This window comes from Salmo salar, chromosome ssa04 (genome assembly GCF_905237065.1).
Source record: "Salmo salar chromosome ssa04, Ssal_v3.1, whole genome shotgun sequence".
Lineage (NCBI taxonomy): Eukaryota > Metazoa > Chordata > Actinopteri > Salmoniformes > Salmonidae > Salmo > Salmo salar.
Window position 1 is genome coordinate 80,050,048 of NC_059445.1, and position 127,153 is coordinate 80,177,200.

General features: G+C 44.2%; 7 protein-coding genes and 1 pseudogene across 21 annotated transcripts in view; 4 read left to right on the forward strand and 4 right to left on the reverse strand.

Moving 5' to 3' along the window:
- Positions 1–12,880: 12,880 nt before the first annotated feature.
- Positions 12,881–24,213, reverse strand: LOC106603892 (prefoldin subunit 1-like; annotated as a pseudogene).
- A 1,795-nt stretch (positions 24,214–26,008) lies between these two features.
- Positions 26,009–28,711, reverse strand: LOC106603916 (proheparin-binding EGF-like growth factor). The gene is made up of 6 exons (XM_014198142.2): positions 28,470–28,711; positions 27,922–28,128; positions 27,587–27,761; positions 27,324–27,479; positions 27,119–27,203; positions 26,009–26,995 (listed from the first exon to the last, which is right to left on the reverse strand). The coding sequence occupies exons 1-5, from the start codon at positions 28,513–28,515 to the stop codon at positions 27,134–27,136; spliced, it is 654 nt and encodes a 217-aa protein (XP_014053617.1). The 5' UTR covers positions 28,516–28,711; the 3' UTR covers positions 26,009–26,995; positions 27,119–27,133.
- An 827-nt stretch (positions 28,712–29,538) lies between these two features.
- On the reverse strand, positions 29,539–36,631 carry LOC106603917 (heterogeneous nuclear ribonucleoprotein H). 5 transcript variants are annotated; one of them, XM_014198143.2, is made up of 11 exons: positions 36,510–36,631; positions 34,623–34,734; positions 34,351–34,506; positions 34,073–34,216; positions 33,350–33,488; positions 32,173–32,369; positions 31,826–31,932; positions 31,602–31,737; positions 31,380–31,463; positions 31,136–31,231; positions 29,539–30,187 (listed from the first exon to the last, which is right to left on the reverse strand). In XM_014198143.2, exons 2-11 carry the CDS (start codon positions 34,705–34,707, stop codon positions 30,096–30,098), a joined length of 1,236 nt encoding a protein of 411 aa, XP_014053618.1. In that variant the 5' UTR covers positions 34,708–34,734; positions 36,510–36,631; the 3' UTR covers positions 29,539–30,095. The 5 variants fall into 5 exon arrangements, with proteins under 5 accessions (XP_014053618.1, XP_014053620.1, XP_014053621.1 ...); XM_014198145.2 differs by having other exon boundaries at positions 32,182–32,369; positions 36,510–36,630; XM_014198146.2 differs by having other exon boundaries at positions 29,539–30,191; positions 36,510–36,630.
- A 6,181-nt stretch (positions 36,632–42,812) lies between these two features.
- On the forward strand, positions 42,813–49,840 carry zgc:110540 (deoxynucleoside kinase). Its single transcript, XM_014198149.2, has 7 exons — positions 42,813–43,058; positions 44,636–44,751; positions 44,882–45,075; positions 45,216–45,363; positions 45,595–45,710; positions 48,282–48,381; positions 48,488–49,840. Exons 1-7 carry the CDS (start codon positions 42,965–42,967, stop codon positions 48,512–48,514), a joined length of 795 nt encoding a protein of 264 aa, XP_014053624.2. The 5' UTR covers positions 42,813–42,964; the 3' UTR covers positions 48,515–49,840.
- Positions 49,841–53,756: 3,916 nt separating this feature from the next.
- Positions 53,757–103,502, forward strand: ankhd1 (ankyrin repeat and KH domain containing 1). 9 transcript variants are annotated; one of them, XM_045717385.1, is made up of 35 exons: positions 53,757–54,193; positions 74,518–74,671; positions 75,760–75,916; positions 77,390–77,552; positions 77,786–77,933; positions 78,035–78,268; positions 78,455–78,549; positions 78,639–78,876; positions 79,451–79,642; positions 80,114–80,223; positions 80,725–80,812; positions 81,119–81,246; positions 83,432–83,575; positions 83,693–83,795; positions 83,969–84,609; positions 84,643–85,108; positions 85,385–85,509; positions 85,613–85,724; positions 90,567–90,712; positions 91,737–91,879; positions 92,314–92,527; positions 92,663–92,838; positions 92,934–93,096; positions 93,459–93,554; positions 93,995–94,111; positions 94,327–94,510; positions 96,441–96,921; positions 97,042–97,197; positions 98,977–99,126; positions 99,805–101,327; positions 101,547–101,720; positions 101,936–102,163; positions 102,338–102,531; positions 102,664–102,828; positions 102,942–103,502. In XM_045717385.1, the coding sequence occupies exons 1-35, from the start codon at positions 53,918–53,920 to the stop codon at positions 102,999–103,001; spliced, it is 7,944 nt and encodes a 2,647-aa protein (XP_045573341.1). In that variant the 5' UTR covers positions 53,757–53,917; the 3' UTR covers positions 103,002–103,502. The 9 variants fall into 9 exon arrangements, with proteins under 9 accessions (XP_045573341.1, XP_014053625.2, XP_014053630.2 ...); XM_014198150.2 differs by having other exon boundaries at positions 83,969–85,108; XM_014198155.2 differs by having other exon boundaries at positions 83,969–85,108; positions 101,969–102,163.
- Positions 103,503–104,591: 1,089 nt separating this feature from the next.
- eif4ebp3 (eukaryotic translation initiation factor 4E binding protein 3) lies at positions 104,592–108,165 on the forward strand. The gene is made up of 3 exons (NM_001141440.1): positions 104,592–104,868; positions 106,679–106,840; positions 107,879–108,165. Exons 1-3 carry the CDS (start codon positions 104,730–104,732, stop codon positions 107,908–107,910), a joined length of 333 nt encoding a protein of 110 aa, NP_001134912.1. The 5' UTR covers positions 104,592–104,729; the 3' UTR covers positions 107,911–108,165.
- Positions 108,166–112,742: 4,577 nt separating this feature from the next.
- On the forward strand, positions 112,743–117,781 carry mat2b (methionine adenosyltransferase 2 non-catalytic beta subunit methionine). 2 transcript variants are annotated; one of them, XM_014198164.2, is made up of 7 exons: positions 112,743–112,920; positions 114,541–114,735; positions 114,958–115,072; positions 116,083–116,229; positions 116,376–116,569; positions 116,674–116,787; positions 116,984–117,781. In XM_014198164.2, exons 1-7 carry the CDS (start codon positions 112,891–112,893, stop codon positions 117,158–117,160), a joined length of 972 nt encoding a protein of 323 aa, XP_014053639.1. In that variant the 5' UTR covers positions 112,743–112,890; the 3' UTR covers positions 117,161–117,781. The 2 variants fall into 2 exon arrangements, with proteins under 2 accessions (XP_014053639.1, XP_014053638.1); XM_014198163.2 differs by lacking the exon at positions 112,743–112,920 and adding an exon at positions 113,448–113,659.
- Positions 117,782–125,352: 7,571 nt separating this feature from the next.
- The window catches only part of LOC106603922 (teneurin-2), a 129,269-nt gene continuing 127,468 nt past the window's right edge, over positions 125,353–127,153 (reverse strand). For both annotated transcript variants that reach the window (XM_045717387.1, XM_045717388.1), the window contains one exon: positions 125,353–127,153. This exon is cut by the window's right edge and continues 243 nt beyond it. In XM_045717387.1, coding sequence (XP_045573343.1) covers positions 126,659–127,153 — 495 coding nt within the window. In that variant the 3' untranslated portion in view covers positions 125,353–126,658.

A 127,153-nucleotide genomic window follows, 5' to 3' on the forward strand; every position in this document is an offset into this window, starting at 1 on the left:
CTGAGTAAAGTTCATGATGCTGTTGACCTTAACAAGGGCCTCAAGAACAGTGGAATCAAAATAGCCCCATAACATCAAAGATCCACCACCATATTTTGGGTTCTTTTCTGCTCATGCATTCTCATGTTGATGCCAAACCCACCAAAGAGCTCTATTTTCATGTCATCCAAAAAAATGTAAAGCCTGGCGTTTGCTAAACAGCATTGGCACTTGGATTGGAAACGGTGCTTTGGTCAGATGACATGAAATAGAGCTCTTTGGCCACAGACACCAGTGGTGGGTATGCCATTAAAATTAGAACGCATGAGCAGAAAATAATCCTATACCTACTGTAAAATATGGTGGTGGAACATTAATGATGCAGACTTTAACATTTTGCAATGGCCATCTCAGTCTCTGGATTTGGCCATCTCAGTCTCTGGACTTGGCCATCTCAGTCTCTGGACTTGGCCATCTCAGTCTCTGAACTTGAAACCCATTGAAAACCGGTGGTTTGAATTGAAAAGGGCAGTCCACAAGCACAGATGAAGGATACAAAAATAAAAATAAAAAATCTAAATCAAATTTCATTTGTCACATGCGCTGAATACAACAGGTGTTACCATGAAACCTTACAAGCCCTTAACCAACAATGCAGTTCAAGAACTAGAGTTAAGAAAACAATTTTTGGGGCCTTCCTCTGACACTGCCTAGTATATAGGTCCTGGATGGCAGGAAACTTGGCCCCAGTAATGTACTGGACTGTACGCACTACCCTCTGTAGCGCCTTACGGTCAGATGCCGAGCAGTTGCCATACCAGGCGGCGATGCAACCATTCAGGACGCTGTCAATGGTGTAGCTGTAGATCTTTTTGTCTACTGGGGAGGAAAATATGTTGTCGTGCCCTCTTCACGACTGTCTTAGTGTGTTTGGACGATGATAGTTAGTTGGTGATGTGGACACCAAGGAACTTGAAACTCTCAACCCGCTCCACTACAGCCCCGTCGATGTTAATGGGGGCCTGTTCGGCCCTCCTTTTCCTTCCTGTATTCCACGATCAGCTCCTTTGTCTTGCTCACATTGAGGAAGAGGTTGTTGTCCTGGCACCACACAGCCAGGTCTCTGACCTCCTCCCTATAGGCTGTCTCATCGTTGTCGGTGATCAGGCTGTGTACTTCCTGTGTACATAAACAGCAGCGTGAGGAATTGACTCAGTGCAAAAAGACAACTAAAGCTTACTGCTAATTTTTTTTTTTTTGTTACAAGCCGTGTTTCGTTAAAGCCTATTTATTTTTGTTACAAGCCGTGTTTCGTTAAAGCCTATTTATTTTTGTTACAAGCCGTGTTTCGTTAAAGCCTGTGTAAAGTTCATTTGTTTCAATGTACCGGTAGGCACCTGCGGCAAATGTGCGGCTTATTTATGTTCAAAATAATTTTAAAAAATTAAATTCAGTGGGTGCGGCTTATATTCAAGTGCGCTTAATAGTCCGGAAATTAGGTACAGAGCCTTGAGGAAGTATTCACACCCCTTGACTTATTCCACATTTTGATGTGTTACAGCCTGAATTCAAAATGGATTCAATTTTAAAAAATCTCTCAGCAATCTACACACAATACCCCATCAAGACAAAGTGAAAACACATTTTTTTTTACATTTTTGCACATTTACCTAAAATGAAACACAGAAATATCTAATTTACATAAGTATCCACACCTGTGAGTCAATACATGTTTAGAATGACCTTTTACAGATTTACAGCTAGGAGTCTTTCAAAGTAAGTCTCTAAGAGCTTTGCACATCTGGATTGTACAATATTTGCACATTGTTATTTTTTATATTTCTTCAATATCTGTCAAGTTGATCATTGTTGATCATTGCTAGACAGCCATGTTCAAGTCTTGACATAGATTCTCAAGCCGATTTAAGTCAAAACTGTAACTAGGCCACTCAGAAACATTCAATGTCGTCTTGGTAAGCAACTCCATTGTATATTTGGCCTTGTGTTTTCGGTTATTGTCCTGCTAAAAAGTGAATTTGTCTCCCAATGTCTGTAGGAAAGCAGACTGAACCAGGCTTTCCTCTAGGATTTTGTTTGTGCTTAACTATATTCTGCTTCTTTTTATCCTAAACTCCCTAGTATTTGCCAATGACAATCATACCCATAACATGATGCAGCCACCACCATGCTTGAAAATATGAAGAGTGGTATTCAGTCATGTGTTGTGTTTGATTTGCCCCAAACATAACGCTTTGTATTCAGGACATAAAGTTAATTTCTTTGCCACATTTTTTGCAGTTTTACTTTAGTGCCTTTTTGCAAACAGGATGCATGTTTTGGAATATGTTTCTTCTTCTTAGGTCATTATTGTGGAGTAACTAGAACATTTTTTTTTTTCTGTAACTGTTTTAAAGTCCCCATTGGCCTCATTGTGAAATCCCTGAGTGGTTTCCCTCCTCTCGGGCAACTGAATTAGGAAGGACGCCTGTATCTTTGTAGTGACTGGTAGTATTAATACACCAACCAAAGTGTAATCAACAACTTCACCATGCAACCACTCAAAGGCATATTCAATGTCTGCTATTTATTTATTTTTACCCATCTACCAATAGGTGCCCTTCTTTTCGAGGCATTAGAAATCCTCTGTGGTCTTGGTGGTTGAATCTGTTTGAAATATACTGCTCGTCTGAGGGACCTTACAGATAATTGTATGTGTGGGCTAAAACATAATTCCCCTTTGACATTATGGGGTATTGTGTGTAGGCCAGTGACACAATCTCAATGTAATCCATTTGAAATGCAGTCTGTAACACAACAAAATGTGGAAAAAGTCAAAAGGGTGTGAATACTTTCAGGAACGCACTGTACATGATAAGGAACGCACTGTACACGGTAAGGAACGCACTGTACACGGTAAGGAACGCACTGTACACGATAAGGAACGCACTGTACACGGTAAGGAACGCACTGTACACGATAAGGAATGCACTGTACACGGTAAGGAATGCACTGTACACGATAAGGAATGCACTGTACACGATAAGGAACGCACCGTACACGATAAGGAACGCACCGTACACGGTAAGGAACGCACCGTACACGATAAGGAACGCACTGTACACGATAAGGAACGCACTGTGCACGATAAGGAATGCACTGTACACGATAAGGAACGCACTGTGCACGATAAGGAATGCACTGTACACGATAAGGAACGCACTGTGCACGGTAAGGAAAGCACGGTGCACGATAAGGAAAGCACGGTGCGCGGTAAGGATTTAAGAATCAACTGTAATCGGAGGTTCACTCCAAAAACTCTCAGCAACATTTCATATGGAGAACTAGTGCAGAAACCAACACACATTGGTCCTTTGAACAGCATGAGTTAACAGAGCTAAATTTGTCCTGACGTCAGAGGAGAGGTAATCATGGTTCCTTGTAGAGATATTTCAGAGTGACACCATGAAACTGATCCACCAACATCTCTCCACCCTCCAAACCCCCAGGGGTATTCATAATATACATCACCCCGTCAGCCCCTGTTGATGTAGTAAACAACAACCTGTTGAAAAAGACAAGGACCAGACCAAAGGGCGCTGACGGGTGTTTAAAAGACATGTCATCTGCCCCCACCACAAACCACAGATAAAGTACAACGACAGTCTGTACAGCGGCCAATGGACCGTGGCTCGTTGAAGACCCCATACCTAATGTCATTGTCATTACCGCAGGCATCACTCACGGATGGCTATCACGAGAGAGGGACCAATTGGGATTCTGTTGACATCATGTCACCTCCTTAATTACCAGTGGAACCCCTCCCGAGCATTCAAGGGCCACCAGAGAGATGAGGTCACGCACGAACAAAAGTTAACTCCAGGCTGGATCTAAATACAGTGTGTGTGGTACCGCTGGTGTCAATCTCAGCTATGTGGTCTCTCTGTACGCAGGCGTGAAAACAAAATATGACATCCCAAATAGTAACGTGACTAGAGTTTGAGTTGGGTTTCATTCACTGGCAGTGGGAAGCACTTGGCCTTTACAGGAAGGGGGCATCCTTGTTTCTGGTAACCAACCCACCACTTACGTAGAATGAAGAAGACTAAAAGTCAAAGACGACCTGTAAATGAGGTCTGCTATTTGCAGTCTTTCAGCCGACAACGGAGCAATTTGTTGTTGTAGCCACAGTAACCGTGGAATACAGGGTAGGCTAGAGCCAACGGGAACTGGCTGGCAAAAGAGGAAAATAACATCTGTTTGACATGGCAGTTTGTATGGCTGGTGACTGAGTCTATGACCTGACCTATGGCATGATCCCAGTCCCGTCAGAGGGAAACCCTGAGCGGTGCTCCAGAGCCACAACACATATTGTTGACCAGGGTGATGTCATGGGCTAGTCTGGGATTACACCCCACCACCGGACAAGGCCCAGACAGAACTCAGAACCCAGGGACTGGCCAGCAACCATACATAGAGTCAGCAATAAGCCTCTCCCAACCCGCAACACAACCATGGGTTTCAGTTTCACTCATCTGGTCTCAAAGAGAAATATCTCCATTAGTACTAATAAACTCTACAGCCCCACTGCTGTACAGGCATACTGTACCCTGGAGTTTAAGTATGGGTGTTAGTCACTACCATCTGTTTTACCTCAGAAGTGATAAGTGACACAAGAATTCAGAAATAAGGGTTTTTGTAAACAGTGGTTAGTGACAAGAATTCAGAAGTACATTCTTTCTGTAAACAACAGGCCTAAAATATGACTTTTGTGTGTAATGATAGTGCTATACACTCCTAGTGACTTGCTGGCATTTCTGGGATTATCTGTCCAAGCCAGTGTCTAGTGCTGACTCTGGGATTATCTGTCAAACCTGTGTTTAGTGCTGACTGGGATTATCTGTCAAACCTGTGTCTAGTGCTGATTCTGGGATTATCTGTCAAACCTGTGTCTAGTGCCGACTCTGGGATTATCTGTCCGAGCCTGTGTCTCGTGCCGACTCTGGGATTATCTGTCCGAGCCTGTGTCTAGTGCCGACTGGGATTATCTGTCCAAACCTGTGTCTAGTGCTGACTCTGATATTATCTGTCCAAGCCTGTGTCAAATGCAAACTCTGGGATTATCTGTCCAAACATGTGTCTAGTGCCGACTCTGGGATAATCTGTTTTAGCCTGTGTCTAGTGCCGACTCTGGGATTATCTGTCCGAGCCTGTGTCTCGTGCCGACTCTGGGATTATCTGTCCGAGCCTGTGTCTAGTGCCGACTCTGGGATTATCTGTCCAAGCCTGTGTCTAGTGCTAACTCTGGGATTATCTGTCCAAACCTGTGTCTAGTGCCGACTCTGGGATTATCTGTCCAAACATGTGTCTAGTGCCGACTCTGGGATTATCTGTTTTAGCCTGTGTCTAGTGCTGACTCTGGGATTAGCTGCCCAAACCTGCATCTAGTGCTGATTCTGCGATTATCTGTTTTAGCCTGTGTCTAGTGCCGACTCTGGGATTATCTGTCCAAACCTCTGTCTAGTGCCGACTCTGGGATTATCTGTCCAAGCCAGTGTCTAGTGCTGACTCTGGGATTATCTGTCAAACCTGTGTTTAGTGCTGACTGGGATTATCTGTCAAACCTGTGTCTAGTGCTGATTCTGGGATTATCTGTCAAACCTGTGTCTAGTGCCGACTCTGGGATTATCTGTCCGAGCCTGTGTCTCGTGCCGACTCTGGGATTATCTGTCCGAGCCTGTGTCTAGTGCCGACTGGGATTATCTGTCCAAGCCTGTGTCTAGTGCTGATTCTGGGATTATCTGTCCAAACCTGTGTCTAGTGCTGACTCTGGGATTATCTGTCCAAACATGTGTCTAGTGCCGACTCTGGGATAATCTGTTTTAGCCTGTGTCTAGTGCCGACTCTGGGATTATCTGTCCGAGCCTGTGTCTCGTGCCGACTATGGGATTATCTGTCCGAGCCTGTGTCTAGTGCCGACTCTGGGATTATCTGTCCAAGCCTGTGTCTAGTGCTAACTCTGGGATTATCTGTCCAAACCTGTGTCTAGTGCCGACTCTGGGATTATCTGTCCAAACATGTGTCTAGTGCCGACTCTGGGATTATCTGTTTTAGCCTGTGTCTAGTGCTGACTCTGGGATTAGCTGCCCAAACCTGCATCTAGTGCTGATTCTGCGATTATCTGTTTTAGCCTGTGTCTAGTGCCGACTCTGGGATTATCTGTCCAAACCTCTGTCTAGTGCCGACTCTGGGATTATCTGTCCAAGCCTGTGTCTAGTGCCGACTCTGGGATTATCTGTCCAAACATGTGTCTAGTGCCGACTCTGGGATTATCTGTTTTAGCCTGTGTCTAGTGCTGACTCTGGGATTAGCTGCCCAAACCTGCATCTAGTGCTGATTCTGCGATTATCTGTTTTAGCCTGTGTCTAGTGCTGATTCTGGGATTATCTGTCCAAACCTGTGTCTAGTGCCGACTCTGGGATTATCTGTCCAAGCCTGTGTCTAGTGCCGACTCTGGGATTATCTGTCCAAGCCTGTGTCTAGTGCTGACTCTGGGATTATCTGTCCAAGCCTGTGTCTAGTGCTAACTCTGGGATTATCTGTCCAAGCCTGTGTCTAGTGCCGACTCTGGGATTATCTGTCCAAGCCTGTGTCTAGTGCCGACTCTGGGATTATCTGTCCAAACCTGTGTCTAGTGCCGACTCTGGGATTATCTGTCCAAGCCTGTGTCTAGTGCTAACTCTGGGATTATCTGTCCAAGCCTGTGTCTAGTGCTAACTCTGGGATTATCTGTCCAAACCTGGGTCTAGTGCTGATTCTGGGATTATCTGTTTTAGCCTGTGTCTGGTGCCGATTCTGGGATTATTTTTCCAAACATGTGTCTAGTGCTGACTTTTTGCACTTTCAACATACAGTAAAGGTTGTGGTCTGCAGGAAAATTAGTACACTGCTATTTTATGCTCTATCCCACCCAACAACTAGATGAAAAGAGCTTCCTGAAACAGAGATGAGAGTTGGGTAACTGTCTGTGCGTCATATCCTGTCTGTGGGAGAGTCCCACCGCCAGCATTGAGGAGCAGTGACATCAAGACACAAATGATCCCAAAACCAGTTATAATCAGAGCATTAGATATTTTTACACCCAGACAGGTCCCTGTATCATCCTGCTCCTTTCCTGGGGCACAGGAGGTCTGTGTGGAGTGAAACAGGCTCAATTGTTTCGAGCAGGACCTCCCAGGTGTCCACAGAAATTAGACTTCCCTTTGTTTGCATAGCACTCACCCACAGTAGCTAGTAGGTCCCTTGTAGGAGCACACACCTGACACAACATCCCTTCCCTGAAATATATTTGTATATGGTTTATTTATATATGTTTATATTCAGCTTTGTACTCATGTTATATTGAAGAGTGAAAAAGGGTCAATTGATCCAACAACAAGTGGCACCAAACCAATCCATGGCATGATCCCCATCAGGAAACATGATCCCCATCAGGAAACTTGTCTTAAGACCTGGGGCCTCATTTATAAACCTTGTGTATGTACAACATTTACCCCAAAACATGTGTATGGCAGTTCTCATGCAAAAGTTGGCATTTATATATATATATATTTTTTTTAACTAAATTTGAGGTGAGAATATGCCTATCCTCCCGCAAACATCAGACCATGTGTTGGCAGTTTCTAGTGGTTGAAGTACTGCATTGCAAGAAGGCTAGTAGTAGGGATTATATGATGACACTCTTATTCAAAACCTAAAAACAGGTAGCTAAATATAATAACAAGATGCAATCATTTGCTGTTAGTGAGAATATTTTTATTTTTTTTTATCTTTGCATTCTAAAATAATTACAAGTAGGCATTTATTTCCCATTATTTATTGCATTTCCATGAACATTGCAGAATAAATTCCTCACCTTTTCTGACTGTGATGATGTCATAGGCTACTCGTATCACAAAATAGCCTATAGGCGTACAACAAGTTAGCACAGGCTACCTACCATTCTTCCCAGCTCTCATTTAATTGGAACCACTTCACAGTAGTAAACAGATAAGCTATTTCAAGTATTTTTGCTCTATGCGATCCGAAGCACAGTTTAACAATAGAACAAACGGTTCACCTTTCCCATTGACGTTTGTCATTTACAAACATAATAAATAATACATATATCATAACCATTGCAGAATAAAATCCTCACCTTTTCTGGCCATGATGAGTTCATATTCCCATACAACAACCATGCACATCTCTCAGTTAATTGGGCCTATTAGATAGGCTATAGTTATTTCGAGTTTTGTGCTCTATGCATACGAAAGGGGGCACGGTTTATAACATACAGTATAATTGAAACAATCTATTTACAGGTCCACAACAATATGCAATTGTTTTTGACTCTCAGAAACGGTCAGATAGAGCAAATGTCACAAGAAAACATTCTGCCAACACCTGCAAAGACATTTGATCAAGTTCGCAATTTCCATTTCTTTTCGATAACCTAATGCAGGGATCGTCAACTATATTAAAATCGCGGGCCATTTTTTTCTTGAGCGCCATGTTTGGGTTGCCGGTACATAATTACATATAATTTGTAGACTGCAAATTGACCACAAGAATCCCAAAACAGATATAATATTTGACTAAAACATAATAATTTCAAACCGTGCTTACATTTGTCTTTCTATTATGCATGGGAATACTTGAGAACAGATTTCCTAAATTAAAATCACTTGGAGCTGATTTCTTTGTGTTTTTACAGTCTTTTATGTCCAACTATGAAAAAATAAAATGTTGCTCATAAAACTTCGGGGGGCAAATAAAACCACCCGCGGGCAACCAGTTGGGGAACCCTGACCAACTGTCTTGGCCTAATTCCAATACATCCAAAGTATAGAGCAAATAAGGGCGTTATTGTCGCCATAAACGGTGGAGTTATAACGCTGGTTCACAAGCGCAGTTTTACGACATGTCCGATTTTCTACGGGAAACATGCGCCAAGTTTACAAATATTATTATTTTTTTACGCGTGTACAGTCTGTTCCAAAATGGCGCACGCTGATATTTAGTTTAAAATATATGTTTATAAATTAGGGCCCAGAAACAGCTGTTGATTAATATAACATAGTGAAATCCCACTGAACTCAATGAAATCCTTGTTTCCAGGGAAACTAGGAACTGCTGTCCTGGTCGATAGCGGACAAAGGACTGGTACAGTGAAAAGCATTTGTTCAGAAATGCCAGCTGACGCCATTCTTTGTGACCGATATTTCCTATGGTACAGGGTGGAGGTGTATGGGAGCTTTGTCCCCACAGGTCACGTTCTTGACAGGTCAGGGTGGAACAGTCATACCGTCATCGTAGCTCCATCACATATTTCACACTAGTCGTTGTTGTTGTTGGGATAATAGATTCCATGTTAGTTGCATTGGTAATTACATTTCTACACTGAACATAAATATGAAACGCAACAAGTAGTGTTGGTCCCATTTTTCATGAGCTGAAATAAAATAAAATAAATCACAAAAAGCTTATTTCTCTAAAATGTTGTGCACAAATTTGTTTACATCCCTGTTTGTGAGCATTTCTCTTTTGCCAAGTTAATCCATCCACCTGACAGGTGTGGCATATCAAGAAGCTGATTAAACGGCATGATCATTACACAGGTGCACCTTGTGCTGGGGACAATAAAAGGCCATTTTAATATGTGAAGTTTTGTCACACAACACAATGCCACGGATGCCTCAAGTATTTATATTTTTGTTCAGTATAATAAGGAGTGCATTAGTATGTACTTCAGAAATAGAGAAATGTCTAGTAAAAGCTATTTGTGTCTGCTGAAACATGAGTAAGGAAGAGCTCTCGTGGAATTCCCATTAAAGATGCTACAGAGACTTTCCATATCTACACACATAGGGGAGAGAATTCCATGCATTCTGCGATAGAGAGCTGGTTTTCTCAGTCACTTCCTTCATGGCCTGATAACCCAGTGTCACTGTCAAGTTTCTTTAAATAGACACAGGGCCGTTCACACAGCCACAGACGTCTTAGGAACGACACATTTGTATATTGTACAAGTTGTGCGAAAGATTATTTGCACCATTTGTATTTGGCCAACATAGGATGTCTGTTTTTTCACAGATATCCGTTACATTCCAGACAATATAAAAACGCCCTTAAAGCCATCATTAATTTAAGTTAGACTGGTCTTAAAAATGAATAGCATAAATGATAAAGAAAATGCTACAGGCTATATTTGAGACTGCAGAGAGAAAACAAACATCCTTTTAAAAAGAGAGGCTGTGTCACTCAGGAAAAATGGAAAGTATGCTAGAACTGGGATTAGGTCTTGGCATGAAGTCAATATTCACAGTACAGTGACTATAACAGGGTGCATTGACTGCAACAGGGTGTAGTGACTACAACAGGGTGTAGTGACTGCAACAGGGTGTAGTGACTGCAACAGGGTGTAGCGACTGCAACAGGGTGAAGCGACTGCAACAGGGTGTAGCGACTGCAACAGGGTGTAGCGACTGCAACAGGGTGCAGCGACTGCAACAGGGTGTAGTGACTGCAACAGGGTGTAGTGATTCCAACAGGGTGCAGTGACTGCAACAGGGTGCAGTGACTGCAACAGGGTGAAGTGATTCCAACAGGGTGTAGTGATTCCAACAGGGTGTAGTGACTGCAACAGTGTGCAGTGACTGCAACAGGGTGTAGTGATTCCAACAGGGTGCAGTGACTGCAACAGGGTGTAGTGACTCCAACAGGGTGTAGTGACTGCAACAGGGTAAAGTGACTGCAACAGGGTAAAGTGACTGCAACAGGGTAAAGTGACTGGAACAGGGTGCAGTTACTGCAACAGGGTGCAGTGACTGCAACAGGGTGCAGTGACTGCAACAGGGTGCAGTGACTGCAACAGGGTGAAGTGACTGCAACAGGGTGCAGTGACTGCAACAGGGTGTAGTGACTGCAACAGGGTGTAGTGACTGCAACAGGGTAAGGTGATTCCAACAGGGTGCAGTGACTGCAACAGGGTGCAGCGACTACAACAGGGTGCAGTGACTCCAACAGGGTGCAGTGACTCCAACAGGGTGTAGTGACTACAACCGGATGTAGTGACTCCAACAGGGTGTAGTGACTGCAACAGGGTGGGGCGACTACAACAGGGTGTCGTGACTGCAACATTTACAGTAGGGTTTAGGTCAATTCAGAAAGTGACTTGAAATTCATGAATTGAAAATTAGATATGGTTATGACTTTAGTGGTTAGAAGGTTCATGTAACATCTGTTTGGACACATCACATACAGTGTGTTGATCTCAAACATTGTTTGTGTGCTATGTTAGGTAACTCTGTACTTCTCACAGGAAATTAAGAAGATTAGATGTACCGATGATTAGAACAAGCCCTAAAAGCCATGTTTCCATATTGACCAAGCCACAAAGTGATCAGATGTTTCTGTACTCACCAATGAGAATGTATATGTTGGTACGTTGACAGCATATACTGTACAGTGCATTCGGCAAAGCATTCAGACCCCTTGACTTTTAACACATTTTGTTACGTTACAGCGTATGGGGCGGCAGGTAGCCTAGTGGTTAGAGCGTTGGACTTGTAACCGAAAGGTTGCAAGATTGAATCCCCGAGCTGGCAAGGTGAAAATCTGTCGTTCTGCCCTTGTTAAACACCCACTGTTCCTAGGCCGTCGCTGAAAATAAGAATTTGTTCTTAATTAACTGACTAGTTAAATAAAATAAAACAGCCTTATTCTAAAATGGATTCAATTGTTTTTTTCCTCATCAATCTACACACAATTCCCCATAATGACAAAGCAAAAAAAGGTTTTTAGAAAATGTTGCAAATGTATTAAAAATAAAAAATGAAATATTACATTTACATAAGTATTCAGACCCTTTACTCAGTACTTTGTTGAAGCACCTTTGGCAGCGATTGGGTATGACGCTACAAGCTTGGCACACCTGTATTTGGGGGGTTTCTCCCATTCTTCTCTGCAGATCCTCTCAAACTCTGTCAGGTTGGATGGGGAGCGTTGCTGCACAGCTCTCCAGGGATGTTAGATTGGGTTCAAGTCCGGGCTCTGGCTGGGCCACTCAAGGACATTCAGAGTCTTGGCTGTGTGCTTAGGGTTGTTGTCCTGTTGGAAGGTGAACCCTCACCCCAGTCTGAGGTCCTGAGCTCTCTGGAGTGTGTTTTCATTAAGGATCTCTCTGTACTTTGCTCCGTTCATCTGTCCCTCGATCCTGACTAGTCTCCCAGTCCCTGCCACTGAAAAACATCCCCACAGCATGATGCTGCCACCACCATGCTTCACCATAGGGATGGTGCCAGATTTCCTCCAGACATAATGCTTAGCATTCAGGCCAAAGAGTTCAATCTTGGTTTCCTACGGACCAGATAATCTTGTTTCTCATGGTCTGAGTCCTTTAGGTGCCTTTTGGCAAACTCCAAGCGGGCTGTCATGTGCCTTTTACGGAGGAGTGGATTCCGTCTGGCCACTCTACCATAAAGGCCTGATTGGAGAGTGCTGCTGAGATGGTTGTCCTTCTGGAAGGTTATGCCATCTCCACAGATGAACTCTGGAGCTCTGTCAGAGTGACCATCGGGTTATTGGTCACCTCCCTGACCAAGGCCCTTCTCCCCAGATTGCGCAGTTTGGCTGTGCGGCCAGCTCTAGGAAGAGTCTTGGTGGTTCCAAACATCTTACATTAAAGAATTATGAGGCTACTGTGTTATTGGGGACCATCAATGCTGCAGACATTTTTTGGTACCCTTCCCCAGATCTGTGCCTTGACACAATTCCTTAGACCTCACAGCTTGGTATTTGCTCTGACATGCACTGTAAACTGTGGGACCTTATATATATATATATATACAGGTGTGTGCCTTTCCAAATCATGTCCAATCAATTTAATTTACCACAGGTGGACTCCAATCAAGTTGAAAAAACATCTCAAAGATGATCAATGGAAACAGGATGCACCTGAGCTCAATTTCAAGTCTAATAGCAAAGGGTCTGAATACTTATGTAAGGTGCAATATGGGGTATACTTATGCTTTGTCAATATGGGGTATTGTGTGTAGATAGATTTTTTTTATATACATTTAGAATACGACTGTAATGTAACAAAATGTGGAAAAAGTCAAGGGATCTGAATACTTTACAAATGCACTGTATAAAAGGTGATGTAAAACTTAGATTTAGCAAGGTGTGTGCCTGAGCACGACCCAAGCGTTTGTCATTTGTTCTCAATATCCTCATTACCACCACAACTCAGAACCCTACAAAGCTAAGTGGGAGAGATATCAAGGGTTGAAACGTCGTAATATTTAACAGTGGATGGATCTATGTGCACTCATATCTGTGCCAATATTACTGCGCACCTCAAGCTCCTTCATTTTCTCATTCGCCGTCTTCTGTTTGTCAGTCAGCTGTGTCTTGATATCTTCTTTAGACTGCAAGATGAACCTGAGAGAGAGGAGAGGGAAAGAGGAGAGAGGAGAGGAGAGGGAAAGAGGAGAGAGGAGAGGGAGAGAGGAGGAGAGGAGAGGAGAGGGAAAGAGGAGAGAGGAGAGGGAAAGAGGAGAGAGGAGAGGGAGAGAGGAGAGGGAAAGATGAGAGAAGCAAGAGGAGAGAGGAGAGGGAAAGAGGAGAAAGGAGAGGGAAAGAGGAGAGAAGAGAGGAGAGGGAAAGAGGAGAGAGGGAGAGAAGAGAGGGAAAGAGGAGAGAGGGAGAGAAGAGAGGGAAAGAGGAGAGAGGGAGAGAAGAGAGGAGAGGGAAAGAGGAGAGAGGATAGGGGAGAGGAGAGAGGAGAGGGAAAGAGGAGAGAGGAGAGGGAAAGAGGAGAGAGGAGAGGGAAAGAGGAGAGAGGAGAGAAGCAAGAGGAGAGAAGAGAGGGAAAGTGGGAAAAGGAGAGGGAAAGAGGAGAGAGGAGAGGGAAAGAGGAGAGAGGAGAGGGAAAGAGGAGAGAGGAGAGGAAAAGAGGAGAGAGGAGAGGGAAAGAGGAGAGAGGGAGAGGGAAAGAGGAGAGGGGAGAGGAGAGAGGAGAGGGAAAGAGGAGAGAGGAGAGGGAAAGAAGAGAGATGAGAGGGAAAGAGGAGAGATGAGAGGGAAAGAGGAGAGAGGAGAGGGAAAGAGGAGAGAGGAGAGGGAAAGAGGAGAGGGAAAGAGGAGAGAGGAGAGGGAAAGAGGAGAGGGGAGAGGAGAGAGGAGAGGGAAAGAGGAGAGAGGAGAGGGAAAGAAGAGAGATGAGAGGGAAAGAGGAGAGATGAGAGGGAAAGAGGAGAGAGGGGAGAGAAAGAGGAGAGAGGAATGAGGAGAGATAAAGAGGAGATAGGAGAGGGAAAGAGGAGAGAGGAGAGAGAAAGATGAGAGAGGGAGAGGAGAGAGAAAGATGAGAGAGGGAGAGGAGAGAGGAGAGGGAAAGAGGAGGAGAGGAGAGGGAAAGAGGAGAGAGGAGAGGGAGAGAGGAGAGGGAAAGAGGAGAAAGGAGAGGGAAAGAGGAGAGAAGAGAGGAGAGGGAAAGAGGAGAGAGGGAGAGAAGAGAGGGAAAGAGGAGAGAGGGAGAGAAGAGAGGGAAAGAGGAGAGAGGGAGAGAAGAGAGGAGAGGGAAAGAGGAGAGAGGATAGGGGAGAGGAGAGAGGAGAGGGAAAGAGGAGAGAGGAAAGGGAAAGAGGAGAGAGGAGAGGGAAAGAGGAGAGAGGAGAGAAGCAAGAGGAGAGAAGAGAGGGAAAGCGGGAAAAGGAGAGGGAAAGAGGAGAGAGGAGAGGGAAAGAGGAGAGAGGAGAGGGAAAGAGGAGAGAGGAGAGGGAAAGAGGAGAGAGGAGAGGGAAAGAGGAGAGAGGAGAGGGAAAGAGGAGAGGGGAGAGGAGAGAGGAGAGGGAAAGAGGAGAGAGGAGAGGGAAAGAAGAGAGATGAGAGGGAAAGAGGAGAGAGGGGAGAGAAAGAGGAGAGAGGAATGAGGAGAGATAAAGAGGAGATAGGAGAGGGAAAGAGGAGAGAGGAGAGAGAAAGATGAGAGAGGGAGAGGAGAGAGGAGAGGGAAAGAGGCGAGAGGATAGGGAAAGAGGGGAGAGGAGAGAGAAAGAGGAGAGAGGAGAGAGGGAAAGAGGAGAAAGGGGGAGGGAAAGAGGAGAGGGAAAGAGGAGAGAGGAGAGAGGGAAAGAGGGGAAAGGGGCGAGATGAGAGGGAAAGACAGGAGAGGGGAGAGAAAGAGGAGAGAGGAGAGGGAAAGAGGGGAAAGGGGCGAGATGAGAGGGAAAGACAGGAGAGGGGAGAGAAAGAGGAGAGAGGAGAAGGAAAGAGGAGAGGGAAAGAGGAGGGAGAGGAAGAGAAAGAGGAGAGAGGGAGGGGGAAAGAAAATTGAGAGGAGAGGGAAAAAGGAGAGGAAGAGGAGAGAGGGAAAGAAAGAGGAGAGAGGGGGAAAAGAGGAGAGGGAGGGGGAAAGAGGAGAGAGGAGAGGGAAAGCATGAAATCAGGGTTTGAGGGGAGAAGCCCTTCACAAGAAGTCACATTTAAAAAACAGTAGTGCTAGCCATGCTAGTGAAAGGCATCAATAAGGGCACACATTGAATTCCAGTTAAATTTGGGCACGATGTAGCCTAATGATAAACTGAGGCGTTATTGTTTTCGGGATAAAACAGTACACTAACTGTACAAGACTCAACAAAGGACATTGTCTAAGTAGAGGGAATCGAGACAAATTGAAGGATACAGACATTTATCGACACACACACACACACACACACACACACACACACACACACACACACACACACACACACACACACACACACACACACACACACACACACACACACACACACACACACACACACACACACACACACACACACAGAGGAAGTGAAAGTGAATGAGGTTTCAAATTAAATCAAATCAAATTTTATTTGTCACATGTGCCGAATACAACCTTACAGTGAAATGCTTACTTACAAGCCCCTAACCAACAATGCTTTCAGAAGTTTTAAGAAAAATAAGTATTAAGTAAAAAAATAGATAAGTACAAATTTTAAAATAAAGGTAACAAATAATTAAACAGTACCAGTAAAATAACAATAGCAAGGCTGTATACAGGGGGTACCAGTACAGAGTCAATGTGGAGGCTATATACAGGGGGTACCGGTACAGAGTCAATGTGGAGACTATATACAGGGGGTACCGGTACAGAGTCAATGTGGAGGCTATATACAGGGGCTACCGGTACAGAGTCAATGTGGAGGCTATATACAGGGGGTACCGGTACAGAGTCAATGTGGAGGCTATATACAGGGGGTACCGGTACAGAGTCAATGTGGAGGCTATATACAGGAGTACCAGTACAGAGTCAATGTGGAGGCTATATACAGGGGGTACCGGTACAGAGTCAATGTGGAGGCTATATACAGGGGGTACCGGTACAGAGTCAATGTGGAGGCTATATACAGGGGCTACCGGTACAGAGTCAATGTGGAGGCTATATACAGGGGGTACCGGTACAGAGTCAATGTGGAGGCTATATACAGGGGGTACCGGTACAGAGTCAATGTGGAGGCTATATACAGGGGCTACCGGTACAGAGTCAATGTGGAGGCTATATACAGGGGTACCGGTACAGAGTCAATGTGGAGGCTATATACAGGGGGTACCGGTACAGAGTCAATGTGGAGGCTATATACAGGAGTACCAGTACAGAGTCAATGTGGAGGCTATATACAGGGGGTACCGGTACAGAGTCAATGTGGAGGCTATATACAGGGTGTTACGGTACAGAGTCAATGTGGAGGCTATATACAGGGGGTAACGGTACAGAGTCAATGTGGAGACTATATACAGGGTGTTACGGTACAGAGTCAATGTGGAGGCTATATACAGGGGGTACCGGTACAGAGTCAATGTGGAGACTATATACAGGAGGTACCGGTACAGAGTCAATGTGGAGGCTATATACAGGGGGTACCGGTACAGAGTCAATGTGGAGGCTATATACAGGGGGTACCGGTACAGAGTCAATGTGGAGGCTATATACAGGGGGTACCGGTACAGAGTCAATGTGGAGGCTATATACAGGGGGGTACCGGTACAGAGTCAATGTGGAGACTATATACAGGGGGTACCGGTACAGAGTCAATGTGGAGACTATATACAGGGGGGTACCGGTACAGAGTCAATGTGGAGGCTGTATACAGGGGGTACCGGTACAGAGTCAATGTGGAGGCTATATACAGGGGGTACCGGTACAGAGTCAATGTGGAGACTATATACAGGGGGTACCGGTACAGAGTCAATGTGGAGACTATATACAGGGGGTACCGGTACAGAGTCAATGTGGAGGCTATATACAGGGGGTACCGGTACAGAGTCAATGTGGAGGCTATATACAGGGGGTACCGGTACAGAGTCAATGTGGAGGCTATATACAGGGGGTACCGGTACAGAGTCAATGTGGAGACTATATACAGGGGGTACCGGTACAGAGTCAATGTGGAGGCTATATACAGGGGGGTACCGGTACAGAGTCAATGTGGAGACTATATACAGGGGGTACCGGTACAGAGTCAATGTGGAGGCTAAATACAGGGGGTACCGGTACAGAGTTAATGTGGAGGCTGTATACAGGGGGTACCAGTACAGAGTCAATGTGGAGGCTATATACAGGGGGTACCGGTACAGAGTCAATGTGGAGGCTATATACAGGGTGTTACGGTACAGAGTCAATGTGGAGGCTGTATACAGGGGTACCGGTTCAGAGTCAATGTGGAGGCTGTATACAGGGGGTACCGGTACAGAGTCAATGTGGAGGCTATATACAGGGTGTTACGGTACAGAGTCAATGTGGAGGCTATATACAGGGGTACCGGTACAGAGTCAATGTGGAGGCTGTATACAGGGGGTACCGGTACAGAGTCAATGTGGAGGCTATATACAGGGGGTACCGGTTCAGAGTCAATGTGGAGGCTGTATACAGGGGGTACCGGTACAGAGTCAATGTGGAGACTATATACAGGGGGTAACGGTACAGAGTCAATGTGGAGGCTATATACAGGGGGTACCGGTACAGAGTCAATGTGGAGGCTGTATACAGGGGGTACCGGTACAGAGTCAATGTGGAGGCTATATACAGGGGGGTACCGGTACAGAGTCAATGTGGAGGCTGTATACAGGGGGGTACCGGTACAGAGTCAATGTGGAGGCTATATACAGGGGGTTACCCGTACAGAGTCAATGTGGAGGCTGTATACAGGGGGTACCCGTACAGAGTCAATGTGGAGACTATATACAGGGGGTACCCGTACAGAGTCAATGTGGAGGCTATATACAGGGGGGTACCGGTACAGAGTCAATGTGGAGGCTATATACAGGGGGGTACCGGTACAGAGTCAATGTGGAGGCTGTATACAGGGGTACCGGTTCAGAGTCAATGTGGAGACTATATACAGGGGGTACCCGTACAGAGTCAATGTGGAGGCTATATACAGGGGGGTACCGGTACAGAGTCAATGTGGAGGCTATATACAGGGGGTATCGGTACAGAGTCAATGTGGAGACTATATACAGGGGGTACCCGTACAGAGTCAATGTGGAGGCTATATACAGGGGGGTACCGGTACAGAGTCAATGTGGAGGCTGTATACAGGGGGTACCGGTACAGAGTCAATGTGGAGGCTATATACAGGGGGTACCCGTACAGAGTCAATGTGGAGGCTATATACAGGGGGTACCGGTACAGAGTCAATGTGGAGACTATATACAGGGGGTACCGGTACAGAGTCAATGTGGAGGCTATATACAGGGGGTACCGGTACAGAGTCAATGTGGAGGCTATATACAGGGGGTATCGGTACAGAGTCAATGTGGAGACTATATACAGGGGGTACCGGTACAGAGTCAATGTGGAGGCTATATACAGGAGTACCGGTACAGAGTCAATGTGGAGACTATATACAGGGGGTACCGGTACAGAGTCAATGTGGAGGCTATATACAGGGGGTACCGGTACAGAGTCAATGTGGAGGCTGTATACAGGGGGTACCGGTACAGAGTCAATGTGGAGACTATATACAGGGGGTACCGGTACAGAGTCAATGTGGAGGCTGTATACAGGGGGTACCGGTACAGAGTCAATGTGGAGACTATATACAGGGGGGTACCAGTACAGAGTCAATGTGGAGGCTATATACAGGGGTACCGGTACAGAGTCAATGTGGAGGCTGTATACAGGGGGTACCCGTACAGAGTCAATGTGGAGGCTATATACAGGGGGGTACCGGTACAGAGTCAATGTGGAGGCTGTATACAGGGGTACCGGTTCAGAGTCAATGTGGAGACTATATACAGGGGGTACCCGTACAGAGTCAATGTGGAGGCTATATACAGGGGGGTACCGGTACAGAGTCAATGTGGAGGCTATATACAGGGGGTATCGGTACAGAGTCAATGTGGAGACTATATACAGGGGGTACCCGTACAGAGTCAATGTGGAGGCTATATACAGGGGGTACCGGTACAGAGTCAATGTGGAGGCTGTATACAGGGGGTACCGGTACAGAGTCAATGTGGAGGCTATATACAGGGGGTACCCGTACAGAGTCAATGTGGAGGCTATATACAGGGGGTACCGGTACAGAGTCAATGTGGAGACTATATACAGGGGGTACCGTACAGAGTCAATGTGGAGGCTATATACAGGGGGTACCGGTACAGAGTCAATGTGGAGGCTATATACAGGGGGTATCGGTACAGAGTCAATGTGGAGACTATATACAGGGGGTACCGGTACAGAGTCAATGTGGAGGCTATATACAGGAGTACCGGTACAGAGTCAATGTGGAGACTATATACAGGGGGTACCGGTACAGAGTCAATGTGGAGGCTATATACAGGGGGTACCGGTACAGAGTCAATGTGGAGGCTGTATACAGGGGGTACCGGTACAGAGTCAATGTGGAGACTATATACAGGGGGTACCGGTACAGAGTCAATGTGGAGGCTGTATACAGGGGGTACCGGTACAGAGTCAATGTGGAGACTATATACAGGGGGGTACCAGTACAGAGTCAATGTGGAGACTATATACAGGGGGTACCGGTACAGAGTCAATGTGGAGGCTATATACAGGGGGGTACCGGTACAGAGTCAATGTGGAGACTATATACAGGGGGTACCGGTACAGAGTCAATGTGGAGGCTATATACAGGGGGGTACCGGTACAGAGTCAATGTGGAGGCTGTATACAGGGGGTACCGGTACAGAGTCAATGTGGAGACTATATACAGGGGGTACCGGTACAGAGTCAATGTGGAGACTATATACAGGGGGTACCGGTACAGAGTCAATGTGGAGGCTATATACAGGGGGTACCGGTACAGAGTCAATGTGGAGGCTATATACAGGGGGTACCGGTACAGAGTCAATGTGGAGGCTATATACAGGGGGTACCGGTACAGAGTCAATGTGGAGGCTATATACAGGGGGTACCGGTACAGAGTCAATGTGGAGGCTATATACAGGGGGTACCGGTACAGAGTCAATGTGGAGGCTATATACAGGGGGTACGAGTACAGAGTCAATGTGGAGGCTATATACAGGGAGTACCGGTACTGGGCCAATGTGGAGGCTATATACAGGGGGTACCGGTACAGAGTCAATGTGGAGACTATATACAGGGGGTACGAGTACAGAGTCAATGTGGAGACTATATACAGGGGGTACCGGTACAGAGTCAATGTGGAGACTATATACAGGGGGTACCGGTACAGAGTCAATGTGGAGGCTATATACAGGGGGTACCGGTACAGAGTCAATGTGGAGACTATATACAGGAGTACCGGTACAGAGTCAATGTGGAGACTATATACAGGGGGTACCGGTACAGAGTCAATGTGGAGACTATATACAGGGGGTACGAGTACAGAGTCAATGTGGAGACTATATACGGGGGGTACCGGTACAGAGTCAATGTGGAGACTATATACAGGGGGTACGAGTACAGAGTCAATGTGGAGGCTATATACAGGGGGTACCGGTACAGAGTCAATGTGGAGGCTATATACAGGGAGTACCGGTACAGAGTCAATGTGGAGGCTATATACAGGGGTACCGGTACAGAGTCAATGTGGAGGCTATATACAGGGGGTACCGGTACAGAGTCAATGTGGAGGCTATATACAGGGGGTACCGGTACAGAGTCAATGTGGAGACTATATACAGGGGGTACCGGTACAGAGTCAATGTGGAGGCTAAATACAGGGGGTACCGGTACAGAGTTAATGTGGAGGCTGTATACAGGGGGTACCAGTACAGAGTCAATGTGGAGGCTATATACAGGGGGTACCGGTACAGAGTCAATGTGGAGGCTATATACAGGGGGTACCGGTACAGAGTCAATGTGGAGACTATATACAGGGGGTACCGGTACAGAGTCAATGTGGAGGCTATATACAGGGGGTACCGGTACAGAGTCAATGTGGAGGCTATATACAGGGAGTACCGGTACAGAGTCAATGTGGAGGCTATATACAGGGAGTACCGGTACAGAGTCAATGTGCGGGGGCACCGGTTAGTCGAGGTAGTTGAGGTAATATGTACACGTAGGTAGAGTTAAAGTGACTATGCATAGATAATAAACAGAGAGTAGCAGCAGCGTAAAAGAGGCACGGAGGGTGACTGATTAATGTCATGACGGTGGTGGGAATTTCATTCAGATCTTACTACATCAGGTCTATATGTGTAATGGGTTTCCCCTGAAAACCAGGCTTATGTTTCGAAATTGTGATGTGATACTTGCGCTCCGATCTTTGGAGAGGATGAGGTTACATTTAGGTCAGCATAATTGTGCTACTGAAGATCATAAGTGACAGCAACATAAACAAGTTAGTTCATGGGAAGCGTTCTCTTGGTGAATAAATACAGTAATCAGCCAGAGAGTGCTACTCACATGCATCCTACTCCTTCATACATGTGGGTGTTGTCCGGAAGGGTTTTGATTTCTGCACTTGTCAGGTTGGCATGTTTCTTCATGCCAGTGAGCTGGTCGATCTGAAGATCTGCCAGTTTTGCCTTTTGTTGTGTGTCAATCTTTTTTCGATTGCAGCTCTGCAAAGGCCTACATGAACAAATAAGACAACATTGTGTCAACATCAGACCTGAGTTCACATACTATTTTTATTTTTTATTTAACCTTTATTTAGCTAGGCAAGTCAGTTAACAACAAATTCTTATTTTACATTGATGGCCTTTTTGAGGTTGGTGGGGTTTATAATTTTGGGACTTTTCTATTGCAACAGGCAAGCTCAAGTTTTTCGCAGCTAAAGTAAGTATTTGAAATGATTGCAAATAGTGAACCTAGGTCTGGTCAAAATGATTGATGATCCCTCTCTGCTCTGCTGCAGCTAGCTATCAGGCGAGCTAGCTTCGCGATTTTGACTTGGCTAGCTAGTTTTGTTTTACTAGGTAGGTCTAACATTGGTATGAATAATTGTGTCAAAGCTAATTTTCATGTAGCTATCTAACCAAGTGTAGAATTGTCAAAAGTTATACTATCTGTAGCTAACCTAACTGCCACGAGCTTAGCTAGCTAGCTGAATTAAGAAGCTAACGTTAACTAGCTAGCGCACAAGCCTTCTTTGTTGTAACTAACACTTATATATTTTTCTACAACCCAGCAGTTGAATCATGTCCCCGTTACAGTTAAATTATTCGACCATTGTATTCAATAAAAATAATGAAAAGAGGGTTTCATATTTTACCTTCTTCAGCTGTAAATCTATGGGGGCCGCCCTGTTGAACACAACGAGAACGTCACAACAAACCACGTTCCTAACCGTAGCCTACCGTTTCCGCCTTGTACAGCCACAGCTGCCCACAATCACTTTTACAAAAGGACTCTAAAAACATTTGATTTAATGATTATGGCTGTGATATTGCCATATTTTTTTCAGCATCAGCAAAGCTGAATACATTTTCTCTGTATGTGAGAGTAGCCTAAATGGCAGGGTTTTCCAGTGGTGGAAAAAGTACCCATTGTTATACTTGAGTAAAAGTATAGATACATTAATAGAAAGTTACTCAAGTAAAAGTGAAAGTCACCCAGTAAAATACTACTTGAATAAAAGCCTAAAAGTATTTGGTTAAAATATACTTAAGTATCAAAAGTAAATGTAATTGCTCAAATATACTTAAATATCAAAAGTAAAAGTATAAATCATTTCAAATTCCTTATATTAAGCAAAGCAGATGGCACCATTTTCTTGCTTTTTAAATAGCCAGGGGCACACTCCAACACTCATACATCATTTACAAATGAAGCATTTGTGTTTAGTGAGTGCCAGAACATAGGCAGTAGAAATGACCATGTGTTCTCTTGATAAATTCAAAATGTAATGAGTACTTTGGTTTGTCAGGGAAAATGTTTGGAGGAATGTAGTGAAGTAAAAGTGAAGTACAGATACCCCAAAAAATCTACTTAAGTACTTTACCCCACTAGGGTTCTCCAACTTCCATCCCGGTTTTATTCCCCCAACCCAGTTTTCTGAGCAAAAAAAAATATTTTAAAAACATGTATTTGTAGATGAACGGAGCAAAGTACAGAGAGATCCTTAATGAAAACGTGCTCCAGAGAGCTCAGGACCTCAGACTGGGGAGAAGGTTCACCTTCCAACAGCCTAAGCACACAGGCTTCGGGAAAAGTCTCTGAATGTCCTTGAGTGGCCCAGCCAGAGCCCGGACTTGAACCCAATCAGACATTTCTGGAGAGACCTGAAAATAGCTGTGCAGCGACGCTCCCCATCCAACCTGACAGAGCTTGAGAGGATCTGCAGAGAAGAATGGGTGGAATTCCCCAAATACAGGTGTGCCAAGCTTGTAGCGTCATACCCAAGAAGACTTGAGGCTGTAATCGCTGCCAAAGGTGCTTCAACAAAGTACTGAGGAAAGGGTCTGAATACTTATGTAAATGTGATATTTATGTATTATTATTTTTTATACATTTGCAAAAAATTCTAAAAACCTGGTTTTTGCTTCATCATTATGGGGAATTGTGCGTAGATTGATGAGTGGGGAAAAACAATTTAATACATTTTAGAATAAGGCTGTAACGTAACAAAATGCTGTCTTGCCAAAAAGATTATGACATACAATAATATTTTTGGGGCCAGATAGCATCAGATACATGGGCTACACTTACATGTCCTCTGCCTCGACGGTGATGGCAGTATTATCAGCCAGCATCTGTCTTTTTACTAAAGAAATACGTATTGTATCCCCTAGAGTCTAAGGGCTGGGTTTCTACTGAGTTAACGGAATTTTGAACCAAGGATTCTCTGGGGTTCCCTAGAGTCTAAGAACTGGATTTCTACTAAGTTAACATATGGAATTGTTTTAAGATCGTCAAACCAAGGATCATTTAGCTACACATTTAGGTACACAATACACATACATGGGCTACACATACAAGAAATACATATTGTATCCCCCTAGAGTCTAAGGGCTGGGTTTCTACTGAGTTAACATATGGAATTGTTTTAAGATGGTCAAACCAAGGATCATTTAGCTATTTGATTTGGAATTATATGACCCCTGTAGGTATCCCCAAAAAATATTTAAAATTATTTGATGATACATTGAATTTGGCCTTACTGCTATTAGCCCATAGAAATACATTTAATAACAGATTAATACATTGGAAAAACAGGCAAAAAAGGAAGTCATTTTGAATTGTCTGTCCTATATCTGAGTAAGTAAGCTCTGAAATGTTTTTACAGGGGAATTACCCGTATACCTTTTAAGTGGAAATTACCTGATTCACTTCCATTCATTTTTTCGGCCCAGTACTGGGTTACCTTTAGACAACTCGTGACACCCCTGCACATCAACTCGGTACTGGTACCCCTTGTATATAGCCAAGTTATCATTACCCGTTGACTCAGTACTGATACTCTTTGTATATAGCCAAGTTATACTTGTTGTGTATCTATTACTACTTTCTATTATTTCTCTATATTTTTCTCTCTGTATTGTTGGGAAGAGCCCCTAAGTAAGCATTTCACTGTTAAGTCCACACCTGTTGTTAATGAAGCATGTGACAAATACAATGTGATTGATTGTGACACTTGTGGGGGTCGTAGAGCAAAACGGACAACACCATCGTGTACTTGAGAGTCTCATCTTAGTGTGATGCCTTTCGGACGCTACAGATGTTTTCGTGAGAGGACCGACTTTCGGGATGTCTCCTGGTCTGACAAACACCGCTGTAGCTCGGCCACCTTTCACTGCAGATGCAGAAGGCAGATACTGTACCTCTAGCTTAAACAGACAGATTTTATTTATTTATTATGCCTTCAGCGGAGCATGAGGGGGCCTCAAGCAGAGAATTTGAAAACATTTATTTTTATTTTAATGCCCAGCTCATGAGGCCCCTTGATGATGTGAGGCCTGAGGCAATTGCCTCTTCTGCTTAGTGGTAAATCCGCCAGTGCTTTGACCCCACTCTCTGAGAGTGTCTCAGGAAGAGTTGGGATATGTAAAGTAACGTCCAATTCACACATGCGTATTAATACACACTTGTAGATGTGTGAAATAGGACAAATATAAGCACCCGTCAAATTATTATTATTGCATTCATGGAAATGTCCAGGTAAAAAAATAGGGAAGCTGGTCATTCCACTGACATCTTTGACTTTGTTTAGCAGTCAGCTATCCCCTATACCTATGGTCACTGTAGAATGTGTTTACCAAGCCTGATTTGTGAAATCATATCTAAATCGAGAGATTTGTTTTACCACTGCAGCTGCAGGAAGTGCTTCCTAGGGGGTTTACTGACCGTCAACCAAAATGGCGCCAGCGGTTAAACCACATAAACTCTCTATTATCATAGCACATAATGTTCCCAGAGTATCTCCAGTGACTGGTAAACATGATTGGAACAGAAAGAGTGTAGGTAAAACAGTATTTTGCGAACCCATATAACTTCATCATCAGTAAAGAAAATAAAACAAGAAATTACAAGAATGAGAACTACATGTAATTTGACTGTGAAAAGTGGTGTTTATTTTGCCCTTTTCATTCTGAAAACATTTCTCAAGTTGATGTTTCATCAAATTGCAGTTTACATCAAACTCTGTCCTTATTCCTCACATTTTTTACAAATGTTTCATTTCTAGCATCATTGATGGTTCAAACCTCACTCTATCAATCCGTGAAATAGAAGCAAGTACATAATGAATGCTCTTTCACCTTCCGAATTTCTTCTGCGTTCTTGTTTTGGTTTTTTTAGAGGCTTATTATTTTGGTATAACCAAAAATGTTAGATCAAAACATGAGCAGCATGTTGTTTTACGCTATAAATACATATTAACATAGATTTGACAGAATACAGAAGCATACAAACAAACTGCCAGTGTACTCTGAACATAAAAAAGCAAGTACAAATCTGAATAAGTACCGCTTAAGTATTAAATAAATAAATGATTTAAAGGACTGATTGATACAATACACCAATACTACAATGAAAATTCTGGTAAAAACAAAATACAAAGACCAAATGGAACATAGGCCCCCTTTGCCCCCTTTTCTACAAATAATAGAACATTTCAGATGGAGAAAGAAACATTCACACAGCTGAGAGCCCACAATAAATTCCCTATTGTCAAACTGTACGTCAGATAGCTTGAGGGATGAGCGTCACGTTGGTAGAAACACCAACTGATAACAATCTAAATTCCCTAAATTCTCTCCTCGGTCTGTTTTAATTTCTCCGTGTCATGTAAAATGCCTTCAGTCAAGTTAGTATGCCCCAATTAGTTAATGGAGATTTCCGTTCCAATTGGGAAATGGCCCACGCATATAATCATGGTTTGCTATCCGGACTGTCTTTCAGGAGGTCTGTCAGACCATGCCGGGCAGGTGTCCTACGTGGTAGACATAATCCATCTCCCCCTACGTCACCACAGGTTCCTCTTGGGGGATGAACTTTATCTTAAAATGAACTGAGGTAGAATTGTCATCCTCCTAGCTGGAAAAGAGCACATGGAGAAACAATAAGCAACCACCTATTCACTTAACTTTATGACAATGCCTCAGACAAAAAAAAAACTGTACGAGGCCATGAATCATTATGGAATAGAAAGACACTCACTATGTCACTAAATCCTCAAGGATATGCGACCGCCTCAAGCTTGACCTTCTCCTTTTCAAGGTTGTATTGACCTTGCTTATGATACCTGATATGACAAAGGAGGAAAACAATATGTGTTATTCGTGGACAGGACAGAAGCAAGTTGGTGATCCTGAAACATCTCAAACCTTTCCAAAGACAGAAACAAGCTCTGAGGCACACTGACCTGATGGTCATTAACATGGCGATGACTGCCAGACACAGGAAGGACACAACCACTGCTACCACAGCCAGTGCTACTGTCCTGTTGTAGCCTTCTGCTTCCTTTGTCACTGGCAGGCTGAAAAGGTGACACCGCTCACCAGAGTATCCAAGCAAACATCTACAAAGAAATACAGTAAACAGTGACTTGAGTTTGGAGACACACACACACACGATAAGTGTCTAACAAAATACAGATATGGCGCTGAATGAGGGGATGGGGCTCACATGCAGGATGGCTCTCGTAGTTCTCTCAGGTATTGGCAGACCCCATGAATGCAGAAGTCTTTATACTTCCTTAGACAGGGGTTCCTCTTCTTACCCTTTCCCTTTCTCTTGCCCTCCCTTGTCCTGTCTGTATAAGGAGCCACGGGCAGATGTTTCGGCTTGGTGGAAAATGCCACTGGAGATGAGAGGAAGATAGGAACAATATATTTATTAACAACAAATAATTGGGATTCAGAGAGATAAGATGCATATACATTGTAAATAGGTTCTTTATTAAACATTCCATACGCAAAACGTGAATCTTTAAAAACGTTCTAGACTGTAAACTACTGTACCTTTTGGAAACTCCATTTCATGATCCCCAGACAGGTAGTCCTCATCACCATGTTCATAATAGTACTCCTCCTCGTCATATTCTAGCTGGTTGTCTCTTACTTCCTTATCATTGTGGAGGAGACTGACCACAGTTAATTGGGCAGGAAACGTATCCCCGTGCCTGTCAATGGTATTGGCGGAGGCACCACTTGATATCCTGAAAGACACTGGAGACACACATAGGAAACTTTTTGTTACATGATTGAATGCAACCACAGAAAGTAGGATAATTCCTCCCGAGAGACAGCAAGAGAGAGAGAGAGAGAGAGGAAACATGCTCCGACTCCAGTTCATCTATAATTTAAATCGTTTGACATATTAGGCTATACATCTTAAAGCCTACTATAAATGTTAATATATTGCATATTCCTAAAGAATATATGATTATTCTATACATTGTTAGAACGGCTGGGCTAGCCTATATAATATACCCCTATAAACAAATCGCTGCAACATTGTCACGATTTGGTTTTAAGTCCCGACCAGTCATTGTTCCCGACTCACTCACCTGATCCATAAACAATACAAATTGCAAATCTGAGATAAATATTCATTGCTGTTTTTCTTTTGCGTTAGCGAAAAATACAGTCAGAACGAGGCGTTATCCTTTTAAAATAAATTCCACCGTAGGATCTATGCGGAGTTAAACGTGTCTACGTCCAGAAGGCTTAAGGTGTCGCTGCTTCTCTGCTTGTGACCTCTGTAACCCAGTCTACTGCTTGGGCGGGCTGTTGGAAAAGAACTGTTCATTTCCTACTGGTGCAATTATGTATGTTGCCTCCCAATGATTCATGGCCACACCTTTCAATAAAGGAGGCAGAACCTATACTGTAGTGTGCATTTCATGGCAGATAACATATTGTCTATGCCTAGTATTCAATGAGCGGACATCCACATGTCATTATTGCTGACATTCCGTAGCCTCCAGTGTGGTGATCAGTCCAGCAGCAAGCCAGCGACCACGGCAGGTTATATGCACTCTGTTATCCAACTGTAACTGCCTATCCTTTAATAAAGACTTCAGTGTATACCTAATCATACACGTGCTTCAAAATTTCACTCTAGACTTTCAATTAACAAATCTCAAACGATCAGTATAATTATTGTATTATAAAAAACCTTTGATTTGTCCGAGAATGTAAGTTGATAGAATATGTAAAATAAATAAAACGGACGGTATTTAGCCTACGCGCGCATATGGACAGGCACATTGTCGACCAGTACCGGTGCGCTTTCTGCAGGCCTAGGTAAGGGGGCTATTACCAGAAGTGTACCGCGAATAGGAAAGAGGTATTTTGCAGCGCAGTCCGGGTTAGGACGTCATTGTAAATAAGAATGTGTTCTTAACCGACTTGCCTAGTTAACTATAAATCTATATATCTATATAAAACAAAGCACAAGTATGCGCTAAATAGGTTAACAGCGACACCAAGTGTTAGAATTGGGTAGTAGGAACTAACAGAATGTCAATGAGCTTTCTTTTTATACCAGGAATAGCCTTTAGGTGTCTGGGAAACAGGCCCGTGGTGATTACCCCCAAAATATATTGCTTTAAAAAAAAGGAATGACAAGAGAAAATGTGTTAACAAGTTTATTAACAATGCCCAATAGCAGAATCAAAACCATGACAGTGAGAGGGGATGAGACAACAAGGTTTAAAACATTTAGCGGTTTGTGAGTCAACCAAAAAGAATATCCTGTTTATATATATATAAAAAAAAAAAATGCTATTTCAACATGCTCTTTAACATTATAAAAATCCCTCTGGCTCAAAGCAAATTTATAGGAACTATGAAAAAAGGAGCAGTCATGATTACCATATTTACAAAAGCACACGTTGCTTCAAACATAATCCAGTCATTCAGGCTTTAACTACAGGTATCACTAGGGTGGAACTGAAATCCATCACCCCGTGCGGTCTCAGATTCACAATACAAAACAACAAAAAAAACAGTGACTCCAGTGAGTTAAGGTTAAGAAAGGCTTGGGTAAAAACATGCCCTCCACTCATCTTTCATACATTACAGTTGAACCACTCCCGTCTGTACAGAATCTGTAACACTCGCGAAAAACAAACATAATATACTTTGCCAACAGCGAAGAACCTAGTTTTCCAGCTGCCCGCCCCCCCCTCCTACATGCCCCATCCCGCTCCCATGCTGCCATTCATGCCCACGGAGCCACGGCTGCTGCCATAGTAACTGCTGCTCATCCCGCTCTGATTACCTAACAGGAAAAATAAATACCAACATTATTATCGACGCAGACTTACCTTCTCCAATACAAACTATGCAAAAAATATACATAGAAAGTGGATAGTCATGGATGCGCATCACAATGGTAAAATGTCAACAAAATCTGAGACACCATGTCATTTTTGGAGACATGTTGTTGACATGGTTATTAAAATAGTGTAGACGTGACTGCTAACTAAAACATTTTAACTGGCTAGCTAATCATCTTAGCTAAATGTGGGGAAAACAATACAGGTATTTACCATTCATTTTAGGGATTGGGGCGAGAAAAAAAAAAAAAAAATCGATAGTTACCTAATTATATTATTTTACGATATATTGTATTGACAATATTTGAGCTAGTTGGCTGTACCTGCACCGGAACACCATTATTGTTCCGTCAGCTTATTCTCCAAACTTTTACATAGTCTCCCTATTTGTTTTCAGCACTTTTATTTCCACGACCAATCAAAACTAGTTATCATGGATTTCTCATCCCTCTGCAGCAGACATATGATGAGCAATAAAATCACAGTATGGAATCACAACACATATAGAATCATGAGAATCGCAATACATATAGAATCATGAGAATCGCAATGCATATCTTACCGTGAGGTCCGTTGGCAATTCCAAACCCTAGTTAAATTTGCCACAACAAATCTCTTTGCTAGTAAACGGGACGCTGTCTCCACAATGGCAATGTGTCTCCAACAATGTTAACCCTTTGACATCTCCACTTTCCAAGCATATATGACCCCACGTAATAATTTGGTAAGTGATGCAAATCGTGAACTATGTAGGGCCAGGATATAAAATATATGTAGATGTAAGAATTTTTCTTATCTGATATGGTAAGTAAAGAAATGTAAAGAAAGAAACTGTGGCTTAATGTTAGTAACAACTCTCCTGTGACAGGCAGCAGAGAGCTGACACTTACTGTAATCATTGTACCCCCCCATGCTGGACTGGCTGCTGTAACCACCTGTATAACCAGTACTCATCTGTTGGCTGCCTCCATAGGAAGATTGGTTAGCTGTGGAAAATAGAACTCTGTCAAATAAAATACCTTACAACAATATGGTGTATGTCCAATTAAAGCCAAAGTGATTCAGCACACAGAACTACACCCGTTGGCCCAGAATACACTTTTATGCCTTCATCTACTTCCCATAAAAACTCACCCATAGCCCCCATCATCTGTCCACCATAGCCACCATTGCTGCCCCCTGCTGTCGAGTTGAGGAACAACTCAACATAACGGTGCTCTGAGGAAGAGAGGACAGTGTGAAACAAGGCAAACATCTTGATTGGATAAAAAAAAGAAAAAAGACAGAAGGTTTAGGATGCAACTACCCAGACAGGAACAGTGATTATGACCCACACTGAAATTACTGCAGACTCACGCATGTTGGCTTTATCCTTCGACATGGCTGCCACAGCATCCTCATGCGTGGCAAACTCCACGTCAGCCTCTCCAGTCACCCTCCCGTCTGGCCCGACCTCGATGTGCACACGCACCGGGTTCAGCGGAGAGAAAAACTACATGGGGGGGGAAAAAAATGGCAACAATTAGCATTACAAGTCAGTGACTGAGTGTGTATATTACGTAACTAGTTCTGGTACTCACACTGTAGATGTCAGTCTCTGTTGCCCGGTAAGGAAGACCCCTCATGTGCACGCAGTGTCCGGTCGTACTCTGAAAACTTGAACCACTGTCACTATAACGATCTGAACCTATAGACGTTAGGAAAGTCCACAGAGGTAGAACGCTTATGATTAGTTCCACCCACGAATACAGTAGAAATATACAAAACTCCGGTATGCATTCTAACATCCAAAAACATGTCAAGTTTTCCCACGCCGCTGTGTCCTATCATCACCATCCACCTGTGATTTCCAAAGACCGAGCAGAAACCTGAAGAAAACCACACAAAAAAGAGGGATGGAAGGGACAGAACTGTACTATATTCTCACCAGCCTCACCTCCACCGTAGCCCCCACGACGCATCCTGTCGAAAGAGCCTCCTCGGCTCATGCCGTTGTAGCCACGGCCGCCTCCACCACCGGGCCTGTCGTAGGGGCCTGGTCTCTGCATGCCGCCCATGGTTTTGCGTGGGGGCTCGTAGTTCGTCCGCACCTCTGCATTGCTGCTCTTGAATATCTCAATATACCTAAAAAGGCACACAGACAAGCATTAGGCCAGGGTTCTAGTACCAAAAACATAGAACGACTATTGAGGGGAATACTGTACATGAGCAAAACAAATCAAATCAGGGAGCACTAAGGACATAGCACTGTAGCATTTCCATCCTGTTACTCACATCCATGCATGTCAATCATAATATCTATAAGAGAAGTAATGTCTCAAATTAGTTGTGACTTTCACTGACTGAACATTGAGGTTTCTCTTGTTAGGGTTAGTGACAAATAGCCACTGGAATGCTACGGCTATTTTCCTGTTTTTTTTAATAAACTATCACTGAGAAACCCAGAAAAATGAAAAATCTTTTCTTATGGTTACTCAAAAGAACCATAGAGAAGTACACTGTCAGTGTTGCCATTAATAAATAAATGCCATTATTGACCCCAGAAAATCAAAGCTTTCCTTGTGACTGCAGGATCCATGGCCCAAGGAAGACTGGGTCTCAGTTACATCTGTGTGCCATGAGGGCCTGTGGATTAGTGCAGAGTGAAAACTGGTACCATCTTGGGCAAAAACACCATGGTGTCAAGGTGCCATTTTTAGAGAACACATTTAAATTCGATTCAAAATTAACTGGATTGGGGGGGGGGTAGATGAAAAGCATTTTATTTGTATCTGACCCAGTTTAGTGATGTATATTCTGAATTCTCCATCTACAGTACAAAAGGTGTTTTCTGACACCTTTGAGTGGAAGTCGTTTCGAAAACTTCCTCACAAAACCAAGTCCAGGACAATCACTCAGCACTAAAGTATGTTTTGGCCCAAAAATACGAGGTGTGTCTCTGAATTCGAAGAGACTATGGGCGATGATCTGAAATGGGTACATGTATGAATGGTCCTTGTAGCATGTGCAGGTTCTTGGCATGTGTCATTACCACAGAAGACGATTGTGGTAACAGGTGAATACCATAAGAAAAGCAGCTTAGCCAGCCAACCATCCATCCCCACCTGTGCCCTATTCTTTCCTTGTGTTTCTTTAGAGCCTTTTCAGCTATATCCTGTGAAGCAAACTGCACGAAGGCCTCCCCCGTACTCCTCCCCTGGAAGTCCACCGGCAATGTTATCCCATTTGGCACGATTTCCAACCCTTCAACCCAAGGACAGATAACCCCAGCGGGGGGGACATATTAAATCACATGCCCATTCACAGAGTTGTTGCTCTTTTTCTTCAAAAATAACAAAATGAAGAAAAAAAACGAAGGAAAAAAAGAACACATCAGACACGAGAACCCTATGAAAAGAAGAACCGTATGAACAGCGTACCAGGTGACTGTCAGCATTTGAATAATTTATTTACTTACTGTTTTTTGTACTTCATTCTGGGAACATATACAAAATAAAAAGGGACCCATAGAATAGGTTTGAGAAATGAAGTTAGTGCTTGTTTGCACCAATTAATAGAGTGGTGCTACTGTTGAGGGACGACTAATGTAAGATTCATCCAAAACAGAAGTATCCATCTAGGCTCTAATTAAGTCTCAGTTCTGATGGACTATCATAGTGATGTCATATCACAGAGATTAGATCTCAGTTAAATGTCGAGGTCATTAAGATAAGAATTTTCCTTCAGCCAAATCTAGAACTACAGGCAGTGTATTTTCAAAGCTATGTTGATATCAACTGAGGGTGATAACCTTAATTGGACTGGAGGACAAAGGCCACCAAACACACCTAAGAAGAACTGGACAATCTCCTCCTTGCTACAGCCGAAGGGTAGGCCACGCAGCCGCACAAGCCCGTCCCCCTCAGTCTCTGGGCTGTTTGGACCGGTGTGCTTCATGACCCAGTCCATCTCCACGTTGTTCGATTTGAATACTGAGACAGAAAACAGTCCATGGGGATTCTTTAGCATCTAATCTCATATCAGAACCTGTTGGCACAATCACCTTGAAGATAATCATAATTCAAGATACTATTTAAACCGGAAGACAAACCAAATGAATGAATACCTTCCACATATCGGTGACCCAGGGTCTCTCGGTCTTTCTTGACAGCAATCTTCAGGTCATCCTCTGACTCCAGCTCTACAAAGGCCTCGCCGCTTGGCCTGCCCTCACGAGTGTAGGTGAAATGGATGCTTGTCCCATTGTTTGCAACTTTACAATCTGGAATATTATTGCACCAATTTAGTCACCTGAAAATACTTCAGATATACATACAGGCTTGTTTTTATTAGGGAGAAAAAAATAAGTATCTGTGTGGGGGGGGGGGGGGGGTTTACCAGAGAAAAATCTTGCCACTTCATCCACAGCGCAAGACCAGGGAAGGCCACGAATACGCACCACAAATCCCTCTCCATCTGCCATGGTTCGTTTATGATCGGTCAGCCCTGGCTTGAGAGAGACAGTTAAAGTAAGCTACTATACATTAAAGGGCGGCAACAGGCTGCCCTCGGGCCAAAACATAGCAGCGAGGGATTTTTTAAGGCCCCTCTGTTTGCGGGTTGTTTGTTTTGGGGTACACAAAAATATATATCAGGATTTTCAGCAAAAAACATTGTTTAATTGACAAAATCTGTTCCCAGGTATTCCCACGAATAAAAAAAACATGTGATCGTGTGGCTGCTTTGTGTGATGTATTGTCGTATCTCTACCTTCTTGCCCTTTGTGCTGTTGTCTGTGCCCAATAATGTTTGTACCATGTTTTGTGCTGCTGCCTTGTTGCTACCATGCTATGTTGTTGTCTTAGGTCTCTCTTTATGTTGTGATGTGTGTTTTGTCCTATATTTATTTTAAATCCCAGGCCCTTTCCCCGCAGAAGGCATTTTGGTAGGCCTTCATAGTAAATTAGAATTTGTTCTTAACTGACTTGCCTAGTTAAATAAAACATAAATAAAAAAATTGTGTCGCAGTGTAATTAGGGTATGTAATTGTTATTTACAAATAAAATGTGTTTTTGTGCTTAATTGTGGACAATTTGCAGTGTACAAATAATATCAGTATTAGTTCCGGCCCACAACCAGCGCAATACAGTCAGTACATCTAGATGGATAACTAGCACTTAAAGATGCACTACGTAGAAATCACTCCGACTTTTCCTGGTTGCTAAAATCATAATAGTTAGCTTCATTTCAGTTTATGGTGACAAAACAAGTCCACTGTAGAGAATCATTGTTCCATCAAAACCGCTGTTGAATCTCTTTGCCATTATCAAATATATTGCATTTTCAGTTGGTGTACAAAAACTAAAGTAAAACATGCGCAAATTAAACTTAAAAGGGAAGCATAGAAATAACGCAAATAGAACACATCTACCGCTTCTTATGCTTGTTTAATGAGAAACACAAAACACACTTCTATGTGAATTTGGTCCATTCGCCCAAAAGTCTCCTATTGCAGATTTGACGATAACTGGCCATATAAAAAAGGATAATGGTTTAGCGTTGTCGAAATATAAAATGTTTGTCCATCTCGCAAGAGTGTGGGACTTTGCTGAAGCATAGCTGACTATAGAGGAGAATAAACGGGTCAGGCGGGAGCCATTTTGGGAGGTAAAGCCAGAGCGCCCCAGTCAATACATCTTCAAATCACAACCCGGGAAACACAGAATTTGAATCAATTTAATTACGGAACCACTAGCTAGGCGAACTGTAATACATCATATTTTACATCAGAGTCAATTAAACTCCTGTATCAATGGCATGGCCATTTGAGTTGCTAGCTAAACAATAATTTTTAATTTGGATGGGCTGGTCCTATACCAATCTCTGGCCGGCCTAAAAAAACAGAGCCAATGTGAGGTTGTATTTAGCTGACTAGCTAGGTAACATTTCAATGAATGAGTAGGTAACCTTACATAGCTAGTTAGATGAGTTTAGACTTATAATTCTCTTGCACGTCTGTTATTAGTTAGCGAGTAAATGCCTGAATTATACATTTCCAAAACCAGCAACAATGTTGGTAGTTTTCTAGCTAGCTACACAAAGCATGCTATCCGCACGCAGACAAAGACGTCGCAGGCCTCAAGACTCCCATGGCTTAGTAAGCGACCCGTTCATTAATAGAGATAAGTCTGCAATTAGAAAAGTAATGTATAAATGCTTATACTTGAAACCTGAGTTAACTAACATTTCGGCTTTAATAGAATGCGACCACCCAAATGAAACTACCTTGATGTCTTTTTCTAGTCGTGTGTTCGGCGTGGCTCCTGTCTGGGCTGGTGTTCCTACAATGCCGGAACCGCAAAACAAAGATTGCGAAGTTCTTCTTTGAATTTGTATTGGCGGATCGCAACCAACTGAAAGGTGCATACACCGCCACCTACTGTACTGGAGTGTGAGGACTCCCTATTAATCTATTTATCTTATCTTGCCCTGTGTTTCCGCCTACTGTTCTGCCGTCTGATTTCATTACACAATGTGACACAAAAGGGAAGGGAAATGGAAAGAAAAATTGCCCTACCAACTAACCAACCCTACGCCCATTAAAACCTCACCACTATCCCACTACTTGGCCCTATCTGATCCTACAGCAGGCCGGCTGCCTGGGAGGACGGGACAATATCGTTCAACACACATGGAAACTCATCTGCAGTAAAATCTCGTACACCCAAGTACTTCTCTGCAGTTGCTACCACAACTATTTATCTATTTTCTGTGACTTACGTTCCATTTCTGCTGTGCAGTTGATAACCATGGTTATGAACAGATTGTGAAATCAGACATTCACGTTAAAAGTTTTTTTTAAATTCAATGAAATAGAAACACCAGTCTTATATTTAAAACATTACTATTAACTACAAATATAATGATTTCTCTATAACAAGGCCCCACTATGTCTGATTTCTCTGAAGGTTTCTTCTTTCCCTAGAAAGTTTTTCCTTGCCTCTGATGCCATTTGCTTTCTTTGGGTTTAGGTCTTTGGCAAATTACTTCATAGGATTGCATAATTTGTTTAAATATGCACAAATACAATTTATTAATTTACACTGAGTATACAAATCATTAAGAACACATGCTCTGATTCAGAGGGGTTGGGTTAAATGCAGAAGACACATTTCAGATGAATGCATTCAGTTGTACAACTGACAAGGTATCCCCCTTTCCCTTCCCTTTCTTTCCATGACATAGACTGACAAGGTGAATACAGGTGAACGCTATGATCCCTTACTGATGTCACTTGTTAAATCCACTTTTCATTATATCCACTCAATAATAGGATGGTTTTCCATATATATACACACAGTACCAGTCAAAAGTTTGGACACACCTATTCATTCAAGGGTTTTTCTTTATTTGTACTATTTTCTACATTCTACATTGTAGAATAATAGTGAAGACATCAAAACTATGAAATAACACATATGGAATTATGTAGTAAACTAAAAAGTGTTAAATTGCCACCCTTTGCCTTGATAACAGCTTTACACACTCTTGGCATTCCTCAACCAGCTTCATGAGGAATGCTTTTCCAACAGTCTTGAAGTAGTTCCCACATATACTGAGCACTTTTTGGCTGCTTTCCCTTCATTCTGCAGGTCCAACTCATCCTTTAACCATCTCGATTGGGTTGAGGTCGGGTGATTGTGGAGGACAGGTAATCTGATGCAGCACTCTCGTTCTTGGTCAAATAGCCCTTACACAGCCTGGAGGTGTGTTTGGGTCATTGTCCTGTTGAAAAACAAATGATAGTCCCACTAAGTGCAAACCAGATGAGATGGTGTATTGCTGCAGAATGCTGTGGTAGCCATGCTGGTTAAATGTGCCTTGAATTCTAAATAAATCACAGACAGTTTCACCAGCAAAGCACCCTCACATCATCACACCTCCTCCACCACACTTCACGGTGGGAACCACACATGCAGAGATCATCCGTTCACCTACTCTGCATCTCACAAAGACACAGCAGTTGGAACCAAAAATGTACAATTTGAACTCATCAGACCAAAGGACCGATTTCCATCGGTCTAATGTTCATTGCTTGTGTTTCTTGGGCCAAGCAAGTCTCTTCTTCTTAATGGTGTCCTTTAGTAGTGGTTTCTTTACAGAAATTCGACCATGAAGGCCTGATTCACAGTTGATGTTAAGATGTGTCTGTTACTTGTGAAGCATTTATTTGGGCTGCAATCTGAGGTGCAGGTAACTCTAATGAACGTATCCTCTGCAGCAGAGGTAACTCTGGGTCTTCCTTTCCTGTGGCGGTCCTCATGAGAGCCAGTTTCATCATTGCCCTTGATGGTTTTTCCAACTGCACTTTAATGATTCTCTTTACTTATTTGAGCTGTTCTTGTCATAATATGGATTTGGTGTGTGTATATATATATATATATATATATATATATATATATACACCAAATCCATATTATGACAAGAATGCCTATCAATCTGGTGGTCAGATTGATAGGCAGTGGGGAACAGCTGGAGTTGGGCTTGAACAGCCCAAACCTTAGACTTCTAATTCATTACATCATGAATTACTGGGCAAGTTCATTTAGCATCTCCCAGTACCCCGGGTGGGTAGAAATGTCACTTTAGAACCAATGGGCACTGGACAATGCAAAACGAATTCGCCCAATGAAACGAGGTCTAACCGCTTTCCACATAGGCAATTCATGTGAGATAAATCTGAAAAATGACTGAGAAATGATCTGCTTAGGGAGACGGACACAGGCATCCTGGTCACATGGCCTGCCCATCTGAGCTGTGCTTTCATAAGCAGTTTGGGAATGCTCATCATGTCAGCACCGTTGAGAACTACAGTGTCTGAGATTCTGTCCTGCCACTTGGTCCTCAGGAGCTTCCTCAAACAGTTCAGGTGAAAGTGGCTTAGTTTCCTGGCATGGAGTTGGTAGACTGGTAGACAGGATTTGCAGCCATAAGTAAGGGTCGGTAATATGACTGCCTGGTGAACCGTTTTGTTTCCAGTTTGATGCCTGTCCTTTCCCACACCAAATCTCACAGACGACCAAAGGCTGCACTAGCCTTGGCGATCCTGATGTTTGTTTCATTGTCTATGTGAACACCCCAAAAAATTCCGCTACCAAGGTAGGTGAATTTGACCACAGCTGACAGTTTCTGACCTTTCAAATCAAATCACGTCAAATGTTATTAGTCACATGCGCCAAATACAACAGTGAAACAATACTTACAGTGAAATGCTTACTTACGAGCCCCTAACCAACAATGCAGTTTCCAGAAAATACAGATAAGAATAAGAGATAAAAGTAACAAGTATTTAAAGAGCAGCAGTAAAATAACAATAGCGAGACTATATACAGGGGGTACCGGTACAGATGTCAATGTGCGGGGGCACCGGTTAGTTGAGGTAATATGTACACGTAGGTAGAGTTATTAAAGTGACTATACATAGATGACAACAGAGAGTAGCAGTGGTGTAAAGAGGGGGGGCACTGCAAATAGTCTGGGTAGCCATTTGACTAGCTGTTCAGGAGTCTTATGGCTTGGGGGTAGAAGCTGTTTAGAATAGGTTTTGTTGTGCCCTCTTCACGACTGTCTTAGTGTGCTTGGACCATGTTAGTTTGTTGGTGATGTGGACACCAAGGAACTTGAAGCTCTCAACCTGCTCTACTGCAGCCCAGTTGATGAGAATGGGGGCGTGCTCAGTCCTCTTTTTCCTGTAGTCCACAATCATCTCCTTTGTCTTGGTTACGTTGATAGAGAGGTTGTTGTCCTGGCAACACACGGCCAGGTCTCTGACCTCCTCCCTATAGGCTGTCTCGTCATTGTCGGTGATCAGGCCTACCACTGTTGTGTCATTGTCAAATTTAATGATGGTGTTGGAGTTGTGCCTGGCCGTGCAGCCATGAGTGAACAGGGAGTACAGGAGGGAGCTGAGCACGCACCCCTGAGGGGTCCCTGTGTTGAGGATCAGCGTGGCGGATGTGTTGTTACCTACCCTTACCACCTGGGGGCGGCACGTCAGGAAGTCCAGGATCCAGTTGCAGAGGGAGGTGTTTAGTCCTTAGCATATTGATGAGCTTTGAGGGCACTATGGTGTTGAACGATGAGCTGTAGTCAATGAATAGCATTCTCACATAGGTGTTCCTTTTGTCCAGGTGTGCAATAGAGATTGCAACATCTGTGGATCTTTTGGGGCGGTATGCAAATTGGAGTGGGTCTAGGGTTTCTGGGATGATGGTGTTAATGTGAGACATCACCATACTTTCAAAGCACTTCATGGCTACAGATGTGAGTGCTACGGGTCGGTAGTCATTTAGGCAGGTTACCTTAGTGTTCTTGGGCACAGGGACTATGGTGGTCTTACAGACTCGGACAGGGAGAGGTTGAAAATGTCAGTGAAGACACTTGCCAGTTGGTCAGCACATGCTCGCAGTACACATCCTGGTAATCCGTCTGGCCCTGCGGCCTTGTGAATGTTGACCTGTTTAAAGGTCTTACTCACATCGGCTGCGGAGATTGTGATCACACAGTCCTCCGGAATAGCTGGTGCTTTCATGCATGTTTCAGTGTTATTTCCCTCAAATCGAGCATAGAAGTAGTTTAGTTCGTCTGGTAGGCTCGTGTCACTGGGCGGCTCTCGGCTGTGCTTCCCTTTGTAGTGTTTAATGGTTTGCAAGCCCTGCCACATCCGACGAGCGTCAGAGCCGGTGTGGTATGACTCGATCTTAGTCCTGTATTGACACGTTGCCTGTTTGATGGTTCGTCGGAGGGCATAGCGGGATTTCTTATAAGCTTCCAGGTTAGAGTCCCGCTCCTTGAAAGCTGTAGCTCTAGCCTTTAGCTCAATGCGGATGCTGCCTGTAATCCATGACTTCTGGTTGGGGTATATACATACGGTCACTGTGGGGACGTCATCGATGCACTTATTGATGAAGCCAATGACTGATGTGGTGTACTCCTCAATGCCATCGGAGGAATCCTGGAACATATTCCAGTCTGTGCTAGCAAAACAGTCCTGTAGCTTAGCATCTGCTTCCTCTGACCTATTTTTTTATTGATCTAGTCACTGGTGCTTCCTGCTTTAGTTTTTGCTTGTAAGCAGGAATCAGGAGGATAGAATTATGGTCAGATTTGCCAAATGGAGGGCGAGGGAGAGCTTTGTACGCGTCTCTGTGTATGGAGTAAAGGTGGTCCAGAGTTCTTTTCCCCTCTGGTTGCACATTTAACATGCTGATAGAAATGAGGTAACACGGATTTAAGTGTCCCTGCATTAAAGTCCTCGGCTACTAGGAGCGTCGCCTTTGGGTGAGCGTTTTCTTGTTTGCTTATGGCGGTATACAGCGCTTTGAGTGCGGTTTTAGTGCCAGCATCTGTCTGTGGTGGTATGTAGACAGCTATGAAAAATACAGATGAAAACGTCTCTAGGTTGATAGTGTGGTCTACAGCTTATCATGAGATACTCTACCTCAGGTGAGCAAAACCTTGAGACTTCCTTACATATCGTGCACCAGCTGTTATTTACTTATATGCACAGGCTTCCGCCTCGTGTCTTACCAAAGGCTGCTGTTCTATCCTGCCGATAGTGTGTATAACCTGCCAGCTGTATTTTCTTAATGTCGTTGTTCAGTCACCACTCGGTGAAACGTAAGATATCACAGTTTTCAATGTCCCGTTGGTAGGATATATGTGCTTTCAGTTCATCCCATTTATTTTCCAGCAATTGAACGTTAGCTAGCAGGATGGAAGGCAAAGGCAGATTAGCCACTCATCGCCTGAACCTCACAAGGCACCCTGATCTTTTTCCGCAAAATCTCAGTTTCCTTCTCCAGCGAATGACGGGGATCTGGGCCTGGTCGGGTGTCTGTAGTATCTCCCTCCCATCTGACTCATTGAAGAAAAACTCTTTGTCTAATCTGAGGTGAGTTAATCGCAGATCTGATGTCCAGAAGCTCTTTTCGGTCATAAGAGACGGTAGCGGCAACATTATGTACAAAACAAGTTACGAACAACGCGAAAAAACAAACAAAAAAGCATGGTCGGTTAAGAGCCGATAAGACGGCAGCCATCCCCTCCGGCGCCATCTTTTCTTTATTTACATATCAGCTAACCACATCATATGTTATCGTAATCTGGTGTGCCCGACAGCACAGTTGATGACGTGGCACGCAACCATTGGTTGGTGCAATGCGATGCCTGTCCATCTAGCCGGGCAGGAGCTCAACCAAGGTTTGAACACGACCTTGTCGTACAGGGTTTTGCCATAAAGGTCCTGGAACCTTTCTACTAAAATATCAGACTTGCCTTTTATAAACCAGCTATAGACCCACCAAATTGGGGATTTTTGAAGTATGGGGAAGCATGGAGTTGAATAGATATCTCCACGACTCAATGGAGAGCATTTCCATTGAGGAATTTCAGTGTATTCAATATTCACGGCTTTAATGCACCAGAAGACTGTGAATGTACTAACTACACGAATCTTGAAGAATACTTGTAGTTCGATGTCTTGTGGGTCATGTAGTATTGAAGCTTTGGTCCAACCCCGGAAGTAGTAACGTATATATCCTCGGCGCGGAATTCAATTTGATCTGATTATCGCGCTACTCTGCTCCTGTATGTCCCTTGGGATCACTTCGGTAACTTGGCTATCAAGGTTTTGAGTTTATAACGAGCTAAATAATTTAGCCAATATCTCATTCTTTATAATGGCAACACCTCCTAAGAGAATATGTTCAAGTCCAGGTTTTGACAACAGTTTTGAGAAAAGAACTAAGAAGATATCCATTGAAGGAAACATTGGTGAGTTTACACAGCCAGCTGACTACACATTTAACGTACACAATCTGAGAGCTAACTATCGATCTATTTCTAAAATTAGATAGGTAGTTAACTAACTAGCTATGTGGATGTTTAACTCCAACATGTTTGGTCTGATTTTACTAGCGAGTACATTGCATTCTGTTCACTGTAAACAAGTATTGGCGCCAAAACAATACATTCTCAATCTTTTGCCTGTATTTTTATTACTCCGAAACACTTAAAGTTAGCTAGTTTACTATCTAGTTGTAATTGCCAAGTTAGCTAAATTGATAGGCTGGCGAAAAATAATTACACCAGCTAGGTTTCCATCCAATTAGACATATTTCAATGCAAATATTCACAACCGCAAAAAATAAATAAACGATGTGCAATTTCCCACGAGATGCTTCCATGAAATGGACTTGTTGCGCACAAAAGGCTGTGAGTGATTACCTTGTGCAGTTATTCTCATGTACCGACTACTTAAACACAAACGAAATGGCTTTCAATATAATTTTTGAAAATCTACTTATGGTTTGCTTACGAAAAATTGTGTGTTTTATATAGATTGTGCCCACTCTAGTATTGGTACGCGCGGTCTAGCCCGCAGGTCCAGTTCGGGTATAAGTTGCGGATAAACGGCAGTCAAGTATGATGATCATGTCACCAGAATAAGACCCTCGATATTTATTGGGAAAAGGACATCAAACTCATCCGTTACCTTGCACTTTTACCACCCTGTGAAGTTAATGTATTTAATCTGTAGCCTAATAAACTGCATGTTTCCCGAGTCGTAGTGGGAGGACCACATGTGACTTTTTAATTAAACATTGGAACAGATTGTTTATACTGCCTTGGGAGCAGAAATGTATATTTGGGTTAAGATCACTTACAAGCCCCTGGGGCAGCATAATTGTCCTTCCCCCTTATATGTACCTTATTCAACTTAACATTTCAATAAAGCAAATGTTAGCTGACTTGTTTATTTGACTGCTTAGCTAGCTTTATATATTAATTCAAAATGAGTAGAGGTTGCAAAATGCTTCGTTAACTAGCTTGCTCTGATTAGCTTAGCATGTCGTTGCTAGCTGTTCAATTTGACACAACTGGTCTCCTGAAGAATCTTAGATATTGTCACATATGTCTGACTACTGTAACACAACTTGTAACTCAACGTTTTATTTACAAGATAATCAGTTCAAACAAACGTCTGCCTTGTTTAAAAGTTTTGTATCTGTTGTACTCTGCCCTTTGGTTTCTAAAAATGTCAATCTGATTGTTTCTGCCCTAAACCAATCACTGTTTCTGCCCTAAACCAATCACTGTTTCTGCCCTAAACCAATCACTGTTTCTGCCCTAAACCAATCACTGTTTCTGCCCTAAACCAATCACTGTTTCTGCCCTAAACCAATCACATTGTATGGCTTTGGGTTCTTGTGAGTTAGCTATGCGCGTCTTGCTAGCAGAGTGCAAATTATTCTGGTTAACCAGCTAACTTAAAAAAAATAATGTATTCTTGTTTTCCCTAATATCGTTATATTGGGATACTGCTTGAAAAGTGTTAATGTGTGTTGCAGCTGCAGGGAAGTCTACATTAGTGCACATTTTAGAAAAATCTTCAGAAGAATGGGAGGTCATACCGGAGCCCATTGGGAAGTGGTGCAACGTTCAAAACACTGACAATGAGTATAAGGTAACTACAATGTTATGTCCCGTACATAATGTTACGTAAAATGTTATCCCATTTTTTTATGTTAAATTCATGTGAGTCACAATGTTGGACAATTGGTCCTTTCGCTTGACAATTGTGTTCCCTTTTCCAGGAGCTCAGCACATCTCAGAAGAGTGGAGGCAACCTGCTGCAGATGCTGTATGACAAACCTAGCCGCTGGTCCTACACATTCCAGAGTTACGCCTGTCTGAGTCGTGTGCGCGCTCAGCTGCAGCCCCCTTCTGCAAAGTTGCAACAGGCAGAGAAACCGGTCCAGTTCTTTGAGCGCTCTGTTTACAGTGACCGGTGTGTAACCGTCTGGTGGTTGATTGGTCTAGTTGGAAAATCAGAATATGACTTGAGAACCTATGGTAGTGGTATGACTGTCTTTATTTCACTGAGTCTGACTTGTATTGTGGCTATTTTTTATTTATTTTTTTTGCCAGGTATGTATTTGCCTCCAACCTATTTGAGTCTGGGGACATGAATGAGACCGAATGGGACATTTACCAAGACTGGCACGGTTGGCTGCTCTCTCAGTTTGAGTCTCAAATTGAGCTGGATGCCATGATCTACCTTCGGGCTGACCCACAGGTGAGTAAAGCCTTTACACCCTCACTTCACAAGTGTTTGAACTCCAGACAGTTTGGTGGTCAGATGACTTCCTATTTCATTTATTTTTTACACAGCCATGTGCTTAAGGATTTAATTTTCATCTTTTGAGGATTTCATTTTCAATATTACATTATACTGAAGTGCTTACATGGTCTATATATTTCGGCCTGGCAGAGAAACTGACCCAAAAATGAAACCTCTGTCTTTCAGAGATGTATGCAGAGGCTGCACTGCCGAGGACGGGAGGAGGAACAAGGAATTCCAATTGACTATCTGGAGCAACTGCACTATAAGCACGAGTGCTGGCTGTACCACCGCAGTACTCAGTAAGTGTTTACCCATTTATACATACAGCGCATTCAGAAAGTATTCAGACCACTTGACTTTTTCCACATTGTGTTAGGTTACAGCCTTATTCTAAAATGAATAAAAAAAAAAATATCCCTCATCAATCTACCCCATAATGACACAATGAGGTTTTCAGAAATCTTTGCAAATGTATTAAAAATACTGAGATTTTACGTACGTCTTCAGATGCTTTACTCAATACTTTGTTGAAGCACCTTTGGCAGCGATTACAGCCAAGTTTTATAGGGAATGATGCTACAAACTTGGCACACCTGTATTTGGGGAGTTTCTCACATTCTTCTCTGCAGATCCTCTCAAGCTCTGTCAGGTTGGATGGGGAGCGTCACTGCACAGCTATTTTCAGGTCTCTCCAGAGATGTTTGATCGGGTTCAAGTCTGGGCTCTGACATTCAGAGACTTGTCCTGAAGCCACTCCTGTGTTGTCTTGGCTGTGTGCTTAGGGTCGTTGTCCTGTTGGAAGGTGAACCTTCACCCCAGTCTGAGGTCCTGAGCGCTCTGGAGCAGGTTTTCATCAAGGATCTCTCTGTACTTTGCCGTTCATCTTTCCTTCAGTCCTGACTGCCTCCCAGTCCCTGCCGCTGAAAAACATCCCCACAGCATGATGCTGCAACAGCCATGCTTCACCGTAGGGATGGTGCCAGGTTTCCTCCAGACGTGACGCTTAGCATTCTGGCCAAAGAGTTGAATCTTTCTTTCATCAGACCAGAGAATCTTGTTTCTCATGGTCTGAGAGTCCTTTAGGTGCCTTTTGGCAAACTTCAAGGAGGCTGTCATGTCCCTATTTTATTGAGGCGTGTCTTCCGTCTGGCCACTCTACCATAAAGGCTTGATGGGTGGAGTGCTGCAGAGATGGTTGTCCTTCTGGAAGGTTCTCCCATCTCCACAGAGGACCTCGGGAGCTCTGTCATATTGACCATCAGGTTCTTGGTCACGTCCCTGACCAAGGCCCTTCTCCCCTTGATTGCTCAGTTTGGCTGGGCGGCCAGCTCTAGGAAGAGTCTTGGTTGTTCCAAACTTTCTAATAAATGTGCAAAAAAATGGGCCTGTTTTCACTGTCATTATGGGGTATTGTCTTTTTAGATTGAGGCAAAAAAATAATTTCATCAATTTTAGAAGATTCTCTAACAAAATGTGGAAAAGGGAAAGGGGTCTGAATATTTTTTGCAATGCACCGTATAGATTTCACATGACTGGGAATACAGATATGCATCTGTTTGGTCACAGATGCCTTGAAAAAAGGTATGTGTGTAGATCAGAAAACCAGTCAGGATCTGGTGTGACCACCATTTGCTTCATGCAGTGCGACATCTCCTTTGCTTAGAGTTGATCAGGCTGTTTATTGTGGGATGTACGTACATACCCCAACCAGAAGCCATGGATTACAGGCAACATTCACACTGAGCTAAAGGGTAGAGCTGCCTCTTTCAAGGTGCAGGACTCTAACCTGGAAGCTTATAAGAAAATCCTGCTATGCCCTCCGAACGATCAAACAGGCCAAGCACCAATACAAGGCTAAGATTGAATCGTACTACACCGGCTCCGACCCTGAACTTTGATTTGGTGTTGTCCCACTGCTCTTCAATGGCTGTGCGATGTTTCTGGATATTGGCAGGAACTGGAACATGCTGTCATACATGTCGATCCAGAGCATTGCAAACATGGTCAATGGGTGACATGTCTGAGTATGCAGGCCATGGAAGAACTGGGACATTTTCAGCTTCTGTGAATTCTGTACAGATCCTTGCGACATCGGGCTGTGCATTATCATGCAGTAACATGACGTGATGTCGTCGGAGGAATAGCACCACAATGGGCCTTGAGGATCTCCTCACGGTGTCTCTGCGCATTCAAAATGCAATTGTTTCTTTGTCCGTAACTTATGCCTGCTCATACCAAACCCCACCGTCACCATAGGGCACTCTGTCCACAACGTTGACATCAGCAAACTGCTCGCCAACGTGACGCCATATACGTGGTCTGCGGTTGTGAGGCCGGTTGGACATAGTGCCAAATTCTCTAAAACTAGGTTGATGCTTGAGAAATTAACATTCAATGCTTTGCTGGACATTCCTGCAGTCAGCGTGCCATTTGCACCCTCCCTCAACTTCATACATCCGTGGCATTGTGTTGTGACACAACTACACATTTTAGTGGCCTTTTATTGTCCCCAGCACAAGGTGCACCTGTGTCATGATCATGCTTCTTGCCCTGTCGTGGATATCATCTTGGCAAACAATGTAAACTAATTTGAGAGCGTTAAGCTTTTTGTGCTTATGGAACATTTCTAATATCTTATTTCAGCTCATGAAACATGGGACTAAAACTTTACAGGTTGTGTTTTTGTTGAGTGTGTTTTAGCCAATGTGCAACTTTTTTTTATTTTTGTGTGTGCTGGTATTAAGTGTTAGAGTATCATGTCAACTTTCGTCCTATTTTGACAGTATAGATTGAGTGGTTTCTTTGTCAAAGGGCTGGCATTACTAGGAATTTGGGAATGTTACCAGTGTAATATTGTTTCCTACTTCTAGACTTGCTTTTGAGTACCTGAAAGATGTCCCCATCCTGGTCCTGGATGTTAATGACGACTTCAAGAATGATCAAATTAAACAGGAAGCTGTGCTGGACAAGGTTAGTTTTGGTTTGCACTTTTGTATCAAGAGATTGTTTAGTTCACCTCAAATCAGAATTTGTTATGGCTTACATGTTTAAAAAAATTATCCCGGTTTCCACACAGGTCAGAGAATTCCTCAGCACGCTGTGAGCTGGAAAGGATACCGACGTTAGACTGCACCAGCTCACTGGTCTTATGCTACAGACTACACCATTCCTGACAGTTTATCAACTTCCATGCCTCAAAGATTATACTGGTCCTCCATGCCTTAGATAATACTGGTCCTCCATGCCTTAGATTCTACTGGCAGAGAAGATTTGGTCATTTTCTAACTTTATGCAATTCTCATTTTCCCATTGGGTGGAGAAAAATGTTATCAGTTTGAGTGACTTACAAAATCAGTTGGTCTCCCGGTTAGTAATTCAACCATGATTATGACAAGATTAGATGGCTGGTGGTAAATTAGTCTAATCTTAAAACTGTTAGCTGACATTGGCTTATTTACTGACTGTGAGTTACTGGCATACAGTAAGAGAAACTGCTGCACAACAAAACTTAGAAATTGCTCCAGGTATATGCTATTCTAACTCTCAACAGTAAATTCAGACTCCGACTGAGTTCCTAAAAAGAACATTTGATCCGTGGGTTATATAAAAGGGTCCGCCAGTTTCCCATCCCTGGTCTGGAGACTGAAGATAAGTTGAACAGGTGTATTAGTGCTGAGGTAGAACAAAGCTTGCATACAACAGTAGGACTGGGTGGTTGGAGACCGGCCTTACCAACGACACCAGCTCACTGGTCCTCTTGTGTCATTCAAACTAGAGATTAACAGGCATTTTAAAAAATGTATTTACCTGCTCATGACAGTCGGTATACTTAAATGTATGGTTTTAAGGGTTGCCAGATTTAGGTGAAACTATATATATTTTAAATGTAATGTGTAAAAGGTGCTCTACTTGTTTTTTAATGTAGTGAGTTAATTTACTATTTCTTTGTATTTATATTGTAATTACATAAATGCACAGATTAAGCCTAGTCCTTTACTAAAAGTTATTTCAATGGAGATTCTCAATTGAGAATACTTTTTTGTCCAGGACTAGGCTTAATCTGTACTTGGGAAACTGGACCCAGGAGTTTCTGCAGGATCTTACACTGACTGAATTTTTGATTCAGAAAGATTTGGTACCACCACCAGAATGTCATTGTCCATGGCTGTTTTTAGTCTGATTGCATCACTAAACTTTCACTTCAAGTGTTGTCTTTGTCACAATTTTAGATTAAAATGTCTCTTTCTTACCGAGCCACATGCTGTGCAGTACAGCTGTGGCAGGTGGCTGTCGTTTCGTTCGAAAGGGTTAGATCCAAACATGAGTTTTATTTTTTTGTGTAATATGCTGTGATGAAATATACCACTTACAGTTTGTTGTTTGATGGGTGTTACATATTTGTTCCTGAAATAAATGGTGAAAATTGTGACTTATTGCTATATTGCTATATTTATAAGATGACAACGATGGTCACTCAGCCTCAAGTATGATTTTGAAAAAGGGTTTGTGGTTGAGACTATGGAACTGACTGGTGTTTGTTTTCAGTTGGCTTGACTGAGGATATTCAATACCATAGTGGCCATCTAGCAAAGGTAATGCTGTGCATGCTTAGTCACAATTGGATTCATTAAAGGGGCAATCCGCAGTTGAACCAACAGTGGATCTTTGGCACCTCTGTCACAAATGTAACCACTCTGAAATTCATAGACGGTGCTATGGATCATGATGGTTAGTCCATCCATACATTTTTATATGTATGGTTGTCTAACTATACAAATACTTTCTGAGATCAACTGACACTAACCAAAGAGTTTATCAAATTGAACAACTCCTGTTTTAATTTACAGGAGTAAATGTAATAAAAATTATTTAAACAGGGAGTTGTTCAATTTGATAAACTCTTTGGTTAGTGTCAGTTGATCTCAGAAAGTATTTGTATAGTTAGACAACCATACATATAAAAATGTATGGATGGACTAACCATCATGATCCGTAGCACCGTCTATGAATTTCAGTGGTTACATTTGTGACAGAGGTGCCAAGAATCCACTGTTGGTTCAACTGCAGATTGCCCCTTTAATGAATCCAATATTGGACTAACCATCCAAGATAGCGAAATTATAGTTTTATGCATGTTTTGAGGCTGTACACGGTTTGTTTATTTTATGTTCACAGACATTGGAGTAAAACAAGCTTAAAGTTTGGGTTCTGATGAGGTGATACGCTAAACTTGAGGCATTTATAAGTTATATTCTACAGGTATCATTGAGTATATAATTGATTTATAAATCCAAAAAGGGTGGGAGATTGCTTATATATTTAAAAAAATCTAAGATGGTGTAGTAGTCGGCTGTGTGTCCTGTCCTGTGTAAATATCGTTTTATTCGTATATTTATTTTAATCTCACTTTCCATCTATGGCCTGAATATCCTTTTCTGCAGACCGCATCACCTAATGTGGTATGGATATGGTATTTTTATACTTCAGAACCGGAACCCCCATCAGTAGCTAGCTAGTAGTCAGTTAGCCACTGATAGCGGTCTTCGCCGTTATCTCGGACGCCTGCCAGGCTCAGTTCGGTCATTACCTGCCAGTCTGCACAGCGCGATATCAACCCAGAGCATATCGGACAGCTTTTTCTCTACCACATCTCCGGATTGCTACCGCAAGCTCTGAACTTTTACACCAGATTATCGCAGCTAGCTGCAATCTGAGTGGCTACTCTTGGATAACGTCTCTGTCCCAAAGCAAGCACCAGTTAGCCTTGAGCTAGGCCCATCTCCCGGCTAGCCGAAGAGGTCCACCAGCTAACTCTTGGGCTACAATTCCTCTTGCCAATTGGCCTGGACCCTTTACTGCCGACACGGAGGCGATCCATCACGACTTGTCTGCTGACGAATTCGTCCGTGGTGGTTTCAACAGGCTCCTCCGTTGCGACGTCGCCGAAGGCCCATCTGCTAGCCCCGGCCCGCTAGCTGTCCGAATCTCTGGTCTCTAGCTCGCCTAGCGTAGTAGCGACTACTGAATCGGCTCCCAGACTCACCTATTGCTACTCATTGGACCCTATGATCACATGGCTTTGTGTTCTCGAATCGGAGGGCCTTTTGTCCGGACCTCTGGCAGTCTCTATGGGGGTGCCACAGGGTTCAATTCTCGGGCCGACTCTTTTGTCTGTATATATCAGTGATGTCGCTCTTGCTGCTGGTGATTCTCTGATCCACCTCTACGCAGACGAAACCATTCTGTATACGTCTGTCCCTTCTTTGGACACTGTATTAACAAACCTCCAAACGAGCTTCAATGCCATTCAACACTCCTTCTGTGGCCTTCAACTGCTTTTAAATGCTAGTAAAACTAAATGCATGCTCTTCAACCGATCGCTGCCCGTACCCGCCCGCACGTCTAGCATCACTACTCTGGACGGTTTTGACTTAGAATATGTGGACAACTACAAATACCTAGGTGTCTGGCTAGACTATAAACTGTCCTTCCAGACTCACATTAAGCATCTCCAATCCAAAATGAAATCTAGAATTGGCTTCCTATTTCACTCATGCTGCCAAACATACCCTCGGAAAACTGACTATCCTACCAATCCTTGACTTCGGCGATGCCATTTACAAAATAGCTTCCAACACTCTACTCAGCAAACTGGATGTAGTCTATCACAGTGCCATCCGTTTTGTCATCAAAGCCCCATATACTGCGACCTGTATGCTCTCGTTGGCTGGTCCTCGCTACACATTTGTTGCCAAACCCACTGGCTCCAGGTCATCTATAAGTCTTTGCTAGGTAAAGCCCCGCCTTATCTCAGCTCACTGGTCACCATAGCAACACCCACCCGTAGCATGTGCTCAAGCAGGTATATTTCACTGGATATCCCCAAAGCCAACACTTATTTTGGCCACCTTTCCTTCCAGTTCTCTGCTGCCAATGACTGGAACAAATTGCAAAAATCACTGAAGCTGGAGACTTATCTCCCTCTAAATTTAAGCATCAGCTGTCAGAGCAGCTTACCGATCACTGTACCTGTACACAGCCAATCTGTAAATAGCCCACTCAACTACCTCATCCCCATATTGTTATTTATCTTCTTGCTCTTTTGCACCCCAGTATCTCTACTTGCACTTCATCATCTGCACATCTGTCACTCCAGTTTTAATGCTAAATTGTAATTATTTAGCCTCTGACCTATTTATTGCCTTACCTCCCTAATCTTCTACATTTGCACACACTGTACATAGATTCTTCTATTGTGTACGTTTGTTTATGTTTAACTGTGTTGTTTTTGTCGCACTTCTTTGCTTTATCTTGGCCAGGTCGCAGTTGTAAATGAGAACTTGTTCTCAGCTGGCCTACCTGGTTGAATAAAGGTTAAATAAAATAAAAAAAGATGGAAATTCCTCGTTCCATATGCCAACCTCATCAGTGGCTTTTGGAAAGGGTTTTATGGTCTAATAAAAGTGGCATGGTTATGAGAGATTGAGTTGAAATATAGTTGACATTTGTACATTTATAGACAGAGACTGACATGAAAATGGAAAGAAGTGGCCTCTTGGCAAAGATCTAGCTCGAATCCTAAATTGCTAAATACATTTTTGGACTTATAAATGCATGATATATATATATATATATATATATCCCATTGATTTTTGAAAAATATTATTTATAAATTCCTGGTGAGCTTAGTTCAGCTGTCATACCCCATCATACCCCAACATATAAGCTTGTTTTACTCCCAATGTTTAAACAATTTAAAAACACTATGCCCTCAAAACATGGTATAAACTATGTTGATATCATGGATGGTCGTTCTTTGCATCCATACCTGTCTATGAGTGAAAGTGGTTACATTTATCCAGGCCTACCCCTTACTTAGATTTACGTGTATTTTGGGTATACGTTGTGAAACTGTTAAGAAATTACGTGTTAGATATTACTGCATTATCGGAGCTAGAAACACAAGCTTTTCTCGCTACACCCGCAATATCCGCTGAACACGTGTATGTGATAAATACAATTCGATTTGATCCCTCAGCTTTGAACCAAAACGGAAGCGGGGTGTCGTATTGTATCAATTAAGGATTTCTAAATTTGATAACGCTGCAATACATTATTAATATTTGCAAGGATAGGCGTATTACGGAGGTGGCACATTTTGTGACAGACGTGCAAGTGTCCAATCATCTTCCAAATATTCAGTTTCAATTTGTTCTCGTAAACCGACCTTGACGTCGCGTGCTTTCCTCTGAGAAACGTATTTTCTAGCCAATCATATGTTGGTATTGTATTTTCCTGACCAATTATGTGCATGGATTCTGAATAGAGGCGGGCTAAGAGCGAACTATAGCGAAGTAGTTCGGTTGTTAGAAAGTTAATGGCTTGGAGGAAAGAGACGCTCTTCTCGCTTCAGGATTTTTCTGAAGTATAAACATAATTACTAACAACCTCAAAGAAAGTTTAAGACAATATTGCATCTATTAGAATACAAAATACTAAGGAAAGTATGCAGGATGCAGTAGCCGGGACAGCAATGCTGACGGACGGCTTCGGAGACGAGATTGACTCTGTGACTCCGCGCTCCCCTGCCGTAGGAATGGGGGTTGGAGCCACACCAGGAGCCGGACTCGGGGGTTTAGGGATTGGTGTTGGTGGAAAGAAAGTCCCCTTGTTTGGCGAGGCTGGTGGGCCTGCAGCTGACCGGCTTGATTTCCAACTCGCAGCGGCCGCAGTGCTTTCCTCCGGCCCTGGATCTGCCAGCGACGATGATGAGGTATCTGAGGTAAGCAACTCATGTTAGCTAAACTAACCCAGCGAAACCGGACAAGATTCATGTTAGTTAACGTTGCCTAATCCCGTCTCTTTCGACGATATCATGAACCCTCATTACTTTCTTATATCAACAAAAATATCATCAGTCAAATGTCTTGTAGTTTGTAGAGTCGTGTGGCTAACAAGCTAGTAACATGTCCTCTAATGTGTCATATTATGAGCAGTATTTTGGCGGAGGGCTTCGATTTAGGCCTGACGTAGCGGTAGCACACACGGCGCCATCAACTGCTAAAGTTAGCTTGCTAGTGAAATTTAGCTAGGTAGTAAGTGTAGCAAGCTAGTTAGTGTTAACCACACGTTTGTTAGCCTGTTATAGGACAAACTGGTCAGTTGTTTTGAACAGGTAACAAGGTGAAGACACATGGTAATAGTGTCATATGATAACTGGCATTCAATCATGCATTCACTTATTCATTGTCACCCCAGTTGTCTATTTGGCTCTAAGGTTGCTTAACTAGCCAGCTGTCTAGGCACATTCGCCCTAAACTTTGAATAGCAAGCTAATTAGTTACAAGTCCTCTTAACTTGACATGCAGTTTTTTTATGAATTTCTTTATTACTTCGCCAGGGTTGATGGCACACTTTCCAAACACAACACGGCCTGATATGTGATGTTTGTTGAGAAGCATGATCCCGAGCTGTCAGTCAAGATGCTTACTGGAGTGGTGATGTAACATAATTCAACAAGGGTTTAGAAATGCCCCAGTGATCAAATCAAACGTGACATTTCAGAGTGAGCTTGTTCTTTCCTCTACCTATTCTAAAATTACTAATCTCATATGTAGAATTATGTAATGTTCAGGCAAGACACACTCACACTTTGATTCACATTGGAATGGGTACCACCTACCTGTTCATGTGATGAGCAAAAATAAATTGCCAGAATATTTTATTTGTATACACTTATTTTCCCCTTTGCACTATGCCAGAGTCTTATCTGTACACTTTGTAAATGGCTGCTCTCAGACCGAAGGAGTGCCTGACCAGTTTGAAGAGAGTGTTGGAATAGGACAATGTGCCTCTACCACCTGGTTCCTCTGTGTTCTCACACTCGCCTCAAGGAAATTAAAAGATATATTTTTACCACATTTTCTCATTTTCTTTTTCCTCTATTTGGTATTTAAGTTAGTCGACTTTTGGTCACAGAAATATTTGAGAAATACATTTTTCATTCAGCTGTTAATGAAAGGGATCCTAATGATTTAATTGACGGCACCTATGAAAATAGGTGGTGTCAGAACAGTGTAGGCACACACATCATCGCAACACACATAAAAAAACAAACACACACACACTCAGACAGAGGTTGCTGTTTCCCAGAGCTGTGTATGATTCCTCCCCTTTCTGTCTGCAGGACAAGGGTTTCTGTTGCCTTGCATAGCTCATAACGGGTGCCACTTCCTCCCCTTTCTGTCTGCAGGACAAGGGTTTCTGTTGCCTTGCATAGCTCATAACGGGTGCCACTTCCTCCCCTTTCTGTCTGCAGGACAAGGGTTTCTGTTGCCTTGCATAGCTCATAACGGGTGCCACTTCCTCCCCTTTCTGTCTGCAGGACAAGGGTTTCTGTTGCCTTGCATAGCTCATAACGGGTGCCACTTCCTCCCCTTTCTGTCTGCAGGACAAGGGTTTCTGTTGCCTTGCATAGCTCATAACGGGTGCCACTTCCTCCCCTTTCTGTCTGCAGGACAAGGGTTTCTGTTGCCTTGCATAGCTCATAACGGGTGCCACTTCCTCCCCTTTCTGTCTGCAGGACAAGGGTTTCTGTTGCCTTGCATAGCTCATAACGGGTGCCACTTCCTCCCCTTTCTGTCTGCAGGACAAGGGTTTCTGTTGCCTTGCATAGCTCATAACGGGTGCCACTTCCTCCCCTTTCTGTCTGCAGGACAAGGGTTTCTGTTGCCTTGCATAGCTCATAACGGGTGCCACTTCCTCCCCTTTCTGTCTGCAGGACAAGGGTTTCTGTTGCCTTGCATAGCTCATAACGGGTGCCACTTCCTCCCCTTTCTGTCTGCAGGACAAGGGTTTCTGTTGCCTTGCATAGCTCATAACGGGTGCCACTTCCTCCCCTTTCTGTCTGCAGGACAAGGGTTTCTGTTGCCTTGCATAGCTCATAACGGGTGCCACTTCCTCCCCTTTCTGTCTGCAGGACAAGGGTTTCTGTTGCCTTGCATAGCTCATAACGGGTGCCACTTCCTCCCCTTTCTGTCTGCAGGACAAGGGTTTCTGTTGCCTTGCATAGCTCATAACGGGTGCCACTTCCTCCCCTTTCTGTCTGCAGGACAAGGGTTTCTGTTGCCTTGCATAGCTCATAACGGGTGCCACTTCCTCCCCTTTCTGTCTGCAGGACAAGGGTTTCTGTTGCCTTGCATAGCTCATAACGGGTGCCACTTCCTCCCCTTTCTGTCTGCAGGACAAGGGTTTCTGTTGCCTTGCATAGCTCATAACGGGTGCCACTTCCTCCCCTTTCTGTCTGCAGGACAAGGGTTTCTGTTGCCTTGCATAGCTCATAACGGGTGCCACTTCCTCCCCTTTCTGTCTGCAGGACAAGGGTTTCTGTTGCCTTGCATAGCTCATAACGGGTGCCACTTCCTCCCCTTTCTGTCTGCAGGACAAGGGTTTCTGTTGCCTTGCATAGCTCATAACGGGTGCCACTTCCTCCCCTTTCTGTCTGCAGGACAAGGGTTTCTGTTGCCTTGCATAGCTCATAACGGGTGCCACTTCCTCCCCTTTCTGTCTGCAGGACAAGGGTTTCTGTTGCCTTGCATAGCTCATAACGGGTGCCACTTCCTCCCCTTTCTGTCTGCAGGACAAGGGTTTCTGTTGCCTTGCATAGCTCATAACGGGTGCCACTTCCTCCCCTTTCTGTCTGCAGGACAAGGGTTTCTGTTGCCTTGCATAGCTCATAACGGGTGCCACTTCCTCCCCTTTCTGTCTGCAGGACAAGGGTTTCTGTTGCCTTGCATAGCTCATAACGGGTGCCACTTCCTCCCCTTTCTGTCTGCAGGACAAGGGTTTCTGTTGCCTTGCATAGCTCATAACGGGTGCCACTTCCTCCCCTTTCTGTCTGCAGGACAAGGGTTTCTGTTGCCTTGCATAGCTCATAACGGGTGCCACTTCCTCCCCTTTCTGTCTGCAGGACAAGGGTTTCTGTTGCCTTGCATAGCTCATAACGGGTGCCACTTCCTCCCCTTTCTGTCTGCAGGACAAGGGTTTCTGTTGCCTTGCATAGCTCATAACGGGTGCCACTTCCTCCCCTTTCTGTCTGCAGGACAAGGGTTTCTGTTGCCTTGCATAGCTCATAACGGGTGCCACTTCCTCCCCTTTCTGTCTGCAGGACAAGGGTTTCTGTTGCCTTGCATAGCTCATAACGGGTGCCACTTCCTCCCCTTTCTGTCTGCAGGACAAGGGTTTCTGTTGCCTTGCATAGCTCATAACGGGTGCCACTTCCTCCCCTTTCTGTCTGCAGGACAAGGGTTTCTGTTGCCTTGCATAGCTCATAACGGGTGCCACTTCCTCCCCTTTCTGTCTGCAGGACAAGGGTTTCTGTTGCCTTGCATAGCTCATAACGGGTGCCACTTCCTCCCCTTTCTGTCTGCAGGACAAGGGTTTCTGTTGCCTTGCATAGCTCATAACGGGTGCCACTTCCTCCCCTTTCTGTCTGCAGGACAAGGGTTTCTGTTGCCTTGCATAGCTCATAACGGGTGCCACTTCCTCCCCTTTCTGTCTGCAGGACAAGGGTTTCTGTTGCCTTGCATAGCTCATAACGGGTGCCACTTCCTCCCCTTTCTGTCTGCAGGACAAGGGTTTCTGTTGCCTTGCATAGCTCATAACGGGTGCCACTTCCTCCCCTTTCTGTCTGCAGGACAAGGGTTTCTGTTGCCTTGCATAGCTCATAACGGGTGCCACTTCCTCCCCTTTCTGTCTGCAGGACAAGGGTTTCTGTTGCCTTGCATAGCTCATAACGGGTGCCACTTCCTCCCCTTTCTGTCTGCAGGACAAGGGTTTCTGTTGCCTTGCATAGCTCATAACGGGTGCCACTTCCTCCCCTTTCTGTCTGCAGGACAAGGGTTTCTGTTGCCTTGCATAGCTCATAACGGGTGCCACTTCCTCCCCTTTCTGTCTGCAGGACAAGGGTTTCTGTTGCCTTGCATAGCTCATAACGGGTGCCACTTCCTCCCCTTTCTGTCTGCAGGACAAGGGTTTCTGTTGCCTTGCATAGCTCATAACGGGTGCCACTTCCTCCCCTTTCTGTCTGCAGGACAAGGGTTTCTGTTGCCTTGCATAGCTCATAACGGGTGCCACTTCCTCCCCTTTCTGTCTGCAGGACAAGGGTTTCTGTTGCCTTGCATAGCTCATAACGGGTGCCACTTCCTCCCCTTTCTGTCTGCAGGACAAGGGTTTCTGTTGCCTTGCATAGCTCATAACGGGTGCCACTTCCTCCCCTTTCTGTCTGCAGGACAAGGGTTTCTGTTGCCTTGCATAGCTCATAACGGGTGCCACTTCCTCCCCTTTCTGTCTGCAGGACAAGGGTTTCTGTTGCCTTGCATAGCTCATAACGGGTGCCACTTCCTCCCCTTTCTGTCTGCAGGACAAGGGTTTCTGTTGCCTTGCATAGCTCATAACGGGTGCCACTTCCTCCCCTTTCTGTCTGCAGGACAAGGGTTTCTGTTGCCTTGCATAGCTCATAACGGGTGCCACTTCCTCCCCTTTCTGTCTGCAGGACAAGGGTTTCTGTTGCCTTGCATAGCTCATAACGGGTGCCACTTCCTCCCCTTTCTGTCTGCAGGACAAGGGTTTCTGTTGCCTTGCATAGCTCATAACGGGTGCCACTTCCTCCCCTTTCTGTCTGCAGGACAAGGGTTTCTGTTGCCTTGCATAGCTCATAACGGGTGCCACTTCCTCCCCTTTCTGTCTGCAGGACAAGGGTTTCTGTTGCCTTGCATAGCTCATAACGGGTGCCACTTCCTCCCCTTTCTGTCTGCAGGACAAGGGTTTCTGTTGCCTTGCATAGCTCATAACGGGTGCCACTTCCTCCCCTTTCTGTCTGCAGGACAAGGGTTTCTGTTGCCTTGCATAGCTCATAACGGGTGCCACTTCCTCCCCTTTCTGTCTGCAGGACAAGGGTTTCTGTTGCCTTGCATAGCTCATAACGGGTGCCACTTCCTCCCCTTTCTGTCTGCAGGACAAGGGTTTCTGTTGCCTTGCATAGCTCATAACGGGTGCCACTTCCTCCCCTTTCTGTCTGCAGGACAAGGGTTTCTGTTGCCTTGCATAGCTCATAACGGGTGCCACTTCCTCCCCTTTCTGTCTGCAGGACAAGGGTTTCTGTTGCCTTGCATAGCTCATAACGGGTGCCACTTCCTCCCCTTTCTGTCTGCAGGACAAGGGTTTCTGTTGCCTTGCATAGCTCATAACGGGTGCCACTTCCTCCCCTTTCTGTCTGCAGGACAAGGGTTTCTGTTGCCTTGCATAGCTCATAACGGGTGCCACTTCCTCCCCTTTCTGTCTGCAGGACAAGGGTTTCTGTTGCCTTGCATAGCTCATAACGGGTGCCACTTCCTCCCCTTTCTGTCTGCAGGACAAGGGTTTCTGTTGCCTTGCATAGCTCATAACGGGTGCCACTTCCTCCCCTTTCTGTCTGCAGGACAAGGGTTTCTGTTGCCTTGCATAGCTCATAACGGGTGCCACTTCCTCCCCTTTCTGTCTGCAGGACAAGGGTTTCTGTTGCCTTGCATAGCTCATAACGGGTGCCACTTCCTCCCCTTTCTGTCTGCAGGACAAGGGTTTCTGTTGCCTTGCATAGCTCATAACGGGTGCCACTTCCTCCCCTTTCTGTCTGCAGGACAAGGGTTTCTGTTGCCTTGCATAGCTCATAACGGGTGCCACTTCCTCCCCTTTCTGTCTGCAGGACAAGGGTTTCTGTTGCCTTGCATAGCTCATAACGGGTGCCACTTCCTCCCCTTTCTGTCTGCAGGACAAGGGTTTCTGTTGCCTTGCATAGCTCATAACGGGTGCCACTTCCTCCCCTTTCTGTCTGCAGGACAAGGGTTTCTGTTGCCTTGCATAGCTCATAACGGGTGCCACTTCCTCCCCTTTCTGTCTGCAGGACAAGGGTTTCTGTTGCCTTGCATAGCTCATAACGGGTGCCACTTCCTCCCCTTTCTGTCTGCAGGACAAGGGTTTCTGTTGCCTTGCATAGCTCATAACGGGTGCCACTTCCTCCCCTTTCTGTCTGCAGGACAAGGGTTTCTGTTGCCTTGCATAGCTCATAACGGGTGCCACTTCCTCCCCTTTCTGTCTGCAGGACAAGGGTTTCTGTTGCCTTGCATAGCTCATAACGGGTGCCACTTCCTCCCCTTTCTGTCTGCAGGACAAGGGTTTCTGTTGCCTTGCATAGCTCATAACGGGTGCCACTTCCTCCCCTTTCTGTCTGCAGGACAAGGGTTTCTGTTGCCTTGCATAGCTCATAACGGGTGCCACTTCCTCCCCTTGGGTTGTTGGTATTTTGGTTTGAATTTAGGGGTGTAATAGAGGGGTCAGCGGGGTATAGTTACTAGCACTGCCCCAGGTAGACTCACTATTAGTCTGCATTCTTAGATCAGGCAGCCATTTAAAGACCCTGGCTACCACACAAGCTGTTTATTAGGGCTGTGACAATGCAATACTTTATTCCAATGGCAGAAATGAAAACACAAAGCAGCCCAAACTCTTAGGTCCTTTAAAAACCTGCTGCATGTGAAATATTGGTTGCTATAGCTTGGAAAATAAATGTGAATCAACATTAGAGCTGTTTTCCTAAAGTAGTTATATCCGTATTGTTTTGTTTCATTGCTACGATACTAACGAGTATCGCGATACTGCTATCGTCCTGCCCCTAATAAAAACATTTTTATTCAAAAGAATGCATTCATACAGTACAGTTGCTTATAGGGTTTCACACAACTCAGAATGTATGTGTGCTATGCTTTTGAGATGTGACGTTCATTCCAGAATATTCTCAACAGAACAACAGGAAGAGTATGTGTAACATGCACAGCTCCTGGTGGTTGTTGTAAAGTTGGTCAGGGTGTTGTCGGCAGCAGGTAGCCTAGCGGTTAGAAGCGTTGGCCCAGTAACAGAATGGTTGCTGGTTCGAATCCCCGAGCCGACTAGGTGAAAAATATGTCTGTGAGCAAGGCACTTAACCCTAATTTCTCTTGTAAGTCGCTCTGGATAAGTGCGTCTGCTAAATGACTGCCATGTGGGGAGAATCAGCCATGATTGCTGTAGTCATGTGAATGAGACTTGGTGAAAGCCAGGCTGGTGAGCCAGAGGTGTGGGGGTCCACTCCACAATGATCCAACTGTCACTTCCTCTTTCAGAGATGGCGATTGACCCAACTTGACATTGGTATTGATCTGTAGATTTTACCACAGCATGTTTTGTAAGTACAAAGCTGTACAACATTTAGGTTGTACAGTTAAAATGTTCCAATGTCCAAGAGGGACTGCTTGTGATGGTTTTACACACAGATGTAGTGGGTTATGCAAATTCTGGCTTATCTCACAGCTGGCCATGTGCTGGGAGTTTTGTTTTATACTTTAATACCGGTGATCACATTCTCTTGCACTACGGCATGTTGCATGAATTAGGTTAGTGATTTGATAATGATTTTAGGTCAAATGCACTATAGACAACATGACACCTTATTAGTAACCCAACCCATACAGATTTCTATGTCAAAATAATTAATAGTAAGAAAACGCTCATGATACAGTGCCACTGAGGGCTTCCTTCCCTGTTTGTGTTGGAGAGTAACGGCAGATTGACTGAGATTATTCAAGGCCCCTTGACCACAGGATGTTTTAGTCTTTAATTCCCTGTGAATCTATTAGGCACACATATTTCCATTGAAGGTTTAAATACTGTAGCAGCTCAGTACTGTGAGTGTGTGGCTGAGGGTCAGGGGTCAACTATTGGACAGGAGATACTTAATTACCGGTGCCATGTACAACAGAAGTTATTGCTGCCGTAAGTCTTCCCCTCATTGTTATTTATGTGTGTGTTTTTGTGGACTTTGACTTGCAGGTAAAGTCTTGTCACAGTGTACTGTACTAGTTTATCTTTTCTTCGTTGTGAGGTTCACATGGGGGCAAGTCACAGATTAGATGGCATAAGTAAGTACCGGGTAATTGTAGAGCAAAATAATGTACCAAATAGCATGATTGTGTGCAAGTAACCACGTTTCTATCCACTTTTTTTCTGCGAGTAAAGTCATACGGTATGGAGAGAGAAAATCACTGCCGCTATGATGGAAACAACAGGAAGTTTCGGTATAATTTTATAAATGCTGTTCGTTTCACATGGTGGGATGTATTTGTGTCAGTAAAATTATGCGAGGAATGGCGGTTGAAACGCCCTCATGCGCAAATGTTTTATATAATAACTATCATATCAAAATAAACTTGGAGTCACACGATAATGTGGTGTGTGGTTCTGTCACTACGACTTGGGGAAACCATGCAGTTTTATAGGCTAATGATGAACTTCACAGGATCGTCAAAGTACACAGTGATGAGCTTGGTGCTCCTTTCCAATAAATATTGAGGATCTTATTCTGGTGACATGATGATAGATGCTTGACTGCCGTTAGTTACAATATTTAAGAATATATTCTCACTAACAACCTTAGCTAACAAGATTAGGAATGAAAAGTCAGTTTAGTGGTGGAATGTCATTTTATTTTCCTCATTGTGCTCCAGCTGAGAGGAGGTCTCAGAAGTGCAGGACATTTTGGCAGAAGTGGGATTTGACCAAAGAAACTAGCTAGTTTGTAGGGAGCAATGATGTCATGTTTCGTGACAATTATTAATAATCTTTACATGATCTGTTTTAATAAAGCATTCTATGATTTAGTTTCCGCCCTCACCAGCATTGCCCTCCTAAGTGTAATGTAAGATAATTTACAGGCTCCATCTCTTTCTCCGTCCCGCCCTGCATCAGGGTCTGTCTCACACAAGTACGTAGACAGATGCGTGGATGAGGTAATCAGTTACTTGTTTATGTGGCCTCTTGGTCAGACACACCCTGAGACGTACACACAAATAAAATTGTATTTGTCACATGCTTCGGAAACAACAGGTCTAGACTAACAGTGAAATGCATATTTACAAGTCATTTTCCAACAATGCAGAGGTAAAGATATATATATATTTAAAAAAAATAGAAATGGTGACATGAGGAATAAATACAGTCAATAACGGGTAAAATAACATTGATATATGCAGGGGTACGAGGTAATTGAGGTAGATATGTACATGCATACATTGATACATTGATATATGCAGGGGTACGAGGTAATTGAGGTAGATATGTACATGCATACATTGATACATTGATATATGCAGGGGTACGAGGTAATTGAGGTAGATATGTACATGCATACATTGATACATTGATATATGCAGGGGTACGAGGTAATTGAGGTAGATATGTACATGCATACATTGATACATTGATATATGCAGGGGTACGAGGTAATTGAGGTAGATATGTACATGCATACATTGATACATTGATATATGCAGGGGTACGAGGTAATTGAGGTAGATATGTACATGCATACATTGATACATTGATATATGCAGGGGTACGAGGTAATTGAGGTAGATATGTACATGCATACATTGATACATTGATATATGCAGGGGTACGAGGTAATTGAGGTAGATATGTACATGCATACATTGATACATTGATATATGCAGGGGTACGAGGTAATTGAGGTAGATATGTACATGCATACATTGATACATTGATATATGCAGGGGTACGAGGTAATTGAGGTAGATATGTACATGCATACATTGATACATTGATATATGCAGGGGTACGAGGTAATTGAGGTAGATATGTACATGCATACATTGCGTTCGGAAAGTATTCAGACCCCTTTTTCCATATTTTGTTACGTTACAGCCTTATTCTAAAATGGATGGAATATTTTTTTTAATAATCAATCTACACACAATACCCCATAATGACAAAGCAAAAACAGGTTTTCACATGTTTGCAAATGTAATAAAAATAAAAAACGAATACTTTTATTTACATAAGTATTCAGACCCTTTGCTATGAGATTCGAAATTGAGGTCAGGTGCATCCTATTTCCATTGATCATCCTTGAGATGTTTCTACAACTTGATTGGAGTCCACCTGTGGCAAATTCAATTGATTGGACATGATTTGGAAAAGCACACAACTGTTTATATAAGGTCCCACAGTTGACAGTGCATGTCAGAGCAAAAACCAAGCCATGAGGTCGAAAGAATTGTCCTTAGAGCTCTAAGACAGGATTGTGTCGGCACAGATCTGGGAAGTGTACCAAAATATTTCTGCAGCATTGAAGGTCCCCAAGAACACAGTGGCCTCCATCATTCTTAAATGGAAGATGTTTGGAACCACGAAGGCTCTTCCTAGAGCTGGCCACCCAGCCAATCTGAGCAATCGGGGAAGAAGGGCCTTGGTCAGGGAGATGACCAAGAACCTGATGGTCACTCTGGACAGAGCTTCAGAGTTCCTCTGTGGAGATGGCAGAATGTTCCAGAAGGACAACCATCTCTGCTGCACTCTCCAATCAGGCCTTTATGGTAGAGTGGCCAGACGGAAGCCACTTCTCAGTAAAAGGCACATGACAGCCCGCTTGGCGTTTGCCAAAAGGCACCAAAATGACTCTGACCATGAGATACAAGATTCTCTGGTCTGATGAAACCAAGATTGAACTCTTTGGCCTGAATGCCAAACTTCACGTCTGGAGGAAACCTGGCACCATCCCTACGGTGAAGCATGGCTGTTGCAGCATTATGCTGTGGGGATCTTTTTCAGTGGCAGGGACTGGGAGACTGGTCAGGATCGAGAGAAAGATGAACTTAGCAAAGTACAGAGATCCTTGATTAAAAACCTGCTTTAGAGCACTCAGGACCTCCGACTGGGGAGAAGGTTCACCTTCCAACAGGACAACAACCCTCAGCACACAGCCAAGACAACACAGGAGTGGCTTCTGGACAAGTCTCTGAATGTCCTTGAGTGGTCCAGCAAGAACCCGGACTTGAACCCGATCGAACATCTCTGGAGAGACCTGAAAAATAGCTGTGCAGCAACACTCCCCATCCAACCTGACAAAGCTTGAGCGGATCTACAGAGAAGAATGGGAGAAACACCCCAAATACAGTTGTCAAGCTTGTAGCGTCATACCCAAGACGACTCGAGGTTGTAATCGCTGCAAAAGGTGCTTCAACAAAGTACAGAGTTTAAAAAAAAAATGTATTGGTGGGGTAAATCGGCTAGTAAGCAAAAAAGTGTGTAACAAATCAAAATAATATTTCAGATTCTTCAAAGTAGCCACCCTTTGCCTTAACAGCTTTTCACACTCATGGCATTCTCTCAACCAGCTTCATGAGGTAGTCACCTGGAAAGCATTTCAAATAACAGGTGTGCCTTGTTAAAAGTTTGTGGAATTTCTTTCCACCTTAATGCGTTTGAGCCAATCAGTTGTGTTGTGACAAGGCAGGGATGGTATACAGAAGATGGCCCTATTTCGTAAAAGACCAAGTCCATATTATGGCAAGAACAGCTCAAATAATCAGAGAAATGATAGTCCATTACTTTAAGACATGAAGCTCAGTCACTGGAAAATGTCAAGAACTTTTAAAGTTTCTTCAAGTGAGGTCTCAAAAACCATCAAGCGCTATGATGAAACTGGCTCTCATGAGGACCACCACAGGAAAGGAAGACCCAGAGTTATCTTTGCTGCAGAGGATAAGTTCATTAGTTAACTGCACCTCAGATTGTAGCCCAAATAAATGCTTCACAGAGTTCAAGTAATGGACACATCTCAACATACTGTTCAGAGGATACTGCGTGAAATCAGGCCTTCATGGTCAAATTGCTCCAAAGAAACCACTACTAAAGGACACATAAGAATAAGAGACTTGCTTGGGCTAAGAAACATGAGCAATGGATATTAGACCGGTGGAAATCTGTCCTTTGGTCTGATGAGTCCAAATTTGAGATTTTTGTTTCCAACCGCCGTGTCTTTGTGAGACGCAGAGTAGGTGAACGGATGATCTCCACATGTGTGGTTCCCACTGTGAAGCATGGAGGAAGTGGTGTGGGGGTGCTTTGCTGGTGACACTGTCTGTGATTTATTTAGAATTCAAGGTACACTTAACCAGCATGGCTACCACAGCATTCTGCAGCAATACGCCATCCCATTTGGTTTGCACTTAGTGGGACTATCATTTTGTTTTTCAACAGGTCAATGACCCAACACACCTCCAGGCTGTGTAAGGGCTATTTGACCAAGAAGGAGAGTGCTGCATCAGATGACCTGGCTTCCACAATCACCCGACCTCAACCCAATTGAGATGGTTTGGGATGAGTTGGACCGCAGAGTGAAGGAAAAGCAGCTAACAAGTGCTCAGTATATGTGGGAACTCCTTCAAGACTGTTGGAAAAGCATTCCTCATGAAGCTGGTTGAGAGAATGCCAACTGGGCTAAGCTGTTATCAAGGGTGGCTACATTGAAGAATATACATGTAAATGTGTATACTTATGTCAATGTAATTTCAGTTTTATTTTTAATACATTTGATACATTTAATACCTTTCTCTTTATGCTGTGTTGTGTGTAGATTCGATGGGGGGAAGAATGAATTTATCCATTTTAGAATAAGGCTGTAACTTAACAAAATTGGGGGAAAAAGTCAAGGGGTCTGAATACTTTCCGAATGCACTGTAGGTAGGGGTAAAAGACACACCCCTGAGACGACAGACGCTCCCCTCAGCTGGAGCACAGAGCACAACATTTCCAGCCATTCCGCACCCTCGGCACAGAGAAATACTCCGGGTATGGTTTCAATTACATTCACCGCAGTCGTTTTTTCTTCTTTTCTCCTCTGAAAGAAAAATGGAGTTGCTGACCACACCCTCCTCCGACTCAGTTCAGGTCATCGGGTCAGTTCTTTTGGCAGAGCCCCGGGTTCCATTTGCGCCGGTGACGCTTGCTCATATCGGGCAGCTATAGAGTTGTTAGTCATCCAGTCTGTAAAGAACCTTGTAGAATATTGTACGGTTGGGTACGTCCGTGTTAGTAAACAGTTTTTGCTTCATGAACGGCTTTCAGTCTAATGCTATTCCCGTGATCCAACACACCGCTCTGTCACTGGATGGTGACCGAAGGTGATGGCTGGAATGTATTGGCACACTCTGGTGCGCTTCTGCCCTGTAGACCCTCGCATGGTTGGACAGAGGCACCCTGCTCGGTGTCCTGTCCAGTGCAGGAAGTAGCTCCGTTTGCGGCCCTTAAGGCAGGTATATGGAGGTTACAGAGAGAGAGAGAGAAGAGGAAACGTGCTGATCAGCTCATCTTGGCGCTTAATGTAATTCAACCAAGGCTCAGGGCCTAAGCACTGTTCAGCTCCGTCTCCAGGCAACATGCTAGAGGGGATGGAGCTTAGGGATTTTTTAAAAACTTTGTCACTGGTGCCCTCGTGCCAATTACTAGGCTATACCTGAATGTGTCGTCACAAAATGGTCCTGCCCATGCCTCTGTCAGAATATGCACCAAAAAAAAATCATTGTTTTACCTGTGTACAAAACATTAGGAACACCTACCTACTATTGTGTTACACCCCTCCCTTTTGCCCTCAGAACAGCCTCAATTCGTTGCCATGGACTCTACATGGTGTTGAAAGCGTTCCACAGGAATGCTGTCCCTCGTTGAGTCCAATGCTTCCCACCGTTGTCAAGTTTTCTGGATGTCTTTTGGGTGGTGGACAAGTCAAATCATTCTTCATACACACAAACTGTTGTGTGAAAAACCCAGCAGCGTTGCAATTCTTGACACAAACTTGTTCACCTGCTACCATACCCTGTTCAAAGGCACTTATCTTTAGTCTTTCCCATTCAGCCTCTAAATGGCACACATACACAATCCAAGTCTCAATGGTCTCAAGGCTTAAATATCCTTATTTAACCTTTCTCGTCTACACTGATTTGAAGTGAATTTAACAAGTGACATCAAGAAGGGATCATAGCTTTCACATGGATAGTAAATAGGCATTTCAACATCATAGCTTTAGCTGGTGGTAACTTCTGGACTATCACTTTTATACTATGGGTTACCAACATATTCAAATAATGATTTACATATTTTTATTAACATTATTTTTATGAATTTATTCATGCTGTTTCATCCTTCCACAAGATAGTCCCGACACACACAGGGTTGCTACCCAAGCCGGCTGGTCATTCATTTTATTGGTTCGGTTGCAACCGTCGTTCGTTCTAAATTTTCTATTGCCATACTGGCTGGCAACGTTCTTATCCTTTGCTTGCTAGCTAGCCAACAACGGCTAACTTACAGTCACGTCAAACAGTGCAGACAGAATAACAGCCTAGTATCTGCATTTGTTTAAGCTGTTTTCTAATGACATTTTATTTGGATACCGTAATTTCCGGACTATTAAGCGCACCTGAATATAAGCCGCACCCACAGAATTTAAAAAAAATATTATTTTGAACATAAATAAGCCGCACATGTCTATAAGCCGTAGGTGCCTACCGGTACATTGAAACAAATTAACTTTACACAGGCTTTAACGAAACACGGCTTGTAACAAAAATAAATAGGCTTTAACGAAACACGGCTTGTAACAAAAAATAAAAGATTAGCTGTAAGCTTTAGTTGTCTTTTTGCACTGAGTCAATTCCTCACGCTGCTGTTTCCAACGTCTTATCGACTCATTAAGACCAAGCTCCCGTGCAGCAGCTCTATTTCCTTTTCCAACAGCCAGATCAATCGCCTTCAACTTGAAAGCTGCATCATATGCATTTCTCCGTGTCTTTGCCATGATGAGGGTGACAAAATGACTACCGTAATCAGAATGATGGGAAGTTTGAGAGCGCTCAATTTAATCTAAACAGTAACAAAAAAGTTGTTTGACCTTAACCTCTCTAGGGCAGGTGGCACCAAATCGTCCCACCTATGTAACAGCCAGTTGAATCCTGTGGCGCGATTTTCAAATACCTTAGAAATGCTATTACTTCAATTTCTCAAACATATGACTATTTTACAGCTATTTAAAGACAAGACTCTCGTTAATCTAACCACACTGTCCGATTTCAAAAAGGCTTTACAACGAAAGCAAAACATTAGATTATGTCAGCAGAGTACCCAGCCAGAAATAATCAGACACCCATTTTTCAAGCTAGCATATAATGTCACAAAAATCCAGAAGACAGCTAAATGCAGCACTAACCTTTGATCTTCATCAGATGACACACCTAGGACATTATGTTATACAATACATGCATGTTTTGTTCAATCAAGTTCATATTTATATCAAAAAACAGCTTTTTACATTAGCATGTGACGTTCAGAACTAGCAAGCTTCCGGCGAATTAACTAACAATTTACTAAATTACTCACGATAAACGTTCACAAAAAGCATAACAATTATTTTAAGAATTATAGATACAGAACTCTATGCACTCGATATGTCCGATTTTAAAATAGCTTTTCGGTGAAAGCACATTTTGCAATATTCTAAGTAGATAGCCCGGCATCACAGGGCTAGCTATTTAGACACCCAGCAAGTTTAGCCTTCACCAAACTCCGATTTACTATTAGAAAAGTTTGATTACCTTTCCTGTTCTTCGTCAGAATGCACTCCCAGGACTTCTACTTCAATAACAAATGTTGGTTTGGTCCAAAATAATCCATAGTTATGTTGCAACAGCGGCGTTTTGTTCGTGCGTTCAAGACACTATCCGAATGGTAAATAAGGGTCACGCGCACGGCGCATTTCGTGACAAAAGATTTCTAAATATTTCATTACCGTACTTCGAAGCATGTCAACCGCTGTTTAAAATCAATTTTTATGCAATTTTTCTCGTAAAAAAGCGATAATATTCTGACCGGGAATCTGCAATTAGGTAAACAGCCGAAAGAAAATATATCACTAGGTCGACTCGGGCACGCGCCTAAGTCCTTTGTCCTCTGATCGGCCACTTGGCAAAGGCGATAATGTGTTTCAGCCAGAGGCTGCCTCGATATCGTTCAGCTTTTTCCCGGGCTCTGAGAGCCTATGGGAGCCGTAGGAAGTGTCACGTTACAGCTAAGATCCTGACTCTTCAATAAACAGAGACAAGAAGAACGACACCTTGTCAGACAGGCCACTTCCTGCATGAAATCTTCTCAGGTTTTTGCCTGCCATATGAGTTCTGTTATACTCACAGACACCATTCAAACAGTTTTAGAAACTTTAGGGTGTTTTCTATCCAAAGCCAATAATTATATGCATATTCTAGTTACTGGGCAGGAGTAGTAACCAGATTAAATCGGGTACGTTTTTTTTATCCGGCCGTGTAAATACTGCCCCCTAGCCCTAACAGGTTAACCCGTTCGGCAATTTCATTGGTCTAATGAAAGCTTCATGCCGCCAAAGAACTGAGCACGTCACAGAATGTGTTTTTTTGGAGAGAAAAAAATGTGAAAGCGGGAAAAATCCATATATTAGCCGCGTCATTGTTTAAGCCGCGAGGTTCAAAGCTGGGAAAAAAGTTGCGGCTTATAGTCCAGAATTTACGGTATATCAATAACAATGATGTGCGGTTTCACCTGGCATAGAAAATGTGCTCTCATCAGGACACTTGTTCAGAGGAGCTAGCCAACAACACAGCTAACACACTAACTTCAAACTGAAGCTGGAAAGACTGGAAACTATCTGCACTGTGTTTTTTTTCAACTGTTTTCGATTGATATTTCTTTGTGTATACAGTACCAGTCAAAAGTTTGGGCACCTCCAAGGGTTTTTCTGTATTTTTACTATTTTCTACATTGTAGAATAATAGAAGACATCAAAAATATAAAATACTACATATGGAATCATGTAGTAACCAAAAAAGCGTTAAACAAATCAAAATATATTTTATATTTGAGATTCTTCAAAGTAGCCACCCTTTCCCTTGATGACAGCTTTGCACACTCCTGGCATTCTCACAACCAACTTCATGAGGAATGCTTTTCCAACAACAAACAGGAGTTCTCACTTATGCTGAGCACTTGTTGGCTGCTTTTCCTCTACTCATTACATTACATTTACATTTAAGTCATTTAGCAGACGCTCTTATCCAGAGCGACTTACAAAATGGTGCATTCACCTTATGATATCCAGTGGAACAACCACTTTACAATAGTGCATCTAAATCTTTTAAGGGGGGGGTTAGAAGGATTACTTTATCCTATCCTAGGTATTCCTTAAAGAGGTGGGGTTTCAGGTGTCTCCGGAAGGTGGTGATTGACTCCGCTGTCCTGGCGTCGTGAGGGAGCTTGTTCCACCATTGGGGTGCCAGAGCAGCGAACAGTTTTGACTGGGCTGAGCGGGAACTGTGCTTCCTCAGAGGTAGGAGGCCAGTGGTGGATGAACGCAGTGCCCTTGTTTGGGTGTAGGGCCTGATCAGAGCCTGAAGGTATGGAGGTGCCGTTCCCTTCACAGCTCCGTAGGCAATCACCATGGTCTTGTAGCGGATGCGAGCTTCAACTGGAAGCCAGTGGAGAGAGCGGAGGAGCGGGGTGACGTGAGAGAACTTGGGAAGGTTGAACACCAGACGGGCTGCGGCGTTCTGGATGAGTTGTAGGGGTTTAATGGCACAGGCAGGGAGCCCAGCCAACAGCGAGTTGCAGTAATCCAGACGGGAGATGACAAGTGCCTGGATTAGGACCTGCGCCGCTTCCTGTGTGAGGCAGGGTCGTACTCTGCGAATGTTGTAGAGCATGAACCTACAGGATCGGGTCACCGCCTTGATGTTAGTGGAGAACGACAGGGTGTTGTCCAGGATCACGCCAAGGTTCTTAGCACTCTGGGAGGAGGACACAAGGGAGTTGTCAACCGTGATGGCGAGATCATGGAACGGGCAGTCCTTCCCCGGAAGGAAGAGCAGCTCCGTCTTGCCGAGGTTCAGCTTGAGCTGGTGATCCATCATCCACACTGATATGTCTGACAGACATGCAGAGATGCGATTCGCCGCCTGGTTATCAGAAGGGGGAAAGGAGAAGATTAATTGTGTGTCGTCTGCATAGCAATGATAGGAGAGACCATGTGAGGATATGACAGAGCCAAGTGACTTGGTGTATAGCGAGAATAGGAGAGGGCCTAGAACAGAGCCCTGGGGGACACCAGTGGTGAGAGCGCATGGTGCGGAGACAGATTCTCGCCACGCCACCTGGTAGGAGCGACCTGTCAGGTAGGACGCAATCCAAGCGTGGGCCGCGCCGGAGATGCCCAACTCGGAGAGGGTGGAGAGGAGGATCTGATGGTTCACAGTATCAAAGGCAGCAGATAGGTCTAGAAGGATGAGAGCAGAGGAGAGAGAGTTAGCTTTAGCAGTGCGGAGAGCCTCCGTGACACAGAAGAGCAGTCTCAGTTGAATGCCCAGTCTTGAAACCTGACTGATTAGGATCAAGAAGGTCATTCTGAGAGAGATAGCAGGAGAGCTGGCCAAGGACGGCACGTTCAAGAGTTTTGGAGAGAAAAGAAAGAAGGGATACTGGTCTGTAGTTGTTGACATCGGAGGGATACTCTGCGGTCCAATTCACCATTTAACCATGTCAATTGGGTTGAGGCCAGGTCATCTGATGCAGCGCTCTCCTTCTTGGTCAAATAGCCCTTACATAGCCTGGAGGTGTGTTTGAGTCATTGTCCTGTTGAAAAACAAATGATAGTCGCACTAAGTGCAAACCAGATGGGATGGCGTATCGCTGTGGTAGCCATGCTGGTTAAGTGTGCCTTGTTTATACTTGCGTACTATTGTTTATACAGATGAACGTGGTACCTTCAGGCGTTTGGAAATTGCTCCCAAGGATGAAACAGACTTGTGGAGGTCTACAATTATTTTTCTGAGGTCTTGGCTGATTTTATTTTGTTTTTACCATAATGTCAAGCAAAGAGGCACTGAGTTTGAAGGTAGGCCTTGAAATACATCCCACAGGTACACCTCCAATTGACTCAAATGATGTCAATTAGCCTATCAGATGCTTCTAAAGCCATGACATCATTTTCTGGAATTTTCCAAGCTGTTTAAACGCACAGTCAACTTAGTGTATGTAAACTTCTGACCCACTGGAATTGAGATAGTGAAAAAATCTGTCTGTAAACAATTGTTAGAAAAATTACTTCTGTCATGCACAAAGTAGATGTTCTAACCGACCTGCCAAAACTATAGTTTGTTAACAAGAAATTTGTGGAGTGGTTGAAAAACGAGTTTTAATGACTCCAACCTAAGTGCATGTAAACTTCCGACCTCAACTGTATATATACTGAGATCATATGACACTTCGATTGCACACATGTAGACTTTATTTAACTAATTATGTAACTTCTGAAGGTAATTGGTTGCACCAGATCTCATTTAGGGGCTTCATATGGTGAATACATATTCGCGTACCACTTTTCCGTATTTTTTAGTTGAATTTTTTTGAAACAAGTTTTTTTATTTTTTTCATTTCACTTCACCAATTTGGACTATTTTGTGTATGTCCATTACATGAAATCCAAATCTATTTAAATTATTGGTTTTAATGCAACAAAATATCAAGAACGGCAAGGGGGATGAATACTTTTGCAAGGCACTCTATATCCATAAAAATGATGCTGATTCTTGATTGACTGGCTGAGAAAAGCTGCCTTCACGTTAATTACTATGCGACAGCTGGCGATCGAATTTGAATATTGAAACAATGTTGCAAATGTCAGAGAGACAGACAGCAAGGTTTATTCAAATCTCTGCTGTTAAGCTATATATGTTAGTCTGAAAGAAATGTGAGAATGTCTAGATGCCTTTTGATAGTGGAGGTTAAGTTTATAAATTGCCTGGCTGGGCTGATGAGACAGTGAATAGCTCAGTCAGATGGAACAGAGTAAATAGGCTTTTTAACATCATATTTAGCCGGGGGTAACTTGTGGAATAGGCACCGGCTGGAATGTGGTTTTAACCAATCAGCATTCGGGATTAGACTCACCCGTTGTATAAAGCACTGTATAATAGGAACCACTATTGTTCTCATAAGCTGATATGTTAAAAAAATAAACATCTGTTAAAAAAAAAAATATATATATATTTATTATTATTATTACAATGACTCCATAAGGTGATGGGTTTCTCCCAGCAACTATCTTGAGCAAAATTAACATCAGCATGCTTCTTAACTTTCTCTTGTCTTTCTCCTTGTCTCTAGGTGGAGTCCTTCATATTAGACCAGGAAGACCTGGACAACCCCATGCTGAAGACGGCGTCAGAGCTGCTCCTGGCCAGTGCTGCCGACGGAGCTGATCTCAGAACAGTGGACCCAGAAACACAAGCCAGATTGGAGGCTCTGTTGGAAGCAGCCGGTACGTATTGTAGCACCATGGTGTGAACCTTTCACCTGTTATGTTTTATTTATTTTGAATGCCGCTGTTTGGTCATGTTAAATTACGAAGATGTTACATTCTTACATCAGCTGATATCTGAAAGTGCTGTACAGAAACCCAGCCTAAAACCCCAAACAGCAAGCAATGAAATCTGAAGCTCTACAGCCTGTGTTTACCCTGCTTTGCATGAGGTTGTGTTTTGGTTTCTGTAGTCCACCTTCTTCCCATGTTGGATTGTCTATGGGGGGGGGGGTGTAATACTGATCAATTACAGTGATGAGTATATTTGACTGCAGGGTGCTCACAGGCTAAGTGTTGCAAGGCAATTATCAAACCGGTTACAACTCTCACTCAGGCCTCTGTTGAGCTAAGCTTAACCAGCCCATCAAAGCACTTAGCCTTGGTCTGTATAGTTAGTGCCATACTGCTGCTTCTTTAGAGAAACGAAAAAGCTTTCTGAAACAATGAAAGAAGTCATTGCGTCTAATTTGATGCGCATGAACCTGTGGATGGATGGTGTGCATCAGGTAGACATGCAGCATGTTAGCCAGGTCCCAGCCAGTCAGTCAGTGTATGGGGAGTTGGTACAGCTCGCGGGGGCACCACGGGGAAGATTAACATGAACAATGGATTTCGATAGAGCAGCAACAGCTTCCATCATGACTCAACACTGACCTTTAGTACACTCTGCTTCTGTACATGTCTGCCTCCCATCTATCGTTGTCTGTGTGTAACTGTGTGATTTGTGTCTGTGCACACTTTAACAGCTGTGTAACCAACCATGTGGTGCATGCAGTGGTTTTTGCATACCATAAGTAATATTGGACTCGTGCTTCTGTTCTTAAGCCTCAATGTTGGCTGATCATCAGGTTCTCTTCCATTAATTCAGTTATTATGCGCACTTCCTCAGTCATGTGATCAGGTTCCCCCCCTTTGATATGTTTCCTCAATGCTGTGTTCACCACTTGATAATACAGACTGTTTGTGTTCTCTTTACACCTGTTGCATAGTTTAATTGTGTGTGTGTGTTGTATGCTGGTGTGTGCCTGACCCTGCATCCTCTGAAGGTATTGGTAAACTGTCCACTACCGATGGTAAAGCCTTCGCAGATCCAGAGGTGCTACGCCGCCTGACGTCGTCCGTGAGCTGTGCGCTGGACGAGGCCGCCGCCGCTCTCACACGTATGAGGGCGGAAAACACACTCAACGCCAGCCAGGCAGACAAGTATGTATCTCCTCTGCTCTAATCTAAACATCCCCCACAGGTGCACTACACCATCTTCAGGGATCCTCCCTCACACCAGTCTTGTCTAGGCCATATGTTTCCTTTGGACATGTTGTGCTTTCTTCAAGTTAGCTTGAACATTTGACAATTCCTTAGGTGAGAATGTTTAATGGGGAAAAAATCTTATTCCTATAATTTACAGTGTTAAATAACACTATGCAAGAAGAATATTTTTGTGAATCAAATTCATTTTGTCGTTTTAATAATGTTGGTAGCAACGTGTGAAAATGGTTGTGGCAATCTGTTGCAGTTCAAGTCGACTACAAAACCCATAATGCAATGGTCTCTCTGGGCAAACATAACTACACACAATAATAACAAAGTCAATAACAGCATGTGAAATAGCTACAGTAGTTGGCTGTAAAATCGCCTAAACAAACTGCACAATCAATTTAGGAGTCTACAATCTCACCATGTTCAACCTGCGGAGTGGAGTCTGATATTTGCAACGGGACCATGCAAAGCACCCTGGACTGAAGAGGCAGACAAATAGGAGCGATGTGTTAGGCCCTCTGTTAAATTACACATTTCTGGAGGTAGGAATATCGCAAAAAAAAATGATCAATGGCTCATTTCTAGAGACATCAACCTCCTGCGTTATGACCTCGGCCAGTATTGAAATCTGACGCGTTATTACTGCAGTGTTGAAGCTAGGCACACAAGCATTTCACTGCACTGTTGAAGCTAGGAACACAAGCATTTCACTGCACTGTTGAAGCTAGGAACACAAGCATTTCACTGCACTGTTGAAGCTAGGAACACAAGCATTTCACTGCACTGTTGAAGCTAGGAACACAAGCATTTCACTGCACTGTTGAAGCTAGGAACACAAGCATTTCACTGCACTGTTGAAGCTAGGAACACAACCATTTCACTGCACCCGCTATAACGTCTGCTAAATATGTTTTTACGACCAATCAACATTTATTTTGATTTGTGTGATGTTTTCACGATGTAAAAGTTATGCCTATTAACTTTCAGTGTAGTGAGAGAGACTATCTCAATGCTACGTCATACTGGCTGAATTTCTGCCTGCTTCAACGGCAATCTGATACACCTGAAAACATGAATCAATAGGACATCGCTCAGAGAATCTTTACTTTAGCTGTCCTTTCTCCTGGCCTTTGTATTAAGGCTGTAGTTGATTTTTAAGTCCAGTGGTAGCTAGCTGGTTCTCTGAATAACACCCATGATTCATAGAAGATGCTTTATCTCTACTGTTCTCTCAGGCTTGATCACTGTTTTACTGAAACCCTTTAAGGTGCCATATTGGGTCAAAGGCCGTTCATGAAATGTACTGCTCTGTCCTGAGGGAGGCCTTTTTGTTTTAAACTTCTTAGTGTGAGTGACGGTGTGAGTTGTGACAACGCCGTTCAACCTATTGCGCAGCCACAGTCCCAGTAATTGTAGCAGTCTGGTTATTTTCAGCCGTAGCTTGGCGGAGGCGTGCTCGGACGGGGACGTCAACGCTGTGAGGAAGCTTCTGGATGAGGGGCGGAGCGTCAACGAACACACAGAGGAGGGAGAGAGTCTGCTCTGCCTAGCCTGCTCTGCTGGGTACTATGAACTTGCACAGGTATAACGAACACACACACACACACACACACACACACACACACACACACACACACACTGACCTTTAGCCACTCACAGTATACTGCTAACATTGTTCTGCCTTTTCTGTCATAGTTTCCATCCAGTTCTGTAATCAAATTTAGTTGTATATCCAAATGTTGCAGAGCCAACCCTGATCCTTTGTGGTTGTGTTTGGATGTCTGTTTTAAAACGCCGACGTGTGTCCTCCTGCAGGTCTTGCTGGCCATGCACGCTAACGTTGAAGATCGGGGCATCAAGGGTGACATTACGGCCCTCATGGCAGCAGCCAGCGGCGGCTACGTAGACATAGTCAAACTGCTGCTGGTACATGGGGCTGACGTCAACGCACAGTCCTCCACAGGTAAACACACACGTCAAACACCGCTAGGTGCTGTGACCGATACCAGAAACCATCACATCTACTTAACATAAACACTGACGCGCTGTCCTTGTCCCTGTCAGGTAACACAGCGCTGACGTACGCGTGTGCGGGCGGCTTCCTGGACGTGGTGAAAGTGCTGCTGAAGGAAGGCGCCAACATCGAGGACCACAACGAGAATGGTCACACCCCTCTGATGGAGGCGGCTAGCGCGGGTCACGTGGAGGTGGCCCGGGTGCTCCTGGAGTACGGGGCTGGTATCAACACGCACTCCAACGAGTTCAAGGAAAGTGCACTTACGCTGGCCTGCTACAAAGGTACGTCCTGGACAATGAACCCTAACCTTTTACCCGTGCACCAGAGAGATCAGAGGTCTTTATCCAGAAATCAGTGACTCAAGTGATCCACTTATGTTGACAAACATTGTGTGAAATGTGAAACAGGAAATGTAATTGTAGGGATGAGGCACCCAGAGCGTTTTTCCCTCTTGTCACCACATACAGGGCACCTAGACATGGTGCGCTTCCTGTTAGAGGCTGGGGCCGACCAGGAGCACAAGACTGACGAGATGCACACAGCACTCATGGAGGCTTGTATGGTGAGACACACACACACACAGACACACACACACACAGACCAAACTATTAAATTGAAGGTGCAGTATGACTGATGAGGTCTCCTCTTCAGGACGGGCATGTGGAGGTGGCGCGGCTGCTGTTGGACAGCGAGGCGCAGGTCAACATGCCCGCTGACTCTTTCGAGTCTCCGCTGACGCTGGCGGCCTGTGGGGGTCATGTGGAGCTGGCCGCCCTGCTGATGGAGAGGGGCGCCAACCTAGAGGAGGTTAATGATGAGGGATACACTCCCCTCATGGAAGCTGCACGAGAGGGCCACGAGGAGATGGTGGCGCTGCTTTTGGCACAAGGTATGGCCTTCTCTTGCTCTCTGGTTTGAATGAAACTAGTGTTCCCAGTAGATAGGTTTTCCCTACTATATTGAGCCTCCAGCTTTGTGTAAATACAAAAGTCGTCTTTTTTTAAATAAATGTAATGAAAGGCGAAGGGGGGATACCTAATCAGTTGTCCAACTGAATGTATTCAACTGAAATGTGTCTTCCGCATTTAACACCTCTGAATCAGAGAGGTACGGGGAAGGGAGGGGGGGGGGGGGGCTGCCATAATCTCCATCTGATGTCTTCGGTGCCTGGGGAACAGTGGGTTAACTGCCTTACTCGGGCAGAACGGCAGATTTTTACCTTGTCAGCTCAGGGATTCGATCCAGCAACCTTCTGGTTACTGGAAGGAATGTAATGAAGTGAGTTTTGAGCTCATGATCTAATTGGGTTGATGCCGAAGGGACAAGATGGCTTTTCCAGCACTAATTGAAGTACTTTTTCTGTGGTGAATATCCAGTGGTGTGAGTAGGTTTGTACTGTTTTTAAAGTGTGTTCCCAGCTGAACCATCTTGAATCCTCCCTCTGTTGTCTGTGTGGTCTGCAGGTGCCAACATCAACGCTCAGACAGAGGAGACCCAGGAGACTGCCCTGACGCTGGCCTGCTGCGGGGGCTTCCTGGAGGTGGCTGACTTCCTCATCAAGGCCGGGGCAGACATCGAGCTGGGCTGCTCCACACCTCTCATGGAGGCTGCACAGGAGGGACACCTGGAGCTGGTCAAGTACCTGCTGGCCGCCGGTGAGCAGAACCACTCCCTACTGGACAGCCTCTCTGTTTGGCTGTCTCAAAACAATCTCTACCATCTATTTGAGATGACCTCACTAACTGGTGCCCCCCCTGCACATTGACTGTACCGGTACCCCCCTTGTGTATATAGTCTTGCTATTGTTATTTTACTTCTGCTCTTTAATTACTTGTTACTTTTATTTCTTATTCTTATCTGTATTATTTTTTAAACTGCATTGTTGGTTAGGGGCTCGTAAGTAAGCATTTCACTAAGGTCACTAGGGGCTCGTAAGTAAGCATTTCACCTGTTGTTTTCGGCGCATGTGACTAATAAAATGTAAAATTTCTAAATTAAATTGGATTTGATCCTCATTTCATACATTATTGAAATTGACTTGGTTATTCCCAAAACCCACATTTATTTAAAGTTTGTAGTTGTTACACCCTCTGTGTGTAATTTTGACACCTCTGCTCTTGTCCCAGGAGCCAATGTCCACGCCACAACGGCGACGGGAGACACAGCGCTGACTTACGCCTGTGAGAACGGACACACAGACGTGGCTGACGTGCTGCTGCAGACGGGGGCTGACCTGGTGAGACCTCACCCTCTGGAGAAACACACTTCATGTCCATGCATAGCCTTTTTTGTATTTGAGTTGTTCACACGTTTGCGTAAGTGTGTGTGTGTGTGCTTCTCGAATGGCCCCCTATTTTGTTTTCTAGTGCACTACTTTTGACTGGTGCCCATAAGGCTCTGATCTAAAGTAGTGCACTATATAGGGAATAGGGTCCCTATAGGGCTCTGATCTAAAGTAGTGCACTATATAGGGAATAGGGTCCCTATAGGGCTCTGATCTAAAGTAGTGCACTATATAGGGAATAGGGTCCCTATAGGGCTCTGATCTAAAGTAGTTCACTATATAGGGAATAGGGTCCCTATAGGGCGCTGATCTAAAGTAGTGCACTATATAGGGAATAGGGTGCCATTTGTGACGCTGTCTGTGTTGTGTAGATGCTGGATATGTCGCTGCTTGAATAGGCTCTCTGTTTCTACTTGTACACTTTACACGCTCCTGTCTCTGTTTATCTTACAGGAGCATGAATCGGAGGGGGGCAGGACCCCTCTAATGAAAGCGGTTAGAGCGGGTCACCTCTGTACTGTACAGTTCCTAATCAGCAAAGGTGTGCTTCTGCTCCTTCACTGTGTAGCGACACCACACAAAACCATACACCAGACATCTGCCACGTTGTAGCTTGAGCCGCGGCCCTCGTTGTAGCTTGAGCCGCGGCCCTCGTTGTAGCTTGAGCCGCGGCCCTCGTTGTAGCTTGAGCCGCGGCCCTCGTTGTAGCTTGAGCCGCGGCCCTCGTTGTAGCTTGAGCTGCTTTGCTCATCAGATAAAGCCTCATTGTATATAAACGTTATAGGGTTGCTGTGGTTTTCATGTGGCCTCAGATTGACCCTGTTCTTGGTTTCTCTCCCTCCACCAGGAGCAAATGTGAACAGGGCGACGGCCAACAATGATCACACAGTAGTGTCTCTGGCCTGCGCCGGGGGCCACCTGGCCGTGGTGGAGCTGCTGCTGTCCCATGGGGCTGATCCTACACACAGACTGAAGGTGAGATGACTTGTCCCAAGCTCCTGGGCACAACGGTCTCAGGCGTGACCAGGAAGGGAATCTGATATTAAGAATACCACACTGCAAGCATTATAATGGACTCCTGTGTAAACAAACCTTTCTGTAACCCCTGTAAATACCAACCTTTCTGTAAACACAAACCTTTCTGTAACCCCTTTAAATAAAAACCTTTCTGTAACCCCTGTAAATACCAACCTTTCTGTAACCCCTGTAAATACCAACCTTTCTGTAAACACAAACCTTTCTGTAACCCCTTTAAATAAAAACCTTTCTGTAACCCCTGTAAATACCAACCTTTCTGTAACCCCTGTAAATACCAACCTTTCTGTAACCCCTGTAAATGCCAACCTTTCTCGAACCCCTGTAAATACCAACCTTTCTGGAACCCCTGTAAATACCAACCTTTTTGGAACCCCTGTAAATACCAACCTTTCTGTAACCCCTGTAAATACCAACCTTTCTGTAACCCCTGTAAATACCAACCTTTCTGTAACCCCTGTAAATACCAACCTTTCTCTAACCCCTGTAAATACCAACCTTTCTGTAACCCCTGTAAATACCAACCTTTCTGTAACCCCTGTAAATACCAACCTTTCTGTAACCCCTGTAAATACCAACCTTTCTGTAACCCCTGTAAATACCAACCTTTCTGTAACCCCTGTAAATACCAACCTTTCTGTAACCCCTGTAAATACCAACCTTTCTGTAACCCCTGTAAATACCAACCTTTCTGTAACCCCTGTAAATACCAACCTTTCTCGAACCCCTGTAAATACCAACCTTTCTGGAACCCCTGTAAATACCAACCTTTTTGGAACCCCTGTAAATACCAACCTTTCTGGAACCCCTGTAAATACCAACCTTTCTGGAACCCCTGTAAATACCAACCTTTCTGGAACCCCTGTAAATACCAACCTTTCTGGAACCCCTGTAAATACCAACCTTTCTGTAAACACCAACCTTTCTCTAACCCCTTTAAATACCAACCTTTCTGTAAACACCAACCTTTCTCTAACCCCTTTAAATACCAACCTTTCTGTAACCCCTGTAAATACCAACCTTTCTGTAACCCCTGTAAATACCAACCTTTCTGTAAACACAAACCTTTCTGTAACCCCTTTAAATAAAAACCTTTCTGTAACCCCTGTAAATACCAACCTTTCTGTAACCCCTGTAAATACCAACCTTTCTGTAACCCCTGTAAATGCCAACCTTTCTCGAACCCCTGTAAATACCAACCTTTCTGGAACCCCTGTAAATACCAACCTTTCTGTAACCCCTGTAAATACCAACCTTTCTCTAACCCCTGTAAATACCAACCTTTCTGTAACCCCTGTAAATACCAACCTTTCTGTAACCCCTGTAAATACCAACCTTTCTGTAACCCCTGTAAATACCAACCTTTCTGTAACCCCTGTAAATACCAACCTTTCTGTAACCCCTGTAAATACCAACCTTTCTGTAACCCCTGTAAATACCAACCTTTCTGTAACCCCTGTAAATACCAACCTTTCTGTAACCCCTGTAAATACCAACCTTTCTGTAACCCCTGTAAATACCAACCTTTCTGTAACCCCTGTAAATACCAACCTTTCTGTAACCCCTGTAAATACCAACCTTTCTGTAACCCCTGTAAATACCAACCTTTCTGGAACCCCTGTAAATACCAACCTTTCTGGAACCCCTGTAAATACCAACCTTTCTGTAACCCCTGTAAATACCAACCTTTCTCGAACCCCTGTAAATACCAACCTTTCTGGAACCCCTGTAAATACCAACCTTTTTGGAACCCCTGTAAATACCAACCTTTCTGGAACCCCTGTAAATACCAACCTTTCTGGAACCCCTGTAAATACCAACCTTTCTGGAACCCCTGTAAATACCAACCTTTCTGGAACCCCTGTAAATACCAACCTTTCTGTAAACACCAACCTTTCTCTAACCCCTTTAAATACCAACCTTTCTGTAAACACCAACCTTTCTGTAACCCCTTTAAATACCAACCTTTCTGTAACCCCTGTAAATACCAACCTTTCTGGAACCCCTGTAAACACAGAACTGTTTCCATGTCTTTGTTCCTATTTTATTTCCTGATCAAATTGTAACTTCTCCCAAGATCCTGATACTAACGATGACGTATGTTTTGTGTCAATCTCTCACCTAGGATGGCTCCACCATGCTGATCGAAGCTGCTAAGGGCGGTCACACCATCGTGGTGTCCTATCTCCTCGACTACCCCAACAACGTCCTGTCGGTCCCCGTGCCAGACTTGTCTCAGCTCACACCCCCCTCCCATGACACCTCTCCGGTAGGGACTTCTACAAACATGTTTGTTTATTGCTGATAACAGTTACAATTTTTATACGTTGATTCCAAGTATTGATACTAAATATACTTTTCTAATATCCTACCCTAACCCAAACAGGCTCCACGAGTTCCATTCCAAGCCCTGGCCATGGTGGTGCCTCCTCAAGAGCCAGACAGAGTCCCCTCCAACATCACAACGCCTCCACCGCTCATCACAAAAGGTCAGATCATACAACGTGTGTTAACAGCAAATGCATGTCTAACTTTGCCAACAAGACCACTAGACACATTTGACTGCACAAGGAATCAAAGTGTTACATGCAATGATTACTGCAATATTGTATGGTTCAACCTCGTAGCTAACTGGTTGTGTTGTCCTGTGTGGCTGTCTCAGGTGGTTCCAAGCAGAGGCTGAGCCCCCTACAGGGGAGCCCCATCGCTGCAGGCGGTCCAGACGCGGACCTGCTGTCTCCCTTCCACCCATACCAGCCCCTAGAGTGCATAGTGGAAGAGACTGAGGGCAAGCTGAACGAGCTTGGCCAGAGGATCTCCGCTATAGAGAAGGCCCAGCTGCAGTCCTTGGAGCTCATCCAGGGAGAGCCTCTCACCAAAGACAAGATCGAGGAGCTGAAGAAGAGCCGCGAGGAGCAGGTCCAGAAGAAGAAGAAGATCCTCAAGGAGCTGCAGAAGGTGGAGCGCCAGCTGCAGCTCAAGACGCAGCAGCAGTTCACCAAAGAGTACATGGAGGCCAAAGGCCTGAAGGACGACCCGGGGCAGCTTGGCCAGGCGGCAGGGGTGGAGCAGCCCGGCACCCCCCTGCCCTTGCTGGCTGCAGAGCCGGGCTCCGACACCGAGGGGGATGGGGAGGGCATCCACCACCACCATGATGGACAGCCCCACCCCGCCGCCGAGGAACAGGAGGAAGAGGACGATGAGGAGGAGGAGGAGGAGGACTATGCCAAGCTACCTCAGGTGGACACCATCCTGTATAGACAGGCCCAGGAACCCCCGCCACCAGCTCCTCCTCACACCCAGGCCCTGCAGAGTCCCGCTCCTCCTCACACCCAGGCCCTGCAGAGTCCCGCTCCTCCTCACACCCAGGCCCTGCAGAGTCCCGCTCCTCCTCACACCCAGGCCCTGCAGAGTCCCGCTCCTCCTCACACCCAGGCCCTGCAGAGTCCCGCTCCTCCTCACACCCAGGCCCTGCAGAGTCCCGCTCCTCCTCACACCCAGGCCCTGCAGAGCCCCGCTCCTCCTCACACCCAGGCCCTGCAGAGTCCCGCTCCACCCCTCCTGCAGGCCCGTTTCTTACCCTCCCATCTCCTGGCCACCCAGCAGTCCACAGACTTCAGTACGGCAGACTACCCCGTCAGCTCCAGTCCTGATCTGGAGAGGGTGATGGTGAACCAGCAGCAGATGTTGTGGCAGCAGTTGACAGACCTGGGACCGGGCCTTCTCACCCAGGCCCCCGAAGGACTCATGGTGGCCACCCCAGCACAGACCCTCACAGATACTTTGGACGACATCATGGCAGGTGTGTTCATAAACACGGTCCTCTCTTTGCTTAGTGCTCTCGGTCTCTTTTGACATTTGTATTTTTAACTCGACTAACCTGGTTAAATCAAAAATTAAACCTCAAACCGTTAATGACTGCTTGATCCTTCATCATTTTCCTTAGCACTGAACTTGGTTTCAGGACATTTTCAACAGACTTTTTCAAATGGTTTTAATCCATCTTAAATTCGAATGGGAGATACTTATATTTTGAAGGTGGACTAACAACTCTCCTTCCCTCTTGCCCCTGTGACAGCAGCGGTGAGCAGCAGAGTCCCCATGTTGAGCACGACGTCCTCGCCCACAGCACAGACGCCCATCCATTCAGTGTCCCCACACCCCATGCTCCCCCTCTACCCCTCCGTAGACATCGACGCACACGTACGTCACACCACACGTCTAACAATGCACAATAATAATAACACGCTAGTTTAGCTAATAATAGTCAGATAGGAAAATAACACCTGACTGTATCTCTTGTCAGACGGAGAGTAATCACGACACCGCTCTGACGCTGGCCTGTGCGGGCGGTCACGAGGAGCTGGTGTCGGTGCTCGTCGCCCGCGGGGCTAACATCGAGCATCGGGATAAGAAAGGTACACAACTCCATATTTTGTCTTTTTCTATGTTTTGTAGCAATAAAAAAAAAACATGTTGGGGTCAATTATCAGGGAACTTGATAATTTGTGTTTAGAAGTGGGAGTCCATCTGTATTGTTGGAAACTGACTAATTGGATGACTAGTTTTAACGGATGGGCATTTGACCGTTTTTGTTTTTACTGTTTGAGTACTCGCTGGATTTCTTTTCTAGTGCTTGAATGAAAAATATTATTAGAACACAAGGCATGTACTCAAAATACATATGTGCACATTGATCTATAGGCCTATGCCAACAGTGTGCGACAAAGTCCAATTTATCCTAACCATAAGAGAACCCATCCATTATGACAATGTCAAAAACGGGTATGACATTTACATAAGTATTCACACCTTTTACTTAGTACTTTGTTGAAGCACCTTTGGCAGCGATTACTGCCTCAAGTCTTCTTGGGTATGACGCTACAAGCTTGGCACACCTGTATTTGGAGAGTTTCTCCCATTCTTCTCTGTAGATCCTCTCAAGCTCTGTCAGGTTGGATGGGGAGTGTCGCTGCACAGCTATTTTCAGGTCTCTCCAGGGATGTTAGATCGGGTTCGAGTCCGGGCTCTGGCTGGGCCACTCAAGGACATTTAGAGACTTGTCTTGAAGTCACTCCTGCGTTGTCTTGGCTGTGTGCTTAGGGTCGTTGTCCTTTCGGAAGGTGAACCTTCGCCCCAGTCTGATATCCTGAGCACTCATCAAGGATCTCTCAGTATTTTGCTTCGTTCATCTTTCCCTTGATCCTGACTAGTCGCCCAGTCCCTGCCCGCTGAAAAACATCCCCACAGCATGATGCTGCCACCACCATGCTTCACTGTAGGGATGGTGCCAGGTTTCCTCCAGATGTGACGCTTGGCATTCAGGCCAAAGAGTTCAATCTGGTTTCATCAGACCAGAGAATCTTGTATCTCATGGTCTGAGAGTCCTTTGGGTAACTTTTGGCAAACTCCAAGTGGGCTATCATGTTCCTTTTACTGAGGAGTGGCTTCCGTCTGGCCACTCTACCATAAATGCCTGATTGGTGGAGTGCTGCAGAGATGATTGTCCATCTGGAAGGTTCTTCCATCTCCACAGAGGAACTCTGGAGCTCTGTCAGAGTGACCATAGGATTCTTGGTCACCTCCCTGACCAAGGCCCTTCTCCCCAGATTGTGCAGTTTGGCCGGGTGGCCAGTTCTAGGAAGAGTCCTGGTGGTTCCAAACTTCTTCCATTTAAGAATGATGGAGGCCACTTATTGGGGACCTTCAATGCTGCAGAAATGTTTTGGTACCCTTCCCCAGATCTGTGCCTCAACACAGTCCTGTCTCGGAGCTCTACAAACAATTCCTTCGACCTCATGGCTTGGTTTTTGCTCTTACATGCACTGTCAACTGTGGGACCTTATATAGACAGGTGTGTGTGTGTGTGTGTGCCTTTCCCAATCAATCAGTTGAATTTAGCACAGGTGGACTCCAAGTTGTAGAAACATCTCAAGGATGATCAATGGAAACAGGATGCACCTGAGCTCAATTTCGAGTCTCATAGCAAAGGGTATGAATACTTACTTTTTTTTTTTTTTTTATAAATTTGCTGAACTTCCTAAACCTGTATTTGCTTTGTCATTATTGGATGTTGTGTATAGATTGATGAAAAACATTTATTTAATACATTTTAGAATAAGGCTGTAACGTAACAACATTTGGATAAAGTCAAGGGGTCTGAATACTTAGCGAGTGTGTGTGTGTGTGTGTGTGTGTGTGTGTGTGTGTGTGTATAGATAGATATTTGTACTCACTCACTACCAGTCAAAAGTTTTAAACACCTACTCATTCCAGGGTTTTTATTTTTACTATTTTCTACATTGTAGAATAATAGTGAAGATATCAAAACTATGAAATAACACATATGGAATCATATAGTAAACAAATTCATTTTATATTTGAGATTATATATTTGATATTCTTCAAATAGCCACCCTTTGCCTTGATGACAGCTTTGCACACTCTTGGCCTGCTTTTCTAACAGTCTTGAAGGAGTTCCCACATATGCTGAGCACTTGTTGGCTGCTTTTCCTTCACTCTGCGGTCCGACTCATCCCAAACATCTCAATTGGGTTGAGGTTGGGTGATTGTGGAGGCCAGGTCATCTGATGCAGCACTCAATCACTCTAATTATTGGTAAAATAGGCCTTACACAGCCTGGAGGTGTTTTGGGTCATTGTCCTGTTGAAAAAGAAATGATTGTCCCACTAAGCTCATACCAGATGTGATGGCGTATCGCTGCAGAATGCTGTGGAAGCCATGCTGGTTAAGTGTACCTTGAATTGTAAATAAATGAGACCGTGTCACCAGCAAAGCACCATCACACCACCACCTCCATGCTTCACGGTGGGAAATACACATGTGGAAATCATCCGTTCACCCACACTGCGTCTCACAAAGACACTGCAGTTGGAACTAAAAATCTGTAATTTGGACTACAGACCAAAGGACAGATTTCCACCAGTCTAATGTTCATGTTTCTAGGCCCAAGCAAGTCTCTTCTTCTTATTGGTGTCCTTTAGTAGTAGTGGTGGTTTCTTTACAGCAGTTTGACCATGAAGGCCTGATTTCATGCAGTCTCCTCTGAACAGTTGACCTCGGTGAAGCATTTATTTGGACTGCAATTTCTGAGACTGGTAATTGTAATGAACTTATCCAGCAGCAGTGGTAACTCTGGACAGGTGTGTGTGGACAGGTGTATGTTCCTTTCCTGTGGCGGTCCTCATGAGTCAGTTTCATCATGCGCTTGATGGTTTTTGAGACTGCGCTTAAAGACACTTTCAAAGTTCTTGACATTTTCTGTATTTGACTGACCTTCATGTCTTAAAGTAATGATGGACTGTCGTTTCTCTTTGCTTATTTGAGCTGTTCTTGCCATAATATGGACTTGGTCTTTTACCAAATACCTCATTAAGCTGGGTGAGAGAATGCCAAGAGTGTGCAAAGCTGTCATAAAGGCAAAGGGTGGCTATTTTGAAGAATTTAAAATATATTTTGATTTAACCCTTTTTTGGTTACTACATGATTCCATGTGTGTTATTTTATAGTTTGGTATCTTCACTATTATTCTACAATGTAGAAAATAGTAAAAATAAAGAAAACCCCTGGAATGAGTAGGTGTGTCCACTTGACTGGTACTGTATATATTTTCAGTCAATAGAAAAGCAAGTGCAATTTTAAGATTATTGTTTTGAAACCGTAATATCATCTGGTTATATTATATCGTTGTACACAATCTTCAAGAAGGCAGTAACCTCAGCATTGGCACTTGCATAGAGGCCTTTGGCTCTGCAATGGCATAGCCTTGCTTTGTTAATTTATCAGACAAGACGCTCATATTTCCCCGAGTCCTTATCACAGTCAAGACACGTATTTTATACAAAAAAAAACAATAACATTTAATATAACAGAATAAAATATATTTTTCCAAATGAAAAAGGTGGCACTGCGAAAAAAAATCCGTATCTCACATCTGAAACAGTTCTTCTCAGTGATCATTTGAAACGGGGCTCAAACAATCTGTGTTTTCGATATACATCCATTCTATTTAGTTTTATGACTGTTCTTTGGAATGTTGGAAGTGGATAAACAGTTCCACACTGCATGATGATGAAAAAAAACTAGGTTATTTTTTTGGCTTTATCAAAGGAATGTTTTTGCCTATTTTCAGTGTAGAACCTGTCTATATTTAAGGGGGTTATAGCCTAAGCCAGGGCTATTTAACTGAACATTAATAAAAGACCTGCAAAACAAATCCCAAAAATCTAATGTTCACTTCCTAAATGACAAGCACTGTGGTGGTTGTCTATCGTGTGGTTTCTAGCGCCTTCGTGGCATGTTGATTTAGATTTTCTTCGCATGAATTTGCCTCTAGTGTTTGAACGGTTTAGCTACAAAATGTTATGACCCCGTTACTGAAAGCTACGACTCTCAGGAACACATACGCGACTTCTGTTTCCTTCTGATGCTAACAAGGACTCGTTAGACGGGAGTGTGACATAAAACATCACCTAATGACTGAGGGAAATTTAATTCAAATCCTACTTCCTGATTTGACAGATCTTTTATTTGTATTGATGCTTCGTTTTCAGATTTTTAAATAGTTTAAATATATACAAAATAAGGCCCCGTTGGGCCTTTTTCCTTTGCAACGATGATTCCATTTTTTGGGATGACGCATGTTTTGGGGGTTGAACCTCGACTCACGTTGGTTGAGCGCCCTCCACTTCTTTCTTAATTACTTTTTAGCAACATTTCATTTTAAGAAAGGGGCTTTATTGCTGTCTTGCTTTTTTTTAATGCAGTTCTTCCGAAGAATAATTGCATGTAAAAAATGTCATGCTAACCAATTCTAAATGGCACAGTAGCAAAGTGGAAAATAGACGGGCCGCAATTATTCCAAAACTGCAGCTTTGTCGGAACAAACATTTTCCTACTTCAGGATTAAACTGTCGTCATTTGGCAAGAAAGGTAGCTTGTGTATCCCATCAGTTAGATAGGTTTTTATTTCTGTCGGACTAAACGGGAGCTTGTGCGCGCGCTCAGCACTTGGCATGTAAGAAGCGGTCGGAACGCAATTGGGTGAATGAGACATGGAGAGGAAAGGGAATTTGGATTAACTACCCCCAGAAAGCACATTCCACCAAATTGTTTTACAGTATTTAAAATAACAAAAAATGTTGATCTCTGGTTAAAGATTGACCTTTGTCGGTTAGAGCAGTCGAGTATTCATGCCCATCCTTAGTATGTTGGAGAGTAATCTAACCGTCTGTCCCCAGGTTTCACTCCTCTGATCCTGGCTGCTACAGCGGGTCATGTTGGCGTGGTGGAGATCCTGCTGGATAAAGGAGGGGACATCGAAGCCCAGTCTGAGAGAACCAAAGACACTCCTCTCTCCCTGGCCTGCTCTGGAGGAAGACAGGAGGTGCTGCTCTGCTTGTCATATTTTGTGTGGATAACAGGACGAAGCAGTGCCGTAAAGCGAGACGTTTTAGCGTAGCCACTTTCTCACAGCACTCTCACCGCAGCTACCCGCAGTAGTCCCAACACTAGCATTCATGCAATTGCAAACACATTCGTAGGGAAACAGCTCTAATTTATTGCATTGAACATACTATGCTACATTAAGGCTACATCGACCCAAAATACCATGCAGGCCTAAGACATAAGTCTAATGTCCAGAATTGAATCAATATAATGTGTAAATTAGATTTAGCTACAATGTAAGTCGATGGAGCCTCAGGAACCACCACATGTGGATCGGTGTTTATTTTCATGATTTTATATTTCTAACAGCGTCTACTCTCCTCCCCTTTTCTGGATTTAGTAGGCAAATGTAATATTATTTCACACCTTTATCTCTTTGTCTACAAACCATTATCTGAGATGCATGTGATTGAACAAGTCATTGGAAGCATGTGCTCCATTCATTGCCTTCCTGGTAGAGAGAATAAAACGGGTTTTGGGGCGGATTACTATTAATGTAAACCAACTAATACATTAACGTGCTCGTTTTCAATCGCCTATAGAAGAAACAAGGAAACTGAGAGGAAAGTTATTTCAACCTGGTAATAATTAATTTTCTTTCAATTTGCTCTAGAATGTAATTATCAATATAATAAAGCTTGGCGTAGGATATTTCCTTAAAGTAGACTCAAAACGGCATATGTTGGATATGAATTGGCTTTAGCAAGATGCTGTGGAGATTAATTCATTAAAAAAAATATAGCCTACAGTGCGTTGAGGGCGAGTATGCGGCGGGCTCGGCTCTTAGAGTAGCTGCTGCTGCATAGAAACAGCTAATAGAAATAACCCATAGTGAAACAGGAGGCAGAACAACAACCTGACAGACACAAACTCACTGTCTGAACCAGCTTAACACTGCATACATTTAGATAAACAATAGAAGTGTTCTGTGGATTGACTAACCTGTGTTTCGTTCACTCCAGGTGGTGGAGCTGTTGCTGCTGCGCGGGGCCAACAAGGAGCACCGTAACGTTTCAGACTACACTCCGCTCAGCCTGGCTGCCTCGGGGGGCTTCGTCAACATCATCAAGATCCTCCTCAACGCTGGAGCTGAAATCAACTCCAGGTATCCACAACCAGCCCTCCTTGCCACGGTTTGTGCAGGCTGTACCTCTGCCTCTTTCCCAATCTTAACAGTTTGTATAATCATCCCCTCGCCCTGTCTGTTCCCCCTCGCCCTGTCTGTTCCCCCTCGCCCTGTCTGTTCCCCCTCGCCCTGTCTGTTCCCCCTCGCCCTGTCTGTTCCCCCTCGCCCTGTCTGTTCCCCCTCGCCCTGTCTGTTCCCCCTCGCCCTGTCTGTTCCCCCCTCGCCCTGTCTGTTCCCCCTCGCCCTGTCTGTTCCCCCTCGCCCTGTCTGTTCCCCCTCGCCCTGTCTGTTCCCCCTCGCCCTGTCTGTTCCCCCTCGCCCTGTCTGTTCCCCCTCGCCCTGTCTGTTCCCCCTCGCCCTGTCTGTTCCCCCTCGCCCTGTCTGTTCCCCCTCGCCCTGTCTGTTCCCCTCAGGACTGGGAGTAAGCTGGGTATCTCTCCTCTGATGCTGGCTGCCATGAACGGTCACGTCCCTGCGGTCAAGCTGCTGCTGGACATGGGCTCAGACATCAACGCTCAGATCGAGACTAACCGCAACACGGCGCTGACCCTGGCCTGCTTCCAGGGACGGGCGGAGGTGGTCAGTCTGCTGCTGGACCGCAAGGCCAACGTGGAGCACCGCGCCAAGGTGGTAGCAACTGCAACAGGCTGGAGCCTGACATGTCATCATGTTGTCTGGGCTTGTGTCAAAGACATTAGAAATGATGTTCTGGTGTTGTCTGTGTGGTGCAGTCTCACTGACCCATTATACATTCTCTCTCAGACTGGGCTGACCCCCCTTATGGAGGCGGCATCGGGTGGCTATGCTGAGGTGGGGCGGGTGCTGCTGGATAAGAGCGCTGACGTCAACGCCCCACCTGTCCCCTCCTCCCGAGACACCGCGCTCACCATCGCTGCAGACAAGGGCCACTACAAGTTCTGTGAGCTCCTAATCAACCGGTAATATCTTAATCTTTTATGTACAGTATGACAGTGAGAAGGTCCTTTCCTCTCTAGTCTCTCTTCCTCTACTCAGCCTGTTGTCTTTCTCACAGAGGTGCTCACATTGACGTGCGCAATAAGAAGGGAAACACTCCCTTGTGGCTGGCGGCCAACGGCGGCCATTTTGACGTGGTGCAGCTGCTGGTGCAGGCCGGGGCCGATGTCGACGCAGCAGACAACCGCAAGATCACACCACTCATGGCTGCCTTCCGCAAGGTGGTACACACACACACACACACGTATAAAATAGTGTAGGCTGCTGAGGGGAGGACGGCTCAAACTAAAGTCTGGAACGGAGCGAATGGTATTGTATTTGATACCGTTCCACTTAATCCACTCCAACCATTACAACAAGCTCATCCTCCCCAATTAAGGTGCCACCAACCTCCTGTGGTATGAAACTAAACTGTGATAAAACACTAGTGTGACTTGTTCGGATACTGATACACAGTTGAATATCTCATATGACCTATGCTCCCCGTTCATTTCCTGTTCTCAGCTAATGACCCCGGTGGTGTGTAAATGGAAGTGTATGTATAATAATCCCAGGAGGCTGACCTCTGAACTCTGTCTCACAGGGCCATGTGAAGGTGGTTCAGTACCTGGTCAAGGAGGTTAACCAGTTCCCCTCGGACATCGAGTGCATGAGATACATTGCCACCATCACGGACAAGGTAAGCTAAAACAAACAAGACCAACAACACATTAATTGAAAATGACCAAGGGGGTCTCCCGAGTGGCGCAGCGGTGTTACTACAGATCCTGGTTCGATACTAGGCTGCGTCGCGACTGGGAGACACATGAGGCAGGTGTACGGTGTTTCCTGTGACACATTGGTGCGGGTGGCTTCCGGGTTAAGTGGGCATTGTTTCAAGAAGCAGTGTGGCTTGGCGGGGTTGTGTTTCGGAGGACTCACGGCTCTCGACCTTCGACTCTCCTGAGTCCGTACGGGAGTTGCAGCGATGGGACAAGACTGTAACTACCAATTGGATGTGATGAAATTGGGGAGAAAAGGGGGGGGGGTACATTTTAGAAAATGACAAAGGGTAAACTTTTTATTTTTCTGAAAGGAAGTGCGGTTAAAACAGTAAAGTTTGTCTCGTACTCCTCCTAGGACCTGCTGAAGAAATGTCACCAGTGCATGGAGACCATTGTCAAAGCCAAAGACCAGCAGGCAGCAGAGGCCAACAAGAACGCCAGCATTCTGCTGAAGGAGCTGGACTTGGAGAAGGTAAATTACTTTTTCATCCAACACAACCTTCTGCTCCTCATTGATTTGTATGGATTTACAGCTCTCTGTAGATATTAAGTGCGTCCCAAATGGAACCCTGTTCCCGTAAGGGTTCTAGTCAAAAAGGTAGTGCACTATATAGGGAATATGTTGCCATTTGGGTTGCACACTCTGGGTTGTAATCATCCATTTTTTTTTTCTTTCTTGGTGTACAGTCCAGGGAGGAGAGTAAGAAACAAGCCCTGGCCGCTAAGCGTGAGAAGCGTAAGGAGAAACGCAAGAAGAAGAAGGAAGAGCAGAAGAGGAAGCTGGAGGGGGAGGAAGAGGAGGAGGAGGAGGAGGAGGAAGACGAGGAGGCCAAAGTAAAAGAGGAGTTAGAGGACCAAGACTCCTCTGAAGGTAACCTTTTTACGAGCTGTACCTGACTATCCTCTAATAGACTAACCCGGCACCTGAACAGCCTCTAATAGACTAACCCGGCACCTGAACAGCCTCTAATAGACTAACCCGGCACCTGAACAGCCTCTAATAGACTAACCCGGCACCTGAACAGCCTCTAATAGACTAACCCGGCACCTGAACAGCCTCTAATAGACTAACCCGGCACCTGAACAGCCTCTAATAGACTAACCCGGCACCTGAACAGCCTCTAATAGACTAACCCGGCACCTGAACAGCCTCTAATAGACTAACCCGGCACCTGAACAGCCTCTAATAGACTAACCCGGCACCTGAACAGCCTCTAATAGACTAACCCGGCACCTGAACAGCCTCTAATAGACTAACCCGGCACCTGACTATCCTCTAATAGACTAACCCGGCACCTGAACAGCCTCTAATAGACTAACCCGGCACCTGAACAGCCTCTAATAGACTAACCCGGCACCTGAACAGCCTCTAATAGACTAACCCGGCACCTGACTATCCTCTAATAGACTAACCCGGCACCTGAACAGCCTCTAATAGACTAACCCGGCACCTGAACAGCCTCTAATAGACTAACCCGGCACCTGAACAGCCTCTAATAGACTAACCCGGCACCTGAACAGACTCTAATAGACTAACCCGGCACCTGACTATCCTCTAATAGACTAACCCGGCACCTGACTATCCTCTAATAGACTAACCAGGCACCTGAACATCCTCTAATAGACTAACCCGGCACCTGAACAGCCTCTAATAGACTAACCCGGCACCTGAACAGCCTCTAATAGACTAACCCGGCACCTGAACAGCCTCTAATAGACTAACCTGGCACCTGAACAGCCTCTAATAGACTAACCCGGCACCTGAACAGCCTCTAATAGACTAACCCGGCACCTGACTATCCTCTAATAGACTAACCTGGCACCTGACTATCCTCTAATAGACTAACCCGGCACCTGAACAGCCTCTAATAGACTAACCCGGCACCTGAACAGCCTCTAATAGACTAACCTGGCACCTGACTATCCTCTAATAGACTAACCTGGCACCTGAACAGCCTCTAATAGACTAACCTGGCACCTGAACAGCCTCTAATAGACTAACCCGGCACCTGAACAGCCTCTAATAGACTAACCCGGCACCTGAACAGCCTCTAATAGACTAACCCGGCACCTGAACAGCCTCTAATAGACTAACCCGGCACCTGAACAGCCTCTAATAGACTAACCTGCACCTGAACAGCCTCTAATAGACTAACCTGCACCTGAACAGCCTCTAATAGACTAACCCGGCACCTGAACAGCCTCTAATAGACTAACCCGGCACCTGAACAGCCTCTAATAGACTAACCCGGCACCTGAACAGCCTCTAATAGATGGCCCCTCGTAGCCTAGCCGGGCGGCACTGCCCCTCGTAGCCTAGCCGGGCGGCACTGCCCCTCGTAGCCTAGCCGGGCGGCACGGCCCCTCGTAGCCTAGCCGGGCGGCACGGCCCCTCGTAGCCTAGCCGGGCGGCACGGCCCCTCGTAGCCTAGCCGGGCGGCACGGCCCCTCGTAGCCTAGCCGGGCGGCACGGCCCCTCGTAGCCTAGCCGGGCGGCACTGCCCCTCGTAGCCTAGCCGGGCGGCACGGCCCCTCGTAGCCTAGCCGGGCTACTGAAATCAGCATGGTTTTACTCTTGAAGATGACTGTCTCTGTCTGCGTGAATTAAAGGATATTCAAGTCAGTTAATTAAAATAGTTAATTTTACAGATTATTTTATGTTCTTAACTGAAAGAAGAATGACGTGCTCATATTAATTTCAACTGAGACAAAGCCATTCGACATCTTTCTAATGCGCTTTTGGTTGTTTCCATGGCCCAATGGTAAAATAAGGGTGAATAACCTTCTCATGCTCTGTTTAGACGGTGATGTCCCCATTGACCCGCCCAGCGCTACCACCACCACTACCATCGGCATCTCTGCCACCTTCACCAACGCCTTCGCCAAGAAACGAGCCAATGTGGCGACCACGCCCAGCACCAACCGCAAGAACAAGAAGAACAAGACCATGGAGCCCATCATCCTGCAGGACCCCCAGCTGGTGCTGGCTCAGCAGAAGACTGACAAAAATAAGATCCACGGGGACCCCAGGGGCGGCGGGGTGCCGGGTGGCAGCGACTCAGACAACCTGGACAGCACCGACTGCAACAGTGAGAGCAGCAGCAGCGGAGGCAAGAGCCAGGAGCTCAACTACCTACCGGACATGCCCTCTTCATCGTCCTCATCCTCGTCTTCATCGTCTGCTCCCTCGGGGGTGAGCCAACAGCCCCAGCCGGTCCCTGAGAAGAGGCACAGCTCCCGAGACCACAAGGTCACAGTGTCCATCTCTAAGCCACACCAGAAGTAAGAGACCAGGTCTTAATGCTGAAAAGCTGTGTCCAAACTGGGAATTCTTAAGTCTAAACTTCTGAATTGTCTACAGTACACCGCAGGGCTCTAATGTTTATTTTTTTCCCTTCTCAGACTCCATGACTGCATCAACGTCCTGGCGCCCAACTCCCTTCCCCCCTCCTTCAAAACCATTTCACTGCCGGTCACCTCGCCCAACAGCAAGATGAACCTCACCAGCCCCAAGAGGGGCCAGAAGAGGGAAGACGGCTGGAAAGAGGTGGTACGGAGGTGGGTTGGCCTAAACTCAAACAATGGCTACTGTAGTTACGTTTACCTTTTACATTTACTGTGACCTTTACTGTGACCTTTACCCATAAAGAGTGCAGTAAGGGTACAGCATCTCCCTTCCTCTAGTTTGGAATTTATAACTGTCACTTCTTGTTAACTAACAGTCAACTGCCCCTGGTATCTACTACATACACTGCGTGCACAATTATTAGGCAAGTGAGTATTCTGATCTTATCATTATTTCTATTCACATTTTCGAACTCAAAACCATATAAACTTGAATGCTTATTGGATTTAATCATTTTCAGGTGATATGTATTTGTGTAATGAGGGAGGGTGGGGCGAAGGTGAATAACACCTTATATCAAGGTGTGCATAATTATTAGGCAGCCTCATTACCTCAGGTAAAATGGGCCAAAAAAGAGATTTAACTGACACTGAAAAGCCAAAAATGTAAATTGCCTTTCAGACGGATGCGACGCTCTTTAAATAGCTAAACTATTGAGATGTGACCACCGGACATTCAAACGTTTTGTTGCGAATAGTCAACTGGGGCGCAAAAAACGCATGGGATAGAAAAGGTGCAAATTAACTGCAAAAGACTTGAGAAGAATTAAACGTCAAACTACCAGGAACTTATTATCCTCCAGCGCCACCGTATTCCAGAACTGCAACCTACCTGGAGTGTTCAGAAGTACAAGGTGTCAAGTGCTCAGAGACATGGCCAAGGTCAAGAAGACTGAAACAAGACCAGCACTGAATAAGATTCACAAGTTGAAGCGTCAAGATTGGGCAAAGAAATACCTGAAGACAGATTTCTCAAAGGTTTTATGGACAGATGAAATGAAAGTGACTCTTGATGGACCAAATGGATGGGCCCGTGGCTGGATCAGTAATGGACACAGGGCACCACTTTGAGTCAGGTGCCAGCAAGGTGAAGGAGGGGTACTGGTATGGGCTGCTATCATTGAGGATGAGGTAGTTGGACCTTTTCGGGTTGAAGATGGACTGAAACTCAACTCACAAACCTACTGCCAGTTTCTGGAAGATTCTTTCGTCAAACAGTAGTACAGGAAGAAGTCCTCAGCATTCCAGAAGGCCATGATCTTTATGCAGGACAATGCTCCATCACATGCATCCAAGTACTCCACTGCTTGGCTAGTCAGCAAGGGCCTCAAAGATGCCTGAATAATGACCTGGCCCCCTTCCTCACCTGACTTAAATCCTATTGAGAACTTGTGGGTCCTTCTCAAACGTGAGGTTTACAGTGATGGAAGACAATACACCTTTTTGAACAGCATTTGGGAGGCTGTGGTTGCTGCTTCAGCGAAAATTGATCGTGAACAGATCAAGAAACTGCCAGACTCCATGGATGGAAGGCTCATGGCAGTTATTGAAATTAAGGGTGGCTATATTGGTCACTGAATATTTTTGAAAGGCCAAAATGTTATATAATTGTCATTTTGTGTTACTTATCTGTTACACTTACTCTAAAAATTGAGAATAAACAAGTGAGTTGAGAGATTATTTTTGTAATTTAGTTGCCTAATAATTGTGCACACATATATTTCCCTGAGAAAGACAAAACTCACTTTTCCTTTGTTAAACATTCAGGTTTGAGGTTCAATAACATTTTGGATTGACTGAGAGCATTGTGTTTGTTCAACAATAAAATGAATCCCGAGGAATACAATTTGCCTAATAATTGTGTACGCAGTGTAGTTAAGTACAGCCATATGACCCAGATATTAATGGAATGGCTTGTTTGTCTTCGGACAGATCTAAGAAGCTATTGGTGCCTGCCTCTGTTGTGTCTCGGATCATGGGCAGAGGGGGCTGTAATATCACTGCCGTTCAGGACGTGACCGGTGCTCACATCGATGTGGACAAACAGAAGGACAAGAATGGAGAGAGGATGATCACCATCAGGTAAGACCGGCCCACTGATCACCACCAGGTATGACGGGCCCACTGATCACCACCAGGTATGACGGGCCCACTGATCACCACCAGGTATGACGGCCCCACTGATCACCACCAGGTATGACGGGCCCACTGATCACCACCAGGTATGACGGCCCCACTGATCACCACCAGGTATGACGGCCCCACTGATCACCACCAGGTATGACGGGCCGATCACCACCAGGTATGACGGCCCCACTGATCACCACCAGGTATGACGGCCCCACTGATCACCACCAGGTATGACTGCCCCACTGATCACCACCAGGTATGACGGGCCCACTGATCACCACCAGGTATGACGGCCCCACTGATCACCACCAGGTATGACGGGCCCACTGATCACCACCAGGTATGACGGGCCCACTGATCACCACCAGGTAAGACGGGCCCACTGATCACCACCAGGTAAGACGGGCCCACTGATCACCACCAGGTAAGACGGGCCCACTGATCACCACCAGGTAAGACGGGCCCAGTGATCACCACCAGGTATGACGGGCCCACTGATCACCACCAGGTATGACGGGCCCACTGATCACCACCAGGTATGACGGGCCCACTGATCACCACCAGGTATGACGGGCCCACTGATCACCACCAGGTCAGACACTCACCTGCTTCTCTCCCTTTGGTCTTCAGAGGAGGCACAGAGTCGACTCGACACGCTGTGCAACTGATCAACGCCCTGATCCAGGACCCAGCCAAGGAGCTGGAGGACCTAATCCCCAGAAACCACATCCGTACCCCTGGCACCAGCACCAAGATGGGCTCCACTAACACTACGGCGGCTGGCTCTAAGGGCCTGGCATCAGTGTTTCCGTCATCTACTGTGTCCTTCCAGACCCCCCCGGTCTCTCAGCAGGGAGGGAAGATGGGAAAGAACCTGTCCCCCGGGGTGAGACCCCCTTTTGTTTCTCTTCCCCTGGCGTACGCCAACCCACACCTGGCCCTGCTGGCTGCCCAGACCATGCACCACATCCGACACCCACGCCTGCCCATGGCACAGTTCGGTGGCACCTTTTCTCCATCGCCTAACACCTGGGGCCCGTTCCCGGTGCGGCCCGTCAACCCCGGCAGCACTCACAGCTCTCCCAAGCACAACGGGAGCACTGCCCCCCGGCCCTCGCCTGTCTCCGCTGCCCATCCGGAGTACACAGCTCCTGCCTCTACAGCAGTCCCTGCAGCCACCGCCTCGCCCACCAGCACTGCCCCCTCCGGCACCCCAACGCCCTCCTCTGCCAGGAAGCAGCTCTTCTCTGGCGAACCAAAGACGACCAGCATGACAGCAGTCACTTCCACAGTGAGCAACGTTCCCGCCACGCAGCTGGCCCCTACACCCTCCACCATGCCCTCTACTCCGTCCTCCCCTTCCGTGCCCATCGCCCCGTCTGCACAGCAGCCGCCCATCTCCAAGCCAGAGCCTGCTGGTGGCACCACGCCTGGTAAAGAGAAGTCCTCTCTAGATGCAGCACCTGTCCAAGGTGGAGCGTCTGAAGGTTCCAGCTCCAACGGCCCCATGTACTTCACAGGTCCTCCCATGGCTCCACCATCACTGCCCTCCCAGCAGCCAGACAGCAGACAGCAGCAGCTGCCCCTCCCCTTCTCCCCCAGCACAGAGCCCAGCCCCCTGGCCGCCCAGCCTCCATGCTCCCACCTGCCCTCCTCTCACGCTGCACCAGCAGGGGGCAGCACCGTACCTCACTACGCACAGCCTTCTCCCTCATGCGTGCAGCCCTCGGCCCAGGTCTACCCCATGCCAGCTGGGACATCTCCACAGGAGCACCACTCTGTGTTTGTATCCTCTGGAGCCTCTCAAGAGCAACACCAGAAACATCCGCAGCAGTATGCCAACCAGGGCATGGCACCCCCTTCCATGGGCATGATGAACGGCTCCCAGATGCACAGCCACGGGGGCAAGACCCAGCAGCTGCCCCCCAACTACGGCCCCACTGCCCTCTTCAACCATTTCAGCAGCATGTTTGACAGCAACCAGGTGGGCAACAATCAGGTGTGGGGAGCATGTCACCTGCCTGCCAGGAACCCTCCGGAGCAGCCCTACATGGGAGGCATGGGACAGATGGAGAAGGTGATGCCAGCTCCTGATGGCTCCAAGGCTCCAGGGTACCGTTGTAACTCCCAGAGGATTGTCACCAGTCCCATCGGTAAGCAACAAAGACCATTCGATTCCACTACACCCACTCACTCACTCAGCAGGAAATAACACAACATAACCCATAACACCATGAAAATCATTTTGTTCCAGAGAAACAGAAATTCTACTGATTCCACAAAGCAGCACTAATCATGTTTATATTGTCGTACTTGTTCAGTTTATTAGTGCCTACATATTTTAACCGGGTCAGTTGACCTTTTTGTTTCAGGCATGCACCACATGGACCCGTCGGGGAACTCCATCTCTTCGTCTGCTGCTCTGACTAGCTTCGCCACCAGTATCTCTGGCAGTACAGTGTACCTGCAGGGTCCATCCCCGGTGGGCACCCCCTCCTTTAGCCGCCAGCACTTCTCCCCTCACCCCTGGAGCGCCTCCACCTCCAGTAAGAACACAGCACGGGGATGGGGGACAGGGGACAGGGGCACTTCATTCATAGATCTACAGTGTTTTTCAAACAAAGTATATTCAATGTCTACTTTTTGGGAAAAGAATGAAATGAAATGAAGCCTAATCAAAGCGTTTCATGTCATTTATATCTTTAGTCTTCTTTGATAAATCCAACATTGGGAAAGTTAACAAGCCTTTGCCCCCCCTCAGGTGAGTCCCCGGTGTCCTCTGTGTCGTCCACAGTGACCACGGCTCTGATTCAGGCTAAGCCCAGCAGCAACAGCCAGCAGGACCGCAAGGTGCCCCCACCCATTGGCACTGAGCGCCTGGCACGCATCCGCCAGACGGGCTCCGTGAACCACGCCATGCTCACAGCCAGCTACACGCCGCCTGTCGGGCAGGGGGGCATCTGGTCCTTCGGCGTGGGCAGTGCGTCTGGTGAGTTTTGGAGAGAGGTGGATCGGGTTAGTGTACAGTTGTAGAGGAATGGATAGTTGTAGAACTGATCATCTTTAAATTGTCAGTGTTTTAAGATGTTTATTATAATGCTTTGAAATATATTGTAAATGTTTTGAACATAATGATTAACTCTCGCACGATCCAAAATCTCAGTCCTCCCCTGCTCTTACCCTCCACCTTTAGAGGCGATGTCAGGCTGGTCTCAGCCCCTGATGGGCGGTCACGTGATGCACCAGCAGAGTGGCTTCTCCCAGCACCAAGCCATGGAGCGGGATGACACCGGCATCGGGAACCCCTCCAACACCTTCCATCAACCCATGCCCACCAACTTCATGGACTTCCCAAAGGTAGCAGACAGACACTGCTAAATAGTTGGAATGATCCAATGAGAACTATCACAAAAACATATTTTATATATTTATTTTTAGATTATTTTTTTTTACCAGTTCTGTCTTTCATTTTTTTATTGTCCTTTCTAGGGTTTGCCGATGTCAATGTATGGCGGGACGATCATTCCTCCCCACCCTCCTATGGGAGAGGCCCCTGGGGGCCCCATGTACAACGGGCTCCATAGCGCTGACCCTGCCTGGAATCCCATCATGAACGTGGTCTCCAACTCTGCAGAGACTGCAGAGACCCAGCAGGTGTGTGTGTGTGTGTGGAGCACTCCCATCAACATCATTCACTTATTTTCACCATTACTCAGTCTTCCGCTGTTGTGGTTTTGTAACTAAGTGATGAAAACATGTCGTTTCAGGTCTGGCCTGGGACTTGGGCCCCGCACGTTGGGAATGTGCACCTGAATCACGTCAACTAAAGACATCTAGCGATCGAAGCATAGGACCATTAACAAGACTCATACACACGTTTTAAGAGAACCAGATAATTACATAATATACAAAGATATTAACCTAGGGAGTGTCCAGAAACTGGATGGTCGGACACCATTTTGATGTGCCTAACTAAAAAGATGAATCCAGTGTGGGCTGTAACGTGTTTATCACTGTCTATGAACAAACCGATTGCCTGTTAAACAGGATCCATTCTTTGCGTAGTATAGCCATTATTTTGACTTTAAAAGCCCCACATTAATTGTTCTTGGTCTGCAGGGCTCTACAGGACTGTACGCTTATTTATACTCAGCCCAAGAACTAGGTGATAACATAAAGCGAGAACTCAGACCTTTTAGTGGTAAATACATGTATAATTGTTTACATACTAAAAAAAAAAGGGTTAAAGCCAGAGTACATGTCGTATAGTGACTCTACTGTATTAATGTGTAATATTTACCTTAATAGTCAATAAAAAGACAACTGTACTGTTGTGCCTTTATTCATATTGTATTTACCTCATGACATCATGATTCTCTCTGCACACTTTGTTGATATGAAGTGCCCTTGGTTTGTCTATAGAAGTAGGAGACTGCTCCTGTGTGTCATGTTTACTCATGATGATGTAATCACTCAGTCTGACTGAATGTTCTGGCATGGGGTGCCATTTATCATGCATGGAGACGTTTCCACCAGAGACTGCAATCGGACACTTCATTTTACATTGGCTAAGAGTCTACCCAGAGAACACCATCAGGTCATTTTATGTTTTTACAGACGTTCAACTAGGATTGCTATCTTTGTTATCCAACTCTTCAAATTAATTATTGCTTATCAACACTGCCTTGTTTGAATTGCACTTGTAAAGAAGTATTGCTGGAGTAACAAGTAGTTTTTTTTGTGTTTTTTTTTTTACAACCAAGATTGACTGGGAATTTGATATATTTGAGACCAATCACTCAACCCATAATGGGACAGTAAAGTAATCTTAAGTTTTAGATGATTTAAAAACAGAGGACTGGAGGCTGGTGGGAGAAGTTATAGGAGGGCGGCTCATTTTAGTGGCTGGGATGGAATAAATGGAACATGCCGTATCAAACGGAAACCATATGTTTGATTCTGTCCCATTCCAGCTATTACAATGAGGCCATCCTCCTATCCTCCTATAGCTCTTCCTACCAGCCTCCACTGGGAGAAGAACATTGTCATAACGTCACAAACATATAGAACATCAAGCATATTTGGGGGATGGGTTACTGCGTTAGTAGTATTTTGATTTGTTTAAATGCTAACTTTCTGTTCTGCTATGCATCTGTCCTCGTTTGCAGAGTACACAGAGATCTACCCGGTCTGCCCGCCCTATTAAATCATGTGACGGTTCATTTCAGTTCATACTGAGTCCGCATATGTGATTGTGAGCGTTAAAATGAAATGTTGCGCTGGTTGGTACAGTAGTGAGGTGATTGTGAAACTCAAACTAAACCACGCCTCAAATCAGCAGATTTTTCATAAACACCTGCACGTGGCTGCTAGAGCTCAGTGCATAGTGCGTCTCCCAGCGCCGCAGTCCCCTAGTTGTCAAACAAAACTTCACAGTTGGCGCAGCTTTACTATCTTACAGGCCATAGTAGACATCGATCACAAATTGCATTGTCTTTTTTTTGTGTAAGTGTAGAACTTTTAAAACGTATTTGGTCATTCATCTGCTTTCTACGATGTCTTCTAACGGTACCACCAGTATAGGCCTAAACTGTCCTATTCCCAGTCGCTTTGAGCAGTCAAAAGACTGGTCTCAGCTGGCCGACTCCTACAGTCAGACGCCCGGAGGCACCCTGTTCTCCACGACACCTGGAGGTAAGTTTAGAAAAATAAGGGACTACTTATCGTATTGAAGAACACACGGATACGGCCTCTTGAGTGTAAGCGCTGCGCTAGTTTGGAGAACAGCACATTGCGCACAATTGCATGAAGATATAACCTGGGAGCCTGGTGACGCTTTTGTCCAGTTTTGAATGAACGGTTATGTATTTACTATTACATTAAATGCACTTTTACCTTATATACATATTTATTGTATGGATCCAGCAATGACAGGTTCAATTATCTCTAACTGTGAAGATGCAGTTGATCCGATTTATTAACGTGTGTGTGTGAGTGAGTGAGAGGAGGACATTGTGTGGCCTTTACAAGGAGGCCAACGTGGAGGGGAGAGAGGCTGAAGTAACGGGGTTGTTTTCATAGCTGGAATTGCTGAGGACGTTACGTCTCAGTTACAAGGAGGCACTTCAGGGGTAGAGGAGTTTGTAAAGCCAGGCAACACACCTGAACTGAGGGGACTGAGATCGAGACTTATATTGAACTGTATGACAAAAGAGTGCATAGGTGTGATTGCGTTCAAAATATTTTCCCAGTACAGCATATGAAACATGTCAGACCAGTAGATTCTCTGAGGATGTTTTCACATATAGTCCTCTTTAAAAGAACAGATCTCATTCCTCTTTATAGTGAACTCTGGGGTAAAAAAAAAGAGCTGCAAAACAACTTGTGTTCACACTGCCCTGCCTTTGAATGAGGACTCAGCTATTTTTCCAGTTCACTTCACCTAAACCCAGAGGCCTCTTTACGTTCACATTGCTATGTTTAGAAAAGAACCAAGATATTTTTCCAACATGCACTCTGGGTTTTTATAAAGTGCAGGACAAGCCATTCAATCAGAATATGTTATCGGACAGCTAGATATACAGACTTACATTTTGGAAGCTAATAGGTTGCATTTAGTTAAAATGAGACAATTGTAATCAGACGATACTATTAACATGTACATTTAATTGGTAACAATAAATAGCAATAGAATAAATAACGCTGTAATTGTAAATTGTACACCCAATGTTGGCTACTGCCCCTTTAAGAGCTAGAATAGATTTTGGACCCTATGTTGTGATTCTCGCCAAATATATTGTCTTCTCACGCTAATCAAACCCCACAATCAATAAACAGTTTATGGCGTTCTCTTAGCCTATAAATCACATATTGCTATCAACTAATCTGAACTAAAAACATAACACATGTTTTAGTATCTGTGCGTCCTTGACAATCGCTAATCAATATTCAATATACAAAAACGGGATATTTCGCGAAACCTGCACATGTCTTTTTTTTTGTGGCACCAATGTGCGGGTTTATGGCAGAGGAAACGGTGTTGCAGTAGTCTAGTGTGTGTGGTGCGGGAATAATGACAAGCGAACCTGGGGAGCTTTGCGTTCACATTGTCCTAAAAAAGGGAACCGGACATTAGAATTCAAACGAACCGTACTCAGACCACCTCTCGAGATGGCTTCGCTTCGGGGGCTCTTTTGAGTTTGCCGAATTCATTTTCGAGTGTTCACACTGTACAAAAATTGTCTGAAAGGGACCAAGTGTGAAAACACCCTGATATAGTTGCTAGTAGTATAGGATTCAGATCAGATCAAGGTGAGCTCTTCTATTGAAAAGTACACACTGAGTATAGACCGCCCACTTTTCTATGTAGCCTGCACTAACACACCTTGGATAAATATTGTGCACAAGAAGACCTCGTGATCTAGATGGATTGCTGCACATCATGACTCCTGGTACTTCTGTATTCTTACCCCGAGACAGACACTTCAACCCTTTGTCCTCACAGGAACCAGGATCATCTATGACAGAAAGTTCCTGCTGGAATGTCGGAATTCACCGATCACACGTACCCCTCCGTGCTGTCTCCCCCATATCCCAGGGGTCACGGCGCCGGCCCTGCACCCTCTGGGCAAGCTGAAGGAAATGGACGAGAACAAAGACATCTCAGGTTGGCCTGGTCTCTGATACTTAGTGACACTACTGTTTATCCTATGAGACCCATTAACCTCTTCCCCTAGCCAGGCCTGTTGGTTACCTGCTCTCCTAAACACCTGACTCCTCTCCCACATGGCTTTGCAGCAGATGTGTTTTTACTGAGCAACTCAAGAGGGAACACCTTTTTTTAAGGGCTCCTCAAGGAAATACTTGAGAAACAAGTAATCTTGTTTTGTTATTAGAAGCTGTGCAAGGACAGTAAATCAAGTCATTGCACTTATTCTGTCTTAGTTCACAGTGTAGGGAAATGGAAAGCAGTTGCTATGTCTGAAAGGCATCATGCTTATATCCCAAGATACAAATATATCTTTGTCATTCAGTCCCTGTTACTAGATTTACTCCATCTTGCATTCACACGATGTTCTGATGTCACCTCCTATAAATCAAATCAAATGTATTTATATAGCCCTTCTTACATCAGCTGATATCTCAAAGTGCTGTACAGAAACCCAGCCTAAAACCCCAAACGGCAAGCAATGCAGGTGTAGAAGCACGGTGGCTAGGAAAAACTCCCTAGAAAGGCCAAAACCTAGGAAGAAACCTAGAGAGGAACCAGGCAATGAGGGGTGGCCAGTCCTCTTCTGGCTGTGCCGGGTGGAGATATAACTTGCCTTAAATTCCTTACCAGTAACTAAAGGGAGGGGATAGGTTGCTTTGTTCAGGTGACATTGGTGACTAATAAGTAGTTTATTTCCGAGGATAAGGAAGTAGGCTACATAGGCCTGTTATCATTACTGCAGTGTGTATGAGGTGACACATGCCCAGATTATCACCTGATGTACAAAACAGTTAGTGTGTTTTGTTGACTCTTTTTGTACCAGCACTAGACCAAGTTTCAAGGTGAACCGCTCCTCGAGAAAAGCAAACAAAACCCTATCTGATATGTCAAGCTGCATATCTTGTGACCGACCCATTTAGTTTGTAGATGCTCAAAGCTTTTTGGAAGTTTAGGAAAGGACGCTGACCTGTGTTCTCTCTTCTGTCCCTACAGCTGACGATGCCCAGTTTGTGATTGACATCTGAACCTACTCATCCAGACCAATTCTGTTGGAGAAATTGTATTCTGTTCAGACCACTGGGTGGTCGCTCTACTGGTCACACTCTCACTTTAGATTCCCTCCTGTCTAATCCTGGTGGATGATTAATGAACCGTCAAACGCTCAGAGAGTTGATCTCTGAGGCTGGAGGAAGAATTTTGAGTGAATTTGGGAAGGGTGGCTGCAGTCAGTCTGTTAACTGCTTTTCATCTTGATTTACTTTTTCTTTTTGTACACTTGGTACTTTCTGTTTTTACAGGATTAATGAATTTATCATTTTGAGTTTTATTAATGGGAACAAATATTTTCAAGTTGCATTTTTATACGTGGTCTGGGGGTTGGCAGCTGATTACAATGGTATCCAGAGATTACTTCAATTAATCTCTGGGCTCTTTGAGAGTGTGTTGTTCCGCTGCAGAGAAAATAAATTAAATAAAACGGAAAGAAATGAAAAAAGTTATATGGTGCTTTGTGTTTTTTAATCATCTGATGGTTTGAAAAGACTTGGCAATAGGCCAAGAAGTGTGGTGTTTGTGGTGTGGTTGAATGAACTCACAATGTACTGAGCCCTGAAACTTAACTCTGGACATTGAAGCCAGTGCCACTACCTACATTTTTGTTTTTAAATCCTCTAATCAAGCATTGATTTAGACCTGGGACACCAAGTGGGTGTAATTCATTATCAGGTAGAACAGAAAACCAGCAGGCTCCTCATAGGGTAAGAGTTGAATACCCCTTGTATAGAGCAGGGTTGTTCATTTATGTTCCTGGAGGGCCAAAACACTTCTGTTTTTTATTTATACCTGGTAGTTAATTGCACTCACCTGGTGTCCCAGGTCTGAATTAGTCCCTTATGAGAAGAAGATGTAAACTATAAGTGTTTTGGCCCTCCAGGACTGACATCGAACAGCCCTGCTATAGAGTATACAGTACATTCGGAAAGTATTCAGACCCCTTCACTTTTTCCACATTTTGTTACATTACAGCCTTATTCTAAAATGTATTAAATAGTTATTTTACCCCATCAATCTACACACAATACCCCATAATGACAAGGCAAAACAGGTTCTTAGAAATGTTTGCAAATGTATAAAATAAACACATTTAAATAAGTATTCAGACCCTTTACTCAGTCCTTTGTTGAAGCAACTTTGGCTGCGATTACAGCCTAGAGTCTTGGGTATGACGCTACAAGCTTGGTACACCTGTATTTGGGGAGTTTCTCACATTCTTTTCTGCAGATCCTCTCAAGCTCTGTCAGGTTGGATGGGGAGCGTCACTACACAGCTATTTTCAGGTCTCTCCAGAGATGTTCGATCGGGTTCAAGTCTGGGCTCTGACTGGGCCTCTCAAGGACATTCAGAGAGTTTTCCCGATGCCACTCCTGCATTGTCTTGGCTGTGTGCTTAGGGTCGTTGTCCTGTTGGAAGGTGAACCTTTGCCCCAGTCTGAGGTCCTGAGCGCTCTGGAGTAGGTTTTCATCAAGGATCTCTCTGTACTTTGTTCTCTTCATCTTTCCCTCGATCCTGACTAGTCTCCCAGTCCCTGCCACTGAAAATCATCCCCACAGCATGATGCTGCCACCACCATGCCTGGTGCCAGGTTTCCTCCAGATGTGACGCTTGGCATTCAGGGCAAAGAGTTCAATCTTGCTTTCATCAGACCAGAAAATCTTGTTTCTCATGGTCTGAGTCCTTTAGGTGCCTTTTGGCAAACTCCAAGCGGGCTGTCATGTGCCTTTTACTGAGGAGTGGCTTCCGTCTGGCCACTCTACCATAAAGGCCTGATTGGTGGAGTGCTGCAGAGATGGTTGTCCTTCCGGAAGGTTCTCCTATCTCCACAGAGGAACTCTGGAGCTCTATCAGAGTGACCATTGGATTCTTGGTCACTTCCCTGACCAAGGCCCTTCTCCCCGATTGCTCAGTTTGGCCAGGTGGCCAGCTCTAGGAAGAGTCTTGGTGGTTCCAAATTTCTTCCATATAAGAATGGAGGCCACTGTGTTCTTGGGGACCTTCAATGCTGCAGAAATGTTTTAGTACCCTTCCCCAGATCTGTGCCAAGACACAATCCTGTGTCGGAGCTCTGAAGACAATCCCTTCGCCCTCATGGCTTGGTTTTTGCTCTGATATGCACTGTCAACTGTGGGACCTTATATAGACAGGTATGTGCCTTTCCAAGTCGTGTCCAATCAATTGAATTTACCACAGGTTTACTCCAGTCAAGTTGTAGAATCATCTCAAGGATGACCAATGGATACAGGATGCACCTGAGCTCAATTTCGAGTCTCATAGCAAAGGGTCTGAATACTTACGTAAATATGGTATTTTAGTTTCTTACTTGTAATAAATATTTAAACATTTAAAAAAAAAACTGTTCACTTTGTAATTATGGGATATTGTTTGTAGATTGATGCGGGAAAAAAATAATTTCATCAATTTTAGAATAAGGCTGCAAAGTAACAAAATAAGAAAAGCTCAAAAAGGGTCTGAATACTTTCCGAAAGCACCGTATGTACAGGGGTATTCAACTGTTACCATACGAGGTCTGGAGCCCGTTGGTTTTCTGTTCTAATTAATTGTACCCATCTGGTGTCCCAGGTCTAAATCAGTCCATGATTATAGGGAAACAATGAAAAAACTTAGCAGAACTGGCTTTGAGGTCCAGAGTTGAGTTTGAGGGCTTTAATATATTATGGTATAATACTCTATAGATGTATAGAGTATTAGTGACCCAATTCATTACTCATGTTTTCATATGCATACTCCTGCAATAATGATTAATATGATGGATGGTGTGTATTATTGTATTATAGATTCTGAGAATTCCAGCTTCACCAGGTTCCAAAGATGTAGGACTTGGAATTTTCGTTGAACTGTGAATAATTGTTCATAACAAATTATATTGGTCGTGTACACATATTTAGCATGTTATCGCGGGTGAAGTGAAATGCATATGTTCCTAGCTGTTTATGTATCCTACTAATAATAAAGTACGCACAACACTCATAATTAATTTCCTATAATATAATTCACCCATTTATTATGGTGCATTCAAGACAACCGGGAACTCTGGGGGAAAAATACGAAGTCAAATCACGACGTCAGTGATCATTAGGTAGCAAAGTCTGAGATCTAGAAAGATGCCGAGTTTCCGACTTGGAATTCCGAGCTGGATGACTAAAACGATTTTTCCCAGTCAGAGATTTTTTTATATATTTTTTTACGCGAGATCCCAGTTTACTTGAACACACTGAAGTCGGAGATTCCCGAGTTACCAGTTGTTTTGAACTCAGCATTACACTCTAAGAAACAACATCCAACATGTACTGGTAGGTTCACTGGGTTTCTGCTGACCATGAGGGGTACAGCCTCTGGATTGTTGTAAAATCCTGTCACTCACTCTTCCCCGTGACCTACCACAGGGAGGAGGTAGTGTTGGCCTATTCATTACAGGAGGAGGCATGAGGGTGAGTGAGGGCGATTGCTGCCATACTAACAAACGCACTCTTGTCAAGTTCTAAGAAATTAGGCATGCAGAGTGCACCAAAATACCCAAACTCTAGGGCATTGCTTATCCCAATTAGTTATTTTCCTCAGAAATGTAAGTCTAATTCTGCAATGCACATGGCTGATGTGAAATTTACTTCAACTCTCAAGCAACTTCAGGCCATGTTTTAAGTCCCTGACAACATTGAAACAACTCGATGTCCCTTCACAACTACTATTAACCTTTCGGCCAATGAATTGGTCATCTGTTCCTAAATTCCTGACTGGTTTCTATCTTGACCTTTTCACTACCCTTCAATTACATAGTTTAGAAATGTGTTTTTGATTGACCACCTCTGAAAAAGAGCAACAATCAATTTACTTCTGTCCAATATTATTTAGTATTTCTTGACCTGATATGAAATCTTCAATCAGGTTTCTATGGATCATTTTGTTTTAATGACGTACTGTGTAAAAGCCAGAAGTGTGAGCTACACTATACAGGAGGAAGGTGGTATTGACATTTGGGGGTCATGGGAAGGAACAACTGTTACTTTCTTTGTCACCCTTCACACGTTTCTCCACCCCAACCTTGACCACAAATATTACCCATGCATTGCTGTTATTGCAACACAAAAAACGGATTCAAGTTTGGTCTTTGAAGTGACCATTCCAAGTGTGCACGTGCAGACTCAAATGTGTCAGGATGTGTGACAGGACACTGTCATGTCTAGACGGGATACAGCTTTTGGTATTAACTTGACGTCAAAAATAAGTGTTTTGCATTCTAGCTAATCCTAACCCTTTTTCTAACCTTAACTTAATTCTCATAACCTGCTACTTTAATTATTCTAACCTACTGTGTAAATTCTCCTAAACCTGGTATGAAAAGTCAATTTTGACAAAAGCTGTATCCGTTATAGACGAAACCACAGGACACCCTCAGCCCTCTCACCACTGGGTTGACTGTCCTAAATATATATATTTAAATTTTATTTAACCTTTATTTAACTTTATTTAAATATGACGCTCATGCTCAAAGATAGAGCAAACCAGAAAGCCAACGTAGCCCAGCCCATCTCACATCGGAATATGGCAACTTGCTAAAGTTACCTTCATACATACCATGGGGCTAGAACAGAGCGTATTTGTTATAAGGTAGGTCGGTAGGTAGTTAATGACAAAAATGGAATGAAATTATTTCTAGTAGCTAGGCTTCATTAGAAGTGGCTATGGGAATATCTGCATTAGCTAAAAACACATGTACATATTCAAATAATTTATGTAACTGATGATGCTTTATTAGACCTACTGGATATGTGAGATAGAACTGCCATCTATTGGTAGCTATGGGTAACTATGGGTACACCACAAAACTTCCCCTTTAAGAATTCATGTTACCAGAAAAAAAATGCAGTATTTTTTTCTAGAAATTAGTGGTGGTGCTTGATCGAGTTGTATGGTTGTATTTGTGGGACACGATGCCGGGATATGAATACGGAGATTACGAGGTAAATGTACAGGGTTTACGTGAAGATCGATAATTTAGTAAGGGGGGGACGATTTAACGTTAGCTAGCTAAGATTAGCCTTTGCCACTGCTATAAAGGTAGCTAGCTAGCTAACGTTAGCTCGCTCAACGATTTTAGCCACGGGAGCTATATATGTGTGTGAATGCACCTGCTAGCTTGCTATCCCAGCTAGTTGGGGGTTGAATCCATTGGTCCAGTTGCTGAATTTAGCATACATGTTTAGTGTTTGCAAGGAGATATACCAACGTGATTTGCTAATACTGCACAATTTAAACACTTGTCCCCCAATTCCCCCTTCCCTGATAACTTACATGTCTAAAAATATGTTACTATTAAGTTGTGCTAAAATGTCAACTCTATTCTACTGAGACATTTACTTATGTTCGTTTTTCTTAGCTTTTATTAGTTCTTATTGTTGTTGCATTGTCGAGAAAGAACCTGCAAGTGAGCATTTCGTTGGCCAGTGTATCCTGTACATAAGGACCAATACATTCTGAAACTGTAACTAGTTAGACTGGCTAACAACAGAACCGTTGCTACATCCGCTCAGCCTCTCGCGAGACAGGAAACAGCTGATCTGGGAAGATGCGCAACAGAAATTATATAAACATTGGCGTTTATAGAATGAGCATAGTAGATATTACATTGGTATTTCTGTAGAAATGAACGAAAAGGAACTTAAGATACATTTCACCCCAGGGCACGTGGAGGTGGTGCAGGTAAAAGTAGGAGTCGGGGGTATTTTTACCGTTGAGAGAGAATAGCTACGTTAGCTAATAACGTTACATCACTGTATTACAATGAATTCATCTAGCTAATCCTGTTGCTAACTAGTGATGGTCGAAGTTGTCTAGCTAGCCAGTAGAGTTCAAATAAATTAAGAAATTATCGAGGCGAAGACTTGTAATGTCTCGAATCGTGTCTAATCGGTTTGGGCTCATTGGGCACCCATTTTGGCACCGTAGTGTGACAGGTACTGGGATGTATTCATTACGCCCAGTCTGTTGCAAAACGTTTCGCAACAGAAACCTTATACTGCAAACGCACTTCGACGTAACGTAAGAGCTGTTGTGTTTAAAGGGAAGTTGTAGTTAATTTTAATTGTCTGGTTTTCACGCGTTGCCATTCCAATCTGAATAGTCTGCGAAGTGTTTGGTACAAGTTGCACATCTATAAATTGTCGATTAATTCGTGCTCTAAAGTGGAGTGAAGTCCACTGGTGCCTTCCCAACTTCTTCCGGACGCTTTTTATATTTTTATTTTTTAAGAGAGACGACTGAACTACAGCATCCGTTTAAGAACAAAACGGAACTCAATAGCGTTTGGTGTAAACAGTTTCTGTTGCAGACGAAGTGTTTTGCAACAGAATCAGCCTAATGAATACACCCCTGTTAGCACTTATCAGTACACAGTTCAAAATGGAAATGAAAGATCGTTTTACAACATTAGGCTGTAAATGATTATATGAATTTCAAAATGTTTAGCTTCGTATAACTACAAGTTCATATTTAGAGTGGATTACATCAGTTTTTATATTGCCAGGAGTCATAACAAATCAATGTATAACTTAAGTTGTATTTTTCCTGTGTCTCTTATTTAGGAGAATGTGGACATACCCTATCGGCGTGTGCTAGTGACAGGGGCCACAGGGCTGCTTGGGCGTGCCGTTTATAAAGAGTTCCAGAATAACGCCTGGCACGCCTTGGGATGTGGCTACAGACGGGCTCAGCCCCGCTTCCTACGATGCAACCTAACGGACGAGGATGCTGTGCGAGCGGTCGTTCAAGACTTCCAGGTGAGGATTGAAGTCTGGAATATAACCAGTGTCTTTTGTCATTCTGTGTCGGCTGCAGAATTTTGGAAGTACTGTTTTCCTTGTGGGAATCATTGTCATCAGAAATTTTAGATGAAAGGCTAAACAGCCTAAAATGTGATAAATGGCTTAGATAGCATTGTACATACATATTCCTTACTTTATTAACCTTGGGTTGAATGTATTCGGTGTCATCTGCCCAAGCCCCATGTGATCGTGCACTGTGCTGCGGAGAGAAGGCCAGATGTGGTAGAGCATCACACAGAGGCAGCCCTGAACCTGAATGTCCATGCATCTGGGACTTTAGCTAAAGAGGCAGGTGGGTCTGCTTTGTTATCAGAATCATACACACTCAGAATTCATGATGCACATTGCACAATTTCAGGTGTTGCATGTATACAGTTTGTCATATATACTGAACAAAAACATAAAGGGCTCAGCCATGGGTGGGCCTGGGACAGCATAGGCCAACCCACTGGGGAGCCAGGCCCAACCAATCAGAATTTGTTTTTCCCCACAAAAGGGCTTTATTACAGACAGAAATACTCCTCAGCAGCACCCCCCCTCCACAGACAATCCCGCAGGTGAAGAAGCTGAATGTGGAGGTCCTGGGCTGGCGTGGTTACACATGGTCTGCAGTTGTGAGGCCGGTTGGACATACCGCCAAATTCTCTAAAACTACGTTGGAGGTGGCTTATGGTAGAGAAATGAACATTCAATTCTCTGGCAACTGCTCTGTTGGATATTCCTGCAATCCGCATTCCATTTGCACCCTCCCTCAACTTAAGACATGTGGCGTTGTTGTGAGACAAAACTGAACATTTTAGGATGGCCTTTTGTCCCCAGAACAAGGTGCACCTGTGTAATGATTATGCTGTTTAATCAGCTTCTTGATATGCCACACCTGTCAGGTGGATGGATTATGTTGGTAAAGGAGACATGCTCACTAACAGGGATGTTAATGCATTTCTGTATAAAATCTAAGAGAAATAAGCTTTTTGTGCATCTGGAAGATTCTGGGGATCTTTTATTTCAGCTCATGAAAGATGGGACCAACACTTTACATGTTGAGTTTTATTTTTGTTCAATATAATAACTTAACTGTGCAGAAATATTTAACACATCTTTCTTGATAATGCGCTATATTAAATAAACAAATTCACAAAATGTTCAAAAATGTTAATTAGCTCATTTTTACTGTACTAGTGTGCCATCGAGAGGTTGTTGGAAATATAATATTACTATTAACAAGTTTCTAAAAAGCATGTAGGCCTATGGTTTCTACAGTTCACTAAACATATTTTTCTGTTTGCATTGTGATATCTGAAGCTGGGATCTTCCTCATCTACATCAGCACTGACTACGTGTTTGATGGTCGGAACCCTCCCTACGGAGAGAACGACGCTCCTAATCCTTTAAATGTTTACGGCAAGTCCAAGCTAGAGGGGGAGAGGGAGGTCCTGAGACACAGCCCTGGTGCGTCAACACTCTACTCATTCCTTTACTATAGGTGTCATTATGGTTGTCATTGTGTTTTTGTTTTCGTACTCTATAGTCATGCGTGACTTGGCACACTGATCCCCCAAATGTTAATCTGTCATTCCAATTCCTCCCCTGTGCAGGTGCGGCTGTGCTGCGAGTGCCCATACTGTACGGAGAGGTGGAGCGGGTGGATGAGAGCGCTGTGACGGTGCTGTGGGACAAGGTTCAGGAGGGGGCAGAGAGCTGCAGTGTGGAGCACTGTCAGCAGCGCTTCCCCACCTACGTCAACGATGTGGCTCGAGTCTGCAGACAGATGGCTGAGCGGAGGCTCCAGGTGAGCTCAAACTGACTGGTTGATTGAACAGCCCTAAGGCAATGTCTATGGTCTGGTCCGTTATTATATTAATTGTATCTTCTGCATGTGTTTGTGCTTTCCAGGACCCATCAATACGAGGGATCTTCCATTATTCTGGAAAGGAACAGATGACCAAATACGAGATGGCCTGTGCGATTGCAGATGCTTTCAACCTGCCCAGCAGTCATTTGATACCGGTATGATGGCCTGTGTGCATTTCCTTTTTCTGTTACTCTTGAATAAACTTGTATTTATTGATCGGTCTCATCTCATGCTGTTTCTCCCACACAAATGCACTTCAAGATAATTCTCCATCTAAACATTATTTCCTGATGCAGTCCTTACAAACTGTTTATCCCTTCCCCCACCGCCTCTGACCATCTTCTACCCCAGATGACAGAGCAGCCTGCTGGTGCAGGGGCTCAGAGACCTCAGAATGCCCAGCTGGAGTGTTCCCGTCTTGAGCTGCTGGGCTTTGGCGTGGAGCCCATCCCCTTTAAGACGGCAGTGAGGGATAGCCTCTGGCCCTTCCTGTACGACAAGCGCTGGAGGCAGACCGTCTTCCATTGATAGCTGTAAGGAGGCCAAACACACTGGATCAAGCGCAACCCTTTACCTACTTCAAGCTTTGACTTCTGCCTGCTCCTTAATTGAGAATGTATTTCATTGTGTATTAGGAAGTAACTGATTCAGAGAATTCATTGATTCTTTCCTGCTGGAATGCAGATTGCCTGTGTACCTAACGCATGTAGTGGTTTGACCATTTTGAGAATTTGGTTTAAATGTGTTGCTAAAGGATTTTAATTCAACGTTCCCTTATCTGCTGGATCAATTAATTTAGGTCATTTATGTGAAGCCACTGTAGAAAACTGAAATGTCAAATTTTCCATACCAATTAATGGCATTGTTAAATATATGTGGTCTAAAGATGTTACTAAATATAGAATTTACTTTTTTATTTTTGAAATACATTTTGTCAATGGGTTACTTAAAAGTATGCCAACATTTTACTTTTTACTGAAATGAAAAACATCGGTGTTTCTTCACACAAACCCAGGCTGGGTTTTATTCCGTTGGTGAAGGAGACATTTTTTTTCTTAGTCTGTATCATGCACTGTATTTGTAATTCAAGCACAATATACAATCATACTGAAAGACACAGCAAAAAATAAAGAAATCGGTATCTTGTGACGTTTAGTCCTGCTCAGTTTGTGATTCCCCCTCCTCAAAACGGTGTGCGAGATGCTCCCACTGATCCTAAACCTCTTGTGAAGTTGCCTATTGGAAGACTAAATCAATATCTTTATCAGAGAATAGCACGTGAAGGTTGTTTGAGGAAATTCCTGTGAATTTGAGTTGCACAAAATTATATTCTGTGATTGTCATAATTTTTCTCTCATTAAAGCATTAAATGGTTTTCTGATCTTAGATTCATTCTGGGGATTTTAAGGAAGTGAAATGGGCTTCTACAAACATCATTAACCAAACGCATAATTGGTCAGGAAACAGACCTCAAACTGAAACCTAGTTTTTTTTCTATGAGCAACTGCTTGTTCAATGGCTCTTTAAACAAGGGGAGTCAGATGATAGGCCAATGCCGCTTTCAAAACACATGGAAATCTCACACTTCTGACTTCAGTGCTTTCAAGAAAACTGGGAATTCGTGTGGAAAAACTAACTCCGACTGGGAAAAATTGTTTTGAAAGGTCTTTCAACTCTGAATTGTAAGTCTGAAGCTCTGGCCTCTTTCTTGAGCTGATGCCATGTTCAAAACAACTGGGAACTCGGAAATTTCTGACTTAAGTGCGTTCAAGACAACTGGGAACTCTACAAAAAAACAAGCTCAGACTGGGGAAAACTAGTTTTGAAAGGTCATCCAAATCCGGATTCCAAGTCGGAAACTTTCTAGAGCTCCGAGTTCCAAGTTGTCTTGAAAGCACCATCAGAATTTCTGACCAGAAGATCACCGTCGTCATGATTTGACCTTGTTTTTTTTCTGAGTTCCAAGTTGTCTTGAAAGTACCCATAGAGAATGATAGAAGCCTCTCATGGCCAAAAGGCCGTTTTGGCATGGGCAGTGCCATTGCGGACTTCCACCATTTTAATGTAGTCAACTGGATGGGACTTCCAATTTATTGGCTTTTGGCCCTGTCCGGGGGTATCATCGGATGGGGCCACAGTGTCTCCTGACCCCTCCTGTCTCAGCCTCTAGTATTTATGCTGCAGTAGTTTATGTGTCGGGGGCAAGGGTCAGTCTGTTATATCTGGAGTATTTCTCCTGTCTTATCCAGTGTCCTGTGTGAATTTAAGTATGCTCTCTCTAATTCTCTCCTTCTTTCTTTCTTTCTTTCTTTCTCTCTCTCTCTCTGAGGACCTGAGCCCTAGGACCATGCCTCAGGACTACCTGGCATGATGACTCCTTGCTGTCCCCAGTCCACCTGGCCGTGCTGCTGCTCCAGTTTCAACTGTTCTGCCTGCGGCTATGGAACCCTGGCCTGTTCACCGGACGTGCTACCTTGTCCCAGACCTGCTGTTTTCAACTCTCTAGAGACAGCAGGAGCGGTAGAGATACTCTCAATGATCGGCTATGAAAAGCCAACTGACATTTACTCTTGAGGTGCTGACTTGTTGCACCCTCGACAACTACTGTGATTATTATTATTTGACCATGCTGGTCATTTATGAGCATTTGAATATCTCGGCCATGTTCTGTTATAATCTCCACCCGGCACAGCCAGAAGAGGACTGGCCACCCCTCATAGCCTGGTTCCTCTCTAGGTTTCTTCCTAGGTTTTGGCCTTTCTAGGGAGTTTTTCCTAGCCACCGCGCTACTTCACCTGCATTACTTGCTGTTTGGGGTTTTAGGCTGGGTTTCTGTACAGCACTTTGAGATATCAGCTGATGTAAGAAGGGCTATATAAATAGATTTGATTTGATTGGCTGATCCCTCCTGATGACCTTGTTGGAGTCATGTCATGATGAAAATTGACTACTTCAAATGGAGATGGCCTCAGTGGCACAGCCCACACTGTCACATATGCTATAATGGCACAGATATAAAGACCTCTATCTACAGTGCCTTGCAAAAGTATTCACCCCCCTTGGCATTTTTCCTATTTTGTTGCATTAAAACCTGTAATTTAAATTGATTTTTATTTGGATTTCATGTAATGGACATACACAAAATAGTCCAAATTGGTGAAGTGAAAAAAATTATATATTGTTTAAAAAAAAAAAAGTTTACAAAAAAATGGAAAACTGGTGTGTACATATGTATTCACACCCTTTGCTATGAAGCCCCTAAATAAGATCTGGTGCAACCAATTACCTTCAGAAGTCAAATAATTAGTTAAATAAAGTCCACCTGTGTGCAATCTTAAGTGTCACATGATCTATCACATGATCTCTATATTTACACCTGTTCTGAAAGGCCCCAGAGTCTGCAACACCACTAAGCAAGGGGCACCACCAAGCAAACGGCACCATGAAGACCAAGGAGCTCTCCAAACAGGTCAGGGACAAAGTTTTGGAGAAGTACAGATCAGGGTTGGATTATAAAAAAATATCAGAAACTTTGAACATCCCACGGAGCACCATTAAATCCATTATTAAAAAATTGAAAGAATATGGCACCACAACAAACCTGCCAAGAGAGGGCTGCCCACCAAAACTCACAGACCAGGCAAGGAGGGCATTAATCAGAGAGGCAGCAAAGAGACCAAAGATAACCCTGAAGGAGCTGCAAAGCTCCACAGCGGAGATTGGAGTATCTGTCCATAGGACCACTTTAAGCCATACACTCACGCTATGTCTGGTGCGAACCCAACACCTCTCATCACCCCGAGAACACCATCCCCACAGTGAAGCATGGTGGTGGCAGCATCATGCTGTGGGGATGTTTGTTATCGGCAGGGACTGGGAAACTGGTCAGAATTGAAGGAATGATGGATGGAGCTAAATACAGGGAAATTCTTTAGGGAAACCTGTTTCAGTCTTCAAAAGATTTGAGACTGGGACGGAGGTTCACCTTCCAGCAGGACAATGAACCTAAGTATACCGCTAAAGCAACACTCACGTAGTTTAAGGGGAACATTTAAATGTATTGGAATGGCCTAGTCAAAGCCCAGACCTCAATCCAATTGAGAATCTGTGTTATGACTTAAAGATTGCTGTACACCAGCGGAACCCATCCAACTTGAAGGAGCTGGAGCAGTTTTGCCTTGAAGAATGGGCAAAAATCCCAGTGGCTTGATGTGCCAAGCTTATAGAGACATACCCCAAGAGACTTGCAGCTGTTATTGCTGCAAAAGGTGGCTCTACAAAGTATTGCCTTTGCGGTGGTGAATAGTTATGCACACTCAAGTTTTCAGTTTTTTAGTTTTATTTCTTGTTTGTTTCACAATAAAAAATATTTTGCATCTTCAAAGTGGTAGGCATGTTGTGTAAATCAAATGATACAACCCCCCCAAAATCTAGTTTCATTTTAGGTTGTAAGGCAACAAAATAGGAAAAATGCCAAGGGGGTGAATACTTTCGCAAGCCACTGTAAGTCCTCTATCTATCTCTATGAAAGCACCACAAGTCGGCAGACCGTCTCAGCTGTCTCGACGACATCAACGCACCCATCATCAAGTTTTCCTTTGCTGCCTGTGGAAACGGAGGAGCGTGCCTACAAGCAACACTCAATGGGTTTTTATACAAAGTAAATCAAGAAAAAGGCTTTGTTGATGCAAAAATACAGAAAAAAATCGCATTACAGATAAGTCGATTCAACCCGAGGTAATACTGCAATTATTCACCCAGACACATTATAGATATCTTTAACTGTGCAAAGGGAAGATTTGAAATGATCTGCTTGATTTATTTACACTTCAATGTTGAATTTATACAGTTGTGTCTAAATTAAACTAAGGAAAGTTAAAATATAACTTTGGTGCTGCAGCTGCTTAAAACTATAGTTTAACTTTTCTGAAACAAATGTCAAAACAAATAATATAATAGTTTTTGATATGGGTGGGACTTGTCAGCCACAGAAAGGGCTCTTGGCCATATGACCCACACACATCTCCTTATTAACTGTGTCTGTGGAAGTGGAAAGTATTGCACATAATTCAATTCAGACCTTGACCTGTTCTCTGATTATCATTACAATGTTAAGATATACTGAACAAAAATATAAACGCAACATGGAAAGTGTTGGTCCCATGTTTCACAAGCTGAAATAAAATATCCCCGAAAATGTCCATACGCACAATAAAGCTTATTTCTCTCAAATTTTGTGCACCAATTTCTTTACATCCCTGTTAGTGAGCATTTGTCATTTGTCAAGATAATCCATCCACCTGACAGGTGTGGCATATCAAGAAGCTGATTAAACAGCATGATCATTACACAGGTGCACCTTGTGCTGGGGACAATAAAAGGCCACTCAAAAATGTGCGGTTTTGTCACACAACACAATGCCACCGATGTCTCAAGTTTTGAGGGAGTGTGCAATTTGTATGCTGACTGCAGGAATGTCCATCAGAGCTGTTGCCAGGGAATTGAATGTTAATTTCTCTACCATAAACCACCAACATTGTTTTAGAGAATTTGGCCTCACCGCAGACCACATGTAACCACGCCAGCCCAAGACCTCCACATCCTGTTTCATCACCTACAGGACCGTCTGAGACCAGCCACCCGAACAGCTGATGAAATTGTGGGTTTGCACAACAGAAGAATTTCTGCACAAACTGTAAGAAACCGTCTCAGGGAAGCTCATCAACTAAATCTGGTAGTAAATCATGTGGAAATTGAGCAAGTTGAGATGACTAAACCGCTTGGAGTAACACTAGATTGTAAACTGTCATGGTCAAAACATATTGATGCAGTAGTAGCTAAGATGGGGAGAAGTCTGTCTATAATAAAGCGATGCTCTGCCTTAACAACACAATCAACAAGGCAGGTCCTACAGGCCCTAGTTTTGTTGCACCTGGACTACTGTTCAGTTGTGTGGTCAGGTGCCACAGAAAAGGAGTTAGGAAAATTGCAATTGGCTCGGAACAGGGCAGCACGGCTGGCCCTTGGATGTACACAGAGAGCTAATATTAATAATGTAAATATGTGTCTTTTAGCTGTGTTAGTCAGGTGGCTGTTTGCACAACTCATTTTGGGCAGTGCTCCTCACCCCACTGGCTTAAAGCTCTCATATGTAGGCTGAGTGTGGGGCCAGGGAGTGTATGTATTTCTGAAAAATTATTCTGTGAGTTCAGATCTAAGCCCCGTTTATACCTGGTGCTAACATGTGTCCTAGTCTTGTCCACATTCGGAACGTGCCCACATCTTTAGACAAGTGTAGACGATAACTGATTGTGATCCGATCTCTTTATGTAGTGTTGTGGTGTCTCTCTTGTCGTGATGTGTTTAGTTCTATATTTTTATTTTTAATCCCAGCCCCAGTCCCCGCAGGAGGCCTTTTGCCTTTTGGTAGGCCGTCATTGTAAATAACAATTTGTTCTTAACTGACTTGCCTAGTTAAATAAATGTTGAATAAAAAATAAATACAAAATATTTTCTTGACCACCTCTGGAGGTATTTTGGGACACGTTATAATGTATCTAGATCTCTTACAATCGTAAACAGATCTGCATTATCAAACCATTTAAACCGTCCCTCTAAAATCCTTGACAGGTTGCACCATTGACTCGAGGCATCAATATTTGTCTTAAAATAAAAATGTGCATTATACTGAAATATATACCTTTTTTAGAACGAGGATCATCAGGATTAGAACCCATGACCTTTTGTCCACTGCGCCAGCAGGGGGGAGGGTACTAGCCGGGTTTTTTTTGTCCGAAAGCTGTTCAGTCAGAAAGTTAGAAACGTATAAAGTTAGTATATTAAAAATGTGATTAGTTAAGAATGTTGGTTAGAAAAGGTTAGAAAACCAAAGTCGCAACTGGAATTTCGAACTCGCAACTTTGCAGGTCGCAACCTGCGTTTAATGCTGCATTCGGAACCAAGTGGGAAGGTGGTAATTACCAGTTGTGAATTCGTAAATACCAGTTGGATGCATTCACGTGCTTTGAACTCGTTGAGAAACGGCGATTGGCTAATGGCCAACAAGCTACGTCAACCATAATCTAAAAGTACAACTATCATGCTTGTAAACAAATTACTGTTTAAAAAAAACATATTAATAGATTGCTTTTTATAAATAATGTTTTGCAACATTTAACTGCCTGAAAATGCTGTAAGAGATAATTACTCAAACACCCGGCTCAAACAGAGGGATGCTATATTAGCTAGCTGGCTATGACTATCCAACACAGGGACTCTTCCAAGTCAAGTTAAGCTTTCAGTTTTACAAATGTATTGCAACTGGGGCCCACCGGTGTAACTGCTAAACTGCTTACTGACTACACTGTACTGCATGATTGTAGTGGGTTTACTAACATGTTAGCTCTATTAGGTATGTTGACTAGGACATTACTTTAGCTAATATGATGACAACAATGTAGGTTGAGTGGAGCAGATGGTTTTGCTTGGAAAGGTTTTGTTGCCTGGTCACAGACAGCTGATGTGTTGTGAATTGAATTTCACAAGCGAAGGGAAAAGGTGAGAGGAGGAGACCATGTAGATTGCTTGAAGGAATACAAAGAGCTGTTTGTATTTGGCTATTAAAATTAGCTGTTTGCGTGTGATAAGGTGTGTATTCATTCCAACGATTCTGTTGAAAAATGTTTCTTAAACGGAAGCAAACGGAATGAAAAGGGGATAAACATACCTGAATTTGTCCAATAGAAACTCTCGTTTGTAACTGTTGGACCAATGATTACACTCTAGATCAGCTAGATGCAGGCCAGAGTGTGCAAGGTGGTATTGAATGTGTCACTCTGTCCATGTGTCACTGTCTGTCACCTCAAATCTTTCTCTCAACCTGTGTGCACCTACATTGTAAACTTTCATTCATAGGCTAGGTTTTAGCAATGTCATGATGGGTTTAGGGAACATTAGAGTATCATATAGTAGCCTAAACCTGTCGCTGTTACATTGAACTGGGTGAATGGAATATGAATGACAGTCATCCAATATGCTGTAATAGAAAAAAGGCCATGCTCATAAAAAAATAGAATCTTCCTCCCTCATCTTAAACGGCACCAACCGCCACTGATGAGGCTTTAGACAGGGAGCAGTGGGTTTGATCTGCATGTGTGAAAATAGCTGCGGAGGTGCAACTTGTCCAGAACATTCTGACCTGCTGAGTATCTGTCCTGACCCATGTTCTATAGATTATTTTACTGTCACGGAGGCGCTCAGGCTGATATGCAAATTGAGATGTTAATGATTACAGATGCTTGTTAGCTTGGAGTCGGACCGTTCTCGACATCACTGCGGTACTCCAGTCAGTCTTTATACGGCAGGGTCAGGGTTCAAAGATGCTTCTGGCAGGTGATAATTAAAACTGTAAAAATAACCTGGGAACCATGAGAACCCACTGCAGCTGACAGGAAGTGGTTTGCCTCCAATGATCTCAATTGGAATAATACAATACCCGCCTTTAATCTTAATTTACCTCAGCATTACCAAGGAAGCCAATTTTACCTGCCACTCAGCATTTGGCAGATTCATTTGCTTTGATTTATTCGCAATTTTCAAAGTTTAGGCTAATGACAAAAATAGTGTAAGTGCTGAGTGGAAGTTAGTCCACCACTGCCCTCAGGGAAGCACATCGATCCACAGCTCCTTGCCGAAAGAGGGGGGGGAAAAAACAGTCCATGCAACATGAAAAAACAAGTTTATTCTGATAAACTTCCCACATAATCCTCACCCTAGTGTAAAGAATGTTTCATGATACCTATTCATGTACATATTGACATCCATACTGTGGTTCTTCACAGTGAAAATATACGCTTTACAGATATTGGTGTGGTTACAGAGATGCCACTAGGTTAAAACAAAATGAAACAAAAGCTCCCGTGTTGAAAGGGGAGGTTTGAGTTTGACCAATCAAATGTAATACGATCAGTAACTAGACACTCTTCTAGGGATTTTCACAGAACAATAGTAAAGTCACTTGTTTTGAGAAATGTACAAATTAGACCACTTTCAGGAATTGGATCTGTGTTGCTGAATGAATGTACACATTTAACTTGGTAATGTGTAGGGAAACAGGTTTCACAGTTGTAAAGACAAAAAAAAATGTAAACAATATCAAAACACGACATACACCACATATATTTGTTTTCTTGGGCTGCAAATTTAAATAAAAAAACATTGAGAATACTTTCATATCTTACAAAAAGAAAATAAGACTATTATGCATGTCTTCCTCAATACAAATTCATCATGATTGTCATATAGTGCAAACAAAAAAAGCAAGAAAAAAAACGGATTAAAATAAACAGCCTTTGAGTCCATTTCTATTTTTCTTGAAATCTCAGTAAAGTGAGAGAGGGTTTCCTGACTGATCTTGGCAGTCAACAAGAAGTGAAAGTCTTATTTCAAAGTCTACTGCACGGGAACATACAAATCTACATACATGTCACATCCTCAATATCTGTCTTTGTTAAATTAAACCATATATTACTATGTACTTTGAATGAAGAACAACTGAGCGTCCTTAAACATTGTTCATGGTTATGACTGTATTGGCAAGTGATGGCTCTATGTTCTCCAGACAGCGGTCTGAGACAGTTTAAGAGTTGTTTAGCCATTAGAAAGAAAAGCCTTGACTGGGTTGCCATTGTCTGTGCTGTGTTGGGTACGTCTGATAAGATGTTTGAAAGCAGTTAGCTTTTTCCTCATTGGCATCAATACCAATCCCTCCCAAAGAATGTAAAAAGATTTTATAGTTTTTCAAAATCCCTTTTTCCCCCTCTTAAAAAAGTAAGTTCATTATCATTAGTAGTTAAGGGTGCTTTTCTAAATCATTGTCTGAACTAATTCAGGCGCTGTTTTTACCTTCAGCAAGACATCTGTTTTGTGAGATTGTGTCCTCTTAGATGCCCCTGCAGCATTTCCAGGGAAACCCCGTGTTTACTCTCCCTAGGAGATGAAGTGTCAAAGGGGCTGTGCTGTGCTCTGTTACCTCTTGCCCATCTCGTTCTGTCTCAGGAACTGGATGTTGCTGCTGCTGTCTGCCAGTTCTGGGTACTGCTCCACAGGAAGCACATAGTACCCATCGTAACCTGGCACCTTCCCTGTTGCCAGGAGCTGCTGCCTCTCTCCCTCTGCCCACAGCCTCCCTCCCTCTCTGCTCTCTTTCAGATATTGCTGCTCTCTCATCCAGGCCCCCGACAGGGCTCTCTGGTGGGCCTGCTCCAGCAGGCGACCCCTCTCCTTCTCCAGCACGTCAGCCGCTAGGCCGTAACGTACGCTCAGGGACAACGCCATCGTGTGGATCTCCACGGTGACACCCCGGCGAGAGCGGCCGCTGACGGTCACATTGACGCCGTTCTCCAGGGATTTCCTCCCGCTGCTGAGCCCCAGAGACAGAAGGTCACTGTCAGCCAGGCCCAGCTTCACAAAGAAGTGGCAGTCCTTCCCATCTACGGTGTAGTGGGTCCCCTCCAGATAGAC

Bases quoted from the DNA above. Each gene is read 5' to 3' on its own strand.
- LOC106603916 (XM_014198142.2), bottom strand. From the start codon at position 28,515: ATGAATATTTATCTCAGATTTGCAATTTGTATTGTTTATGGATCAG. The intron at 27,762-27,921 runs GTACAGTAGTTT...TCTCATCTCCAG, and splicing joins TGAAATGGAGTTTCCAAAAG to TGGCATTTTCCACCAAGCCG. The intron at 27,204-27,323 runs GTCAGTGTGCCT...TTGTCATATCAG, and splicing joins GCCATGTTAATGACCATCAG to GTATCATAAGCAAGGTCAAT.
- LOC106603917 (XM_014198143.2), bottom strand. From the start codon at position 34,707: ATGGCAGATGGAGAGGGATTTGTGGTGCGTATTCGTGGCCTTCCCTGG. The intron at 31,738-31,825 runs GTGAGTACCAGA...CCCCCCATGTAG, and splicing joins CAGAGACTGACATCTACAGT to TTTTTCTCTCCGCTGAACCC. The intron at 31,232-31,379 runs GTGAGTTTTTAT...TATTTTCCACAG, and splicing joins ACAGATGATGGGGGCTATGG to CTAACCAATCTTCCTATGGA.
- zgc:110540 (XM_014198149.2), top strand. From the start codon at position 42,965: ATGGCAACACCTCCTAAGAGAATATGTTCAAGTCCAGGTTTTGACAAC. The intron at 45,076-45,215 runs GTGTGTAACCGT...TTTTTTTGCCAG, and splicing joins CGCTCTGTTTACAGTGACCG to GTATGTATTTGCCTCCAACC. The intron at 45,711-48,281 runs GTAAGTGTTTAC...TCCTACTTCTAG, and splicing joins CTGTACCACCGCAGTACTCA to ACTTGCTTTTGAGTACCTGA.
- ankhd1 (XM_014198150.2), top strand. From the start codon at position 53,918: ATGCAGGATGCAGTAGCCGGGACAGCAATGCTGACGGACGGCTTCGGA. The intron at 54,194-74,517 runs GTAAGCAACTCA...CCTTGTCTCTAG, and splicing joins ACGATGATGAGGTATCTGAG to GTGGAGTCCTTCATATTAGA. The intron at 96,922-97,041 runs GTAAGAGACCAG...TTCCCTTCTCAG, and splicing joins ATCTCTAAGCCACACCAGAA to ACTCCATGACTGCATCAACG.
- eif4ebp3 (NM_001141440.1), top strand. From the start codon at position 104,730: ATGTCTTCTAACGGTACCACCAGTATAGGCCTAAACTGTCCTATTCCC. The intron at 104,869-106,678 runs GTAAGTTTAGAA...TTGTCCTCACAG, and splicing joins GTTCTCCACGACACCTGGAG to GAACCAGGATCATCTATGAC. The intron at 106,841-107,878 runs GTTGGCCTGGTC...CTGTCCCTACAG, and splicing joins CGAGAACAAAGACATCTCAG to CTGACGATGCCCAGTTTGTG.
- mat2b (XM_014198163.2), top strand. From the start codon at position 113,603: ATGAACGAAAAGGAACTTAAGATACATTTCACCCCAGGGCACGTGGAG. The intron at 113,660-114,540 runs GTAAAAGTAGGA...TCTCTTATTTAG, and splicing joins GGCACGTGGAGGTGGTGCAG to GAGAATGTGGACATACCCTA. The intron at 116,230-116,375 runs GTGCGTCAACAC...TCCCCTGTGCAG, and splicing joins GGTCCTGAGACACAGCCCTG to GTGCGGCTGTGCTGCGAGTG.